At 35.3% G+C, this 143,848-nt stretch overlaps 11 protein-coding genes and 2 long non-coding RNA genes across 30 annotated transcripts; 6 read left to right on the forward strand and 7 right to left on the reverse strand.

Annotated features, from left to right (window-relative positions):
- Positions 1–6,480: 6,480 nt before the first annotated feature.
- Positions 6,481–9,288, reverse strand: LOC112282890 (uncharacterized). Of its 4 annotated transcripts, none has more exons than XR_016503036.1 (6): positions 8,847–9,288; positions 8,235–8,694; positions 7,677–8,129; positions 7,345–7,522; positions 6,955–7,063; positions 6,481–6,760 (listed from the first exon to the last, which is right to left on the reverse strand). XR_016503036.1 is itself a non-coding variant. In XM_024521029.3 (3 exons), the coding sequence occupies exons 2-3, from the start codon at positions 8,675–8,677 to the stop codon at positions 7,940–7,942; spliced, it is 633 nt and encodes a 210-aa protein (XP_024376797.1). In that variant the 5' UTR covers positions 8,678–8,694; positions 8,847–9,288; the 3' UTR covers positions 7,602–7,939. The 4 variants fall into 4 exon arrangements, 1 of the variants encoding a protein (XP_024376797.1); XR_016503037.1 differs by having other exon boundaries at positions 7,335–7,522; XR_016503035.1 differs by having other exon boundaries at positions 7,263–7,522.
- A 12,621-nt stretch (positions 9,289–21,909) lies between these two features.
- LOC112282574 (uncharacterized) lies at positions 21,910–28,947 on the reverse strand. Its single transcript, XM_024520332.3, has 3 exons — positions 28,243–28,947; positions 22,368–28,052; positions 21,910–22,223 (listed from the first exon to the last, which is right to left on the reverse strand). Exon 2 carries the CDS (start codon positions 27,928–27,930, stop codon positions 22,432–22,434), a length of 5,499 nt encoding a protein of 1,832 aa, XP_024376100.1. The 5' UTR covers positions 27,931–28,052; positions 28,243–28,947; the 3' UTR covers positions 21,910–22,223; positions 22,368–22,431.
- Positions 28,945–30,839, forward strand: LOC149989297 (uncharacterized). 3 transcript variants are annotated; one of them, XR_016503039.1, is made up of 3 exons: positions 28,945–30,051; positions 30,260–30,323; positions 30,738–30,839. It is a non-coding gene; the product is annotated as an uncharacterized LOC149989297 (long non-coding RNA). The 3 variants fall into 3 exon arrangements; XR_016503038.1 differs by having other exon boundaries at positions 28,948–30,051; positions 30,726–30,839; XR_016503040.1 differs by having other exon boundaries at positions 28,948–29,369; positions 29,622–30,051; positions 30,260–30,839.
- Positions 30,840–38,917: 8,078 nt separating this feature from the next.
- On the reverse strand, positions 38,918–43,723 carry LOC112282519 (transcriptional repressor ILP1). The gene is made up of 5 exons (XM_024520189.3): positions 42,324–43,723; positions 41,525–41,692; positions 40,925–41,305; positions 40,217–40,783; positions 38,918–40,088 (listed from the first exon to the last, which is right to left on the reverse strand). The coding sequence occupies exons 1-5, from the start codon at positions 43,617–43,619 to the stop codon at positions 39,615–39,617; spliced, it is 2,886 nt and encodes a 961-aa protein (XP_024375957.1). The 5' UTR covers positions 43,620–43,723; the 3' UTR covers positions 38,918–39,614.
- Positions 43,724–43,859: 136 nt separating this feature from the next.
- LOC141045440 (uncharacterized) lies at positions 43,860–44,991 on the forward strand. The gene is made up of 2 exons (XR_012217588.2): positions 43,860–43,974; positions 44,517–44,991. It is a non-coding gene; the product is annotated as an uncharacterized LOC141045440 (long non-coding RNA).
- Positions 44,992–54,990: 9,999 nt separating this feature from the next.
- LOC112282109 (uncharacterized) lies at positions 54,991–58,988 on the forward strand. 5 transcript variants are annotated; one of them, XM_090250611.1, is made up of 5 exons: positions 54,991–55,204; positions 56,443–57,070; positions 57,382–57,759; positions 57,974–58,283; positions 58,424–58,923. In XM_090250611.1, exons 2-5 carry the CDS (start codon positions 56,675–56,677, stop codon positions 58,579–58,581), a joined length of 1,242 nt encoding a protein of 413 aa, XP_090106737.1. In that variant the 5' UTR covers positions 54,991–55,204; positions 56,443–56,674; the 3' UTR covers positions 58,582–58,923. The 5 variants fall into 5 exon arrangements, with proteins under 5 accessions (XP_090106737.1, XP_090106738.1, XP_024375098.1 ...); XM_090250612.1 differs by lacking the exon at positions 54,991–55,204 and adding an exon at positions 55,269–55,356; XM_024519330.3 differs by lacking the exon at positions 54,991–55,204 and adding an exon at positions 55,345–55,619.
- A 9,018-nt stretch (positions 58,989–68,006) lies between these two features.
- Positions 68,007–70,245, reverse strand: LOC112282086 (ATP-dependent Clp protease adapter protein CLPS2, chloroplastic). The gene is made up of 4 exons (XM_024519276.2): positions 69,562–70,245; positions 68,947–69,045; positions 68,699–68,808; positions 68,007–68,442 (listed from the first exon to the last, which is right to left on the reverse strand). Exons 1-4 carry the CDS (start codon positions 69,812–69,814, stop codon positions 68,362–68,364), a joined length of 543 nt encoding a protein of 180 aa, XP_024375044.1. The 5' UTR covers positions 69,815–70,245; the 3' UTR covers positions 68,007–68,361.
- Positions 70,246–88,441: 18,196 nt separating this feature from the next.
- Positions 88,442–94,742, forward strand: LOC112282640 (uncharacterized). 3 transcript variants are annotated; one of them, XM_090250614.1, is made up of 8 exons: positions 88,442–88,595; positions 90,404–91,031; positions 91,374–91,848; positions 92,000–92,074; positions 92,371–92,814; positions 93,193–93,283; positions 93,416–93,542; positions 93,765–94,742. In XM_090250614.1, exons 3-8 carry the CDS (start codon positions 91,412–91,414, stop codon positions 94,190–94,192), a joined length of 1,602 nt encoding a protein of 533 aa, XP_090106740.1. In that variant the 5' UTR covers positions 88,442–88,595; positions 90,404–91,031; positions 91,374–91,411; the 3' UTR covers positions 94,193–94,742. The 3 variants fall into 3 exon arrangements, with proteins under 3 accessions (XP_090106740.1, XP_024376315.1, XP_090106741.1); XM_024520547.3 differs by lacking the exon at positions 88,442–88,595 and adding an exon at positions 88,599–89,013; XM_090250615.1 differs by lacking the exon at positions 88,442–88,595 and adding an exon at positions 88,669–89,016.
- A 1,151-nt stretch (positions 94,743–95,893) lies between these two features.
- On the reverse strand, positions 95,894–98,128 carry LOC112282642 (tubulin beta chain). Its single transcript, XM_024520548.3, has 3 exons — positions 97,521–98,128; positions 97,087–97,356; positions 95,894–96,898 (listed from the first exon to the last, which is right to left on the reverse strand). Exons 1-3 carry the CDS (start codon positions 97,912–97,914, stop codon positions 96,231–96,233), a joined length of 1,332 nt encoding a protein of 443 aa, XP_024376316.1. The 5' UTR covers positions 97,915–98,128; the 3' UTR covers positions 95,894–96,230.
- A 9,280-nt stretch (positions 98,129–107,408) lies between these two features.
- On the reverse strand, positions 107,409–111,733 carry LOC112282965 (haloacid dehalogenase-like hydrolase domain-containing protein At4g39970). 2 transcript variants are annotated; one of them, XM_024521219.3, is made up of 12 exons: positions 111,289–111,733; positions 110,487–110,580; positions 110,320–110,364; positions 110,132–110,182; positions 109,756–109,830; positions 109,481–109,514; positions 109,237–109,292; positions 108,867–108,926; positions 108,584–108,643; positions 108,364–108,410; positions 108,072–108,168; positions 107,409–107,733 (listed from the first exon to the last, which is right to left on the reverse strand). In XM_024521219.3, the coding sequence occupies exons 1-11, from the start codon at positions 111,714–111,716 to the stop codon at positions 108,120–108,122; spliced, it is 999 nt and encodes a 332-aa protein (XP_024376987.1). In that variant the 5' UTR covers positions 111,717–111,733; the 3' UTR covers positions 107,409–107,733; positions 108,072–108,119. The 2 variants fall into 2 exon arrangements, with proteins under 2 accessions (XP_024376987.1, XP_024376986.1); XM_024521218.3 differs by lacking the exon at positions 107,409–107,733 and having other exon boundaries at positions 108,020–108,168.
- Positions 111,734–120,246: 8,513 nt separating this feature from the next.
- On the forward strand, positions 120,247–124,869 carry LOC112282961 (putative methyltransferase PMT11). 6 transcript variants are annotated; one of them, XM_024521210.3, is made up of 12 exons: positions 120,247–120,713; positions 120,905–121,076; positions 121,285–121,391; positions 121,751–122,017; positions 122,119–122,268; positions 122,379–122,643; positions 122,903–122,995; positions 123,101–123,251; positions 123,445–123,702; positions 123,860–123,982; positions 124,165–124,242; positions 124,384–124,869. In XM_024521210.3, exons 2-12 carry the CDS (start codon positions 120,905–120,907, stop codon positions 124,589–124,591), a joined length of 1,872 nt encoding a protein of 623 aa, XP_024376978.1. In that variant the 5' UTR covers positions 120,247–120,713; the 3' UTR covers positions 124,592–124,869. The 6 variants fall into 6 exon arrangements, 4 of the variants coding, with proteins under 4 accessions (XP_024376978.1, XP_024376976.1, XP_024376979.1 ...); XM_024521208.3 differs by having other exon boundaries at positions 120,288–120,585; XM_024521211.3 differs by having other exon boundaries at positions 120,328–120,585; positions 120,861–121,076.
- A 275-nt stretch (positions 124,870–125,144) lies between these two features.
- LOC112282962 (putative protein phosphatase 2C 17) lies at positions 125,145–127,184 on the forward strand. Its single transcript, XM_024521212.3, has 3 exons — positions 125,145–126,060; positions 126,184–126,553; positions 126,665–127,184. The coding sequence occupies exons 1-3, from the start codon at positions 125,746–125,748 to the stop codon at positions 126,961–126,963; spliced, it is 984 nt and encodes a 327-aa protein (XP_024376980.1). The 5' UTR covers positions 125,145–125,745; the 3' UTR covers positions 126,964–127,184.
- A 2,480-nt stretch (positions 127,185–129,664) lies between these two features.
- LOC112282852 (chaperone protein dnaJ A7A, chloroplastic) lies at positions 129,665–133,980 on the reverse strand. The gene is made up of 8 exons (XM_024520946.3): positions 133,546–133,980; positions 132,665–132,800; positions 132,226–132,283; positions 131,587–131,629; positions 131,399–131,447; positions 131,119–131,205; positions 130,691–130,990; positions 129,665–130,398 (listed from the first exon to the last, which is right to left on the reverse strand). The coding sequence occupies exons 1-8, from the start codon at positions 133,668–133,670 to the stop codon at positions 129,865–129,867; spliced, it is 1,332 nt and encodes a 443-aa protein (XP_024376714.1). The 5' UTR covers positions 133,671–133,980; the 3' UTR covers positions 129,665–129,864.
- Between the last annotated feature and the right edge of the window lie 9,868 nt (positions 133,981–143,848).

Consider the following 143,848-nt stretch of genomic DNA (forward strand, 5'->3'; position numbering starts at 1 on the left):
TGTAAAATTTTGGCTCAATATTTTTATTAGCCATTGTATAAAAATTATTTATTAATTTATTATAGAAATTCTTTAAAGCACATGACACATTGTAAATTTTAAAATTAATTTTGCAATTAATTTTTAAATAAACATTGTAGCAAACAAGTCATTTCATAACTTCATTGATGTTATAGATATTAATATCAATAAAACCTGTTGTTTCTAACTTGTTTATGTAGATTAGATTTTTTCTATTCTTTTTAATTTTCTTAAATTTAAATTTTTAATTTTACTTAGACCTTAGATTTTTATGTACAAGAATTAAAAAAATAAAAGTATGTATATATACTTATTTATATAAAAGTATGTATATATACTTATTTAAACAAACAATGCATTTATCACCATCTGCAAAACCTCAGTCAATCACAAAGCATCTTCCAAATCTTTCTCCCCACAATTAAAATTCTGTTCAGAATAATTCCAATAGAATAAAATGCTTCTTTATGATCCACCATCCTCTTTTCCTTCTTTTTGTACTGATCTGACTAAGAAATAAAGAAAAATAAATGTAGTGTTTTTTTTAAAAAATTAAAATAAATGAATCTAGTATACAATGATTTTCATCTTTAACATCTTTGAGAAAAACAACATTGACACCAATCATTGTACATAAATCAACATAATATTGTTCTAAATTACATATTTTAAATTTGATTGAACTCCTATTTATACTTTAAAAGCATAATTGAACGTGATTAATATATGGTAAGTATGTAATTTCTGAGTTTATTTTACACGTAAACTAAAAAATATAACTAAATATGCATCTTAGATTCTATTGATTTTCTCAATCAAATCAAGTAAGAGCAAACTCTAGTCATATATTACGGTTTAAAGTAGCTTCAAAAACAATGTAATAGCTGTTACAAGAATACTCTTTTATGCATTAATGTCAACATTGAATAAAAGTCAATCACTTATGATCCAATAAAAAAATGAATAAATTAATACATATACAAAATTAACCATTTTCTAACTCTACATACCTGTGGTTAGATAAAATAAATAAGCATAAATTTCATGTCCCTTCTTCATCTTTAATTTGACCTTTATTTCTTTAACATTTTTTATTATATTTTACATGATTATTTACAACTAAAAAGAATTATAAATATATATTTTTTGAACAATTGATGGTTCAAAATATTAGTTTTATCATAAAGTTTTATTTTTTTGTAATTTTATACTCAATCCATTTTGCAAAATTTCCATTACATCTTCAGTACCTTGAAATTATCACTTCATGAACAAAAATAAGTAAATAATATAAATGAATATCTATTAAAAAAAATTATTTGTTAAAAAAATATTAAATATTAAAGAATTTTTTAAACTTATATTTTGACTTTTTTTTTTTTTTTTTTATTCCATCGATATATTATGATTTTTAAAATTCTTTTTATCCTTTTTATTTGTATTTTCCAAACTTATTTTTTTCAAGTTTAAACATTTAGATTTCCAACACACACATGTACATGTGTGATAACATGCTAATAAACTGCTAATATTAGTGTACATACCTGATCTATACTATTAATAAACCCAAATTCTTAGTTCCATTATTATTATTATTGTAGACCACACAATGTTAAACTCAAATTATTTCACCTTTTTTTTTATTGATTTTGGATATTGAAAAGGTTTCAATGTTGACAGTACAATGTTGTTCTATGCAATGCATTTGCATAAGAACCCAATTATAGACACACCCTCAAATTGCTCAGAACACACCCCTTTGACAAAAAGTGTCCAACCTTCTTATTTTGTGATAATTCTACCTATAACACCTTGCCACTATTATTGCTACAAGTTTTGTCTCAAAAACTGTTGTATTTTTTTTTCTACCATTTTGTGTTCTCTATCTAAATCTTGGCACCACAATCTCTGCATGTAGTTCTTGTACAAGAGCAGTGAGTTGATATCTTGGAAAAGGCAGCAATAATATTGCATGGATTGTCAATACCATTAAATAATAATATTAGATGTTTTTTTTGGTAATGCTACCTACTGCCCTCCAACTTTCTGAGTTGAACAAATTTTTGAGTTCTTGTAGTGCTTAGTTTGACTACAAGCACCACAAATTTTTACTTCTTTTTTTTTTTTTTTGATTTAGATGATCTTCCAAGTATTCAAAGTTTAATAGATCTCGCCAAGTAGAAGCATCTTTATGTAGATGTCCCTTTGTCCTCACAACTTTTGACTCCTTAATTGCTTGTGGCACTCAATAAAATAATCTATGCAACCCTTGAAGTGTAGCTTCTTGATAGTCATTGAGGAAGGTTGTAAAGTTGTTTGTAATTGCTTCAAACATAATTGAAATGATGCTTTTAGATTTTCAATTGCTTCAAGGCACATGAGTTACACTCCTTAAATATGCTAATGTGAGTCAAAGTCCAATAACTTAAGCCTTTGATTAGCAAAGATTAGGTTTTGGAGAGTATGAGAGCATATCATGTTCCAAATTGTTGCCAAGATTTATAGACAAGGTTTATTGTTTGGTTGCATTGGGTGCCTTATGATATACAATTGAAAATTTGACATCATGTGGATCAAAATGTGCCATACTACATCCAATCTTAAAGAATATTTAAGAAAAAAAAATCAACTTGTTTATTTTTTGATCTTTAAAAGCCCAAAATGAAAAACTTTCTCGCCAAAAAGAAAAAATGCCAAAAGGAAAAATGCCAAAACATTATGAAAAATCTCTCCTTTTGGCATTTCCAAATAAAAGAGCATAAAGTTCTTCCTCTCGTATATTAGGGTAGTAGTGTTGTTATATAAGTAGTTGTTGATTCACTAATCAATGTATTTACAACACAATAACAAATTAAGTATGCTTGTTATTAAATATGTTTTCAACCTAGTACATGCACTTTTGCTATAAGAAGTAACAACATGTCCAAAATAATAGAGGTGGTTCATCCATGCTACAAGAATTTTTCCTTAGAAAGAATCAATCTAAGTATTAATAAGGTACCAAACTACTTTTATGCGTATTGTTTTAGGCTAGTATTTTGTCTTAAATGTGGTCCATAATTTGATAAAAAAATCCTTTGAATTTAGCATACATTATATATAAAAAAGTATATTAGTGCCCATCAATAAAGATCTTAGAAAAAAAATAATAAACAAAATCTGTTAGACCAAGCACCATATTGTATGCCATTCCTTCATACAAAAATTTCAAATATCCATATTATTGAAATATTGCTTGCAATTTTTAACAATATTATTCTTGTTGCATTATACTCAAAGTAAAATAGATGCATTGTCATGTTGTGGTTTGGCTACCATGTGAAAATAATGTATTTATATATTTAATACACAATATACTAGACAATATGGTGAGAACCATGTTGGTGGATTTTGTTGGTTATAAGATATGGATAGATTACTATTTCAAAAAGAAGTTGTTTAAAAGGGCTTCTATTAGAATTTATATAACTTTATTTTCTTTTGATAGTGACTTTGAAGTTGATCTTATTAGTAGTAACTTTTAAATATTTAGAGTCACCTTTGTAAGATATTGGTGATCCTTAAAGTCTTATTTTGGTTCTTTTATTTGGTGTTTAAGGCATATAATATGTAAATCTTATATGAAAAGGGATCGAAGAGGGGTTTTGGTAGCAAAAAAAGGTAGTTAAGGCACCCATATGAATGAATGGAGATGGATGATATAAATCTTCATTCCTATTGGTCAAAAATCATGACCAATGGACTTCAAGGAGGCTGCCCGAGGCCATATTAGAGATTAGGGTTAGTCTTTCAGGGGCATTCGACCTTTGTAGGCTAGGATCAGCAAGTTTAGAATTTTTGCTATGATTTTGGTGCAAATTTTGAGTCATTTGGAGTTTTTATGAAGGAGATATAGGCGCTCCAAGTCGAGGTGTCGATTTTGTACCTACTATCACTCTTTTGGGTATAACGCAAGTATACGGAAAGCAATAGAGGATTAGTGACTGGAGTTGCAGAGAGAATTCTTTCTATTACACTTTTGGCAACTTTTTGATAAATTGCAAGTTTAAATAAAGGAGATATTGGAGATTGAAGTCAGTGCTTGTAAATCTAAGGGTAATAAGTGACTCGAATTGCTAGTGGTTGTGTTTTGAACTATATCTTGTGCAATTTGACAAGATTTTGACTAAAAATTTCCAAGAATGTGTATTTTCATGTAATCAAAATTTGTATACAAGTTTAGTGGCAATTGGATTCTGGGTTTTTGAAATATAAGAAAAATAGTTTTCAGGTGCTTGTAGATTAGGGTTTAGAGCATCTGTTAGGATTTCTTAGATGCCAGAAGATCAATAATAGATTTACGGTTCATTTGTTTTGTGGTAAAGCTCAAGGATAGAATCTATGTCAAACACAAGTTTTAGAAAAACTAACTGGTTGGATCAAGAGATATGAATTTTTAAAGTTTAGGATAAAAATATCTTTTATCGGAAGAAAATATTTTAAAGGGTTTTGTTATATTTTGAACTTTTGTGCAAATAAAGGAGTTTTTGGGAGCTAAGACATCATATATAAGCCAAAGCTAAACTCTCTACAATTAGATACCTTGTGTATTCCCAGATTACAAATCATGCCACATAACAGCATGTCAAAACGTGGTTTCTAAGACAAAGAACAAAGCATGTTTACAACCAACAACAAATAGGTTTAGAAGTTTCTCTGCATGAAACAAATCACAAAGGTATTCTATTGTAGTTTGGAATTGTGTCATCTCTTTGCTTCTCATAAAGACATACATAGTAAAAAAACATGGTATTGAACACAATGGATCTAACAACATGAAACATTGGCAAGTTGTAGATGTTAATGCAGTACACAATGAAGATGACTTGATGATTGATGCATACAAGGTCCATCAATTTGGGATGGGCAAAAAAAGAAGATTAGTGATCATTTCTTCAGCATACATCTTGTATTTGATCTTGTAGTTTTTTTTCATGAAAACATCAATCTACACATCAAGCAAAGTCCTCTTGTCCATTTGTTCTTTGTTATCTTCTACATGCTGTTGTAAAGTTTTTTGGTTGTGATGTTGATGTTGTTATCTTCCTCTTGGAACATAGTGAGAATGTTCTTGATCAAAATGCTTGATTCAAGCATTGCATGGATGACAGTCTCTTGCTCTTTGATAAAATGTTGATGTACAATGTGACTTGATGCATGGGATGAAGGCTCATAGTTGTGGTTTGTTAGGGAAACTAAAATCTCCCCCTTACCATCAGCTTTCTCATAAGCGATCACTTTGAACGGACAGTCACAGGTAGAATCGGAAATCTTTCATTTCCTTTGGCCTTCAATCAACTTATGAAGGTTTCAGTATGTCCATCTATTGCACTGGTAGTACATTTTTTGGAGTCGAGTTTTGGAATTTTTCTTTGATCATTTTGTAGAGATGGCGTAGCCTTGCAAAGTTGCAAACTAGTTGAAAGCCCTTTCTGTGTCATCCCTAGGAGGAAAGACTTGTTGCAACAACTGGTGATTCTGAAGGCATCCTAAAACCCCAAAGAAAAGTGTTGGCAGTTTTGGTGCGGGTCTCCTAGATGGTGAACGTCTCCAAATCGGGTGGTGATGTGGTGGTTTCCAACAGATGTCCAATACTGTTTATCCGATGGTGCAGGAAATGCATGCAATAGTGAAAATTTGTTTGGCGAGAATTGCCACAAAACGGAGGCAAAAAATGCAGTGGTTTTAGCAGCGGGAATAGCAACAGGGCATAATACGGGATTTCTTGTGAAATTGAGGGTTGGACACTTTTCGTCAGAGGGGTGTGTCCCGAGCAATTTGTGGGTATATCCCTAGTTGGGTCCTGTGCATAAATGTATGTTTGGGTGTATCCATTGTATTCTGAAAAGGTATTCAGGCAGGGAAGAAAGTGATAAACAAGCAGGGATTGCTGCCCTCCTATGGAAAGCAGACTGGGTCCAGCAATTTTTGCTGCAAAATGGCATCTCCTTCTGTAGATTCTGTCACCTCCCCACCAGACCACATATCCGATGAATATTTCTTTTGCAGGAGACTGCCTATTACTCGGACCCATGCAGCACTGGTTCTTGTTTTTCTGCAGTCTAGAGTGCACCGTTGTGACTTCATGGCTCAAACAGAATGACCTGTTTCTTTCGTCCATTTCGTTTAGCACGTATGATTCTTTTGTCATAGGGAGTGCTTCATTTTACACTTTACTTTCTTCAAGGGAACTGTTTTTGGAGTTTGCAATTAGTTCTTTAAGGCCTCACCCGACAATTCTTCCGTTGGGTATTACCACAGTATTGTATATGTGAAGTAATTCCAGTTTTAGTGTAGTTGTGTTTAAATAACAATTTCTTCTTTGTTATTGTGAAGCATTTCTTCACATTTAGTACTTAGTTATCGGCTGTGTTTTATTCGACCGAGGTTGAATTGTGCTTATCTTCAGAGTCTTAGAGATTATTAAGTTGCATGGGACATATTCAGCTCATATGTCAGCGGTCCCGTTTATTCAATTTAGAGTTCTCATACCTGTGATAGTTTCATTGGATTATAATCCTCCCGATCTGAGATACAGGAATCTTCTAAACAAACCTGAATCTGATCTGGTGGAGGGCCTCGTAAAAACATTCAGTACGTCTCTCCTCGATATAACTGAATGTTTCCTCATCACAAATCGATTTGAAACATCTAAGGATGCATGACCGGCGAGAAGTCATCCACATCCTCCTTCAGGAACCTGTATCAGACACGAGGTCAAAACCAATGATGCTTCGAAAGGAAGGGACGAACAGCAGGGATTAGACATTGTCTACAAAATCAACATCCATTTTGTACGCATTACGTCCACTAAGCAGAAGGTGGCAATTAATCAGATGGTTATGATATGAAGCTACGCACATCAAAGAAGTTGAAAGATGTGATGGAGGTTACCAGAGTTTGCAACGGCAACAAAACAGTTCAAATCAACCAAGGATTATAAAGTATTCGAAGAATATATCCACGCGCACCAATTGGGATACTATTGTGAACCAATACACACCTGCAACATCAGAGTAACAAGAATCAATACAAATGTTCAAAAATGTGCATGAGATGACAGGAAGTACAGAAACAGATAGTAACCAAGGAACATCCCACATAACAGACTATCACAATCATCAATCCTATATGATGACAACATTAAGATCCTTTGAACATGCACAACATCAAGTAGTGACGGATCACAAAGATTGTCTTACAGACAATAAGACGACCGGGTGCACATAGTGGGGGAGTCCGAGAAGTTGAAGTGAGGTGAGAGTGCTAAGAACCATGAGAAACCTTGCAACGGTATGCTCTTGTGATTGGCGAGAACGATAGCGATGGAACATCTCGTGCTGACGAAACACAGGGCGTCTGAGTAAGTGCTCAGGAGAGTAAAGATTGAGCCACCATGCATCTCGACAGTACATACAACTGATTCCCAATGCACTTGTTCCAACGCCATGTAACAGTCAATCTGCAAGGCAACATAACAAGTTACGGCCAACAAGAGTCGGCGTGTGTGCCACGGAACACAGTACTGGGCACGTTTGGGATGCAGAAGAGCAAAGAAATGCTCAACGATGTATAATGCTCTCGTACGTGCACACAAAGAAACTACTCGTCCTTACCAGATATAGATAAACTCAGTGTATGGTCCAAGGCAACCTTCTACAAATACGTCGATTCCTGGACTTAAGGTTCTAATACCGCCTGTTTTCCGAACCCTCTCTTCAACCTATACAATTCCCCGCTTAGTGCCATGTTCCTCCCATGAAACGCTTATGGACTTCACCGTTTTAGTATCGCACCAGGGCGATGGGCACTAGTAGCTAACTCGTTATACAAAATTTCAATAACATATTACAAAATGAACATCTACACGTATGATTATTCACAGATACATCCTCGTCATGTTGCGGTCGAAAGCTTCCAAAGCCTTCTTCGAAGTACTCTGACAAAAAATAGTGGGAAGCTCCCTTGAAAGATTGTTGTCGGTTCGTGGAGGCGAACGATTTGACTTGTGATGAGCTGATGCGGTGAATCCTTTGAGCATTGAACCCTCTATATCCCCCATATACTCTCTGCGGACCAAAAAGACGACAAATCAGGACCGTAACCCCGAATGACATATTTACTATTGGAAACTTAACCACTCGTATGCAACAGCGACGATGGTTTGTGCATACCTTTGAAAGGAGAGAGCAACAGATTCCTCTTCTTCAAGACCGCTTCCGAAGCTCATGTTCTTCAGTCTGCTGCAACGGACAGGGGTAGTCCTGCAGGTCGTAGGAAGCATGCCAGGAAGCGTGCGATTCACCTCACTGAGAATGTCAGAATCCCTCACTGAAGACTTCCTTCTGGGAGAAGTTGGCAATGCAACGACTTCACTCTGCTTTCGGGCACGATGAAACCTGCAACGGAAAGATCCAGGATGATTTGTCGGGGAGCACATGCACGTCATCTTCGCAGGTGAAGATGACCTCTTCGATGTAAAATCCTTGGGTAGACGGCTGTCAGGAGACAACGATCGTCTTGGAGACGGTCCATCTGAAACAGCGGGCCCCCTGCCACTATTGGTCTGAATGGACCGCGGCCGTAGAACAGCCTTGAGGAGTTTGGAAGCATTCATGGTGCCGCTCCAACTACCTGCACAATAAGTGTCATCATGATACTATTAAGTCTTACTGAAGTACCAGAACCTCTAGAATCACAGAGAAAATACTGTCCAGCTGTAACAACTAAGCATCACCATTAAACACTGCCAGGAACAAGTAGACAAGGCAAGGATGTGTGCCTACCAGGCAAGAAACAAAGGTGATACCAAACGGAGCTCAAATGCGTCGAGAGGAACTCAAGTGACTGTCAGGTCCAAATGGTGCTCCATGTCCGTAAAATTACTACTGATACGCTGACTGGAACGCTCGGGCAAACACACACGAATTCGAGAATTAATCAGATGCCAGCTATCTCAAACACCGTTAATCTACTTGTACACACTAATCAAGGCTCGATACCTCCCGCACAGCAAACGCCTGGCAGAGACCCCGATCAGAAGCGCCACACGATGGACTGCTCCAAACTAGAACTCTTCCACTATGTACTCAAAATCTTCTGCACAGGAGCTCCTCAAGAAAATCTCCCAAGACGTTCGCCTAATGCGCTTACAGAAAATCTCCAAACTACGGAGAGGAAGAGGGAGCAGAGGGTGGGTATGCCCAGCAACCCTGTACTAAAGAGAGAGAAGACCACCAAAGCGAGTTGATTGGCAGCAGAGCGGCCGTTTATAGTGCTCCGCAACCCCTCGTTAGCGCGGGTCGCTGGCTTTCCCCTCCGCCCCCGCCCCCTCAAGCCGGGCAACCCTGTTTTCAGGGTCAACAGTCTCGCCAAGTCGATGCCCGTATTCTTCACGCCAACACATTTGTGGATAGTTCCACCATAATAATGTATTTTTAATTATCTTCGTTACCATTCATTCTTTCAAATGGATGTGAGAAACCTTGGGTGGATGATAAAAATAGACGACATCCGTCTATTATTTGGATGAAGATGTTGGCTGGCGTCGCGTCGCAAAGGTGCCCTGGAATCAATAATTCAGACTGGTTCGATTTTGGATGGGAACGCTGTTCCCCAGGCACGCTCTCTCGTTCCCGCCCAACACCCCTCCACACCCACTCTATTCTCTGCGTGGGGTTTGAACGGCTTTTATGCTTTGTTTTGTGCACATTTACGACGTCCGAAATCGTTGGCGAAAACAGTTGATGGGCGCCAAAGGTATGATTAAGTTTCTGGAGCTGGTCAGAAATCCTCACACTGCAGAGGGCTGCCATGTGCCCTCCCAGTTCAGAGGTGCGAAGAAAGCAGCACACTCGAAGCTATCCTGCATTGCCGCTGCCAATAATTGCTAACCAGGAGGTCGGGTTGGAAACACACTCCCCTATCACCACAAACATTTTGTGGTGTTCCAACGAGCTTGTGGATTTGCAGGGTCTCTTGTTGTTTTCAGAAAGGGGTTGCGTTTTCACGGCGAATCGACACTGGCGTTCAGGGCGTGCCCGGACTCTCTGTGGCGAAAAATGGCTGTTCATCGAGTCGCAACGAAGCTCACCAAAAGAGACTGGGAGGAATTGGGGATTGGACGCACAGGGTCAGGATCCAAGTGGCTGCTGCTGGTGGTTCAGCGAATCGAAGCCTGGTCCACACGCAAAGCACTACAAATTATTCACAGCTTCGAGCGTGCTGTCTGCATCCTTTTCGGCCACTTGGTCTGGTGGGTCCTGGAAAATTGGTCTGCTCGCAATGTTTTGAGATTGCGCGTGCAACTAACCGGTGAACCAGGAGCCTTCCTGTATTTCTGTTATTTCTCCACGGAGCGCCGGAAAGCAGGGTTATGGTGCACATGTTTTAATTTCCAAGTTATTCAAAAAATCAACGGGATTCACGCGTGATATTGTTCTTATTTGGGGAAAATATCATATTTGGGGGGAGAGGAGGAATGCTTTTATTGTAATTGTGTATGTCCACCGTCCAGTTTTTGGTTAAATAATCTCGCCAGGTGGATAAAGTGGTGAACCAATTTAGTCGTAACAATTGGTAAGTAAACTTGTTAGTTAGCTAATTGATCAATTTGTTAGTTAGTTAAACTATTAATCAAGGGGAATGTTAAATAGACCCACCCTTGATGAAGAATATGGTAATCATGATCAATGTGGTTGGTTTTTTATTGGTTGGAGATCCAATATTGGGGAAATGAATTTAAATGTTGTTATTTTTTTTTTCATGATGGTTAAGATGGTTGGGTCGATTTAGTAAAAACTTGGGTCTATTTAACATTCCCCTTCATCAATTGGTTAACTATCCAACCAAACATGGTAAAGTAAAGAGACCTATTACTTTATATAATTTTTTTCAATAAGATACCCCAAGTTTACAACTCCAACAAAGATTGGCAGTGCTTTAAAATATTAATTTTGATCACACTAGTGAATATTATCAACATGTCTTTGGTTAGTTTACTTAAGTATAGAGATTCATGTTGGTAGTATATTACTAGAATAAGATATGTTTTTGAAAACTAGCATAGCTTTTCAGTTAGTGTAGAGAATTCATTGACTTCATCAACTAGAATGGAAACGTGTTATTTATTCCATAATTACAAAGAAATTTAAATTGTTACCTCACATTTGTTGTGATAATTCTTACATGTTGGTTGTATAGCCATAATTCAATTGCAACATGTATTAGACAATGTTGTTTGATTAAATTAAATTTTTGTTGTTAAATCCTAATTTGAGATGTAGCACAAATATGATCTTTTTGAGCTGGATGTACATGTTGGTATGATGCTTTTTTAGCTTAAACTTTGTTGCTTTTGCCACAGTCTTTACTACCAGTTTGGTATAATCTAGTGATCATAGCCTCAATGATAAAATATTTGTATAATATGATACACTATTGATATATTGAGGATTTTATGAATAAAAAAAAGGTGATGAATTTTCGGTAAAAATAATGTAACTATATGTAACTATAAATAAAAAATTATAAAATAATAATAATAAAATAATTTGTGTTGTTTGATATTCAAGTCTCTCCTTATTTCTTATACTTTGTACAATTGTGGAATTTTTTAAACATGTTTTTGAACTTAATATAATTTTCATATAATTTTCAAATGAACAATGTTTTTAAAAATATTTTATAGTAAGGCCTCGTAAGCTACAGGAAAGTATGAAAACAGCTAACATGATTAAAAAGCTTGCAAAATTTTCTTGTATTATTGTGCAGAAATAAAAAAAATAAAAAAAAATAACTTCATATTTTTATCATTGATATTCAATAATGAAAAATTTTATAGAATTAATATCATTCAACTAAAATTATTATCCTCCTTGGTAAGATTGAACGGTAAAATTTTTAATTCTTCTTTAATGTGGAATACTTCCAAACTATTGATAGATATAATCTTTTGAGTTTACAGTGTAAAACTGAATTCTTTTAATTTTGTGATAAAAAATTCTAATATAGTTTTCGTCAAAGTCTATTTAGTACTGATCTAAAAAATGGTCACTGCAAAGTAATTTCACATAAGTTTTGATGATTGTAAATATAATGTGATTTAAATACTTACTTCTAATAACTTCAACGTGATCCAAAATAGCATGTTTATTTAAAAACTGTAACGTAAGTTTAATTTATTTACAAGCTTTGCAATCATATTAGTTTCAATCAAACCACATGTTGAAATTGATGTCTACAATGACTTCTACCAACATCTTAGATATATTGAACTAAAGCGTATATTATAAGTTATTGCATTGTGATTTATTAAATTATTTAAATTTTAAATATGTCAATCAAAGCATCAATACTATATATATATATATGTATATATAAACACTTAATTTATAATATTTTAAAAATATAACAAACTTCAATATCATTCCATAATTATTTTTTGATTCATTTTTTTAATATTATAAACATGGTTATATATATATATATATATATATATATATATAATATAATATTTCTAATTCTACCACAATTTGCCATCTACCACATTCCAAAATAGTTTTTATTATTGCAATTGCAATCTGCTATCTACTAGACATATTGTTTTTCATATTTTTAATTCCAACAAAAATTCATGTTAGAACTTTAAAAAAAATAAAAATTATATGAATATTAATTAAATTTTAATAAAAAAATATTTTAAAATTTAATAATAATAGGTTGTGGTAATAATAGCAAAAACTATGGTAGCATTAGCAACACCATATATCTAATATGTTCTTTTAAAATTCAAAATAAGTTATAATTTTTGTTACCTAATTTTATTTTATAACTAATTTTCTTAATAAAAAAATATTTTTATTTTATTCTTCTATTAATATATATATATATATATATATATCAATTTTTTTATTTATTACAATCATACTATTGAGATTTTTGCAAGAAAATAAATTAGTCTTTATTTGATATATAAACATGTAAAATTTTAATGCTTAATTTATTTTATCCTTTTATTTTTTTATAAATAAAATAAAAAATAAAATATTACAGTAAGGTATAATTTATCTATTATATACATACATATATATATATATATATATATATATTATTTCTAAAATATAATTTAAAAAATAACTTGTCCAATTTATAATATTATTTTTATATATTTATATAGTTGGAATTTTGTTTTGTTTTTTTTTATTTTATTTTGTGCAAATATTCGACACTTTTACTCAATCTTTTGGATTTTGTTTTTTTAATTCATGTAGATTGTCTGATTTTTAATAAATTAAAAATAATATATATATCATGTTTGAAGTAAAGTTATTAATTTTTGGTTCTCTTATTTATTTACAATGCAATTATAAGTTAGTATTTATTTCTATATGAATTTTAAGATCTAAAGAAAATATTCAAATTACACAAGTATTTGAATAAAAATTGATTTATAGTTGCATTACTAATATTGTTTTATGAATTATTTGTCCAGGACACAAATCACAAACAACCAAAATATCAATACACTCTTGTGTCACTTGAAAAGAGCACATATTTACTCAAAAGATAGTATAGTATTAAAACAAGAATAACTATTGCCAAAGACAAGAAGACTAATATTTCTTGAAATAAGATTAAGAATAAGAAAGGCATTGACAAGAGTGAAAAAAAACTTTACTCTTGTCCCCATATAAACTATCTAATTAGAAGCTATGTAGCAACGTTCTTTAGGACCTCCAATACATGTCCAACTTTCAAGACAAGTTTCACATGTGTGCTACATGGCAAATTTCTACCACAAGTAATCAACATGTGTAACACATGGGAAACTTATAAGCCAAGTTTTCAACATACTTATCACTTAAAAAAATATATAAAGTCAAATTTGTATCTATGAAGCTTCTCTATAAGATATTATCAAATTTATTTATATTTATTTATTTCTATCTAACTTCTCTAAATCTAGGTAAATATGTATGTCTCTAATACTATTGTTGTTGTTTTAAGACATTTTTTAATATTGGGTAGTATTAAACATGACTTCAGCACAATACATTTATGTACTATAGCTTCTTTGTAATAGTTTATTTAAAAAACTAAAAATTTATACATAAATTCTTATTTAATATATTTTATAAGTTTTTAAAATAATTAATAAAAATCATAAAATAAATCAAACATAAGATTATATTTACATTTCTATTTAAACAAAATATTCTATAAATTCTTTGATGATGCTCTAAATATTTTATAAAATATATTAAATTTATGGGCTTATCTTATAATATTTTATTTATATTCAATAACTTTATTCACCATTTTGAGTTTTTAAAAGAATAATTCCAAGCTTTAATTTTTTTTTTTTTTTTTTTTTTTTTTTTCCATAGAACTTATAAGTTGATTTTTAGAAGAATTTCAAAAGAAATTTTATAATTTTTAAAAATATCATGCATTTATTTTATACTTTAAATGCATTAGATCAAGATTGAAATATATATATATATATATATATATATATATATATAAATAGTATATATTTTAAATTTTAAAGTTTGAAATATTTTGACCTAGCTTCTTGATTTTATTTTAAAAACCATTTCTTTGAGATGGATCCAATGGAAATTCTAAAGAACAATAATTTTCATACCATATAGGAAAAAAATGTCTTTTACAAGATTATTTCCTCTTAGGACCTTTAGACTTGTTTTTCTAAGTATAAAGCCAACTCAAGGAGACTTCTCAATTGTGCTTAAAAATTGGTGATGATCTTGTGTTCATAAAAGATTGAAAAGTTTGTATGCTTTTGAAAATGAAGTGTTAAATCTGTATTAAGCACAAAAAACACATAAAGTTCGTATCCTCACATGCACATATTGCAAATAGATTACATGTATATAAAACACCAAAAAAAAAATTCATTCATTTCAAATATCATCTACAAACGTTTCATCAAGTAATACATGTGTCCACACAAACACACTACATGAGTATCTAAAAAGCATCAGCTCCACCTAATTACATTTGCTACGACAGTAATCACCATGTGTAATATTAACAGATTTTCAAGGGGTTGAATGGACTAACACCCTTTGCAAACTCACGAGAACTCACACAATATAATTTTCTCCAATTAACATTATGAACACATTTAATTGATTTTTAAAAAACTGACAATAAAATACCAAATGATTGTAAGGAAAATCCATGGCTGAACTTGGATGCAACTCTGATGAGCAATCCCACCCACAATTGTATGATACAGGAACATGCAAATATTTTTCAGGAAGTGATTGCCCCACTTTCAGGAATCCCTTACATAGTCATTTTACTATTGGGTGTGATAGAAACATTGAATAATTGTATGCATTCTGAGAGGCCCACATCTCCTCCATTTCATTGAGTACAAAAGCTTGAATTTGCAAATATATATATATATATATATATATATATATATTTGCTCCTATTTAGTAAATGGACTCCCTTTTTTTCCATTTTTTTTTAATGCAAAAGCTCGTTATTATCAAAAGTGAATAATCTCAATGTAGCGTTAATGCAGCGGGGATTACAAATTTTATTATTGGCTCTGATGTAATTTTTTATATTTTTATATTTGGGGGGGGGGGTGCTCATTGTACTTCCATTTATTATTGCGTGGTGATTCTAGGCAAGTCTTCGATAAGGCACATATGAATAGCACAATGAACACCTTCATTTTCTTTAAAAACATCTCTAATGCAACCTACCTGCCAGTTAGAATCAAGTACAATTAGATCAAATAAAAGAAGGTCCAAGCAGAATTAGAAGAATGCCATGTAACCCATCCAATTACAAATGCAGACAAGAGTGCTATGAAATTTAATATAAATGGGGGGAGGTACAAAACTTTGAATGGCAAATCAATGAATAGAGTACGTAAGACATCAACGAAAATAGTAGTAATCAACACTACATTGTGCCTGTGTAAGTATCTGTGGCAATCTTCAGTGCTGGATCCACCCTTTGCTGCTGTTTAAAAACCTCCTTCCAGAGTGTTTTCAAATTCCTGCTGTTATTTGAGAAAGGGATACTAGATCAGTAAGTTCACTCTTTTAATAATGAAGTTTTCATAAGCCATGTATAGAAAATTTTCCATATTTGGCACATGTATATTTTCTGCTTTGCTCTGTCAAATATGTCGCCTAATTCTTCTGCCCTTAATCTTGCCTGTATTCAAGGGATTGATGAATTGAATTTAGGAATTTGGTTTCACAAAGACATGCGCAAACAACTGAAAACACACTTGCAATTCTATAAAGAAATGTCCCACAACTTTTCAGCAGAAAAGTGACATCTGCTTGGGATAAGAGAGAGAGCAAGAAATTGGATTTTTTTGCTGCAGCCTCTTGAACTTAACATGTCACAAGGCACACAAGCAAGCAAAGTAACAGGCAATCTATATATATATATATATATATATAAAAATATTGCTAAACACCTCGACTGCATTACTGACTTGTTGGAGGACATTTTTTTTCAAAGCTTTTCAATCTGAAGAACTTTATCCAGAGCATTTGAGCATCTCGATGTGGCAAGTAAAAACAGCAAGGCTAAGGGTTGTAAATACCAGAGTGTTAGAGGTTGTTTGAAACATCCATTTCATTGAGTAGGACTGCCACAATTTTAGATCCATGGCCCGAAGATGGTTCACAATCCTAGAACTTTGCAAAGTGATAAAAGAATATAAATAAATAGATAAACAAATAATAACAACAAGAAGAAAACATATGGAAAGAGCTAAATTGCCTATTTTACAGTTTTGAAAAACTTCGATAAAATCATCACTTCAGTAAATTCTTAAAATACAAACCTAAGCCATTCTATATATATATATATATATATATATACATGTATTTATATTGTGAAGAAAAAACAATTAGCGACTAAAATTTGTGCTACAACCATTTTTATAAATTGCAGCAACCTATGAAAGAAGCACTTTAGCATTAGATTTTTAAAAGCAAGAGAATTTTAGAATTTCCAAGTGTTCAAGTCCAAAATGAACACAAATTCATTACTTGTGTTGCTTGCTCATAGTGCAGATAAGTTCCTTGATGAGCTTCTCGACCACTCATCTGTTTCTTATCCTACTGTAAAAAAACATGCTTACTTTCTATTATTTCACCTTCTATTGACAATCCAATTGATAATGAAACAGTGAGAGCTTATTTGGTTTAGTTAAGAAGGTTTTTAGAACAATTATATATATATATATATATATATATATATATATCAACCAGTCTATTTAATTATTAATCCAAGTACCCCACAAAATTCTGTGCAGTTTGTAAACCCCCCCCCCAATAATAAAAATAAAATAAAATAAAATAAAAATACAAACAAACAAACAAACAAACAAAGTATAACATTCCTTTCCAGGGTCTCTCCCATAATCATCCTAATACGCCGGCTTCTTCATGTATCCGTGCATCTCTGTTCGCAGCATGTGTGTGTCTTGTTCAATGCTCTTCATATGCTTGCTGGCAATGGTATTTTTTATTTATTTGTTTATTTTTAGTTTTAGTTTTTTTGGTTATGGTCCTCGCTACAGGCCTGTTGGTTATATCCTCAGAGCTTTTGGGTCCCTCGGAGTCTTTTTGCAAAACGACCAGTTTTGAGCACAGAATTGTTGAAGGTCTGAAGGCCTAAGAAGGTGAAGAGAAGAAGTAGAAGTAGAGCTTGATGGTGCTTCGGTGCCTAACAGCGGTCATTGATTTTGCTCTGTTCGTGTGAAGGTAACGTTAGTGATCGAATCTCTTGAGTTTTGCTTGGCTCGGAGGCTTCATGAATAAATTCTCCATGGTAAATCATGAAAGTGTTTATTTTATTATAAAACCTTGGTGCCTCTTGTGTGTCAGTGTAACTTGGGGATGCATGCGTGAAAGCTTTACTTCAAAGCTGAGTTATGGAGATGCACGATGGAACCTCAAGGGTTATGGCCAGACCAGGATGTGTTGAGAACAGGATGCATGACAAAACCGGTCCGCACTTGGCTTGCATTGAAAAAGCGTGTCTCTCGTCGTCATGAGCAATTTTGTTTTCAGCCACCTAATTTGTGATGGCAGGTTGAGGGTTGATAGCAACTTGCGCTTGGAGAGAAAAGCTCAACATATATTTGCTGCAGGGAGCGTTTTCAACAAGTTGTATGATGATCCATCACTTTTAGGTGTAAGAAACACTTGCTGTGTTGTTGTCTTCCATTTAAAAAAGCCCCCCTGTTCTTCGAAGTCCTCTCTGGAGTCTTCTTTCAGGTGCGCACGTTGTTGCGTTGAGAGAAATAAATGAAGGCGTTGCGCAGTTGCAATTAGTAATAGTCCTCGATTGTTTGTCTGGCATGATCAAAGACAAGAACCTTTTTGTAGAAAAACCCTCGGAAAGGACTTGACTGGGCTTGACGTGCCTTTGGATGATGAAACTTGTACTCCACTCCCTCTCCCAGTTTGCATGACCTGCGTATAACCCAATAAAATAGGCAATTGTAATAACGACAAGCTGCCGAGGTTGCCTCGTGTCCCCACATCCTATTCAGAAAAAACGTCCAAGGGTCTATCCGCACACACTATTGTATTTAAAAAGTCGGGTTGAATTTTAAAACTCGACGTGTTCGAGTATTTATAGCAGTTCACTTTTTTTCATTTCTATGCTACAGAAGTATATTAAAATTTTAAAAAAACCAACAGTAGAAGAAATGTTAGTGTTACGGTTCCGCTTCATAGCCGAGCACTTTGTCGGTAGTCTCAAAAGTGCCACTTCGACTTAACAGGTAATACCAAGAGGCATGTGACACATTCAACTGAGATTATGATTGAGCAAGATTGCTAGTCACAACCAAGTGTGCAGGGCTCGTTTCGAAATCCAAGTCTAATGGTAAATCAAATGGTAAATCAGGGCCTACACACCTTTCCCATTCAACTCAATTAACTGAGAGGAGTTGCCCCCAGTTCTGAGTATCACCACTAAACAATTCCAAAGCAGTTGAACATAGTGTTTAGTGAACCGACCTCGTGCTGTCCTCTGCTACGCTCCAGTGTACAAAGTTATAGCAAGAGGATAAAAATCTCTCTTCATTCCTGAGATCAATAGCCAGCAACCTCCCACTCTGTAAACATGGTCTAGTTCATGAGAGCCTAAAGTTTGCAGCTGTTTTACCAGTCTTCGGGATCAGGAAAAGAAATCATCTCACCTTTGACTTATCGACAAGAAACAAAAACCATTGAGTAACTGCATCTGAATTCAAGTTGATAGAAATCTGAGTACATTCATCATGTGATTTCGATTTCCCACATTCTCAAACGCTTGCCTTCCATCTTGAAATAAAGTTCAATAGCGGAAACATCCACAGAGTAGACAGAATGTACAAAAACCACCGAGTCCAACATAGAGTTTAGACTTCAGACCTACAGTGGAAAGGTAGAAAGCAAACCTTGAACCCAATGCTACACCGTCGACTTCCATTTCTCTCAGAGCGTTCATGCTCAGAAGGGGAAGCACTTCGGCGTCGGCTTCGTTGAATTCGATCAGTGGAGATTATTTTCCGATTTTCCCAGCGGCGAGATCTCTACTTGCAACCTGCCTGCCTGATCGTTGCTCTCCTATTCCCCTTTCGCTTGTCCTGGACCATCCTCGATTGTGCATAGCATTTCATCGCAATGACTGTTCGGTTCAGCCTGAGTGTCCTGTTCCTCGCTGCCAGCAGAAGTGCCATAATCCATAATCGTCGTCAGGAAGCTCCTCATTATACTCTTACAGTGCTTCCCAATAGCTCCTTCGAATCTGTTGAGATATCTACTAAAACCAGCGAATGGTAATCTGCTTGTGCAGGAAGAAGCTCCTTGTCTTCTTCATCATCCTCTCTGTAATTTGGGTGAATCTGCATTGACAGAACGCTCGAATCTGTCAGCTTCTTCCTGCTTCACTCTCGATAGCCATTCCCAACGAGTTCCTACGTGCCTAGTCCTTCTGTGCTTCGATTCTCACACCCACAACGGTGATGCAGAGCGAGGTGCCGCAAATTCGATTTCTAGTGACCTTACGCTCGATCTCCTGCTCTGCTTGGGCTAGGGAAGAATTCCCCATTTCGCACCGCGACGACGTCAAAAAATGAATGCCGTCATCGCATCCCTGATGAATTTCGCAACAACCATTGTCGAGGATTGAAGCGGGAAAATCTATTGAAGCACTCGTCGAGACCCCTCCCCACTTCATGAAGTCCTCTTCTCGACTTTCTCTGTGTCGGCGTTATGCCAAGTGTTATTGGCGGCAAATTTTGCCAGCTACGTTTCGCGGCCAGCGTGGCATAAGCACGATATGAACACTATAAAGCACGGTCATTGGGAGGTCGGAAGTCGGGGCTGAGTCCACGGTCTTAGGTAAAAATCTCAAGAGTACATTTGGGTGTGACGTTTATGGCTTTTGGATGTACGGCAAATAGGTTGGATGGAGTTCAGAGGATGAGAGTGTTTATCATTCGTTGTTCATTTCTTCTATTTGCTTTTTGTTTGTTTTTTTGATGGGTATGAAGAAAATTTAAAAAAAAAAAAAAAAAAAAAAAACAACAACAACAACAACAACACTGTGTTTGGTTCAAAGGGAAATTGACTTACAAAATCTCAAAGATGATGAAAATTGGAAGTTGGTTATGAAAAATCGAAGGTGTAAATTTCACCATTTTGTTTTTACAATATTTATTTTACATAAGTAAAAACAGAATTTGCATGTGAAGGCTTTAGCACTAACTTGGACTTACATGTCGACAGATGTCGGTGTTATTTGTTATTTTTTTACAGTTAAAATAATAGTGCATTTTAAGATCGAACAAAATAAATAATAGATTAATAGCCCACCTTCAATTGGCTTACATAGTAAGAAATGTGCAAGTTTTGACCCAAGTCTTTTAATCTTTTTTACACTACTATATATATATATATTTATTTATTTATTTATTTATTGATGTACCTCCCTTGATTTATAAGCTCAATGGACAGAAATTTTGTAAAATATGCAAAGAAAATTAGTAAGGGGATATAAGTTTACAACCTAAGAAGGAACTTCATTCTAACAAATATTGTCAAGTGAGCAAGAAATATTAGGTGATGAGTATTCTATAACCAGGATACACTCGTATATATATATATATGTAAAGAGAGAGAGAGATACATATAACTTCTTGAATAAAAATCAACATTTAGTAATCTATTTAACTTACTTTCTATTTTTATTCTTGAAACATTGCTTAAAAAATCATGTGTGTTTCAAGTTCCCATTCTGAGAGGAGCAGTGATGTCCAAGACGATCTTCAGAGAACAAGGCTCAACTAGATCCTAAGCAAGGACGCACAATTTAACAATGGATACGATCAGGCAGGTTGAATATACTGATCTCGATTATCTACAACAAGAGAAGCTAGCAAAAGTTTCCAGATCGTGAATGGGTGCTGCAGTCAGTAAATCAACACAAACGATGTGGGGTTTCAGGCATCAGCTCATTTCTGCAGAAGATTCGTTGGTTTCCTCCATACCACCCCCCACGCTCATGTGGAGCATCTCAGAGCTCCTGCAGAGTAAACAGAGGATAAAATAGAATATAAAAAACTGCTAACCTTCAAGGTCTTCAAACATACCATTGAAAAAACTGAACCACACGTTCGCACTACCATTGCCTGAACGGGATTCGGACTGCTGAGAGACCTAATGGATGCATCATACAGTGCAAAGTTTACCGGGCAAGAAATCAAGGAAGTAATCACATGCCTCACTGCCTCTAGTAACCTAAAGTTCATGCAAATATCCCACTTTGTATCGACACATCAACTCATTCATAGAAGAAGCCATGCAATTATCATCGCTCTTGGAAGTCTGTTGCACCCAAAAACATGGGTGGCCTTCAATCATGCAGAGCAGGAGGTCCAAATTCAATGTTGAATAGTGCCCAATACATGGCAGCCCTAAAAATTGCTACAGCCCCAGATGCATAATTGTTCAGACATGGAGTGTTCAACTCGTGTTGATCTCCAGAGTAAGCTCCTCTTGTTTCTAGCTGGGTTTGCACCCGCCTCCAAGCTATGTCCAACTTGAGCTGGTTGTAGTCGTTCAGTGTAGGAAACCATTATAGCACCTTCTGAAACCAATCTGTAAAGAAGAAAAAGAGAGGTTAATTATATAAAGCCGAGTAAATTGTAGAATAGCTCGTTGATTGTTTGCACTGTCTGCTTCTGCAAATGCAAAAGAACAGAAACTACACACTTAAGACCGATAGAGGGTGAAGAGCATTACATGCGAAGAGGGCCTAAGCACGCTGAATCAAGAAACTGTAAGGTAGCAGTTGCATGAGAGAATTCTAATGTGTGTGTCCTCGTGTTGTTGCAGGCAACTTTATCAATTCTGATAGTGGTACACTCAATTTTGTAGGATCCCCATCACTATCCACAACATTGACAGATCCTCTACACCCAGCACACCCGCAGTAGCAGGTAAGAACTTCGTCCTTCGACATGAACCTGTAATCATATGTCAACTCCTCTCCAATCTCAATGTTCCGCTTCGCAAAAATGATAATCCGATCCTCTCCACTGGCTGTAACAGTCCTCGAGTAACAATTGGGTTCACACGAATGATTGATAAGATGTGCAATGCTGCCAGCACGAGTGGCATCTACCACACGCTCATCATCGATTCGAAACATATAGGTTCCTGCTCCAACAAGTGAGTCATAGAATCTCCTTTCCCTGATGTCAGCAATTACAGGCCTCACAACTTCACCTGCATATTCGATAATCATATCATTTGCATAGTGCACCTGTTTTGTAAACACTCCCATCCCGTGAATCGCTGACTTGCCGAATACAAGGCGCTGGCTCAAAGATGATTTCATTCTACGGAACTTGTCTGACATCGACAAGACCTGAACATCTTCACCAGACTTTGTAGGAGTAGAGACAGGGAGATCCTCTCCACCAATAGTTCCTTTACTGGGTTCCCATAGCATGTACCCCATATTTCCTTTACTACTGCAGTCTCCTATCTTCAATGGGGGATTTTGTCTACAACCAGTAACTCTATATGGGAGATTCTCAACAAACAAGCGCTTCGCAAGAGCTGCAGCAAGCGCTTCAGGTTCTCGACGCCCTCGTCTTGCTGCTGCATTGTAAGGCTCGCTCCGAGCACAGCCAGAGGATGTCAAGGGAGGTTGGTATGACAAGCAATCAGTCTTAGCACATGGGATTGGTTGAGCAACGTCACAAGTTGGACTTGTTGATTGCTTGTGTCTCCGGCAGTAAGAAAGCAGCCGCAACTCTGTTTCCCCATTCACCTGCAGCTTCTCTTCCAGAACCTCCATGTAAAGGCCAGCTGATCTAGCACAAAGAGGATGAAAAGCAGTTTTACAACTATTCACGGAGCATTTTATACACGCACCATAAGGTACTTTACATACGCTGCAAGTTAGCCTCCAACGTTCTTTGCTGATTGCGTTAATTCCATCCACAGGTTCCATTCGTTTAACATCTACAAGACATGTTTCAGGTATCCACATAGCACACATTAAATGAGCCCAGCGACCATCTATTGTCTTCTTCAACGCCCCACCCGTGACAGGACAAAGACAACAAGGAGGTCGGGTCTTGGGCGCATCAGGTCTGCATAAGTTACACAGCCATAAATCTCCATCCGGAAGTTCCAGCTCTCCGTAGCAATTCATATGCACCATAATCCGGCACTTGTCACATTGCAGCAGAAGATTGTCAACGTATTCTTCATCAAGGTAACAAACTGTGCAGCGGTCCAGATGCTTCCACGATATGTGAACAGGTTTGTAACCCGCGGGTAGCACAGCCTCCACATCTTCATCTGGGGCAATTACTGTCCAATTGGTAAATTTTGTGCAAGCTCTTGCGCCTGGAAGGGCCTGAATCAACTTTGAAACTCGGGGATTACTAAATCCAAACATATGTGCAGCAGATCTGTACTGCATCCGCTTGTCCAGCTCAGGATTTTTTCCCATTTTCATATGAGCCTTTCGCAGCCTCTGGAAAGCTTTTTTCCAGCATAAATAGGGAGACGGACCTTCAACAGGAGTGTCGTCTCCAGGAGTACAACGAAACGTGGGTAGCGACTGTATTATGGGATCCCTGAACACCTGCATCTTGTACTCGACAAAAGCATCAGGGTCCTTAGCTGACGGAAAGCTACGCACTGCTGTGTAGCCTTCGGGCCAAATATATTGCTGATCATGAAAATGCTCGCTGTCCCTCACAACGTTCCCAAGGCTCAGAATCGTAAGTGCACCCAACTGAAGAGGAAAAGCCACGACGCGCTTGACTCGCCTTCTCCTCATTCTTTTGCCTTCACCACCACCTTCTTGCACATCTGGCTCTGGCTCTGGCTCTGGCCAGTTCTCCTCAATTTCCTGCCTTTGTCTCTCAATTACCCCATGCACACCATCCCCATCATCAAGCAGGTGGGACATGCTATCAGGAAGCTTGCATTCTTTCAAATACCTCTCTACTTCCTCCAGTCCTTGTACAAAAACCACCCGCTTACACTTGGTATGGAACTTCATCATCAAACCTTTCGAAAAGATCACCAACTTTTTGTAACTGAACCTACAATGATCGTAGCTGCCAAAAAATTGAAGAGGAACCATACCCTTCTTGCCAGGCTCCATACCACACGCAGCTGCATGATCCTCATCCATGACAAATGCTGGCCACATGGGCCACCCCTTCACTTTGGCCCACACAAGATCCCCATGAACTAACTTCTCTTGATCTTCGACTGTATTCGCTAATGTTACCTTCTCAACTGGACCCAGATGATTTCTATTCAATGCCTGATCACGGGTAGAGGTCTCAAGCTCAACCCACTCTTCAGGAGACAGTTTCAGCTTACATCGCTCCTTCGATATCAACACCATTTCAATCTCATTATCATTGTAATCAATCCTATGCATCTTGGTTTGAGGATTGTAGTCGTGGATGACTCCTGGATACCAATCGTTGTCCAAGGGCCAAAATACTTTGCAAGTTCGGCCTATCAAGGCCTTAGGATCAATCTTGCTCAAGTCTACTTCCCTCCACTGTCGTCTATTTGCTTTCTGAGTCACAAATTTCTGCATAGTGTGAGTAAGCTTTCTCGTCCGAGGATTCATTTTGCTGGAAACAGCATGGCCCTGCGCCCCTACAACTTCACCATTTATATTTCGGGCTTTCTTTGTTCTCAGTTTCACAAGTGAATCAGCTACAACCGCACCATTTTGAATTACAGGCTTCTTCGTTCTCAGTTTCACTGGGTTATTAAGGCTGCTGGCTAATACGGAATAAGAGCCCGAGTAATGAGCTTCTGAAACTACTTCAGAGCCCTTAGCCGCATCAAAATGTCTAAAACCATCATTCGCACCACCTTGGAGTACAGACCCGCCACTGTTCTTTTGGTTTCTATCCTTTCGCGAGGGATGTAGTGAGAATTTGGAATCTGCTCTGTTACTACCAACTCCATTTACTAGTGGTCTCACCTGCGGTGATCTGATAATCTTGGCTCTTTCAACTTCTCCGGACAACAATCCTACAGGCTGTTTCGATGTTGAGAACCCTCCGACATTGCTAACAGGAGAGCTAACTGGAGTAATACTGCTATTCCTCAGGGTAACAGACGAGAATTGCACATTACTCGTATCACTCATCCCATTCTCAGGTTTCTTGACATATGTAGACTTCAGAAGTCCAAAGCTCTTTCCTCTTTCACCATTCTGCTGGTTTATACCAATTTGTGATGCCTTCAGCAGTGTTGGAAAGCACTTAGGGGGATTAACCCCCAGACATATTAATTCATTATCACTCTCCGTTTCCGAGTCGTCTGAAGGATCAGCAACCAATAATGATTTCCCGGATAATCCTACATTTCCTAGAAAACCAGCATCTCTCTCTATTCTATTGACATGAAGATTAGTGTACAATTTCCCAGGCATTGCCTTGTTGGTAACAGAACAGTCTCCTACGTCTCTTCTCGGTTGAGCCAAACCAGAATCCTTGGCCGCTAGAGCAGTTCTATTAAATAGAAAACCTGAAGATTGCCCCTGCGGCTCTACCCGTTGGGGTCTTGGTACTGCCCTGAAACGATTAACTTCCTGCTCCCAGTCACTTTCAGTCTCTTCAGATGAGGAAGATAGCCTCACCACAGTGTGTTTCGCACCAGCAACTCCGTCGGCTTCTAAATGAACTGGAGGTGAAACTTCTGATTTCTTCAATCTAGGTTCCGCCATTCTTTTCAACAGTGGCGCTCTCGGCACTTCAGGCTGAACAATCTTGACCGTACTAACTTTCGAAATTTGATCCACTACCGTCATTGACTCCCCCAATTCAAACTGGACATTCGCTTTCTTACGCCCCACTGGATTTCGCAAATGTTTTAGCGATACATACTTAACAGGATTTGAGGTGACGAGATCAGTAGCGCCTTCATTCGACAGAGATTCATGTGAATCATGTGGCTGTGGACCACGTGGTAGAGGCCACAAAGACTTCACGACCTGGTTAGCCTGGACAGCTTTCTTCTGGTCCAATGGCTGTAGCTGCTGATGAATCTCAGCACGCTTGAGGGCGGGTCTTCTACATTTCTGTGATTCATTCCTCTGCCCATGCGCACGCTTCCACCTCCGTGACCTTGCACTCATTAATAGTTCTGGGAGAACATTTAAATCTATCGGAATTCGATCATAATCAGACTCATCTTCGTCTTCTTCTTCTTCCTCTTTTTCTTGCTCATTACAATTAAAGCGCTTTGCCTGATCCTCTCTATTCAAGCGTGGTAAATCCGAATCTGTCTCAGTAGCTGTTTCACTTTGAGTTGCCTCGCTTGAAACCCCCTGCTGCTGTACTCGCCTAATCTGCCCATTATCAATTCTTGCTGGCATGTCGTCCTCGGTTTGCGTTTGGGAACTAGATCCATCCTCGTTCCAGGGCACTGGGAGTGCACTCCTTTCCACAGAATGCATATGTGGTCGTACAGCTGGGTATGCTCGCTCTTCCTTTCCATTGATTTGAAGAAAATCGGCAGACCAAGGAGACTCTTGTTTAGCACCTGTATGATAGTCCACTTCGAGTTTATGGTTCCTACCCAAAACAAGTTTGGGCCGTTTACCTGGCCGATATCTTCCCGCATATCTCCCTCTCTTCACCCCTTCGTTTGGTGGCCTTTCCATTCGTCGTTTCTTATTAAGCTCCTCGCTGGTTGAATGAGGCAGTTTGCCCTCCAGATTCGGGCCAGCTTTCCGCATGCCCTTTAGTCTGTCCATCTGCTTTCTCCCCACAATCTGTACTTTCTCAAAATCCGGATTTCTATTCAAATCAATAGCTAAACGCTTCTCCACAGGCTTAAGCTTCATTATGGCCTTGTTTTCACAAGCAGGTCTTGCGAAGTCCAAATCTTCAAATTGCAAGGGAGATGACACAACAGCGGGCACTTCATCACGCGCATTGTTCATAAGAGAAATTCGGTCCACAACCTTTGAGCTAGTCTGATCACCCCAGAACTGCTCCACTGTCAACTGCCTCTGCTGCGGCGATGAGACATTCCGCTGAACGACTGCGAAATCGGCAGACCTGCAGTCGTCGTTTAGAATAGGTGAAGGTCGCGGCGGCTTTGGATCCGCTAGGGCATCCAAATTCATAAACTTTCGCTTGTACACAATGGGGAAACTATCATAACCCGATCTCTCTCCCATCGTACCGACATTGCCATTCCTATCCATTCCTCTCATCCCAATCACATCAAAAGCTTCCCTCCATGTCGAATGTACTCTCATGATGCTATATTGCTGACATTGCCTACGATCTACGGGCATTCGTGGGCATACTGATGCCCTACGCAGACTGCATTCGAAGCAAGAAGATAGTGATGGACACTAAACTACTCCAAATTAAAGAGTAAACAGAAAAACTAAATCCGTGTAAATTACCCCATATTCTGCAAGTCATGCAAAAAAAGAAAAAACTTCATTAATTCCGAATTGTCAATCACGATGACAATGAAACAGGAAGGGTGTGACATAATTCATTTTCATGAAAGAAACAATCACCAATTACCACGACCGTAATAACTACATGCTAGGAGTCCCTAGAGGACAACAGTGACAAAATACTCCAACGGAACTAACCTCTTGCGATGATGAAGTGACTGCGTCACCAATTCTCACTTCCCAGATACCATGAAGTACCCAGTGTCTGCATCTCCCCGCCTAGATATCCTGAAGGTTTTATCAGTTCGCAATGCTTCACTCAAGATCCTCCTATGTTCTCCGCGCCGAAAGGAACCCACATTTTCTACACAATCTGACTGGTCGCCCTCCATCTACAACCCACCCGAAACTCTACCCTAGCTTACACGTCCACAAAACTCATGAGCAAAACAGCGCTTCTTCACAACCATATTGCCACCTCCACAGCATCCTTCCATCGACCGTCCTACGCAAGCCTCATGAACAACTCCCGAGGTTGCCCAGCACATCGCCATCCCAAGAACCAACAGTATCACCACCCCTAACTCCGGTTCACGCCCTCCACAGAAATACCTCACCGCGACATCCCTTCTCATCACCACCAATGCTACAACCCCCTCTCCCCATCGCCATCACAATTGCAATCACCATCGCCATCACCAAACTCAAACTCAAACTCAAACTACCACCGCAACATGAACCCCAAACCCGCCACCCCTCACAAACTTCCCTCCTCCTTTCTTCCACCCCTCATAAGCTCAATCCGTTAACGAATTAAGCGATTCTTCCTGCAGTGCTCCCAACCCCAGCTCTCTGCTTTCGGTTTCTTGCACCTCAATCTAATCAAACCCTAACCCAACCAAAAACTCATCCTCGCATACCCCTTCCTAAAGCCAGAAATCCTATTAATTCACACCCTACGACGAGAAAGAAACCCCTCTTCGCGAGCAAGCCACAGCCGTACCAGAAACAAACCACGCAATGCTCGAGACGATAATCTTGGTGATGGTTCCGAAGTTTTCTCTCTGTATGAGTGTGTGTGTATATGTGTCTTTCTCTCCCCCGTATCCGTTGTGTGCAGTGCTTAGAGGGAATGTTCTTACGAGGACCAGAAGGAAGCTTACGGGTCTCACTAGAAAGAGAGGAAGGGAAAGGGTCCTTTTCGTTTCCTACTGTTACACGATTATCAGTTATGCATGAAATCTCTCCCTCCTCTCGTTTTCTTTTGCTCAAGGCTCGCAGGAGTTCTCATTCTCGACTTGTCTTTGTCTTGTATGAATTGGGAGGTGTGTGAAAATTGATTATCAATTTCTAAGTTCCCATGAGGTTTTGTGCATAAGGGGGTGAGGGAGTGAGAGGACTTCCCGCCTTTCAGGGTTTAGGGTTTTCATTCAACCATCTACTAATTTGCTAGAGGAAATATGATTTCGGATTGTGTTGAAGAATTTATAAAAAGTTGAAAAGATTTATGGGTACTTTTGAGGAGATCAAGGTTTTGAGATTCTTGCAGGTATTAATATGTGAGTTGGGGATCCTAGGGAGACCAGAAGATTGGTTGTTGGAACATTCCACTTCGAGGAGCAAATGGAGCCGGAAAATGGTGGATTGAGTGGAAATGTAATGTTGTCGATGTGTGTGAGCAAGTTGTCTGAGAGGAGAATTTGAGGGGTATGTTGTGGTTTTTGGCCGTTTGAGGCGCAGGAATTGAATGAATGGAGATTGCAAGCTTGGCTGGTGTCTGACTTTGTGTCAAGGTTGCTAGAGTTAGGGCTATGGAAGACGTAATACTAAAATGTGTTTTTATTATAGTGTGAATATTGTAGCTACTACAGGTTGATTGTGTGTTTCAGTTTGTGAAATTGAGGAATCATAATTGGGATGATGTTCACATGGCATGTTTGTCAATCTGGAGATCCTGTGGAGAGACATTGAGGTCTTTGGTCTCCAAAGAAACCCCAACAGTTTGAGGTAAGATTTTGAAGCAATAATCATCCTGACAAGTAGGGACAGTGTAAGCCTGTACTATGGAAACAATATCTCAACATTGAGATTTGATGGCAAATGCTTGTTTTGGAACTTTTGATTGGGGCATAGTCCTGTGTAATGAGAAATGTGTTAGACTTGCTATTCATTTTGTGAAATTAACACCACTTTTTTATGTTCTTCTTTTGGACAGATCCATGTCCCTAGCTATTTGTCGCACATGGCGTCAAGATTGCAAGGCACTTCCATATCAGCTGGTAGGTTGTCTCCAAGAATCTCTGCACACTAGGCTAGATATTTTTGCAACTTCAATTATGTTACATTCAGGCAACCCCTTGAGCCACTTCCAGATTGTTCCAGTAGGGCTATAAATGGTTGCTTGTTGATCAAAATGCTTTCAGATCAATTGGTATAGTTGGATGGAATAACTTCAGTCAAAATCAGAATATGCCTTCCAAGCAAACTTGGGCAGAATACAAACTTGTTCTACAATCCATGCATCAACATTTACATGTCAGGCTCCTCGTCCAGTGAGAGCTACACTTCAGCATCATTGACATAAAAACAATAATTACATATCTACAATGAACAGACTAGACAGTGTTAAATGTCCACAGAAAGCTTCAGAAGATTTGTAATGTTTCTTGGACGATTACAAGTGTGTTGTGCAGAGCTGGGAAAAAGTGCTCTTGTGGGTTTGAGTTACCACTCACCAGCCTGGATGACTTAATGAAATCGAATCCCATATAAGCTGCCCAGATACTTTTCATTGACTTATGTTTCCAGAGTCAAAGCAGCACTGTAGCCTTTTTGGCATCCTCCGTGTCTACCCACATCTCAAAGATTGCACACAAACAGAGGATATGTTGCAACAAGTTGGTCTAGCTGGTCACGGTTCATGGAGGTGTTGAGAAATGCTCTTCTAAGGGACCAATCTTCTACACCTGATATTGTCTCCTTTGCAGCACCCAGTTTTCTCAAAGTTTCAACAGAGCTCCATTCAGTACAGTTGCAACAAACCAACAAGAAGTTAATGATAACAATAACACAGGAGAATATACATGGCAGGGACCCTGTTGCTGAACGTACCAAGAACACTAGGGGAGATATCCTCCCGCTGCATCAATTTTTTCCTCGGCACTGAGAACAGTATGAAATCTTCTGGACATTAGAATTGTGCGTAGAGGCAAGGCACAGACATATGAGTTAAAAAAACAGAAAAAAGGAAATAGAAAAAAAAAATGTTGGTGTACAGATGGGACTGTCCAAGGCTTGTCCAAAATCTCCATAAATTTTGGATTGACAGCACCATCACTCGAACATTTACATATATACATATATATATATATATATATCGCTGAAATTTCCTCGCCTTTCACACCATTTGTTACGATTTTCTGTCGGCGGGATAGCAAATTCGGAGGCCTGTTCTCTGCTCAGCGAGGTTTTCCCAATGGGGGACACTTCCATGGGCTTTTCCACAGGCGAAGGGGTCCAGATTTTCCACAGGGTTGCCCAAAAGAGTTCCCCGGACCAACGAATATCCGTTGTCCAGTGCATGAATGAATGAGCCAGCGATGAACCAAACAAGGGGAATGATCAGACCCCACAATCTCAATCTCGTGGAAGAAGCAAACAGAGTCAGAGCAAGTGCAGCAATTTGTCAGAGCGGCAGGTCGAGTTAATGTGCATTGGAGGGTTTGTCCTTGGCCGATAGCACCAAGCGGCAAGAATCGGACGCCGACGTCCATGGACGAAGGCACCAGCATCTTGACGCATTAGGGCACGGATCCACCGCAGCAGCATCGCCCCTCGATGCCTCTATGGCTTGAACCCCAGCCCATCATCACCAGCTGGGTTGCTAAAAATCAGCCTGCCCCCACTAACAACATCGAGGCCCCTAGAAACAGGAAACCACACACCAAGTCGAGGCATCATCGTGAAAAAAGCAAAGCAGGCACAAGCAGGGAAGGACACTGTTGGACAATGAATGCCCCACACACTTACACTTGCGCTGCGGAGATTGTTGTTGTTGTTGCATTATCGCATTCTTCTAATGAACTTTTCTTTGTTGTGAATTCTTCTTTGCTTCGTAAACTCCGATGGCCAGCGGTGATAGGGGTGAGTCTGTTCCCCACCGCCCTACAACAAACAAAAAGCCCTCGCGGCTCGCCCACCGAGGGAGCCTCTTCCAAGACCGGCTTTGGGTGGTACTTCCATGTTTTACTTGTTACTTGTGGTACCGATGGAACCTCACATTGTTACATTAAATACATGGCCTTGATAGCGGAATTGGAGATAGCTAAGGAAAAAGAGGTAATTGACTTGTTTATAACACATGACACAAAACTTGTTTGTAAATAAGTAGTTGGAGAATGGTAGGTCCGTTTGAACAACTTAGCCGATTATTATTGAGAAATTGAAAACATAGTTTAAATCAATAGAGATAGAACATATACCCAAAGATCAAAACAAGGTTGTAAACAACTTATTGAAATTGCAATAGAGACAAGGTTGTGAAAGTGTGATTATCTCCATGAATGCAAGTAATAACCACCTCTCCTTTCTAACTTCCAAAAAATATGAGTTATTGTCTTGGGCACTTCTCCTAAGTCTAATATTTGACTTTAATCTTAAATCTTTCAAACCTAGATCTATAACAAGATATAGCCTTTTTACTTAGATTTGACCTAGATCTCTTTATACAATCACTTGATCTACAAAATTCACCTATTAGTATAAGCCAAAATTACCCATACAATGAAAAAATCTAACAATATAGGATTTTGTCTCCTTTAATACCAAAGTTTATAACATTGGATATATATTAATATAAACAATATACATTGGCTTTAAACTGGCTTCTTTAGCCTTTACTAGTTCTTATAAATCTATCTCTAACATTATATCCACTCCTACAACTCTTCGATAATAATAACACTACAAACAATATCTACAAGTCACAGAAGAATCTGAGAAGAGAGAATGTTGAAAGTTCTTAAATCTCCCTCTTCTTCTTCCAAATCCTAGCTACTATTCTAATCCTAATTTCTACCATGATTAGATCTTTATCTATCTTAGTCTTCATCCATTTTAATTTTCATCCAACTAGTCAAACACAATTATTATAATTTGTGGAATAGCTATCCAAGATTTACTCTTAGAATGGCATTTTTATTCACCTAAATTATTAATGTGCTAAATTCTTGTTTAATAAAGGTTCTTTTAATGTATAAGTAATATTAGGTTTTATTGCAAGGAATCTCACCAAAGATACAAAGTGATTTCTTTGTATATAAATATTAAAAAAAAATGAAGAATAATCCAACTAGCTACTAGCAGCAATCAAGGCAATTTTATTTAAATAATAACCATGATGACAATTGCCACCATAGTATCCATAGTAGTCTTTGTTGGAGTTGACAAAGCAAATCCGGATAAATTTTTAAGGTGATTTCAATAAGTTTATATGGCTAATGGTGATTAAGATAAGACATCATAGCTATTCATATTGTCAATTCACTTCAAGGACAAGTCATCTTAGTAGTATAAAGGACAAACCAAAGTTATGAAAGCCAACAAGATGATGTTATTATAACTTTATGTAATTTATTTTAAGAAAAAAGAAGTTATCAAGTTTTAATCAATTAATTGAGTTTGATGCATCAAAAGAAGAATTAGAATAGAAAAGAAGTTGGATTGGTGATGGAATTTGCTATTAGATTAAAAGAAATGAAAGATTTCATCTTAAAACATCAAAGAAAAGCTTCAAATGTGGAATGTGGTATGCCTTTGGATCCAATAACTACTACAGCTTTGATTGTTAGTATCAACCTATAAAAACTTTGGACTTTCCTCTAAAGACTGATACTATCAATTTTAAAAAATAGTTACATAAGAAGAACCAATGTTGTTAAATGTAGCTTTAATCTTAACTTAAAAGAAAGAAGATTAGATTGTTAAGTTAATAATGCCAAAAATCATGATAATGGTAGTTTTATAAGGAGCAAACTTAATTAGAATAACTTCTAACACTATCTATGCAATCCTAATGGTAGTATTAGCCTTAAAAAGGGCTATAGTTGCAAAGCTTATAGAAGAATTTTATAATGTGAAATTATTTGTTGTATAGAGTCAAAATATCCAAACTAAAAATCTATTGTCTAAAAGGCCACTCGCTTAATATATTATATAGTTTATGGTGTGCCATAGTTGCAATAAGTAAAGACACTATGCATCTGATTGTCCTAAAAAGGAAAGAAATTGGAACCCAAGACAAATCACAGCTTCTAACTTAAGAATAAAGTTGGTAAAAATAAACTATTTAGAATGCACCATCAAAAAAAATATAAAATGAAGTTGAAGTGATGATCTTGTAGAAATATGATAGATTAACATACAAAAAAGAATTGACTAACTTACAAAACATCATAAAAGAAAAAAAGAAATCAAAGACATAATAAGTCAAGTAGTAAAAGGCCACAATATTGAATTAGAATATAAGACATGATTTTGAGTAAAGAACAAATGGATCACTCAATTATAGCAAAGTCTATTACTTTATTGACATAGAAAGACATTGAATTTGATTGGAGCCTTAAATATGTGAAAAAATTAGATTACATCAAAGAAAAGTTAGCAAGTGACTCAATATTTCCAAGTTCTTACTAAGGCAAGAAGTTCATTATAAATCCATCAATGCCAAAGTAGTGGTATGCCCAATTATATTAAAAAATAATAACAAAAAATATCTATATCTAGTATATTATACAAATTAATTGTTGATGGATTTCATAACGAAATATCTCTTAGTCAAGAAATTACCAATAGCATTCCTATTTTTTTGTACAAAGTTCAAGCATTATTTGCTATTAAATATCTTTTTAACTATAGTCTACTACAATACTAACAAATTAAAATAATTAATATAATAAATCATCTTTTTTGAAAGGACAACTCAATTCATAATTTTTTTTTAATAGTTTGATTCAAAAATCAAATATATGAAGAAAGAAAGAATAGTGTATGCAAAGCTACTTTTGTAACTAAGCATATCCTCAATTTTAAAGAAAAAAATCTAATTAATAAAGGTGAGTATTATGCAATAACAAGACTTAAAGACAAGTTGGATTTTGACTATGCAACTATCATCAAATATTTGACAAATCTTACATTTTGAAAAAGATATATCAACATACAAAAAAAATTCCTATTCATAAAATATATTCTGTTCACTTTGATTAACAACAAATTCTATCCAAGAGAGTTGTAAATCAACTATAGATTATCATAATCTACTTTGCCACCAAATCCATCACTCAAAAGATTTTGACAATATGATACTTTTGTTATACTATTTTCAAAAATTATAATAAGTATTACAAAAGTTATCTATTTTATCAAACATATGCCAAGCGCTTTTCATGTTACACCAAAATCCATCCAATTCTTTCTATTAGAGCTTTTAAAAAATATGAAATCAAATTTATTGGTCTGCTATCTATCATTGCAAGACAAGATGATTATATGATTGTAGCAATTGATTATTTGATAAAATGGGCCAAAGTCCCAATAGTTAAGAAATGTACAATAGAAGTAGTTTCTAAATTCTTCTACAATCAAGTCATTTGTAAATATATATATCCATTAGAGATAATAATTAACCAAGGATTGTACTTTGCCAAAAAAATGATATGTAATCTACTTGAGAAGTTGTAACTTAAACATTAGCAAACTTCACCTTATTATTTTCAAGTCTTGTTGAAAAGACCAACAAAATTCTTATTGGAATCTTAATTAAGACAATCTAAGACAAATAATAAACTTAAGATGAGCATGTATCAACTAACAAAAACTAAATAACAAGGTCCTTTTAATGTCGCCACAAAGACCATCTTAAGTGTTCTTTGCTTTTCTACAATGGAAAAATTAGTTTCTTGTTTGATGTACATATATCTTCCTCAAACAATAGTCAATCAATAACATATTCAACTAAAGCTCTTCATATAAGCTTATCTAAAATAGAATACTTCTATTTATAATAAATAAGAAGTAATTATTGAACTCTCTTCCCTCACACAAAGTAAAATGAAAGAATTTTTTAGAATTCCACTTCTCGTCTTTACAAGGAACTCACATTGTACACACCTTTTTTTAGGAATAAAATTGGTTCTGTTTACTCTATAGAGATGTCAAGGGGATTCAAAATATGAGCATTGTAATTTTTCTTCTATAGAATTATGGTGATAATTAAAAGAAAAGCTCACACTGCTTGTTAAACATGTGTTAAGTTGCATGAATGAATATTCAACATGACCAAATTCTTTTAATATTTTCTTCTACAAAATAAAATTGTCTTATCACAGAGAACCATTACTTCTACACAACATATAATTATCTTGCAATATAAAATCTTCGAACATTCAAATAAAGGTACTTCTTAATTTAATACATAAGCTATTTACATATATATTAAAAAATTAAGAGCATAAAATAATATTTTTTAAAAATATATTTAAAAAAAAACACGTAAAGCTTTTCACATCATAAAAAGTAAATATTATACATGTGATATATATATATATATATATATATAATTTTTTATACTTTATACAATAAGTTTAAAATATAGATTTAGGATGTTTATATTTTATGACAAATAGTCAAATTATGGTTTTTTTAATTTAAAAATGAAATAATTTTATCAATATTGCATATATATATATATATATATATATATACACACACACATACACATATTTTTATAGATCAGAATAGTTTTAAAATTAAAATTAATAATTTAAAGCTATTTGAATTTAATCGTTTCGATATTTTCTAATTTTCTTAAAGATTTTCCTTTAAACTCATCATGATGCATATTGTGCACCACCTGAACCTCTAAACCACAACACAAATTCATAAATAAATACCAAGAGAAATAAACAAATAAATAACCATGTTTTAGAATAAAATAAAATAACTTACAAAATTCAAAACTTGAGGATCATGCTACTGATATGGTGTCCAATTACGCACAAAATGATGTTAACATCAGCATGATATTAACAACAAAATGTACATCCTTATTTGTTCAAAACTAATTGCCAATCCTAAATCTGAGTTTATATCCAAAAATTAGCAGGAAAATTAGAGTAAGCTTTGATGGGATTGCAGCAGATGAGGCAAACTGAGGGGATAAAACAAAGCGATGAGGCTTACAAAGATTTACCGAAGATTAAATCTATGAAAAAGAAATGGGCAAAAAAAGTATCAAAAGTGTGCTTTTCTGTAAACAACATGCTGGGTGAGAAGGATTTACACGTGACCCAATGCAAACTATGAAAACATTAAGACTACAATTCTCTCTAGTAGTTATAATTATAACATTGCCAAAAAGAATGTACTTCGACAATATGTTTTATTAGAAGATATGGCTACTAAATATTTTAACAAACTCATATTGAAGGGAGATTGTTTCTACAAAGATGGTAAGGAGATATACCCATTTTAGTCTAATATCAGTGGAATTTTTCTTTTTGTGATTAATCCTAAATTAATATAAGGGATTGTTTTTGCAAAAAAGAATAGAAAACTTTTCCTTTTTTTTTTTTTTTTTTTTTTTCCTTCTGTTTTTTTGGTGTTTCCTTTCTGTAAAAGTCTTACTTTGAGCTTAAAGTAGTCTAAAGCTTTTATGGAACAAAAAACTTTGTAAATTAGATATGGAAGAAAGGTCAAGATACTAGAAGGAATATGGAGGATCCTTTACTTCATGTCCAATTCAAATAAAAAAGTATGTCGTTTTTTGTAACAATAATAATTTCATGCCTCTCTTTTAATACAAGAACAAGATTAATGTCTACCTTAAAAATATTCTTGTGTAAATTTGTAACTTAGAATGCAAAAATATCTTAATTAGTATTGTGTGTCTTGTTTAAAACATTTTGGTTTGTGTATTTGTAAACTTAAAGTAAGAATATGTATAAACATTTATTTTATAACTATATGTTATAAAACCTATAATGTGATTTTAAATCGAAATAGAACCGAATCTAAATTTTATTGCAACTTGCAGATAATTATTCAATGAAACACCAGTAATGTAGTATAATAATATGATGAAATTAAGATTATATTTTTTTGTATAATTAGATTACAGTCAACATCATGGCTTCAATGGCCACTAATTTGTATGGTGTAAAAGCAAAAAAGCTATTGTTATTCAAACAAACAATTCATGAGAGTACATTAAATAGTTGCAGTATGAAAGATTGCATTCAATAAGAGTCAGAAGCATTTACCTTATTCATCATATTTCAAATCACTGAAATATTTTAATATTTTGAAGGCTCGTATTCTGACCAGTATTACATTTTTTCGTAGAATCCAAGAATGACTACAATGTCCCCTCTATTTATCACAACAAAATCAATTTGCAGAACTATGCTTCTCCTCGAGTACAAAAAAATTTACGTAATGTTGTAACTGTATTTCTTCTCGAATTGTGAGATGACTCCATCTCGCATTTATATAAATTTAGAAGACTAAAATTTCAAGTACTTTAACGAAGTACTTCACCTTCTCTTCTTTTGTCTCTTTTTCTTCTTTATTCCCTCCGTATGCCTTCATAACTTTAGAATATTATAAAATCCGAAATTAAGAACAAATGATGCAGTGAGTTACAAAACTACGATACTCAAAATATGCAACAATTTTCGTTGCACACTGGAAACAAATGACGCTTTAATCCAAATTAGAATAAGAGACCAGAGCAAAATTTGAGGTAAAAAATGACTAATATTCGTTAATCATAAACTTTTGAAGTAGTAAAACGACGAGGTTACAATGATAAAGGTTGACTGTGACGATGGTGTTCGTTTCATGATAAAACCTGTACATGGCCTCTTAGAGAGGTCACTAGATGCGAGTCCATGGGCAGCCATTCAACCACACAGCCCCAACTGTGGTTCAGACACATTCAGGAACTAACATCTGAAACCGCAAACTGGATTGTTTTCTCAACTATGCTACTTCAGTAAGACTAATCTACAATCAACTGCTGGTGACTATCGAACAGCCCTGTTGCACGTGCTAGTCCATCATGCTCATAACCATAAATGTTCACCATTAACCAAGTTGGTGATGTTAATTTGAACTTCATTGATCACCTTCATCTGGTGAGAGAGGTGCCATGGGACAGTCTTCACTGCAATCAGTTTCACTTGAATATAATATCCGCCTTCTGGTTGCTTCCCTGGAATACGACCGGTTGAAATTTATGGACAAGAAGCAATACTGATATTGTGGAAAACGCAAAATAGAAAATTTATTTTTGATAAAGAAAGAACAAAAAAACCATAAAAAGAAAAGAAAAAAGAAAAAATAGAAAATAGGCACACAAATTATAGTTACATAATAAATTCATTATAGTTGCTACGATTAGTACTAAGCAAATATTACACGTAAGAATGCTACGATAGTGTACAAGCACGACAACATTTACTGGAGATGGAAAGGATCTGGCTTCTGATCTTTGAGGCTCAAAATGGACTCTACAAAGCTTCTCTCAACTGGAAAGCCCTGGAAAGGCTTCGAGCTCGATCGTACTCATTGACATCCACAAGTACTCGTTTCATCCTCCGTGCGAGAGCAATGGTGCTTTCGTTAGCCGCTTCTCGCTTCTTCTCAAGGGATCTGGTGATCTTCAGCATGTACTCGATCAATGAACCGAGTTTGGGGCTTTGCTCTGCGAAACCTGGTCCAACCCAAACACCACTAAGCGCGGCAACTATTCGTTCGATGCGGGTGATGGCATCATGGTCTGTTGTGAATCCAACCTTCAAATACGCCAACATCTTCCCTGATAATAATTGATCCAAGGCTAATTTTTCAAGTTGGGGTAGAGCCAGTACGTCCTTCCAACATCCAAGATTGCGTAACAATCTCACTGCTACACCAAACTGCCGATTAGCAAATCGCAAGGCTCCCGGGACTGCAGTGGTCACTTGATGGGACCAATCTGGTACCTACTCAAAAAAAAATACATTTCAAGGCTTAGTATAAACAAGAATACCAGCCTCCTGACATTGAAGATCTTCTGGAGTTCGTACATGAATTAGATTTTATCAATACAGAGATAAGTTGATTTGTGTACCTCAAGACTAGCAACAGCATTAGACATACGTTTGTGCACTGCAGCAAGCATTTCTTGCAATGCTTCACTATTTGCAGCATCCACATAGATGAACATCTCTTGAACAGCTTTCACAGCACGTTTGGTTCCTTTCGTGCTCAAAACATCCCAGCAATGCTCCAATTCATGATGTAAGACGGGAAGAGCAACTTTTTCCACTAGCTTAGGTATCAACTCAAAATCGGCATCATGCTCAGTCCCATGCACACCGTAGTCGAACAAGTGCTTGTACCAATTCATTTCATCAAATCCTGCACTACCATAAAGGGGATCCCAATGCAAAAGCTCCAGCCGAACATATGGGGCGAAAATGGATGGAACACTCAATTGCATGTAAGCATCCGAATAAGCTGAAGAATATTGACGTTTCCAACTCTGTAGCTTTTCCTTAACTTTTCCTAACTGTGCGTACTCTTCAGCCGCATCACCGTATACACTTTCTGCAGTTAATAATACTTCTTGCTTGTGGGATATGTATGCTTTCTCCTCGCTTTCGCTTTCTTCGCTACTTGATTCCCCTTCCAATGTCTTAACAAACAGAAAAACCACATTCTTAATTTAGTTCCTAAATCAAAGGAGCAAGTTCGACAATAAAAAATTCTTGAATTCTCCAAAACAAAATAGTTATTTGCATGGTGTGTGTCCAACTCAACATAAAAGGTCACTTACCACTGCTCGAGCGGAATTCCCATTAGAAGTTTTCAGAGATTTAATCCGCCGTTCAGCAGCCAATCTTGCTCGACGCTCACGTGCTTGTGCTCGCCGCTTGCTCTCCATGCGTTTCTGAAGATTCACATCCCGTCCAAACTCATCAAACTGAGGAACTGTGCTGCTCCGCACATCTCTCGCCGCTGCGGCTAAGGCAGCTGCCATTGCGGTCTCAGTACCTCCTCCTTTGGCAAATGCAGCCTTAGCAGCATTAACAGCAGGCTCAATTTCAGCTATCTCATCTGCGTAGTCAGCAGCACGCCGCTCCATTAATGCATTAGCACGCTCCTCATGAAGCCGTTGCATGGCCTCTTCCAACTCCTCAATGATAGGACCCTTATCCTGCATGCAAGAGGCTTGATCTCTTTAATTCAAATTCAACTAAATAGAATTGCTTTTCATAATTGACTACACCTCATTTGAACAAAGCTTAGAAAGCCGAGGGAATAGCATTGGCGCCTCAAAAAGATGGCAATTCGGCAATTACACCGAATCTTTAATTACAAGTCGATTGTGAGAAATATAATAAAAAAATTGGTCAAAGGGACAGATAACCGTTACCTGCAAAAAATCACATAAAATAGCGAAGTAATTACGGAGTTCCTGCATGTAGAGATACTTCTCACTTGCGTTGCTCAAAGATTGTTCCAATGATGCTACTCCGGAAAGTGACGAGCTTAGCATTTCCTCAGTTCTGTGGAGCTCTGACTTTGTCCTTCCATGGCTTTCCTGGAAAATACAAGTTGTGAGAGGCAGAAAATCTAGCCATACAACTAGCATTGCAGAGAACCCGAGCGTATGAAAGAAGTCTACCGTAGAATCTATAGACACGATTTCAGTAATAATTTAGCTCAAATAGTTCCACACAACACAACATATAACTCAAGATAGCGGAAAAGACGTGAATATTCCATTACAAGAGAATCGCTTCGAGAGACACAGATCGCGGGTCCTTTTGACAATATCACAAACTGCGATTTGGGTTGTGAGTAAATATGCAGATGAAGATAGAGTAACTGTGTAAGACTTTCGAAGAATGACCGATTAACCGAGGATCTCTAAGAATGAGCTGTTCTGGTAACCTTCATGTAACTGGATGTGTAGAAGAAATAACCACCTACAATAGAAGTCTTGAAGTAGCCTCAGTCCAGACTTACAACCTCAAATACACTACCCAAAAACCTTACACCAGAAAATCGGAATCTAACATAACGTACGCACAAAACGAACCGCAAGGACATTCTTACATACCAAAAAAAACATAAAAAATAAAAAATAAAAAATAAGAGCATAAATTCTATGATAGCAGCTTTTCTTTGTAAATACCAATTTAGATGAATAGCAGAGTAGATACACTCACCCGCATCTTGTTCAAATTATCCTTTAGGACTTTCCAAACTTCATCTGCTTGCTGCGGAATAGACAATGCTTCCGCCGCACCCCTTCCATAAGCAAAACCGAAACTACCTACATTCATAGCAGGTATTCCAGGAGTAAAGCCCCCGTGACCAGCAGTAGGACCAGCTACGACCCCAGGCACCACCCGAGCCACATCTTCCACCCTCTTCCCAAATCCTTTCCTCAGTTGTTCTTCTTCCCAAGTCCTCTCCTCATCCACTTCGTCATCCTCTTGATGAGCCAATTCCGAGTCTTTCGCCATCGCTTCAAACACAGCCCCTTGAGACTTGTGCTTGCCCCCAATGGTCTCCCCTAAAAAAGACATCCTTCCATGCACTTCAGCCTCGTCCTCACTAGAATCGGCATCGTCTTTTCCCCTTTCAAGATCTCCGTGCTCACGGACAACGCCTCTCACATCCCCATCATTCACAGGTATGTAATCAGGGGCCGCCTGCGCCTGACGCAACCGATTTCTTCGTGCCTTCGCGAGAGCAATCATATCCGCATCTGGAATATGAGTAATCCCTCCGCTATCTGCCCCTGTTCCAATTCCCATCAACCCTAACCTTCTCTCCGCATCGTATTCAACCCGTCTGGTCTCCTCCACTTTTCTACCCCCTTCTTGAGTTTCGCTTTCAACATACAATCCCCTCACTTTAACTTCCACCGCAGCTTTCGGCTCTTCAACAGGCTTCAGTAAACCCTTAAGCACCACAACAGGCTCTGCAGGCAAGCTATCAACCACCGGCTTAGGTGCCCCTAATGTTTTCGTATTCCGTTGCAGCTCCAGCAATTTTTCTTTGGTATATTCACCCGCTTGCGCCTGCACATTAGACGGCACTTTTAACACCGATGCAGTTTTTTCCTTTCCCAGCTCAATTTTAAGTCCACTATGTCCCACTCCGTATCCCCCCTTCTTCTTCTCCTTCTGCGCACTCTGCAACAGCACCAATTCCCCATCGGGCCTCTCCTCCCCAAACCTAAACACCCCGGCCCCTCCCTGCTTCAACTGCACACTCTCTTTAACTCTCTCCTTCTTCGCCTTCGTCGCCAATTCGCCATCGCCATCGCCTTCATCTTCATCTCCTCCAAAGCTCAAAAGCTTCGGCCCCGACGATTTGACCACCGTGACACTAGTCTTCTTCACCTCTTTGCGTTTCGTGACGGTCTTCGTATCTTTCTCTGGCAGCGCAGGTTTCTCAGGCTCTTCATCGTCGTCGTCGTCCACACGGCGTCGCCAGTTCCTCACCTTCGACATGGTGCAATGGCTGCAATGGCACTGGATACCCTTCCCTCGATTCCAATCAACGATGCTCGCTTAGGGTCTCGACTCAATCTGCTCCTTTCCATTGAAGCTTCCTTTCACGGAGTGCACATAATCGAAATTAGGGCTTAGGGAGCTCTCATTCATCCATAAATCATATATAATTCATCCAATATGTTCATCCAATGTGTTCATCTATGTCCCCTGCATCGCATGCTGGTTGGATGAATTCATTGAGCAGAAGTTGTCTTAGGGAGCCTATTACCGACACTGTTGTGTCGGTAGTGGGTGTTTTGAAGTGCCGCTGATGACCTCCAGTTCTCTTGCTATGAAGCGCTTTGACATCGAGGTATTCTTCACCTTCGAGTAGTGTTTGGAGGCCTTCTTCACCTGCCGTATGTGTGTGTGTGTGTGTGTGTGTGAAGGCTCTCTCGTTTGAGTGTATTGGTCGGAGCTAGGCTTGTGCTCCACTTGGGGCAAGCGAAGTCTGCTTGGGTCTGATCACCTGATGGTAACCTGAAGTCTCTGCTTAGGTCTGCTTAAAGTATGGAAGGAAGGGCTGGAACTGTCAGGGTTGTGGACAGGGATGGACGAGCTTCGGATGCCACAGCAGGCGAAGCTCTAATGCTAGGGTTTCATGGTGCTGCAGGGTTTGTGAATTAGTACGTGCGTGGCCTAGACTGCGTCACACGGCAGCTTCCGTTGAGTTTGTTTTAGCACAAGTGTTTGTTTTAGCACAGAATTCACTGGAGGAAAATAAGGTTTTGTTTGTTTTCTCTTTTTTTTTCTCTTTTTTTAATTAATTAATTAAGTCTTTTTCTTTGGGTTTCTTTAAAAGCAATGTCAATTCATTCAAATGCACTAAACCACGTGAAATTGTGGTTGACCAAGAACTTGAGCAGAAGGAAGTGAACAAATTATGTTGAAACCCTGTGATTGCATGTTTTGTGGGTAATAAACCGCAAGATTCACGTCTCAAAGCATAGAAGGAAGGATTGAAAGAAGTAGCAGAAAGTGATATTTCTCTCAACAAAAAAACCTTTGTCGAGATTACGTATACCTGAAAACTTCATTGGAAGAAATGACTTTCCATATTTTTACAATATATGTATATATCTACTGTATAGTTCTACCCTTGATTTTTGGTTGTTCCAAGATTAGGATGTAAACTGTGTTCCGCACGTAATTTGGAACCTTAAAGGTATCTCGTATTTGAGATCATTTAAGATCTCAACTTAGATGGTACTAAAAGATATGCTTCAAGAGTTTTTTCCACTCTTTCTACAGATTGCAACCAAGCTGGGGAATATTCTGGATTATGACTCTAATAACAATAACTCATTGGAGCTACTGTTTTGTATTGCAATGGACTCTGGTGTTGATTGGGAGCAAAAAATCTGAGTGAATAATCTGGTGACTAACAATAAGAAATCTATTTTTATAAATTATTTGAATTTATTGATTAGAGGTTGTTTTTGTCTTGACATAATTCAGTAAATTTAAGATTTCCTTAATCTTGCAAAGGCATGGAACATGAAGAACATGGTTAACAAAAGGCCAATGCCTTGGCCAATGAGCAACAAACTCACAACCTATTAGACCAAGTTAACATAGTTTAACAAGTCTTCCAATCCTTCCTTCTATTTTTAAACTATGTTAACTATTCTACCTCAAAACTTGGACTCAACTAATAAGGGTGATGCAAATGGATTTATGTTTATTTATCACATGAAAAAAGAGACAAGAAAAGGAACAAATAGATCTCAGTAAAAATCCAAAATTGTCTCTACAAATCTAATATTTGTGGATTTATATCAATGCTAATTATTGTAGATGATATACCAAATTATGATTTATAGTTGCCAAATAAATGTTAGAAGAACAAGTCTTTAGTAGGATCTTCAATGGCATGGATGTTTGTCATGACAATTACATCTAATTTATTTGTTGAAACTTATAGCCTCCAACTTAAGATTAATTAGTTTCAAAGTCAAATACAAAAAAAAAAAAACAGTCTATTATCTACCATTGCTTTAATCCAATTTTCATCATTACTTCTTCAAAACAAAGTACAATACAAGCTTTTCAATCTTGAGTTTATTTTTAGATTCCTTGCTATGCCAAAAAAATTGACAATAAGTGCCATGGCCATCAAAGAGGAATATAACACATAACAATAAGTCACAAACAGAGTGCCACGGGAACCAAATATTGTCATTGGAAACAAGAAAGATTGTAGAAAAATGCAACAAGGAAGAAATTAAGGAAACAAAGTCATGATTTAATAATAGGATTTGGCATACAATACCAACATGATAATAGAAGACAATTTGATACTTTGTAAGATCTCTTAGATGCAAATGCCATTTTATTTGTTGCATGGAACTTAATTAGAAGTACTTACAAATTTGCTAATTTAATATTGGGATGCTATATATTATGTGCCACCAAATAAGGCCATGCCAAAATCTAATGCCATACAAAGCATAGTTTGTCAAATTCCATTAGAATTTATTTACATGGAGTTAGAAACTCATAGATTGCCAAATTAGAGTTGTATACAAAGCTGAATATAATGGAATAGATAAAATTACAAAAATAAAAAAACAAAAGTATTTAAATTTTTAGCCATATAAAAAAAATTATGAATTTATAGTAGTTTTATTTATTTCTCCATAACATCTTTATTAAAAAAATTCAAATATAAAAATTCCTTCCAATATTTATGGAATTGAAAATTTAATTATGTGATGCTTATTTAGCTACTTGGTTAACAGAAAGACTTTGTTTTATCTTCTATAGGTTCAATATATATCATGACTTATCCTAAATACAAGTCCAAAAGTTATTTTATTACCTTCATTAATTTTAAAAACTTCTTTATCAAAACTTTGTCTTAATAAATAAAATGCTTATATGTAGTGCTTATAATCTCAAATTTAACCCTACAATAATTCATTTATATATGTATACATGTAGAAAAATGTTAAATAGACATAAGTTTTTATTAAATTTACCTACTCATCCTAACAATCAAAAAATAAAATAAATGATCTTCATATTCATATCTCCACTATTGGATTTACAACCAATAAAAACTAACCATATTCATTATGAATACTATATTCTTCATGAAAAGTGAGTCTATTTAGTAAAAGCATGGAATCTCCACATCTCCAAATTAATTGTATTAGTAGATATTGTAGATCTATGTAATATATATATATATATATATATATATATATTTAAAATTTATATTTTATATCTTAATTATATTTCAATAACTAATTTTAATTATAATATTTTATATCTAAAAATGTGTCACGGACATACGCATGTAAGCTAGTAATTACATGTATAAATAGGTAGAAATAAGTAAAAGTAGGTAAAAGTAAGTTAATTCTGTAATATTTGCTATGAAAGCTTTTTAGAAGCTTTATAGATGCTGCTTTGACTTTATAGGTGTCTTTAATTGACTTTTTGGATTAGAAACATGGTCAATAAGTTGGCCATGTGCCACACATGTTGTTTGCTTGAAGATCAAGCTAACTATGTGGCCTACACATAGAAAAACTTACCTTGTAAGTTAAGGCATGTTTCTTACAAAGTCATCACATATTGGAGGTCCTATAGAACGTTGCCAAGTAGTCCCTAGTTAGATAGTATATATAGAGACAAGAATGAAGCCTTCTTCACTCTTCTCAATTCTTTTCTTGCTTTCAGTCTAGTTTCAAGGGTCTCTAGTTTTCTTGGCTTTTAGCTATAGCCATTCCAATTTCTTTCTTAATATATATATCAAGTTATTTCTATTTTTTCATCTCTCTTTGAGAGAAGTTTCACTTATTTATTTGTTTTTATCATGTACTTGTCCTCGACAAATTAACAAGAGTACACTTATAATATGAGAGCTTTGTCTAATCTTGATTAAGAGTGGATTACTTCTTTTCTTGATAAGACATAAGCATATTAGAAGTTGCAGATTACCCTCTTCTAAATTGATATTGTCCTTAGTATTTTTTTTTTGTTCTCAAGTCCTTTCTTCTATTTGTCTTGAGCGATATTAGACATCTTCTCTTTTTTAAGTGTTATCATAGCAGAACTTGCTGAAATGAAGAGTGTAATTTCTGCACAAATGACACAAATGGCACAAATACAAGAACAATTGAGGAAATTAATGCTTGCGATGCATCAACTCAATTTACCACTACAAGGAGCAACAAGATTGGCAAGAAGTGAAGATATAGAAATGATTGGAGCTGCTTCAACATCTGCACCAAATCATGTCCCTTCTCTTATGGTGGAACACCCTTCCAATGTTAGAGAACCAAGAATTGTCCTGCCCGAGAAGTTTGATGGCACCAGATCAAAGTTTAGAGGATTTATCAATCAAGTACAACTTGTGATTGAACTTCAATCCCAAAGCTATCCAACTCCAAGACCGCAAGTTAGATTCATTGGTACGCTTCTTTCAGTTTCAGCATTATCATGGTTTTTATCTTTTCTTGAACGACAAGATCCAATATTGGATAACCTAGAGGCTTTTTGGAAGTGTTTTGATCCATGTATGAAGAACATGATGCAATTCGTATTGCAATCAATAAGATCCATACTTTGCGATAAGGCAATGGATTGGTAACATTATATGCTTTATAATTTTGACAACTTGTAATTGATATCAAGTGAGATGATGCTACACTTATTAGCCAATTTCTCCACGGATTGCAATATGAGGTAAAAAAATTAATGCTCAATTTACTTGATCCTCAAACATTAAATCAAGCAATTGACTTTGCTGTGAAAAGCAACAATCGTCTTTTTAAATTCCAATCTAAGAACCGTACAAGTGGACCTTAACGTTATTATAATTCAATGGCAATACCAACATTTCTTCAACACATACATTCGGAAGTAGAGGATATGTAAATTGATGCGATACGTTTTAAACGTCTTATTGAGCAAGAAAAGACTCGTCGTCGTCAAGAAGGATTGTACTTATATTATGGAGAACCTAAGCACACTGCTCAACATTGTCCAAAGAAGCGACGCTACCATAAAATGAGGAGTATGGCAATCAAAGAAGATAGCATGTCGAAAAACAAATTTGTCCAGCTACAATAGGGACCATGCGGCTGAAACCTTGTACAATGCCTAGTGAAGGTTCTATCCTCTTCTCAGAACCCTCTCCATATTTTATAATAAATGTTATTCTAGGACCTAAACATCACAAAGCCTCATCCTTGCTAGATGCAGGAGCCTCAACATGTTTCTTAGATGAAGAATTTGCTAAAAGACATAGCATATTTTTAGTAAAGAAAACTGAACATATTCATGTCGAAGTCATAGATGGTTGTCCATTGTCTTTAGGAGATGTTACTCATGAAATCCTTCCTATAGAAATAACAATTAATGGTCATAGTAGCTTTATAATATCTAATATCATTAGATCTCCTTCTAATCCAATCATTTTAGGTTTATCATGTCTAAAAAAATATAATCCTAAAATAGATTGGACTTCTTGTAGTCTTGACTTTTTTGAAAATATAACTAAGAGCGTAGTTAATCAAGTAGAAAGACATATGTCTAGTATAATGAAACCTATATTTGTAAGAGCAAGAGCTTTCTTGCATACTGTAAAAGAAGAATCACCTTGTGTCATTTATGCCACACTTGTTTGTATTGGTGGAAAGACTTCAAGTCGCATTCCAAGCCAATATCAAGATTTTTAAGATGTATTTAAGAAGAAGAATATGGATACTCTTCCAGAACATCATTTCTATGACTGCTCAATTGACCTTCAAGAAGGAGCACAATTGCCACTTGGACCATTCTACAATTTATCTCAAAATGACTTAGCTAAACTCAAGGAGTATATTGAAGAGAATTTAGCCAAGAACTTCATACGTCATTCCAAATCTCCAGCACGAGCTTCAATTTTATTTGAGAAGAAAAAATATAAATCATTGCGGATGTGTGTCATTTATCGAGGATTCAACAAAATCACTATAAAAAACAGGTATTTGCTACCTTTGATATCTGAACTCCTTGAATAGTTGAATCAAGCTAAGATCTATACAAAAATAGATCTACAAAGAGCATACAATCTAGTACGCATCAAAGAAGGAGATAAATAGAAGACGACATTTTGAACAAGGTATGGACATTTCGAATACAACGTCATGCTTTTTGGACTTACAAATGTACCAACAGCATTCTAATATCTAATGAATGATGTCTTTCGGGAGTTTTTAGATAATTTTGTTGTCTGTTACCTAGACGACATCTTAATCTATTCTAAGAACTCAGAAGGACATGAACTTCATGTTCGTCATGTATTACAAAAACTAAGAGATGTGGGACTCTATGCCAAGATAGAAAAGTATATATTTTACACTATTCAAGTCGACTTCCTAGGATACATCATTTCAAATGATAGACTTATGATAGATCCTAAGAAAGTTTAAACTATTATGGATTGAAAGATCCCAAAAACGGTAAGAAACGTCCAATGCTTTTTGAATTTGCCAACTACTATCGGATCTTCATCAAAGACTTCTCTCAAGTTATAGCTCTACTTACACATTTGACTTGTAAAGACAAACTTCAATGGAATGAAGAAGTAGAAGTAGCATTTGAAGCTTTCAAGACAGCCATTTTTTCTGCACCAATCTTCTATCGCGTCGATTTTTCTAAACTATTTTTTATAGAAACAGACACATCAAACTTTGCTTTAGGTGTCATATTGTTACAAATGGAAAAAAATGATAAATTTCATCCAATAGCTTTTCATTCTAAAAAAATTTTAGCAACCGAGATCAACTATGAGATCTATGATAAAGAACTTCTTGCAATCATGGATTTGTTTCAAGAAAGGCTCTATTATCTAGAAAGTGCTTCTAACCCAGTCACAATATATACGGATTACAAGAACCTTGAATATTTTATGTTAGCACGTATTTTGAATTGTTGCTAAGCCCATTGGACTATGTCTTTGTCAAGATTCAAATTTAAGATCACTTATCCACTAGGAAAACAACCAGGTTTGTTAGATGTACTCTCTAGACAATCTTAACTTGCACCAAAGGAAGAAGATGTTGCTTTTGACAACAATGGACAATTCTCTTGAAGCCAGAGCATCTTCATCTTTGAGCAATGAAATCAACACTAACTGTTGATTCAACTTTTATTAAGTAAGTTCAGTCAAGTATGTCTATTGATCCTCTTATTCGTGATATTAAGGAAAATCCTTCAAAGTCTCATGATACTTCCAAGTTTGAATTCAAGAAGAATCAACTATATTTTGAGGGACGCCTATATATTCTAGAAGGTGAAGCTCGATTACGTGTTCTTCAAGCTCGTCATGACTTTCCAACAGCATGACATTTTGGGTACAATAAAACTTTGGAACTAATATCTAGGGACTTTTAGTGGCTCCAAATATGCAAAGTAGTCAAAGATTTTGTACAATCTTGTGATGTTTGCTCGAGATTAAAAACTCTTTGTCATCGACCTTACGGACTTCTTCAGCCTTTACCCATTCCAGAACAACCATGATCTTCTATTTCTATGGATTTCATCACGAATCTTCAAATCTCAAATTCTTATGACTCTATATTTGTGATAGTATATCGTTTTACCAAAATGGTATATTTTGTACTATGTACAAAATCTATCATAAGTGAAGAAACAGCTAAGCTCTTTCTTGACAATATCTATCGCTATCATGGATTATCCAAGGATATTATATCAGATAGGAGAACTCAATTTATATCAAGATTTTGGCGGACTCTTTTCAAGATTCTAAAAGCGGATATAAAACTATCTTCCGCATTCCATCCTCAAATTGATGGACAAACGGAGCGTCTTAATCAAGTTTTAGAGCAGTATTTAAGATGTACCATTAACTACCAACAAGATGATTGGACAATTCTTTTGCCATTGGCAGAATTTGCTTACAATAACACCATACATTCTTCTACAAAACAAACACCTTTCTTTGCCAATTATGGCTATCATCCACAACTTGATACTTTTGAGTTTTCAAAAGTTGATAAGCTTGTTGCAAAAGATTTGGCAATTTATTTGACAAAGCTACATACAATGATGAAGACGTCATTAAAAGAAGCTCAAGAACAATAAAAGGTCAATGTGGATGTCTATCAAAAGGAACAACCACCATTCCACATGGGTAAAAAGGTATGATTACTTCATCGCAATATCAAGACTACTGATCCCTGTGACAAGTTGGACTATTGAAGGCTTGAACCATTTTCTATTTCTGCACAAATCAATCCAGTTACATATTGTTTATACCTATCGGAGTCAATGAAAATCCATCTAGTATTCCACATGTCTCTTCTTGAATCATACAAGACAGTGGACATACCAAGAAGAAGACAAGCTCCACCTCCTCCTATAGAAATAGACAATAATGAAGTGTTTGAAGTGGAAGAAATCTTAGATTCAAGGCAACGCAGATAAATTAAAATATCTTGTCCATTGGCGTGGATATGATATTAGTGAATGCACATGGGAGTCAGTAAAGAATTTTGTAAATGCAGCAAAGGTAGTGGAGGTTTTTCATCGACAACATCCATCAAAATCAAGATGAAAACCTTCCTTATAAAAGAAAAAAGATCTAAGCAAGATAACATTCTACTTTCAATCCTTGTTTGTAGCTTTTTTGTAGTTGTGATGCTGAGGAGAAGGAGAACTAACAACTAGTGGATTCGACTCAAGAGCCTTCGTTTGATGACCTTTCGGATGAAACATTACGATTGTCACAACCTTCAAGACAATGTAATCAAGATGAAGATCTTGAAGAATGACATGTTCTTCCTTGAATAGATGGCGAGATATAATGCGTTTGATATAACGACCTTAGAAGGGATTCCCGATGTTTGGTGATTTTACTAGAGGTAGGAACAACTCTTGAAGGTGTTCCAAATGTTTTATTCGAAGGAAGTTATGAAGGCATCAATAACGATCAAACAATTGGGTGGTCTTTCAGCCTTGGTATGGGACACTATTGATGGTTGAGAGGCCCTATCAATCATCTTCGAAGAAAACAAAGATCAAAGTATGTGGCGAATACAATTCGTCGCATCATAGATTTTTTCAACATATGATGATCGCTCCTCATGAGACTCATCCTTAGAAGGAAGGGTAATATCACAAACATACGCATGTAAGGCAATAATTACACATATAAATAGATAGAAGTAAGTAAAAGTAAGTTAATTCTATAGTATTTGCTATAAAAGCTTTGTAGAAGCTTTATAGAAGTCGCTTTGACTTTATTGGTGTCTTTAATTGACTTTTTGGATTAGAAACGTGGTCAACAAGTTGGCCATGTGCCACACATGTTGTTAGCTACAAGACCAAGCTAATAATGTGGCCTATACATAGAAAAACTTGTGTTATAAGTCAAGGCATGTGTCCTATAAAGTCAACACATATTGAAGGTCCTAAAGAACGTCGCCACGAGGTCCCTAGTTAGATAGTATATATAGAGACAAGAGTGAAGCCTTCTCCACTCTTGTCAATTCCTTTCTTGCTTTCAGTCTAGTTTCAAGGGTCTCTAATTTTCTTAGCTTTTGGCAATAGCCATTCCAGTTTCTTTTTTAATATACATATCAAGTTATTTATATTTTGTCATCTTTCTTTGAGAGAAGTCTCACTTGTTTATTTGTTTTTATTATGTTCTTGTCTTTGACAAAATGTCATTAAATATTTTTTATCAAGTATTATATACATATATGTATGTTTATATGTATGTGTTTATTTATTTATTTTATTAATTTTATTTAGATAAAATATTAATATTCTTTATTTTATTTGATTTTATGTAATATTTAAGATCCTTGTGATTTATTTCTTTTAAGAACTCATAAATCAATAAAGGCCCATATTATGACCATTTTCTTATATGTTCTTTAGAATAACATGCAAATGATTTTATAAAGAAGATAGTAGAATCAAATAACCATGTCAATAAAACAATTGCAAACTTGGCAAAGTAGGCACCAAATGCAAGGTAAAGAACCAAATCTTTTGTTCAATCAATACATACATATGTGTTGTTTGTCATCCCCACATCTCCAAATTAATTCTATTGGTAGCTATTTCAATTGCACTTCTTTGGATTAGAAGTACAAATTAGACATAGTATTTTGAATGGCATTGGTTAGCAATGATTAATAGATTAATGTGAGAGTTCTTCAAGTTTCATTGTTTTCTATGATAAGTTTAGATTACAAGGTTAATGTATATCAAGTCATATACTTTAGAATGATCACCTTCTTAAGTTCTTTGCAATTTCTAGGACTATTGATATATTAATTTGTTCAACAAAATGGAAATTGATAAGCTTTTGATATATTTTGAATACTTTTGGCAAAAACCTAATGGTCAAAAAGACTTTACTTTTTAAATTTACTTAGTCACATAAACTTACATAAAGATGTTGTACACATGCATATTATTAGATTTGACTTAGAACCATCAAAGAGATGTACCAATACACTTTGAGAAATTAATGCATCAAAATAAGCAAAAATTAAAAGGTGATTTCTTTTTGCATATTGGAGTTGTTGAATTACCAATCATGTGGTGGTGCATTTTACTAGAGAGATACTCAAATGTTCACAAGCACATAAAATTTTAACATAAAAAGAAAGAGAAGATATATATATATATATATATATATATTTAAACCCAAGAACTCAAATGACAGCCCCACCCAAAGCCATTCGAATCTTGATTAGTGAGCAATCCGTATTGTCTCACAAGCACACCAGGTTATCCACGCTGCAGTTTGGGATTGGGGGAATTAGGGTTTGGGGAGAAGGGAGATTAGGATTTGGGGATGGCGAAGCGAAGTGTTTCCATGCACGAGAGACGAGGGGCATGGCGACGAAAGGGCAGGAGTGGGCAGCATGACATGGCTGCATCTGTTCTTAATCTTAAAGATCGCAATCCTAGTTCATGTCTTGTGCGTCCTGCGCATGGCCCGATTGTTACGGCTCTCATATCCGCACGGAATCGTAGCAGTCGCAGCCAATCCGGAGTGGGCCACTTTTTACCGCGACGCAGAAAAGTCCGGACCAGTTTTGGGGGATCGAGGGAGTGAGATTGCTTGGATCTTGAGATGGCCGTGCCCAGGTGTTGGTAGTCAATCGAAGGGGATTCATCGAAAGAATAAATGCAGAAACTTAACAAAATAAGATAAAAGAATTAGAACAAAGTACACTTTGGAAAAATCCTGCGTCTGGGGCGCGGAGTGCAGGGATCGAGGCGGCGGTTTGTCGTTGCCACGCAAGTTGAAGCGGCGAAGAGAAGCAGGTGAAGAAAGACAGAGAGAGAGAGAGAGCGAGAGGGAGTGCGAGCTCATGGGGGCCATTTTCAAGAGCCACCAACTCTTCATTTTGTAGCGTTGGGATCCACTTGTGGACGGTGGGCCTGGAGCCGCCACTCTCCACAATCAATATCTCGAAGCTGCAATAACTGCCGAGGAGCGGAGATCCGCCATGTTGCATGTATTGATGTCTGCCGAAGCTTCAGTTCAGGAGACCCACGAAATGGTGAGCTGTGAGCTCGACTTTCTCCCGCTCCCCCCCCCCCCCAGCAGCAATTCACACATATATCTCATACCTATATATTAACATATCTTAGTACAAGATCAAACGATTTTTTGGCGGGTGGGAGAAGCACATGTGTTTGTTGCGGTGGTGGAGTAAGTCAGTCGTAACTTTTTTTTTGACGGCTGATTTGATTGGCAATGAGAGATGTACTAGTGTGCGGGAATGGTACAGTGGAATAAGCGAGTTAGCTTATTGGTCAAGAGGGAATGCGAGGGAGAGAGTTGGGCTTGTGTGAGCTCGGTGTGAGGGGTTTAGGTTGTGGTAGCGGCGGGGAGAAATGGTGGCGGCCATGACGGTGGTGTCGTATTGAGTTTGGTAATCGTTGAGCGGCGGCGTGCCGTCAGTCACTACAAAGGTGTTGATCGCTGCAACCCGCTGCCATCGTCGTAGATGGGCTGCTCTCAAGTCAGCTTCTTGGGTCGATGCTACTGCATTAAGCACCTTCTTTACTCGATATCGCTTCTTAGGGAATACTTAGAGGCTATTGAATTGAGCTGACCTGCACTCACTTCTGAGAGCGATTCTTACTGCCAGCTCAAGTTGACATCAATGCGAGACAGCTGGGCTTGTACAAGTCTACATGCTTCGGGTAGAATTCGGAGTGCGGTTAGGAACGCGTAGTTTTGAGAGGTCGCTACTGTTATCTTGACGTCACAAGAGAGTTTCGACTTGGAGAGTAGCGCATAGAGACCTCTTGCGAAGTTCAACAAGCTGGAGAAACTTGCGCTCGCGTGCTGAATGCGCTTGGAACTGTAATTAAGCGAACGTTAGGATATTCGACGTTTAGTTTCTCAAGAGTTGAAAGGTATTGGGCATGTTGAGACGAACTTGGCAAATTTTTAGAAAGACAACGGAACCGTCAACCAGAAAGAAGAAAAAAATAAAAAAATAAAAAAATGTCACCTTCTTTTATGCAGATGTGTGAGAAATACTCTAGTTAAGAAACTTGTATTATCACACAGTGGGTTTATAAGTTAGCCGTGGGAGTGGCTACTGAGCGGTTGTTACTGTCGTTTTCGAAGTAGATCCCTACACATGAGGTATCTTGTTTGGGGTAGTCTCTGTGAAACGGACGCACATATGCTTGAAGCCGTGTACTTATTATTCTTTCTGCAGTTAGAAGCTTCGAATGAGCTTTGAACGTGGGCACTGAGAAATAATGTTCTTGTTTTCTGCAGTGAAAGGTTACACTCCCCCAGGAGGTTTTTATTATTGATGTAGACGGAGCTATCCCATTTCCTCTCCAACACCATCTAACCTCCAACGAAGTGTAATTGAAAAGTGAGTCTGCCAGAGGAATTGCACATGTTCTTCATTGTCCAGGGCTCATGAGAAGCTCTCCTTACGCTCCTTTTACGCTGCGCTGCGCTGCTAGGCGACTGGGTGCAACCGATCAGTAAGATTATAGAAATGGCTTTTGAGGTGGCCAGAGTACACCAATTGATTTGCTCAAGAGTTGAAGGCAGGGATGTTTTCGGCCCCTTCAGAAATGTCAACCATTCTAGTGAAACAGACCCGAGTCCTCGACATTCCTACAACCCAGAGGGCGCTTGTGTTCTTACGCAGTGTCCTGCTGATTTTTCCTCCGACTCACGGGGCTTCCACCAAGAGGTTGAAAAGAGTAATCCGCTGTCCGAGTCATCACTTCTCTGCACCGAGTCAGAGAGCGACGAAGGGTATGATATTCTTCAATGCTTGGCACAACAGACTGCACAATTGATGCTAGGCGAGGAGGATGCGAAAGCTGAAACATGCTCTGGAGTCCTTCAAGGAACTCTTGAGACTCAGAATTTATTAAGTGCAGATGTGAGCATCAGCACCTATTTGTTGTTGAGTCGCTTCACTATTGTATCTTTTGGGACACTTGGTCGGGTAGTTTGCAATATCCATCTTTAGTCGTGCCCCTACTTGATACTCCTTGTTCGTCTTTCGGAAGGCCAAGCTCTCCGCGTCCTATCACGTCAATCCTCAGTTCCTTTACTTTCAGCTGTGAATGCGTCCTAGAATCCCATGTTTTTGCTCCTCCGATTTGCTATTCATTTTTCAACTATCAGTCAACAGATCAAATCTCGATATTCATGATGCATCTACAAGTGTCTGACAAGTATGCAATGCAGGAGCGAGTGTCTCCCTCTTATTTGTTGAACGGTGGTTGGTCCCTCGGACCCCCACTCACAGGTGGCCAAAGTAGCTCTAACGGGTCCTCAAGAACATCGTCTCAAGTTTCGTCTCCTTCTTCAGTGCCTTCGTGTGACTTTCAAGATGCTTGGGATACTCTTGATGCAGCAGCCGTAGAAGTCGAAAGATTGAAAATGAATGAGAGGAAGGGCATACCTGCTTGTTCCACTGAGAGGCCTTCTCAGACTAAGGTTGAGAAGCAAGCCTTGCGAGCCCAATTAAATCCACATAATCGAACCTCCGGCCACCTACAAGGAAGGAGCACAAGCTCCCAGTCTGCGAGGAGGAAAGAAGAGAATCCAATGGTGAACAGTCAGGTAATAGAGGTTTGCCAAATGACGTAGTTGTGAATGTCAATATAGCAAGCGTAGGGTCAAGTGTCTCTAATAGCTGGTTATTAGCTAGCAGTTAACATCCATTAAATTTGCGGACATTTGGACATATAGTTATTTATATAAAAATTCTCCGTTTGTGGATCTATTTAGCCCTACGCGGATGTTTATAATGTAGCATTTGGATTGTTTGGTTCAGGCCCAAATGAACTGGCATTCGAAAGGTGCGGCGATGAACACGATGGCAAGCCAAGTTCGATGTCAATATCCTCAGTATCAACCACGCCAACAAGCATTTAGTCCCGACTATCAACAAACTGTCAACAACCATCGTCTTCCTGGAAAGTTGATAGATTATGATTGCTTCCAGAGGAATCGTCAAACTTTTCCGAACGGCGGTTCAAATGTGCAGGTGGTTTTTCTTGGAGCAGTATCCGGAAAAGAGGCCGGAACTGGAGTTTTTTTACCCCGCACTTTTGCTAGTGCCCCCGAACACAAGAAAAAAACTGGTAAGTGTTGCTTCCTTGTCCAGCTTGACAATACCATGGATCAGGTTCTCAACCTTGGAACATATCTGGCACGTGAAATCCTTGTCTTAGTGAAGATGAATTCACAATACTCAAAAAAGTGTCTGTAACCATTCCTGCAGAAGTCTCTCCATTGAGCCCTCCCATGCATGGATGTGAAGCAAGGGTGGGGTCGCATGTGAAAACGTCGAAAGGCAAGTTGTGGCCCACTTTCCATCGAGTAAATCTCCCCCAACCTGTGGTTCGTGAGCCTTGCTTGCCGACGGAGTGGACATATTAGCAACCGCTAGAATCATCAGCTCAGTGACTCATAACAAAGGCTGTAAAATTCTTACCAGCTACTCCACGTGCAAGATGATGATGTTCTGTGAATCGCCTTTTTCTGGAGCCTTGCAAGATGAGTAGTTTTTGCGGTGAATAACAGTCGCGTAAAGCAAACTCAGCAGTCCAAATTACCATGGACAGGGGCAGGCCTGGAGTCTGCTGTACAATAGCTAAAAGAATTTGAATTCCTTCATGGGTAACCATTTTTCTGAAGATAAACATAGGAATACGATATAACTAAGTTGGATCCTTTTCTAGGTGAACTTACTCTGAAATAACACTTAGCTGATTTTCAACATTGGAGCTGTGCAATTGTGCCTACAACTATTGAGGGTTTTTCTAGGACCCATTACTTGTTTTTGACTGATTGGTTTCTTTTGTTAATTCTTTTGTGTTGGACTGTGGCCTATCTGTCCAGGGTTGCATGATTTTGCTTGTTCTGTTTGAAGATTATCTACTTCATGAAGTGGTGTTTTGAACTGTTAAAAGGTTTGAGAATCGCCACACATGCCATGTAAAAGTATCAATAGGCTTCTCATTAGGCCTCTCATTTTGTTGAGAGCATTAAATGTAGCTTGTGTTCTCCATGATATTTATTGTAGTCTATAGTAAATACAGTAAATACTGTAGCTACAGTATTTGGAATGTAGTAGAGAGAAATTGTTTATCCCCTTCCCCTTGTACACAAGATACAACCAGATCAATAGATTTTTTTGTGTGAAGCTCTCTCTCTCTTTAGAAACTCTCTTGTGTGTGTATTACTTAGTACTACTCTTGTATCTTTCTAAACATCCTCAACACATTATCTGCATGATTTGCTCCTATACACTATCACAATATTTTGCTTTAATCTTGACTTTTCAAACCTATTGCTACTCTTGCTCTCAGTGTGATTTTTTACTACTTTGGTGTGTAAGTCATAATCTTGTTGTACTTCTTGTTGGCCCCTCACTCCTTGGTTGCTTGCTTAAAGCACTTCTTACACTTTGTGCCTTGCTTGCTTAGAGTACTTGTTCCAACCCTGCTTCCCTGTTGCATCCCATGTTTGCCTCCAAATTATCATTGAATAGCCGCCATTGACTGCCGTTGCCGCCATGTAGCTCCTACTTTGCTACCACAATCTACAACTTTATTCAAAATAATAATAATAATAATAAATAAATAAATATTTTTGATTTCAAATTCAACTTTATCATTTTATTTGACTTTATATTTTAAGGTACATTTTATTCAACTTTTCTACTTGATCTTGTATTTTTTTTACATATTTATTTATAATGAGTGCTTCAACATCTTCAACTGCTTCTACTATGGTTCCAACTATTATCAATGCATCCCAACATTTTCAAGCTCTTCTATTTCCACCATTTATTAAAGATGGAAATAATTATCTATTATAGACAAAAATAGTAAAAGTAAATTTATTTGTAGAACAACTCTCAGATGCTATCATTTTTGAAGAATCTCTTACAATAAGTATTTCTATTCCTCATGCTATCCGTTGAAAATCACTTATCATTTGTCATCATCTTCTACTTGCATTACAACATTAATAATTAAAATTGAAAGATCCTACAGAACTTTGGAAGAATCTTAAGTCCAGGTTTGATCATCAAAAGACCATTTTTCTTCCACATGCACATCATAATTGGATACATTTATGTGTCTTAGATTTTCCAAATTTAAATGCTTTCAATAGTGAAATGTATAGTATTGTCTCACAATTACGATTATATAAACAAAGCATCTCTAAAGAAGAAATGATTGAGAAAACTCTCTCTACATTTCTTCTTGTATCTGCTAAGCTTGCACAATAATATAAGAACATAGAATTTCATAGTCATTCTGATTTCATGTCCTATCTACTTCTTATGGAAAAGCAAAATGAGCTACTCTTATGCAATGCGGAAGCTTGTCCTATTGGAACCATAGTTCCAGAATCTCATGTACGTAATATTTCAAAGTCTAAGAAAAAATTATTTAAACATGGAAAAGGTCCTCATAAGCATCAAGGTAGTCATAGTCATGACCATTTTTACATATATAGAAAGAATAAATGTTCTACTGTTAATTATAATAAAAAATAAAAATGAGAGATGTGTTCTTACTATAATGTGGAATGATTAGACATTTAGCACATGTGTGCTATACTTCAAAGTATTTTATTAAAATATTCTAAGAAAATAAGAAACTACGAGCTGAGGCTCATGAAGTTCATACCATGGATGCGTCCATGGATTCAATTGATGTTGATGATTTAAAGGCTTATATGAATGACAAAACCTCTAATGATGAATCAAATGATGTGCTCATTATTCTACAATAATACATACTATCTTGCGGGATAGACGATTTTTTATTGAAAAATCTTCAATTTGGCAAACTAAAAATATGATGACCATGGCTAGAGCAAATGCGCTTCGTTTCTAAGAGAACACAATGATGGTAAAATTACCTGTAAATTCCATCATAAAATGTAAACATGCAATGTTTGCACCTTCAACACCTCTGAGTCTGATTAGCTACTGAGATGTGCATATCTATGGTTATCACCTCTCGACCGCCATTTTAAACAGAACAGAGGTTTTAATTCTTGTGAAGAACCATAAAGTTGTTGAAAAAACTTTTGCTACAAAAAATGGTTTATACCAAATTGTGATTTGGACTCTCATTATATTTAATTTTACATCATCTATCACAGAGAGTCGTGATTCTTTCTGGCATAGATAATTGGGACATCCAAGATCTACATTATTTAGAAAGATCATTTCATGTATAACTTAGCACAATTTAAAGCTTGTAGATGTAGACTCTATGGAATTATGTCGTGCATGTGTGGAAGACAAGATGATTAGTCGACCTTTAATTTGGAAACTCCTATAAGAATTACTACTAATGCTTGAAAGACTACATGATTATATTTGTGGTCCTATTAATCCAATATCAAGACCATTTTGTTACTTTTTGATCTTTGTTGATGCATCAAATAAACAAACACATATTTCATTATTATCGACCCAAAACATAGTGTTTGCCAATCTTATATCTATACTTATTTATTTTCGGATACATTTTTCTAATTATTCTATAAAAACATTGTATATAGATAATGCAAAAGAATTTGCATCAAAGTCTTTTAAAGACTATTGTACTACAACAAGAATTGAGTTGATATATTGTGTTCTATATGAACATACTCAAAATGGACTTGCAGAGTCATTTATAAAGCATATATAATTCATTACCCAGCCGCTCATTCTTCACACAAATTTACCTGCATCTATATGAGGTCATGTAGTTTTATATGGTGCAGCATTAATACGTCTCCGTCCTTCTTTTCTTGAAATTGTTTCACCATATGAGCTCATTTTAGGTCGTGTTTCAAATGTATCTCACTTACGAGTATTTGGTTGCCGTACTTGGATTCTAGTACCAGAATCTTAACGACATACTATTGGAGCTCATCAACAAGAAGGCATATATGTTGGTTTTGATTCACCAAGCATTATTCGTATTATTGATCTATCAACTAGCACATTATTATGTGCACGTTTACAAAATTGTCATTTTGAAGAGAATGTATTACCATCTCTTCAAGGAAGAGTATCTAATCAACAATGAAATAAAGTACTTATATCTGAAGCATCGAAAATGTTTACAATGAATCTTGATTCTAAGACATCTTTGGCTGAAACTGAAGTTGCTAAGATTTTGCATCTAAAACGGATTGCAAATAAAACACATGATGACTTCAATGATGCATCTAGGATTATAAGAATTCCTATTAATGAGGCTCAGAATGCACTTGCTTAGATTGCAGTGCCATTGACTACAATACCTCAAGTTACAAGAATAACAACAACTAAAAGAACTTGTGGATGAGATAAGCAACCACATAAGAAGAAAGCTATAATATTGACTAATTTTGATATTATTTCTCAAGAAATTTCTATTCATCCTAGAAGACTGCCAATTCATGATGATATATCCATGCATAATGTACCTTCAAATCCTGTGAAAAATAATCCTGGAATTGGAAAGAATAAGATCGAGTTGAGTAAAGAATTTTTTTTTTTTGTATTGTGCTACAAACAATATTTGGGACAGACCATCTATTACGATAGATGAATCATTTTCATATATGATTATAGAAGCTCTTTCTTGTAAGGAAGACGATCCTAAATCTCAAAGCATCGAGGAAGCAACTTGTCACTCTAACTAGTTAAAATGAAAAACTATCATCGAGGAAGAGTATACTTCTTTGCATAAGAGAAAAGTCTTTGGTCCAATTGTGGATACTCTTACTTCTTGCCCTGTGGAATATAAGATGGTATTAATACGCAAGCGAGATACTAAAGGTCAAATAATACACTATAAAGTTCATCTTGTTGCTTAAGGATTTACTCAAAGGTTTGACATTGATTATGAATCCACATATTCTCTAGTCATGGATTCAATTACATTCCGATATATTATTGGAATGGCAGTTCTTGCCACCTTTGAAATGCATCTCATGGATGTGATAATTGCATATTTGTATGATTCATTTGATGCAGATATTTATATGAAAGTTCTACATAATTTAGAAATAGGAACTCTAAATGGATCTACTCTAGGATGATATAGTGGTATTAAATTATGTAAGGCCTTGTATGGTCTAAAATAATTTGGACGCATGCAGTATCAATGTCTTTGAAATTATTTAATTACATATAAGTTTCTAAGGGATCTACTAATTCCTTGTTTGTTTATGAAATGAGGTAAAATTAGTTTTGTGATCATCACTGTATATGTTGATGATCTTAACCTAGTGAGTATTAAATCTACATGTATTGTAGTTATTAACCTACTTATCTGTGAATTTGAGATGAAAATGTCAAAAAAAAACAACTTTCTATATTGGACTTAAGATTATGCATCTCACAAATGGTAGCATTTTTTTCTATCAACTAATGTATATTAGACAAATTTTGTGGAGATTCAATATGATTGATGCTTATCCATTGTCAACACCAATGGTTGGACGTGGTCATGATGGTAATAATCCATACCGTCCATGCAAAGAGGAGGAGAAAATATTGGGACATCAATATCCATACCTCGCAGAGTTTGGAGCACTTTTGTATTTAGCTACATCTATAAGATCAAATATTATATTTGCAGTTAGTGTGTTTGCAAGACATAGTACACGTCCAATACTACAACATTAGAATGGCATCAAACATTTATTACATTAATTAAAAGGTATTGAAGACTTGGGATTATACTACATACAATATGCAGATCAAAAATTTATTGGATATTGTGATATAAGATATAAATCTGATATTAAAATAGCTAAATCTCAAACAAGATATGTATTTTTAAGACATGGAGGTGCAATATCATAGAAATTAGTAAAACAAACTATAACTACAACTTCATCCAAAGATGGAGAAATTATTGCCTTACATGAAGCATCTTAAGAATGTATTTGGTTACGATCAATTAATAAATTCTTTCAAACAACATGTGGATTTTCATATGATGACTCTCCAACTATCTTACATGAAGGCAATAATCTTCATATTGCATAGATACAAGTTGGTTTCATTAAAGGCAAAAGAACAAAGCATATTGATCCAAAATATTTTAATTATGCCCATGACTTGATTACTGATCAAGCACTTATAATTAAGAAAATTGAATCTATAAATAATCTTGCTGATCTCTTCATCAAAGCTCTCCCATTGTGAAACCATCACCAACTTACTTATGGCATTGATATGTGGCAACTTACTTCTCTTAAATAAGAAAGTTAATGAACTCTTTAAATAATTATAAAAAATGATGTTGTACTCTTTTTCCTTCATCTATGGTTTTGCCCTTGAATACAATAAGGTTTTCCTAGATAAGGTTTTAATGAGGCAACAATTGTTGATCTTACGAGATTATAGAAAAATATAGATTATAATTTTACACAAATTTTATATTATATAAATATTATGATGAACAAGGAGGAGTGTTGAGAGCATTAAATGTAGCCGGTACTCTTCATAATATTTATTGTAGTCTATAGTAAATACCATAGCTACAATATTTGGAATGAAGTTAAGAAGAAATCTTTATCTTCTCTCCTTCTCCTCTTGTATATGAGACACAACCAGATCAATAGATTTTGTTGTGTGAAGCTCTTTCTCTCCTTAGAAACTCTCTTGTGTGTGTGCATATTACTTACTACTACTCTTGTGTCATTCCAAACATTTTCAACACATTTTAAAGAATTATGCTTGAGTCCTACTTTTGAAGTAGCTTGTAGAACTCCAAAATTTAATTGACAAATTTTGTACATATGATTGATAGCATTTCTCTTTATTATTAGATTTTTATTCAAAATATGTTAATATATACAAAATATGCATATATATATATATATATATAAGTACATTAAATACTCAATTTTCTTAGAAAAAACCTTAATACATGTAGATCGAAATGTAGGATGGAACAAGCTCAATATGAATTCTGTTCTATTTACATTTATAAAAAAATAAATTGGTTTACTTAAAAATAAATTGTTAACAACTATTATTTGTTAATACATCAATAAAATAATTTTGGGTCCAACCATAATTTTGAATAAAAATATGATGTCATTTCAAACTTCAATGTTATTAGTAAGAGTTTGTGATTGTTAACAACTTTATTGAATTTTGATTTGTTTCTTTATTTCTTTTTTCTAAAGCTTGTCAAAGATGGTTACTGTGGAAAAATAAATAATACATTTATGATATGCATTAAAACCTTGAATCAATATTCATCGCTGAGTGTGCCTTTATTACATTTACTATATAAAACATTGTACAATTAAATTCTTACAACATATTAAATTGATGTTGACTTTTTCATTTATTGGTGTTGATTATCTAGTTTTAACAAAACAGTGAACTGACTGCGCTTAAACCGCATTCTTACTTGAATGAATAACAAGCAAATAAATACAATTTCAACAAAAAGAAAAGAAATTCATTGAGCCAATCAAAACTCTTTACCAACTTTGAATTCTTTAGCAATGTTCTGGAAATAATTTTAAAACATTGAGTGGGCCAAATAGACACCACATTGAAATGGTGTGGAAAGAACAGGCCTTTGATAATGTTTAAATTAGTGGCTTTGCTTTGCAACAAGATGATAGAACTTTCTTGAATTGCTTTTGTAGGCATCTCTTAAATAGGCATATAAGTTATTTAAGTTGTATTCTTTATTTTTTAAAAACCAAAATAATTCTAATTTCTTGATAAGATAAAGAATATACAAATTATTAATAGAATGTCAAGGAATATTGTATAGCCTAGGAACATTAATATTATGATACAATCTAAGCTTTGAACTTGAACTTGAAGAAGTAACAATTGTATTATTAATAATGATGTAATAGATGAGATTTATATGTTATTCTTAAATGCTATTTATTTAAAATATTAATATTAAGATTAGAGATTCCAACATTTCAGTTCTAAAAATGATTTCTTTTGAAGTAAAAAATATTGATTTTTCTAATAAGTTTAGGTGTATTGGTAGAAAACATAAGTTTCTATTTGTAATAAAAAGAACATAAAGTAAATTAGAAGTATCAACCTAAACAAAATATAAGTAAATGCAATAGATTATCCATTTATTCCAAAATATCGTACTCATATTATACATTATAGAAAACCAAAAGAGTCAAAGTTAGCTTAAAAATAAAATAAAATAAATTGGATATGTAATTTAATCAAAGTAAAGAACAACAAGAGATAAAAAATCATACATGACCACAAGATGTAAAAATTGACGATAGTAAACAATACTTATACAAAAATAAAGTTAATTGATTAGAGCAAAAACATATTTCTACTTGAAAAAAGACAAAGAACAAAATTATAAATACTAAACATTTAAAACAATTCTAATTCTTATATTAAATGGTAGTAATCAATCCTATCACAATCTTTACAAAGTAAGTTGCATTACTATTGATAATTTCTTTGCACAAAATCTTATTGATACTTTAGATATAGAGATGGAAATTTAATTTAATTTTTAAAAATAATTCAGAAGGGCAATAAATGCAATGCTAAATAATGACCATTTAAATACTTAAATATGTATTGTAAAAAATAAGAATATAAAATTAGTTTTTTTTATCACCCTCCCTCTCCTTTGTGCATTTAGAGATTACTCAATAGTATTGTTGACTATAAATAACTTTCTTTTAATCACATCTATTTGTGTGGTTCTATTTTTAATTTTGAGTCTTTAGGATTAGAATAGAATTAAACTCTAACAAATTTGCAAGATGATATTTATACTTCTTATCATAAAGAATTGTCTACCATTATACAATAAGTTTGCTAACTTAAAAATAAACTACATGTGATTTATCAATTTTAATAGTGTTATTATAAGGATAAATGACAACACTATTAAAATTAGATTAAATTAAATTATAAATTTTTAAATAAAAAACATAAAAAATATATATATATATTTGGATCATATTTATTTATAAAATATTGAAAAAGAAATCTATTGTCAAAAGTTTTTTGCACAACAATTTATGCATGCATGTGCTTAACCAAATAATATTATTAAAAAAATCTATAACATAGAATATAATAAAAAAAATAAAGAGAACTTATTGTTAAAAAGGAATGATAATGAAAAGTCTATATATATGTATATATACATATAGTGTGCAAATCAATGTAACACATAAGTAAATTTTTCACAACCAAACAACACCATTAAAATTAAGACACTACAATTTTAACTTTTATTTATTTATTTTTGAAGTCTATTACTTATTTAGATGTACTTTTATTTTCTAAAATAAAATGCATTTTATTAGATTCATGTAACACCAAATATATATATATATATATATATATATATACTAAAATCTTCCATTAACACTCAAAATGACAACACATACTCTCAAATCACGTAGAAATGATGATACACGCCAAGGTACCAACTATACTAAACACCGACCAAAAACATGTTGCATGATTTGATGAAACAGTGTCATTGTGATCTTACAAAAGAACCTCACATCTGCAGGCTTTCCACCATCAGAATAAAAACACAATAAATAAAATAAAAAGCATGACATATTCACTCTTCGGCGATGTCACTCCTGGTGAGTTGAGCGAGAACTCACAATACGGCTTTTTCTGCACTTTTCTATGCAGGAATTGATGCTGCTGGGTCTCAATTGCACAGGACTAAGTTGGCAAAGTCTAGGATCATGTGGGTCATGTGGATCAACATCAAACACATTAACTGGACACTTTGTTCAGCACGGTTCACAGCTCCCAGCTGAAAATTAAACTTCTAGAGTTAAACGTGGATGTGTGGGTCTGAAAAAAACACAGAGCACTCGTTTATTCCACTACTCGGTAGTGTCACATGCCTTGCCCATCATGGGTCACGACTGTGGACATAAAACTTGCACAAAAAAATAGTGTATCTCATATATAGGGAAGTATCTCCCAGTAAATACAGATCCGTGGTCACTGTGGAAAAATTCTCGAAACCGTTACTAAATCGAAACTGTTCTTCACACTCGAATGTAGAAATAACCAAAGCACACTCTAGCTCGTCTATCCATTCCCGGGAGTGCAGACGAATATTGGATCTAGACTGAGTGCTGAATAGAATACATCGAATAGGTAGTCGTGCTCTTGACATGGAGATACCGCGTCGAAAGTCGAGATTACATGACACTCCCGTCCGGTTCAATAGTTGAGCGAAGGCCATAGCGAGCCATGCTAAAAGCGTGCATCTCTGCGTGCTCCTGGAGATCATACCACAGAGACCATAAGCCCTGGGAGAGCAAAAGGAAAATCAGAGCAAGCCGGAGGGACTCCAGGCTAGCAGAACTACTTATCATAAGTTTAACATGTAACCACTGTGATCTACGTTGTCGCTTATGTTACGCACTATCGGTTTCTTTTGAAATCTAGTCAAATCTCCTGAGTGATGGCTCTTTGAGAAACATATTAAAAAGCTTGGATATTACTCGGCACGAGACCAAGGAAAGAAATGCGAACCTTCACAGCCACCATAACCACGGACTTGCCGATAAGCCGTGATTCAAAGAAGCACTTCCTCGCCTGCTCAGCTGTGATGTTAGGCACCGCTTTGGTGAGAGCTTTTGCAACTGCACGATAATACCAATGCGGTTGTTAGCTGCTGCCTGTCGCCCCCATATAGAGTCACAGAAATTGAGTCTTCACAGCAACTCAAACTGAAAAACTGTCAAAAGCTTGAAAGAGGCACAGGAGTTTCTAAAACCGACCGTATGTTTCAGTGTGACGTTCATGGTCGAGAAGAAGCACGCGGTAGCGCTCGCCGCCACCTGTTCGGTTCCGCTGCGCTGCTCTACCACTCTCCCCTCCTGCAAACCGATGTAAATGTGATTTCCCAAAAACAAAAGTAAAGCTAGGGCAAGGTTTGGGGCATCATTTCCGATTCCATGGCAAGTCCTGAGATTCACATTCTCAGTAACAACAGTAGGAACCTACTAAGCAACTCTCCTGATAGAGAGCTTAACTGCCATTAGAAACTTTGATACGTACATGTTTTCGGATACGACACAGGAAAAGCTTCAGAGTTAAACTGGAGAATTTCTAAACAACTGCAGATGAAACCGGGAAAAGACCAGTTTTATCAGGAAACGTGAAGCAAATCTCTACTTCAAAATTCGTCAAAACCTTCGCGTAAATCTCATCGACTTTTTTTATTCTATTCTCTATAGTTGGCTCGCTCGCTCTCTCAGGATTGAATTTTCTAAGCAGATTATAGTACATCCACTGCTTGGCAATCACTGCCACGAACCAGTCCAGGCAGGCCAAGTGAATAGATCCACAACAGATGACTCAATCAATCTCCAGGTTAATCCAAGGTAACACACCTTCTTCAGTCCTGGGAGTCGTGTCGGAGCCGCTCTGGTCCAGCTTCGGTCGCTCCAACACACCGGCACCACCACCACCACCTCCGAGCCTCGCCTGAAAAACACCGCCGCTTCCTCCCACGGTCCCCCTCGTATCCCTCTGCTGTCCAACCGCGACTCTCACACAAACTGGAGCAGCCGCTTGGCTGACCGCCCCAACCGGTTGCAAACCCAGCAACATAACCTGAGCGGCGCTTCCCATCGCTGCCGCCATTGCCACCAAAACTAGGCTTACAAAAAAAAACCGTGAGCAGTACCGCTCCGCCAGCAACAAAACCCCTAAGCTAAACTCCGACGAAACAGAAGACCCTCGAGACACTACACACAGTGGCAATGCACTCAGTGAGTCCAATCAACAACAACTAAGACTAGGATCCTGGATGGGTCTTCACTGCAGACACAACTGGACGGCGCAACTACACGAAGTGCCGCGCCGCGCAGCGCCCGCCGCTCCGTTCCTTGCAAAGCTTGAAACTTCACATCCAGCAGTGTGTGATGGATGCGGCCACGGCGATGCGGTGCGGACACATCTGTGCCAAGTGTTGCAGTGCGTGGCCAGTGGACAATCTGCCGGCGATGCTTGCATCGATTTCCTGCGATTCCTGCTCTCGCTCTTCGATTCTCGCACGCACTCTCGCGCAGCGTGATTTTGTGGCTGCTGTGGAAAGTGGGTGGCGAGAAGATTGCGTCGTCGTGTGCCGTGCCGGGGGCTGTTCTTCCGGTGGGGTATCGCCCCGGTATCCTCACTTTAGCGGGATCCCCTTCTACGTCTAGTGCGGTGTAAACCCTCTGGATGGGTTTTAATAACTTTTTAAATCATTTTTATTATCTAATTATTTGTATGTAATTATATATATTTTAAAATTACATCATGCTGCAGAAATTTTAGATAATAAAATAATAAAATTAAATCAAATAAAGTAAATTCTTTTTGTTATTATCGTTACATATTGACAAGGTTCCAAATCAAATACGTGAATAAATATTCACCTGTGAAAACAAAAATATAGCTAAAAAATCTATAAATGCGATGTAAAATCAGTATATTTTTTTAAAAAATAATTGTGGAGGGTTATTTGCATGTTCAAATTTATGCAAATTAATTTCCAATTTTTTTAAATCAAAAACTCAGCATACAATCTACATTTTTTTCAAATATATTCATATATACATTTCCATGTAGAAAATTGCTACCATCATTGGTACCACAAAGAGCTGCCTTTGAGGGGGCATGTACATAATTTTTACTGCCATCCAAACCCTAACCCACCAAGTTCAACCAGAATATATGTTCATGGCAGTATATTTATATTTATATTTATGAAAACATACATGAGTACAAATTAGTTGATCATGGTTCTTACCAAAAAACAAACAAACAAAAAATATATATATATATATATATATATATATATTACTGCATAGCTTGTGTGGTGCATGGTGGAGGCTTCAATTGTACATTCAAACACAGGAATTTATCACCAAACCATCAAGCAGTTATGAGAAATTGGCCACTTGTACTGACATGTCAGCATTTAATTATTTTTACTTGCAAATCCATGGTGTAATGATATGGTTCTATTGTTTTGGAGCCCAGGTCTTTAACAGAATGAATTTAACTCTTAAGGTGTGCTTGACGTGTGAGTAATTGTTTTGTTGACTTGCATTATAGTTTGCTTGGTTGCTATTAGTATGAATTCGTTGATGGTTGATGACATGTACAAGGTAATATTTGTGAAGGTAATAAGATCATTTTAATTTGGGGTAGTGCATTAATACAAATTATCTGAACACTTTATGTTCATATTAGATCAAAATAATAATCAACACCAGTAATGGTTGTTATTATACATGAAATTTATTTATTTCCAATGAATATTAATTTATGTCTTAATCATTTGTTATGCTTTGCCAATATTTCCAACTAAATTGATAGCCTATAATATGAAAAGGCTTTAAGCATATTGTAATTATACTATCATACATTACAATCTCAAGTCACATTCAGTTTTGCATTTAAAATTAGCATATTATATTATATATTGAATTAAATATTACTAATTAAAACCACAAATACATGTTTTTTTTTTAGTTTAATAAAGAAAATTGATTATTGAATTATTTTTTATATAATTTTTTTGTATAAGTTATAGTTTATTTTTAAAGCTCTATTTGAATTCATAATTTATCTATAAGTAGTTTAATATTAAAAATATATATTTTGAAATAAATATATTATTTAAAAATGTGATTTTTAATATATTTGATTGTATATTATAATTTTCTTATTCTACTTTTATAAAAAAAAAGATATAAGAATATTTAGCAATACAAGAATATATATATATAAACTCTATTTGGATGTCCTATTCAATTAGAAATTAATTAGAACACTAATTATATAAACCAATTTATGTATAAACCAAGTCTATGATTTATACAATATGCTTTGGTCTATATTGTATAAATCAATTTTTCTAATATTGGTTTCTACTGTATAAAAATTATATTGACCAATTTTTTTCTACTATTTGTATAACATATTATTTACTTTATAAGTAGAATATAAGATCTTTTCAAGATGTTTATTATTTAAAATCAAATTATAAACATCTATTATTATAATTTATGAAATCTTACAAACTATCTTAAATTTAATAAAAAATAATGAAATTATAAAGAATAAAAAATTAAATATTAAAATTTATTTATATTTATTTTTATTTTAATTGGATTAAATCTAATAATCCTAATATGAATTATTAAATTCTTTTGAATAATAATATTTTAGAAAATATTTAATAAATAATATTAAAATATTACTACATAATGATTCATTTTAAGTTATATGTATTTTAATATAATTAAGGATATTTAAAATATTAGGAATAAACCTTACTATTGTTGATGATTAATAAATCTCAGTTTAGTTACTACCACTTAAAGTTTTACTTTAGTAACTTGCTAATGGTTAAAAAGTAGCAAGGCCTTAAGACAAATTATTAGACTTGTGGCTTGAATTTTGGATAGCAGTTAAATTAAGAGGAATCTAACATTTGATTAAAAAAAAAAATTCATAGTATATGACATCAAATATAATTCATCTCTATATTGGTAAAGATTGTTGGAAGTGAAATTCATCTTATTCCAAATTTTTTTTTGTGTATAACCTTATTAATATTATATTTAGAAACTTTTCACTTATATTTTTTTAATAAATTATGGACACAAAAACTTTTCTTTGTGTTTTTGATGTTTTTTGAAGTCTTTTGTTATTGTGAATAAGAAATTATCTTATTGTTGTTGATATTAAGAATTTAGATCTTCTAACTTTCAAATTGAGATTTAAATCTAATTCTTATTTTGCACTTACTTATGATTAAGAGTATTTTAAATTTAGTGTTAGCTTTATACCTTAAATAAATATTTTAGGATACTTATACTATATTATCTTGTTTAGTTAAATCTTTAAGAAACTATCTCTATATTTTTGATTGTGATAGAAGCCTAAGATATTTAAAAGGCATCTTATGGTACTCAAAGGTGATATGTGAGCACAAATGTGATCTAAAAGTGGAAAATCTGATTTGTGAGATTTATATTATTACTAGGACTTTTGAAAAATCTTGGAAGTAAAGTTTAAAGTGTTTTCAAACTTAAAATAATAGTTTGTTCACAAAAAAAAAAAAAAAAAAACAAAAACAAAAACAAAAAAGATTTTGTATCAACCACATCTTTTTGTTTATTTTAAAAGCTTAAGGATTCTTTCTCTTGTTATTTATTTATACATCTCTTTTATAAATATGATTTAAAGTAAATCTAGAGGATTAATAATTATTGAAAAATTTATAAATATGATTTTAAGTGAAGCTAAGAGATTAAGAATGATTGAAAAGTTTAGAAGTAATAAATTCTACCATTGGAAGGTTTTGTTGGTTTCTTTTGATCTTTGGAATATTATAAATATTAATGAAGAGCTTCCAAGTATACATTATAATATGAAAAAGAAGAAAGAATACCAATACAGTAAGCAAAAGGTATTTAGATTATTTGCAATTAATATTGATAAAGTCAAATTTTTCCACATAATTACACATAAAAGAAAAAGAAAAAAATAGAAGATTCTTTGAAATACCTATAAGGGTAAAAATATTTCTATCACTTTCTAATCAAAAAAGAAATTCTTCACTGATAAGATGGAAGAAGATGAAGACCTTATGGCACATATCATAATAATAAAGGCATTTGCAAATCAATTTAGAATTATACAAAAGTCTTTAAAAGATGTAGATGTTGTCATGACTCTACTTATGACTTTGCTTAAACCCTAAAATTACTTCTTTGAGGCTTTAGAATCAATCAAAATGAAAGAACTTATAATAGACTATATAACAACAAGTCTTAGATTTAAAGTAACAAAGAGAAAAGAAAACAAACCTTAAAGTGAGAATTCAGCTCTTTACTCACAACAAGATAAGGAATGATAATCAAACTAAAGAAGTAATATTAAAATTTTCTTTATTTGTAGGGAACTACAAAATCTTGCTCAAATTACTACAAATATAAGAAAATAATAAGAGAGAATACAATATTGGAAGCCATGTCAAGATCAATTGTGGATTTGAGTTGTTTCAAGCATATAACACTTTATAAGCATTTATTTGATAGTTATGAGGCAACTCTAACATCAAATGTGATCTTTATTAATAATAGTCCAAATAAAGCCATTAGAATTGGCTCTATTATAATAGAGTTGTTTGTAAATGAAAAAATAAATAGAATTAAATTCAAAGACCTTCTTCATATATCCAAAATGAAGAAAAATCTACTTTTGATGAATTAACTTCTAATAAAAGACTTTACGGGTCTTTTAATAAAAATAGAAATTTTGTAAAAATATTCAATGGAGACATAATTGTGAAGGACTTTGAAGAAGTAATTTTATAATTTTAATTATAAAGTAAATATAATAGAAGTAATTTAATTTATTTAATTTATAATACACTAAGATAAATTAAATATATGGCATTTTTACCTTGATTATTTAAATGTGAAGAAAAAAGAAAAAAGAAAAAAACTCTAATCTACAGTTAAAGATATGGATCTTAAAATGAATAAATAAAAAGTAAAATATAATGAAAATTTCATATGAAAATTTTATATAAGACAAATAAAAAAAGTACCTTATTTTGAAGTAGTATTACAAAATGTGCTACCAAGTTATTGGAAATTGTCTATTTTGATATATCTAAATGAATAAAGACTATAAGTATAAAAAGATTAAGATATTTTCTCTTTTTTATTAAATATTTTAATTTTAAAAATTGGATCTCCATTCTTAAAGCCTAAAACAAATATTTTTGGAGGTTTTAGGAATTCAAGATATTTATTGAAAAACAAAGTGTATCTAAAGTTAAGATGTTACATAGATACAATAGAAGTGATTATGTGTTTAAATAATTTAATAATTATTTAAAAAATAATAGAATTTTTAGACAAAATAAAACTACATACACTCCAAAACTAAATTTTATTACTTAAAAAATAAATTATACTATTGTAAAGATAGCAATAAGTATATTTTATGTTCAAAACCTTTGTTATGAACTTTAGAACAAAGTTGTTATTAATTTTTTTTGCATAAAAAACATATATCTAACAAGTGTTCTTGCATCAATGACACTATAATAAACTTGGAGTAGAAAACAATCACGTATTTTATATATGAAGACCTTCAAATGTATTGCATATGGAAAGGTATCAAATGCCAAAGGTCTAAACTTGATGCAAAAGATACAAAGTTTATAGTCTTGAATTGTTGTGAATGTACTAAGATATATATCTTAATATTTTTATATACCAAAAATATTATTAAAAATTTTGATGTTAAGTTTTTGGAATACAAGAGTACTTGAGAGTACTTAGAGATGTGTCGAAGTAAAAATACAAGTGTATTTGTAGACACACTCTTCAAAGAAGTGGAAGAATGAAAAATGATATTACATAAAGTACCTAACACTTCTAAAGACAAGAATTTATTAATCTTAAAGACTAAAAAAGAATTTTTAGAAATAAAAGAAGATGTGGTATATAAGGATTAAATTTTAATTGAAAGAAGAAACTATTAAAATAAAATAAAATAAAAAACTTGTTAGAAAAATGGTCTTCAACAAGACCAATATTTATCTAGTGAAAGGAGAATTTCTATAAGAGAAAGAAATGCATTTAATGAATGGTGGAAGAACCACGTCTTTCATCAGGTAAAGAACATATAAATATTATTCTTTTATTGATTTCTTATGTCTTTGTGATGCTATGAAGTTCTAAGATGCAATTAAGTAGAAAAAGGCTATAAAAAAAATGTGTCAATCTTTTAAAGATAATGCTACATAAGAATTAGCTCTATTATTTACAAATCAATCTAATATTGATTATGAGTGGATATTTAGAACCAAAAAGAATGTAATATGTATAGTGATGAGGGACAAAGAAAGATTAATTGTCAAAAAGTACTCACAAATAGATGGTATTGATTTTAATAAGACTTATGTACATATTATCAAATTCACCACCATTAGGACCATTATTGCAACTTGGACAACAATGGACTTAGAAATTGACCAAATAGATGTAAAGATGGCCTTCTTAAATAGAACATTTTTAGAAGATATATATATATATACCAACTCAACGAATTTATGTTAGAAGGTAAGGAAAACCTTTTGTGTAAGTTAATAAAATCTTTGTATAAGTTTAAATAATTTCCAAAGGCATGGTACCAATAGATTATTAAATTTTTTATAAACAAAGAATTTATAACGAATGAGGTTCATCGTTTATAGTATGTAACTTAATCTAAAAAATTCTTGCTATTTAAAATATATATATATATATATATATATATATATATATATATATATATATTGAATGGAGTTTTTTTTAGAAAAAGAATATAAATTGAGTGATTTAAAAAAGTTGCACTATTTTTTATATATAAAATTTGTAAAAAATTATATTTATTGCACCATGAAAATGATTTAAAATAATTATATCAAAGAAATGCTAAAATAATTTAATATAAAAGAGTACACATCAATCTATACAACAATAGCCACAAGAATAGATCTTGCATTTGGTGAGAGTGTTGTAAACCAATACATGTCTAAGATTGGATCTTTACATAAGTAAATAGTTTAAAAGATTATAAGGTATTTAAAAGGCACAAAAGACTTCAAATTATACTTTAGTTGTAAAAAAATTAATTTACATGGTTATTATAATACAAATTAGGCTAAAAATGTAAAAGATAGAAGATCTACAATTGAGTATGTATTTTTTTTGAAGTAGAAACCATCTCATAGAATTACAAGAGACAACCAACTATTGCAAAATTAACCATAGAAATTGAATATATATCAATAACTCATTACAAAATTAAGGTGATTTTATAAGATAACTATTAAAAGACATTAGATTTATACAATTAGAAGAAACTTCAATTGTGTGTGATAATTAAAGATTTTTTGTCTTTTCCGAGATTCCAAAGTATCATTCAAAAAACAATCACATTGATGTTTAATATTATTTCATAAAAGATAAAAATAAAAAATAAAAAATAAAAAATGGTATTATAAGTATAAAATATTGTTATATTGGAAAAATGTTTGTTGATGTACTAACAAAGATTATACCAAAAAATAGACACTACAAGTTAGTAAAGACATTGGAATTTAAAGCCTTTTGAGAAGTATGAGAATAAGAGTTTTGAAGATTAGCAAATCCTTGTTTAATAACTACTACCTAGAATTTTGTTTTAATGAGTTGATGATTGTCAAAATGCAACAAAGATTTAAAGCAATTTTTTAGGTTAGTGGTTAAGATTTTGGGTGGCAACATAATAAAAAAAAAAATATAGGATTTAATTGAATAAAGCACAATAGAATAATAGAATAAAGATAAGTGTAGACAAAGTTTTTTTTATATCAAATATAATTTCTTTCTTTATAAATGAAGGATGTTGGAACTGAGATTTATCTTACTCTGTACTTCTCTTTATATATCAATTTATTGATACTAAATGTTAAGACTTATTACTTTGTTGTTCTTCAATAACTATTTTCCTTAGAAATTCTCAAAGTAGTTAAAGCTTTTAATTTTAATTAAATTATGCATCTAAAATAAATATACTTGAAAAAAAAAAAAGAAAAAAAAAAAAACTTAGTATACTTCAACAAATAAAATTTTAATTTATTTTTTATAAAATTCAACAATATGTTAAAATATTTTTTGATAGATACAAAATTATAATATTATAAAGGATTTAGCACAAGTAATCAGACTTATTAATAATAGTTTAAATTAAGTAAACAAATAAGGCCAAAATATATTTTGATTTAGAATGAAAATGATCAAATTGCCATAAAATTTTATAGTATCAAAACTTGTTTAAATAAAATTAATCGATACATTAACTGAATAATAATAATAATAATAATAATAATAGTAGCAACAATTCTTTTTTTTCCTCCTATGACTTTCAATACATGTTTGCAACTAATCTAATTTAATATAATTCCTTCTTAATCTTTGTAGGCATATACTAGTTAATTCAAGCATGCAACATAATTCCATGCAATAGAAGATAATTGTTCTATTATCATTTTTTAAACATCATATAAAAATATATAATTTTATAATAATTAGATACGTATTTGGGGGGTATATATATTTAGGATGTTACTAGTAGCACCACAATTTTTGCTGTTGCTACTATAATTTATTTTTTATTTTTCATTGAAATTTAATTTAATTTCTAAATAATTTAAAGAAAAAAACAGACATGTTAATACTCCCTAAATGAATGTAAGTTCAGAGATTAGCTACTACCAGTACAACCATTTTTAGAAACAAGTCACCTTATGTTTAATCCACATGTTATGCTTGTATTAAATTAACTATTTTTAAATAATTTGTGCACCCTTCATTATGCAACATCAACTTCAAATTTAACAATTCCATTTTCTAATTAAATTGTTGCATTTAAACAATTTCTTTTGCACGTATATATACACACGTGCAAAAGCTTAATTCACAGTATATCAAAAGCAGACCTAAGTAATAAAAGATACACATTCTGTTATTTTTTATTTTCTGAAAAGCTACAGCATTGAGATGTGAGCAATTTTTAGAGTTCGTAGACACTATTCATTCATTCATTCAATCAATCAATCAATTAATCAATTCATTATCTCACATGGCACACAAGTGGGTGTGGAATGAGGAGGAGCCTTGAGGTTGGTGTGGTGGATAGAAATGCCCATGAGGCTTGGATTAAATTCTCCTTTTCCATAATAATCCACCTTGCTTTCATACCCCCCCCCCTTCCTTTTAAACTGCCTCTTTTTAATGCATTTTTCCCGCACATGTGAGCCAACTACCACTTCTAATATTAACAAAATTCAAGCTCTCTCTCTCTCTCTCTCTCTCTCTCTATATATATATATATATATATATCTAGCTATCTATTCATTGTCTGAAATAACCATATCACACTTGAATTTGATGATTTCTTAGAGGTATGCTTCCAAAATAAACCTTGCAAATCTTGCTTTTTTGCAACATGTGTGCATGATCACATTCAAGTAATCTCAATGTATGTTAGAGCACAATTCATAATACAATACTTCAAAAATACACCAAAAGACTGGTACCATTATAATACTATCATTATAGAACTTGATGTGGCTGATTTTGAAGAATGATTTTAAATAGTTGCCATATGTAAGAACTAGGCTCCTTAGATGGGGGCTTCTACCCAATTGCTAAAACAATGACAAATAGAGGATTGAGAAACAAATTAGGGTTGGGTAACATGAGGATGTATGTACATCTACACAAAGGATATTTGTATACAAAATGGATGTACTTTCATGGTCTATGCTTCATCACCATACCTCATTGCTAATTCTTTGATTGATTCCTTTTTCCACTTCTAGAAAGAAAAAAAAATAAAAATACATCAACTTTTTCATGTACTAATTGTTCTACCATTGAAATGAGTATAATTTGCCATGATAATCCAAATTTCCAACATGTTCAATCAATTTATGCGTTATAATGTTTGTGTTTGATTGGATTTGGACCTTTTATGTGAGAACAAGACCCGTGAATTTTTAACATTATGTGATTTAATATTGGCTTAGAGTGTTTTGATTCTTCCCAACATATACATGTTTTTTATTTATTTTATTTGCATATTAAGACATTTAGTAAAATTATAGTATTTTTTGCGTTTTTTACAAAATATTTCCTGTTTTGCTAATTCAAAGGTGTTATAATTATACAATGTGTGCACTATCACATGTATTTTTAGGTGGCAGTTTTTGAAGTTATTTTCCATGGTGGGTAAAGCAATTTCATGCTACAAGTGTGTTTACTATTTTATACATACTTTGCAAAGTGGGTGTGATGAAAAGGACTTTGAGGCTGGTAGGGTAGATTGCAGTTCAGTAAAGCTTGCTTTAAATGTTTTTTCTGTTTTTCAAAAGTAAGCTTTAAAATTGGTATAATTAGTGGGTTTTCCACCTTGGACACTAAAACAATAAGAAAAGAAAAAGAAAATAATAATAATAGTAATTGAACAAATTTGACAGTATGAGGTGTGCAAACAAATTTGGCCATAACTGTCTGTCATGACAATCACAATGTCAAATAGATATTTTTCATGTTCACAAGAGTTGATACAGATGCAATTTCTATAAGTTTTATAAGTTTTATTTTTATTTTTTTATTTTTTATGTTGTTTTATGTACTTTTACTCTTACTTTTTATACCTTTACAAAACGAAGAAAAAAAAGACCACTGTTATACTAACTAACATGCATGAGATATGATCAACATGGTGTTTTTTATCATACAATTCTGTACTCAATATCACTCATACTTGATTATTGCTTTCTCTTACAATTTTACTTTCGGATTGCTTAGTTTTTAAACACTTTCTATGCTCTTTAACCACCACATGATTTCAGCTCAATAAAATTATATTCTTACTTTGGACAATGAGCATCTGAGGGAATCTTGGTTGTCTTTTTTAAATGAATCAACAGTTATTTCAACACACAATTAAATTACTTATAATTCATTTACAGAATCATTCATTATATATATATATATATATATATATACATATAAAATTGGAAACTCATCTTTTGTAAGCAATTAGACAGAATGGAGAAGGGCAAAAACATTTTTGAAGGAACCAACCCTCCAAGCTGCTAACTATGACATGATACCTCACATTATTTGTATTAATATTGGAATTTCTTCATCCACTATCTACTCCCCATAGACAATGGGCATCATAGAACAAAGATTAATACTTTCCATCCGTGTGTTGGATTACTAAGATACCAACATGATACCTTTCTTGTCAATCCACACTTTTAATTGGTACAATGAACATATTTATAGATTATATTAGGATTTTAACATGCAAATAATAAAAAATAGCTATAATAAGGATAGAATACATAGGATAATAATAATCTACAATTGTATCAATCATGTCAATTTGCAACTAAGTTATTTTGTTTTATTTGCAAATATATCTTTTTTTCATTCATTCAAATGAGATTTTGAAATTTTCATGTTTATGTTTATAAAATTAACTATAAATAACCTTCTAACTGTTCCTAAATTGGAAATAATCTTCAGAAGTATCAAATGATTCAATTAAAACTTGATATTTAAACATATTGTTTGTATGTCTTTAATATCCCAAGTCAATAAAAAATTAGACTTAAGTTAAATAATAGAATTGTAAAACTGGATTCTGGTGACATTATTTAAACCTTCAAAATTGTAACGTTATTTTCGAAATGGTGTCAATGGGCATTTTTTTCTTTGAAGTATCATAAAACAGCATTTTGGAACCAAAAACAATACACTCATGTCTTTGCTATTTGTTCATGTATTTTGGAACAATATTTTTTGAAAAGAATATGATGAATTTGACTGATATAGTTACACAGAATTATTTAATGAGTTCCAACTTTACAACTTCATTTTTTTTTTTTTTTTTTTTTTTTTTTAATTCATTTGAAAAACGAGCATCCTTCTAAGATGAGCCACAGAATACAATGGGAATGGGAATGAAATTTCAAAATTACTATTATTATTATTATTATTTCAAACTTTTTATATAGATTGATCTCATTTAATTTTCATGGATTTGAAATATCAAACCCGAAAAAAAAACACTAAATAAAAACATTCTAATTTATTTCCATGAAATAATCTTCAATTAAATAAAGAAATAACTTACAACTAACAAAGAGTCATTGACATTTCTTGTGATGATATTGGACCAAATTAAAAGAAAACGTTGTATTTTGAAATGTTAACTTCAGGAGTAAAAAAGCTTTAAATTGTGTAAATTTTCTTTCAAAAGTATTGAATTATTCAGTAACATTACCCTACATGAACAAGGTGGAGAGCTTTCATCAACGATTGAAGTGGATTAAGACTCAAAGTGGTGGCCGGAGAAAATTCACACTGAAAAGTAATCCATCAATTTGATTAATGAGAGTCTTTAAAATGTACAGTTGAACTAATTTTAATTTATGCAAAAACTATGTGTATTCAATCAGAACACTTTATGAAGTGCCAATACTCCCTGTGGACAAAAATATTGGAAAAAATCACATTTCCAGTACAAACATCATTTCGGCCAAGATAAATAGTTTAAAGTTATGACTTACTTAAAATCCTATGGTTTTGAATAAACAACAAACATAAATCATTCCATAGTCTGCAAAAGAATTAGCAATATCTCTAGCAATAAAATATTAAATTGATATTGATATGAACCTTTGTCGAAATCTTCACACTTAAACAACCACGTAAAACCAAATCAAAATGGACGAAGTATAGTAGTATTAACTAAAGGATAAACCTGGAGTTTATAAAACCATAAAAAAGCATAATAATAATAATAAAATTTATAACGTTAAACCAGATAAATTCACTACTTACATTATCCACTACATGCACCAATGGTGCAACTATTCTCACAAAAACAAACCATCAACACAAAACCAGTTAAAATCGTAAACAAATGTGTGCTCTATGCACAACGTTGCACAAATTCACGTTTGTGGGGGAGGCATAGAACAACGATACACCACACCATTGTTATGAAACTATCATTTCCAACAGATTTTATTATTTGATAGCAATTCAAATACAAGAAAACCCACCACAACGCAGCCTTTGAAATAAACAAAGCCGACGGTTGTGAGAATACGAAGCTCACGATCGGACAGACAAAGTTAAACAACAACAACAACAACAACAACAAAAAGCTGAACGAGAACAGGGCAGCAAATCGGAGCAGAAATGGGGGCCCTCGATTCACATCATCAAGCTTCGGGTGATGTTGCTGCGGGGATATGCTAAAGATGGAACTCATCGGCTTCGAAGTGGTGGGTGTAGTTTATGCGACCAGATGGGGATGAGTTTGCCGGGCTGTAGTTACCGTGCAAAATAATTGTATGGCGTGTGAGAATAGTGGCAGCGATGAAGAAGGAGGGAGAGGTGCTGGATGCCAAAAGGCCGTCGATCCAAGCGATGGGGCCAGACTGGAGAGGAGCGAGACAGTCAAGAGGCCAACAGCTTGAATTAGAATGTGACGGGCAGATCTTGTCGCAGTGTCACCCGACTGTGGTCAACATTCAGCTACCCTCCGTTTCTTCCAACACACACGAAATTCACTTCTAGTTCAGAATCTAGTTTTCTGTGATTTTTTTCTGTGAGTTCTGCTGGAAAGGAATCGAGGAAAGTTACACATCCACCCACCTACCCAAATGGATTTGTTACTCGGTAGATAAGTTAATCCCCCCAGTTCGACATCTAGGTAAGCAGCACCAGTCTCCAGACTTCTGAGCCAAGCGCAAAAATCCAGGAAGAATACTTAGTTCCATTTCGAGGTGGGGAAAGGAACCGATGCCAGTTCGAGGCGGCAACCGAGATTGGATCGGTAGCGGTAGTTTAATAAAAGAAAAACGAACACCCACTGAAGAAGTGGAGAGCTCAGGTCGTGCTTCGCACTGCTTCGTCCCGGGCATTGCTGGAAATGGCCATGTTCAGTGGTTCCGCCGTGTTGTGACGTATTGTGCGCCTACTCAATCTGGAACCGCGGGTCCGGTGCAGTCTCTCGTCACTCTCTTTCTTGCTTGCTTCGGCGGGTGGTGGTGGTGCTCGATGGATCTGACAGCGGTGTGTCGGAGAGCGAGATCCGGAGCACTTAAGCGAGCTCGAAAGTGGGGGTGGGAATGTGGTAACCGAGCATCCTGATTTAGGCTACAGGTAGCTGGATCAGCTCTGTCATCTCCGCATCGGGATTTGGAATGGCGTCGTAGTCCCCCGCAACTACACTCGTAATATCTCCGCTCTTATTTATACTCCGGAAAACATCCTTAAAATAAATCACAACGAAGCCTGCTTTTTTTTTACATATTTCTATCTATATCCATACACTTGAACAAAAACGAGTTCCCCATCTTAATGTACCTAAGGTCGTCCCTATCTCCCTCCATCTACACTTGCTAATAAATATTAAAAAACAGTAAAAAAATAATAAAAAATCCATTCCACTGACAAAAAAGTTGTGAATCCTGACACATCCAGGATAACTGCACAATGAAACGTAAAAAACTTTCATACGGCAGTCGTCGAAACACCCACCCGACTTGCTTGCTTCGCATTGGTTTGTCTGTTTGTTTGTTTGCATATCTGGCTGGAAACTGAAGCAGGAGAAGAATGAATGCTGCTGCCACTGACACAACATGTATGTAATGCCTATCCTGGTGCTGGGCTGGTGCTAGACTGGGCTAAGCTAACCAAAGCTAAAATCTGACCAGCAACATCCATGAGAGACGACGACAGCAACAACACCTTGAGGTAGTTCGAAGGAGCTGATGAATCAGTAGAGGAGACAGTGAATCAGTAGAGTAAGATTGTGGCAGAAACAGAATGCAGCAAATCCTCCTCTTCCTCTTCTTCTTCTTCCTCACTCCATTCCTCCTCTTGTGTTGCGTGCATCGCTGCGTGTTTGTTTGTGTGTGTGTCTTTGTGTCTGTCTCGACTGAGTGTTGTGCAGCCGCAGCTGGCCTTCAGTCTTTGTGGCTGCCTCTCGCGTCCCCGCTGCTCCGCCATTGTGAACGCGGACCGCCATCGGACCCCATATCTGCACCCCGTACGCGCCCCATGGCCGCTTGCATCCTGTGCCCGTTTCTCGTGGATGAACCTCGTCGCTCCACTTCTTCTAATTGGATGATATGTCTCTGTTGTTGGATGTGTGGTTTGGATTTGGATGAATTCATCCGCGTGTAAAATATGAAAAGGTTACAATGTCGCTTGGAAAGGTTATATACCACAAGAATAATAAAAATTCAGGGTTCGAAATTATAGACGTGATTTTCTTAAATAAATGGAATGATGATTTGTTGTGTTGAATAATAGTAAGAAATTACATTCATAAATGAAATTATAACCTATGGTTGTATATATATATATATATATATATATATATATATATATTATAAGAAATGTTAAAGTGACACAAGTATTTATTAAATTGACCCACTCATCGTGACCATCATCAAAAATTCTCCACTATTTGTGTGGACTGTGTGGATTGATTTAGTAAATGTTTGGGTCACCATAACAATTTCTTGTGTATGTATATATATATATATATATATATATATGAATTTTGAAATTAAGACACCTTTCACTAAAGTGACCCATTATGTGACAATTGGTGTGATTGTCATGGGTTTCATTTTAGCTCTAGGCTTGGATATGAGGCATGTGTGCTGAGTTTTATTGTTTCATAAGTGTGCCTCAAGAGTTCATTGTAACAGAGGTGCTTTGTGGACTCCACTTTTGTATCTTTGCTTGGTTTGCAAGAGGATGGTAGATCTTTGTTTTGGTTCGTGGAATTTTTTGGAAGTAATAAAGAAGTATCATTTCATAAAAAATAATAATAGATCATTTATATTTTTATATATATCCCCCAAAAATAAATAAGAACACATAGATGTATTTTCTCATGACCCCACTACCATTGCTTTATATGTAATTTTAATAGCAACAAAAATAAATAAGAGAATCAAAAATAGGGAAGAGTGGGAAGAATTGGCATTGTGAGGGGGGCTGCCACATCAGCCAATGCCAGGTCACAGCCTTCGTGCTTCGTTGGCGGGGCATCCCACAAAAGCATCCAACTCATGGGCTTGACTTGGACCATGGCCCTGCCCACACACAAGGCCACAGAGAACAAATGGGTATATGGGTCCCATTAGCTGCGCAATAGAATGAGAAGATGATGCACTGTGTTGTGATTTGTGCCCAGTGGATAGCCAGCTCAGCCTATACCCACGTTGGTCCTTTGCCAGCTCAGCCAGTGCCGGAAGTTTGCAAAGCCTCATGGCAATACTCTCTCTGCAAGGCCCAAGAGAATTCTTTCCTTTTTGTCTTGGGATGCTGAACAACAAATCATAGCATGCCATTTATACTTTTTCTTCATTCCCTATATATATATATATATATATATCTATGGCATTATGATTGGTAGTAAGTCAAAAGGACAAGTTGTGAGGAACTTCAATCATGTTCCAATACTCATTCATATATATTTATATATATATATATAGAGAGAGAGAGAGAGAGAGAGAGAACACAATACAATGATGGATGATAGAATATCATGGATACTCACATTTTTGTTTTAATAGTGGCATTGGATTTTTATGTTTGTTGCATGTGCATGCATATTTTAACAAATTTTGCATGGGACCATGTATTTCTCTTGTTCACTCCAACTTTCATATTTCATGTATATTGAAAATAATTTTACCACATATTTTGTTTTCAGATTAAGTTGTGAAAAATTAGTGGTTGAGTTGATAAGTTACAGTTGAAACTGCCTTTTGGGCTTTGGACGTTGTGGTTGGTTCTCGTAAAATATCACCGATATAGATCAGTTAGCAGTTAACAGGGGATCTGTGGTGGAGCTGTTATAAAAAGGTAACATTGAAATGACCAAAACACAACACAACAATGCACTCAAAACATGACTGCTAGAGTATTATAATTTGATTAAAGTCAATGTGTTAACAATATAAGGATAGTAGTAATGTATAATCATTATTCTTGCATAGTTACTAACAGTATTTAATGCTTCTTCATCATGATTTGTATTTTCAACTTCATTGTGTGTGACAAATGAAAACCTCAAACTTCATGCTTACCAATCTTTCATATTACGTGCACTTTATTATTTCTTTTCGAAAATGAAATTCACATGTACTTATTCTTTAAGTTCAATGTTTGATTCCTCAAACTATAAATCAAATTGGATAATTTACAATAGCAAGATCATATTGAAAGTGTTTTTAAACAAGTGAACTGAAATCAAGAAAGAAATTGGTACGATGTGTGAAAGCACATTTATGGTAACCTGAATTTTGATAAATAAATAAATATATATATATTTATATATATAGAATATCATAAAAGATATTAATGTTGAAAACATATGTATACATATACATATATGTACATACAGATGTCAGAAATGTTGTTGTGCCTCCACATTCTTTCTCTTGATTAATATTCAATTACTTGAATTTAAAAGTAAATCAACAAAGAAAATATCGGCAAAAAAAGAGTCTCAATGGGCTAACATGATTTATTTTCAACACATATTTTCAAAATAGTGGAAGACAATATTCCATCAAGATTGAAAACATAAAATCTTGTTTTGTGTTTTGCTTTGTTTCCTTTATGTAGAATTGATAGTTGATGTGAATGAGCCCCACCAAGTACTTTTTCAATAACCAACCATGTTGTTGTTGTGAGACCTCAATCCGACCTCTATTGCCAATTGGATTGAAGCATAGCAAATCCAACACGTATCTAATGGTCAAAAGAAGCTCCCTACTTTTTGAGTAGATGTCAAGTAAAAAAAATCCTCCATGCAAAAATATCAACGATGAGAGAGGCCCCATTCTTTGCAACCAACAAAATGGAAAAACTTTCAGAAAAATGTCAAATTTGTTCAATGTCATCTACTTGCAAATATACACAAAACACCAATTTTAATATTAACAATAATAAACCACAAGTTCAAACCAATCAAGACCCTCCTTAATGGCCTATGTTTGCCTTCACATGAAATCTACCATTTAATTTTTGGAATATCAATACAAACCAATGCTTTTATTTCAACCTTATTTCATACAAAGAACAACATTGGATGTTGCCAAAAAATAAAATAAAAATAATTAAAGATCACAATCCATCATCCTTAGGAAAAAAAAGAAAAAGAAAAAAAGTAGCTACATCTCATGGAAATCACCAAGTATGAATCAACGTTTGAGAACACTATGCCGCAATTCGCATTGACTGCCAATATATCCCATAAAACTAAGAAAACCTCCAGAAACACGGCGATGGATGTGAGCCACCGATTCATCCACCCAAACCCAACCAGCTACACTTCATCCATTCCCAAGACACAAAAAGCGCGAAGCAGGGAGCTACGTCGTAGAGAAGAAGAGAGTACACAAAATACATACACACACAACTCCATAAATACGAACTATTACAGTTTAAAATACCGTGGAAAAGAGATGCCGTTCTCTGTCGCAGGCTGCTGCTTCCCTTCCTCTTCGTCTTCGTCCTGGCCATGGGGGGGGGGGGTGTGTGAAGTCCAGCCTGGGCTCTACCCTAGGGCGCGTCGATACAGTCCACCACCACTCTCCTCCAGCACAGCACCAGCACGGCCCTGGAGGGGCGGGGCGGACCGGAAAGGCACCGGAGGCGATGATATTGGGGATGCGTGCGGCTGCTTCGCGGTACCTTCGGTTTATTTTGGTTCGAGGCTCATCAGGTTGTGCGAGAGAGGCTTGCGCGATTGCTCAGTTACGGTAGTAGATTCCTGTTTCGCAGTTCCGCCTCCATTCCTTCTTCGCCTTGCTTCTCTTCTTCTTTCTTCTCTCCTCTTTTTTTTTTTTTTTTGTTTGGTTTTTCTGTCTGCTCTATCCTCCTTTCCTCTCTCCTCCCGTGAATACACCCTAGCGGTTGTCATTTCGCTCGCTCGTTCGCTGTTTTGCTCTTGCTTATTGCTTACTCGGCCGATGGTGGCATCAATACTTGAGTAGATGAGAGAGAGAGAGAGACAGAGCGAAAAGAGCCCCTGCAGAATCGTTCTTCGTTACGCTCTCGCGTTTCTTGCCCTTGAGCTGCTTCTGCCTCCGCTGTCTCTTGTTACTCTCTACCAAATGAACTGAGCGGGGTGGATTTTCCGTTGTGTCGTGGATATTGCGGTGCCGTGACTTTGGCGAGGTAGTGGTGATTGGTGCGCTTGGTTCATCAGATCATGTGCTGTGATTGGCGTTAGCGCTGTTTTATATGGACTATGATTTGGTTTCAAGGCGTTGGGACTGGTTTTTGGATGTGGTGCGGAGGTTTCGTTTTTGTTGGAGAGTTTGGTGCGAGGGTTGATGCGGGGTGTGATGTGGAGATGTGGTGACGAGGGATTGATGCGCGAGGGGCTTTGGGAGGGTTGTGGTTAGGGCCACATGAGATTGTATTGAGACAGGGTGTTTGCGAGAGCGTGCAGTGTTGTGATACTTTTGGTGGAGGCATTGTCTGCGCAAGACTGTAGGTTGAGTTGAGTGCAGACACGATGGATGCGAGGTGGAAGGCGACATTTTTGAATACGCAATGTTGAGAGAGGAATTAGAGGCGCTGGTGTTTTTGAGAACACGCGGGATGGGCTCAGTGTTCGATGTGAAGTTCTGTCGGAGGTTTCTATTTTAGGGAATTCATTTTACCGTTCGGGCAATAGAATGACATGATACGTCCTGGAAGATCGTCGTGTGGTTGGATAAATTGGAGTCCTCTATGTTTCTCTGATCGCCTAAGCTAGCGGATAATTTGTCCATAGGTACCGTGCATGTGGTGAACTGTTATTGACAATCCAGGGTTGTAGTGACGCAGTATTAAGTTGGTGGTGTGGTAGCCAGACGTGTGAGGTTGACCTGCGGTGCGTAGATATTGGTACTTGTGTTACATGTGTGGGTCAATAGTTTGGGTATTGTTTGACCTCTAAGATTGGGGAAGGGTTCCGTCAGGTTTGATGTGGTGGTTGGTATGTGCGGTAGATCTGGGGATAGTTATTAGTTGTGCGAGTACGGATGAGTTGGGAAAATGTACCACCATCAATGTTGATCAGCGGATTAAGTTGATTGCGATAGATTGATCGGGGCTTCTGGTAGGCGCTGTATGATACTGAACTGTGTTTGCGTGTTTTCAGTGGGTTTGAGTTCAGTTTCTGGTTAGAACCCTTTTACAGCAAGAGCTTGAGTGGAGTGCATTCTTGCAATATGGATGTATTCCTTTATTTTCGGCACGGTCCTATGAAAAATATTCGCCTCCTCAGCCATGAGATGTCGTTTTTATTGTAATGTGAAGATGCCTACTACACCAGTTGCCTTGGTGGCTAAGGATGGTTTAATGCTTGGTAGACATACGGCATTGCCATTGGTCGCTTTCTTTTATGCTGGTTCAGCAGAGTTGGAAGTGAATAGATAGAATGAATTACACAGAAGTAGGTTGGATTTGCTTAAGACATTTTCTGGTGCGATGGTGTAAAGTATTTGTGCGATGTTTCATCTATGATGATTGGTGGGGATTAAGTCTGTTCGCTGAAATATTTCATTTCTCTTTGTAGGTTGTGAAGTAATTGTGAAAAGCGAGGCGTTCAGACCCTGATAAGAAAGGATAAGGCCGATCGACACCATTGGCATACTTCTCATGCTGCCAGACTTGTGGATGACGTGAATTTGTACCAAAGGGAATCTACAGTGATCTTCTTCACTAGATGTTGAAGTCGATTGCCAGTGGATCAAGACTCATCATGGGGGAGGAGTTGGGTTATTTGTGCGAGGTGTAGTGGAAGCGACAGTCAAATCTGCGATGTTATGATTCTTTTATCGGTAGTAATGAGGGGCTGAGGCGGAACATCCGAAGACTTCCTCAAGTTCAAGTAGGGTTGACGCTACAGCGCATTTCTCTAGTGAAGCATGCACATGTTTCTTGCCTAATTAGGTTTGTTCAGCTGTGTTATGGTTCAGCTCTAAATGGTTTAGATGACTATCGTGTTCAGACCGGGCTTGGGTTCAATTGGGGTGAGTGAATAGGGTGAGGAGAAGTACCATTACTATAGACTTGATGATGATGGAGCATGAAGAGAACTGGCCTGGTTTTTAAAATCCGCCGTCGCAATCTTTCTGTGCTGGCATCCTCATCGAATGTTGTGATCTGCCGGGCAACGAGAATAATTTCTAATCTTCCTTGAGGTTTGCTTATTCAGAACTTTGTCTCCTTTTGGGTAGTTGTTCTCACTGTTCCTGCTCTTCCACTGGAGGGGGTGACATGTGCTTACTGTTTCTGATAAACATTACACCTTGGTTTTGCCAAGTAGATCCTGCATGCTATCCTTACCGACTAGATGTTGGCTAGCAAGATTCACTAGAGGTCTCCTGTAGACAAATAAATGCCATCTAAATTGTAGCCGCATATTTTACTCCCTAATGTGGATGCAACCCCTACTTCAAATCTTTTTTACAAGCTTGGAGGGATGTAGAAAGAGATAGGATAGTCGTTTGTGACTTATACCTTTTGGTTGAATGAATTTGCAGGATATTCCTCCTCGCCAAGTGGTCTGGCAGTGGACAGCATGTCTTCGGGTAAAGGCGATGCTCGGCAAGTGAACTGGTCGCATCCCATGAGTAGCTCCTCACAGCTTCCTCCAAAGAGCCCTGGGGCGTACTCAATGTTTGGATCTGGGTCCAGCCTTTTTGAATCGGATCTTTTGGCCAGTCTTCCACTTCGGGGTGGTAGCCACCACAAGCGCACTCCTTCGGCTGGGTACCTACCCAACGTTGTGCCATTGTGGTTGGAGGATATATTGGAATCTCCAGATGGAGAAGTTGTAGTGCGGAAAGGTTCACATCGACGGTCATCTAGTGACTCAGTGGCGTTTCTAGACTCTCCTCAAGATTTAACTAATTTCGTAGCGAATGTCACGGAAGAAGAGGAATTTGTTTTGCGGGATCCCCCACCTCCGATTGCACGACCGAGCCATCGGAGGGGGGTGAGTGCAGATTTGAAAAGGTGATGTAACATTTCATGACACACTTGCAACGTACTGTTGTATTACAAAAGCAGAACACTAATTTGTTTTTTTGTTTATTTGATGTTTAGTTACAGTTCCCTCTTTTGTATCGTTAATGGACTAATTTGATGTTTGTCTTGACTAATGCAGTTCCCAATATGATGTTCCTGGTCCACAGCGACCATCTCACAGGAGGGGCATGAGTGCAGATTATAACAACAATAGGTGGGTTGTTTTTTTGAACGGCGACCTTGAATGTGATTTGTGATAAACATTATTTTATAATTTAATTTTATATTCGTTTCTTTTTTATTTTTTTATTTTTTTAAGATGAGGTTTTTTTCCGTGTAGTTCATGCAAGCTTGGACCTACCATGAGGTTGCTTTGACGATTTGGAACATACTAAATTTTGTTGGAGATAGAGCGCTTACTTGCTCTCTGACATTGTCCTCTAGGGTGGGGTGTTTTTCCACGCAAGTTACCTGTTTAAGATTCATAACATCTAAGTTTGTTTAATGCAGGTTAGACAAAGAACAGCTGATGAGCGTGCTTTCTGAGCTGGAGCCATTCCAGACACAGCAGCCAAGGCAGAGGCCTGAGAAGCACATCCCTCGAGGCGTTGGACCACCTGGTATGGTGAGACCAGGGTCATCTAACGATAGTTGGAATCCAGAGAAAGGCAAGAAGCATGTGACGTTGCCCGTCTCCAACTCGACATCCGACAGCGTGAGTCATGAGAGAGGGAGGAATCAGAAATCAAATGTGACGACCTCTGAGAATCGGTCAACTGGGTCTGACAGCAACAGTCACAGTGATGAATCCCATGACGAACTTCAATCTGGACATTTGGGAAGGGAGAAGTTCGAGCAAGAAGCACAGAGCAAGAGGGAAGGTGATGGGTCACGACAGGCACAAGGCGATGGTACGGAGGTGGACCCAAGTCTGGATCCGAAGAAGGCTAAGAGGTGAAGATCTGCAAACGCCGTACTAACATGCTCGAGTTACAATGTTTATGAAATGGATGGTTTTGTTCCTAGCTGGATGCCTTGTGTGGGTGGATATGTGCCTAAGCACAATGGCTTTGAGGGTAAATGAATTCACGGAAATTAGATGGGGCTCGTCGGAATTGCAGTCATGCCTTTCCGGGGGTTCCTTAAGAATGAGCCGCAAGGGAGCGGATGGAATGCTTGTTTGTGGAAATGAGAGTCTTTGGTAGCTGGGTATGTTAAAATGATTGCTTTTATTTGTACAGTTCAGAGTTTATGAGGATAGATTGCAGGGTCTCGGATGTTGACACAGGAACGGTTGGGTGGTGTGATTAATGTGGATGAGTTGTTGCGCAGAATTCTTGCCAACAGACAGTCTGCTCAGAGATCTCGTGTACGAAAGCTGCAATACATATCAGAGCTGGAAAGAAGTGTGAATGCGTTGCAGGTATTTAATGGTGACGTTTGACGTTTGACTTTGAGATTCGTATGTTTGGGCTGCAAATTTCGTGAATTTGTAGCTTTGGTTTTCGACGAACTTGTTGAAGGTTGTGTCTCTAATTGGTATCGGTACTTGCAGACCGAGGTTTCAACGATGTCGCCTCAGGTGGGGTTCTACGATCATCGCAGGGCTCTTCTTACTGCAGAGAATGTTTTGCTGAAGCAAAAGTTAGCGGCGCTTAGTCAAAGCCAGCGGTACAAGGAGGGTAAGTATTTGACGCCTGGTTGATCAGAAGTCTGCGATAGTAAAGGGTTAGGTGTGGTGGCTGGGTCGGTATTGGGAATGGTCATTTGCTTCCTCTGCTGGTTCAAGAGTGCACAGTTGGTTGGGCACTTGTAAATGGGCTATTGTGTTGTCGAATGTCGACGGGAGACGCAGATGTCGTCGTCTGATATCTGACATGGTGACACTATGATGATGCGCACAGCTCAAAATGAGTCTCTGAAGAAAGAGGTCCAGAGGCTTCTTCAGATTTTCAATCAGCAGAATCAGTCGCAGCAGCAGATTCAAGTGGTACAGCACCGACCTCTATCTCCCAATGCCTTCGAGATTTCCCAGCAGCAGTTAAGCAAGCTGGACTTGGGTCCTAATATCCCAAAGCCTAAGTCTCCAGATCTATATTCATCGGGAGTAAACGGCAAGAACTCGAGTGGATTGTCATCATCACTGTTCGCTGGAGGGGTGGTTTCACCACAGATGCGAAGTGGCAGCAATGTGGTTAGGCCACCATCACATCCTGCGAAAGTCGGGGTAAATACAAGTTGTATGGCTCCGAGCAGTGGGAAAAATTTGGAGGGACGGATGATGGGAGGGTCTGGGACGCTACCATCGGATTTTATGGTTCATAACTCTTGAAAAATGGGAGGTCGCGAGGATGAGAAATACCAAATTTCGGTATGCGAACGACATTCGCTTATCTTGGTAGGTCGTAGTCAAGGAACGGTCTACAAGGGAGATCCCACTTTTTTCATGGGTGCACAGGGCGTGGACTTACTTAAGAACCTGAACATGGAGAAGGCATGTTCCCGTCTACGGGACACATTAGATGTGCATGGGTTGCCGCCTGGACTTATGTTGTGATGGATAGGGCATGCTGAGGTGTGAAGTCCCATGGCAACGGGCCGTGTGACGTGTCAGGAAGCTGATATAGTCTTTACTCTGTTCTTTCAGCTTCCGCTTCCACCCCTGCCCTTATGGCTTGGTATCGCAGTGTCTTCTGGATTGGAGTCCTCTTGGACGTATATGAGATGCCCCTGCATACTGAGTCTCACCCACTTGGGGATCTGCAGCCAAGATCTTTTGTAAGGGGAATTCGTTTCATTCACATTCGTCCCTCCAGATGTTTTCTGCATTTGCCTGCTCATCTTGAGTATGGCGTGTTGGTTGTATAAACGTGCGTTTTGAATTGGGTGATTGTGTATCTGATAGAAAATTGGTATACGCGTTGTGCTTCATCATTTCCTGTATGCCCATACGGAACTGCTTCAGTGGAGATATGTAACATGTCGGTATGGATTACTTCGTTTCCTATATGAGGTGGATACAGGCTTCTACATTCAGTATAGGGCACTTGTAATCATAGTAGATTCTGCCACACCAGATGCTCTCGCTCTCACTGCTGAGTAGATTCTTACTTCGTAGAGATCTGCCGGTTTGAAGACACAGGCACTTCGTCTCGTTTACTGTAACGCTCGATACGATCGGGTTAATTCTGTTCTTGTGCGTCGAAATCCTCGTCATGTACCCAAATTTTGAAGCTGTAGTACGAGGACTGCGATATATTTCCGCAGACTATACTTGCACTGGAAGTACTAATCTTTGTCATGGCTATTTGATGCAGAAAAATTCGATTTGTTGATTTTCTTTCCCAGGTATTAACAACGAACTGAGGATCTAGCCGCGATATGTGTCTTCACCTTGCATGCAAGTTGCGAATGTATCTTCGTTGCAGAACTTTGGCTGCACTGTAATGAAAAAGATTGTGAACAACCTCTAGATAGTTATATTCCTCTTCTGCATTGAACTGGTCGGATCGGCACTAAAATTTGCTGAAATTCTGGCATCAGATAGTCGCAGTTGTGACGATTATGGTTTACACGATGGACTTTATAATTGCGTAACTGAACCAGCGCAATATATCGAGTACTATTCCTGAGAAGTTAGTAGTAATATTGATCAGGGGAGTAGATACAGCTGCTCTCATGAGGAATGGTGAATTTGCATTAAGAGAGTAAGCAGTATAAAAGAAATAATAATCAGCTTCTCATGGTTGAATGTTGGCAATATTGACAATGAAAATTATGTAGTATTTCAATGAGGAGTATTTCAATGAGGTATGTCAATGAGATTGATAATGTATAGGTTTTTGAGATAGTCGGCAGTTTGAAAATATTCTGTGTGTACATTTCATTTTTTGGTAAAATGTATTATATGAGTGAAGATGTCTAATTTGACATTAAATATGCGCATCTATAAATGCGATTTCACATGCATTTAATGCACTGGACTACAAATATGGGTTAAATGTATCCAGGGAGACGATAGCGCCATTGGGAATAGATGGAAATGGTATAGTAATGCTAGGAGAAAATGTTGAATATTACATTGGAAAGTAAATATGATACTCAACAAGACACTACCAGTATGGCAAGCCCAACAAGCAACACAGATGTCACGAAACATATGCTCAAATACAACCATAAACAGCACCATATCCCGCTACAACTATCAATGCTTTTGCAAGCAATGCGCACTGAAACAAGATGGTATTTCAAGACGTAGCAATATCTTTCAGGCTCCACCGAATTACCCTAAGCCACCAAACAGACTCTCCTGTTTAAATCGCTTCCAACCAAAAGACACCAACAGCACACGAAATCGCTCCGAAATACATCTAGGCCTCCTCCAGATCCTCCTCATACTCGCCCTCCTCCTCCGCGCTGGCATCCTGGTACTGCTGGTACTCCGAAACCAAATCGTTCATGTTGCTCTCCGCTTCCGTGAACTCCATCTCGTCCATGCCCTCGCCTGTGTACCAATGCAAGAAAGCCTTCCTCCTAAACATAGCAGTGAATTGTTCGCTCACACGCCTGAACATCTCCTGGATCGAAGTGGAGTTACCGATGAAAGTCGAAGACATTTTCAGACCTGTCGGAGGAATGTCGCACACACTGGACTTCACGTTGTTCGGGATCCATTCCACGAAGTATGAAGAGTTCTTGTTCTGCACATTGATCATCTGCTCGTCCACCTCCTTGGTCGACATCTTACCTCGGAACATCGCAGAAGCCGTCAAGTACCTTCCGTGTCGGGGGTCGGCCGCGCACATCATGTTCTTCGCGTCCCACATTTGCTGCGTAAGTTCCGGAACAGTGAGCGACCTGTACTGCTGCGATCCCCTCGACGTCAGGGGTGCGAAACCAACCATGAAAAAGTGCAGACGCGGAAACGGGATCAGATTCACAGCCAACTTTCGCAGATCGGAGTTTAGCTGCCCAGGGAATCGGAGGCAGCAAGTGATACCGCTCATTGTCGCCGAAATCAGATGGTTCAAGTCGCCAACTGCACCACACACCACACGTATTCTATTTGAGTGTAAGCCCTGGCCAGAAATCTCCCCGCACTACCGCCATAACCCACCCCCACACACGATCCTCCTAGTAACACATCTATTCTGCACAAGCTCAGAACATACAGCCCCTCGCCCTCTCCACGTGATCCGAGCACCCACCATCGCCATTTACACTTACACGAAGGAGTAATGAGTTTCAGTGTCCGGAAGCAGATGTCATATAGCGCTTCGTTGTCCAACACCATGCACTCGTCGGCATTCTCTACCAACTGGTGCACCGAAAGGGTAGCATTGTATGGCTCCACCACGGTATCCGAAACCTTCGGCGACGGGAACACCGAAAACGTAAGCATCATCCTATCGGGGTACTCCTCACGGATCTTCGAAATCAGCAATGTTCCCATTCCCGACCCGGTTCCTCCACCCAAAGAGTGGCATACTTGGAAACCTGCAAAACCACACTCACAACCCCTCAGCACATGCACACCCAATACGCTTGTCGCAATTCCGTATCGCCACGTCCATGAAAAACTATTTTCACCCTCACAGCATCCACACAACCCTCACCTCGCAATCACCGATTATCAACAAATCGCCCTAATCCAGCCATACCTTGCAAGCAGTCGCAGCTCTCAGCCTCCTTCCGCACCACATCTAATACGGAATCAATCAGCTCAGCTCCCTCCGTGTAATGCCCCTTAGCCCAGTTGTTTCCCGCACCCGTCTGTCCAAACACGAAGTTATCAGGCCGGAAGGTCTGTCCGTAGGGACCGGACCGCACGCTGTCCATGGTTCCAGGCTCCAGATCCATCAAAACCGCACGGGGCACGTACCGGCCACCGCTGGCCTCGTTGTAGTAGACATTGATGCGCTCGAGCTGCAAATCCGAGAGGCCCTTGTAGGTACCGGTGGGGTCAATGCCGTGCTCCTCGCACACCACCTCCCAGAACTTGGCTCCGATCTGGTTTCCGCACTGGCCGCCTTGAATGTGCAGGATCTCTCTCATCTTGTCCAACTACCGCGACCCGAACCCTGACTGACTTACTACCAGCTGATGCTGCACCACAGCACCCTTGCCCTCCTTCGCAACTCGCCAATCGACCGTGAAAAAACACACACACACGAAGAGCGCGAAGGGGGCAGAGAAAACACAGGGTGAGTGGGGGTGAGTGTGGGTAGAGCCGATGCGAGAGTCTGGCCCGGTGCCTTGGGACACGGGCGATGCGCACACTGGCGAATGAGTCGCTTTCCGAGAGAGATAAAGGACTCCCCGTTCCCATCGGATTAGGGCACTAGGGCAGTATTATATGTGCTCCCGTAGGATGGACGATCTAACGGCCCTGGGAGGACCGGGTTATGGCGGGCAGCTTTGAAACTGTTAGCTGGGGCAGGGCTGGCGAGTTCCAAATGGCGTGGTCTGAGACCGCTGCTCTGTCACCCTGTGCCGTCGGATCTGAAATAGGCGGTCGGGATGTGGCTCATGGCACCCTGGAGGGACCAGAGGATGAAGTGTATACGTCATCGGATGATTTTCATTTGTCGATGTCTACAATGGAGAAACAATTGGGTTGTGTGGGGGTTGGATGGATGGATGACGTGGGTTGTTTGGTGGTTGGTCAATTTAGTCAAGAGAAAAACTTGAGGAATTCTATTCCCTTGTGAGAGAATTTTTTTGGAGGATTTTCTCTATATAAATACAATATTTTAAGTACCATTAAACAATTTTAAAAATACCACCTTTAAAAGATAAAATAATCAAGGTTCCATGAAATAAATTATCTTTATTGTCATATGAATATCCCTTAAATATTAATGTTTTAGGGATTGGTCAATTATAATTTTTTTATTTTATTTTATTTCTTGTCACTATAGGATTTTTTTGTTTTATTTTTATTTTTTATTTGTATAATTTAAAAATATTTAGTAACCATATAAGCTAGTAATGTAATGTTTTATTGTATTTCATGTTTTTAGAATTATCTAGTGCTGGATTTTTATTTTTGTGGTTAGTATCTTCAATATATAGTCATTTGTAGTATAAACCATATATTGCAAGTAATGTATGTAAAATAAATAAATACACATTGATTCTTTGTATCTTTATAATACCATGGTATGAATTCTATTTAGAATAATTTTTCTTGCTCTTAACTTTTTAAAATATTTTAATAATATTAAATTTTTTGCAAGTTGGTATCATTAAATTATTTTGGACTTTAAATGTATCAATGTACTAACTTGATCATAAATATATAAAGTATAATTATTTTATAATATTTTAACATTTTATTTTTATTTTAAAAAACTAAAAAGTTATAATATTAAAAATTATTATAGTTGCATTACAACCTTAAAATGATTTATTAATATTATTATCTATTTTTATCATATCTAATCTTAGATATATTTTTAATGATAGAATTGGGTTTGTTGAATCATATTCTTCTATTGTTAAAGGCATTTATATATTTTAGATTGATATGAGTTATTAGTGATAAATAAAAATAAATTAGGTAGAGAACATCTTTATCTTATGCTATTATGGAAGCTTTTTAGATGTAAGTTAGATCTACTATTGTCTTTTGATTTGCTGTCAAGGATAAGAATTCGATGAAAAAACAATTCAAACAAGTGAGCCTTCACTCAAAGAGAGGTAACAAAATATATATAAACAAGTATATATATTGAAAGAGAAATTGGAATGGCTATTGCCAAAAGACAAGAAAACTAAAGATCCTTGAAATTAGACTAGAAGCAAGAAAGGAGTTGACAAGAGTGAAGAAGCCTTCACTCTTGTCTCTATATATACTATCTAACTAGGGGCTACGTGGTGACGTTCTATAGGACCTTCAATATAAGTTGACTTTGTAGGACACATGCCTTGACTTACAAGGCAAGTTCTTCTATGTGTGGGCCACATAATTAGCTTGATCTTCAAGCTAACAACATGTGTGGCACATGGCCAACTTGTTGACCACGTTTCTAATCCAAAAAGTAAATTAAAGACACCTATGAAGTCAAAGCAGCGTCTATATAGCTTCTAGGAAGCTTCCATATTAAATACTATAGAATTAATTTACTTTTACCTACTTTTATTTACTTCTACCTATTTGTATATATAATTACTAGATTATGTCCGTGACATTACCCCCCCTTCTAGGGATGAGTTCCACGAGGAGCGGTCATCATATGTTGAGAAAATCTATGATGTGACGAATTGTATTCGCCACATACTCTGATCTTTGTTCTCTTTAAAGATGATTGATAGGGCCTCTCAACTATCGGTAGTGTCCCATATCAGGGCGGGAAGACGACCCAATTATTTGATCATTGTTCAGGCCTTCGTAACTTCCTTCGAATAGAATATTTGGAACACCATCAGGAGTTGTTCCTACCTCTAGCACAATCACCAAACATCGGGAGTCCCTTCCCAAATCGTGATATCAAACGCGTTGTATCTCGCCATCTACTCGAGGAAGAACATGTCGTTCTTGAAGATCTTCATCTCGATTGCGTCGTCTTGAAGGTTGTGACGATCGTAATGTCTCGTCCGACAGGTCAGTAAATGAAGGTTCTTGAATCGAATCCGCTGGTTGCTGGTTCTCCATCTCTTGAGCATCACTACTACAAAGAAGCTACGAACAAAAATTGAAAGTAAAATATTATCTTGCCTAGATGTTGTTTCTTTTATAAAGAAGGTTTTCATCTTGATTTTGATGGATGTCGTCGATGAAAAGCCTCCATCGCCTTTGCTACATTTGTAAGATTCTTTATTGGCTCCCATGTGCGTTCACTAATACCATATCCGCGCCAATGGACAAGATATTCTAATTTATTTTGGCGCCGCCTTGAATCTAAGACTTCTTCTACTTCAAACTCTTCATTATTGTCCACTTCTATAGGATGAGGAGCTTGTCGTCTTCTTGATATGTCCACTATCTTGTATGGTTCAAGAAGAGACACGTGGAATACTCGATGGATTTTCATTGACTCTGGTAGATATAAACGATATGCAACTGGATTGATTTGTGCAGAAATAGAAAATGGTCCCAGCCTTCAATAGTCCAACTTATCACAAGGACGAGTAGTCTTGATATTGCGATGAAGTAGCCATACCTTATCACCCAAGACGAATGATGGTTGTTCCTTTTGATAGACATCCACATTGACCTTTTGTTGTTCTTGAGCCTCTTTTAACTGCGCCTTCATCGTTGCATGTAGCTCTGATAAATGAATTGCCAAATCTTTCACAGTAGGATTATCAACTTTTGAAAAGTCAAAAGTATCAAGTCGTGGATGATAACCATAATTAGCAAAGAAAGGTGTTTGTTTTGTAGAAGAATGTACCGTGTTATTGTAAGCAAACTCTGCCAATGGCAAAAGAGTTATCCAATCATCTTGTTGGTAATTAATGGTACATCTTAAATATTGCTCCAAAACTTGATTAACACGCTCCGTTTGTCCATTAGTTTGAGGATGGAATGCCGAAGATAGTTTTATATCCACTTTAAAAATCTTGAAAAGAGTCTGCCAAAATCTTCATACAAATTGAGTTCTCCTATCTGATATAATATCCTTGAATAATCCATGATAGCGATAGATATTGTCAAGAAAGATCTTAGCTATTTCTTCACCTATGATAGATTTTGTACATGGTATAAAATGTGCCATCTTGGTAAAACGATCTACTATCACAAATATAGAGTCATAAGAACCTGAGATTGGAAGATCCATGATGAAATCCATAGAAACAGAAGACCATGGTTGTTTTGGAATGGGTAATGGCTGAAGAAGTCCAAAAGGTCGATGATGAGGAGTTTTCGATCTTGAGCAAACATTACATGATTGTACAAAATCTTTAACTGCCTTCCATATTTGAGGCCACCAAAAATCCCTAGATATCAGCTCTAAAGTCTTATTATATCCAAAATGTCCTGCTGTTGGGAAGTCGTGACGAGCTTGAAAAACACGTAAACATGCTTCTCCTTCTGGAATATATAGGCATCCTTCAAAATAGAGTAGGTTGTTCTTGAATTCAAATTTAGAGGGATCATGAGATTTAGAAGAATTATTCTTGATATCATGAACAAGAGGGTGTGAAGACATACTTAACTGGACTTGCTTAAGAAAAGTTAAATCAACAGTCAATGTTGATTTTATTGCTCGAAGATGAAATTACTGTGGCTTTAAGAGAACCATTCTTTGTTGCTCAAAAGTTGCATCTCCTTCTTTTGGTGCAAGATAAGAATGTCTAGACAAGGCATCGGACAAACCTTGTTGTTTTTGTGGCCGATAAGTGATGATGAACTCAAATCTTGATAAAGATATGCTCCAACGAGCTTGGCGAGGATTTAATACGCATGTTGAAATAAAATATTTGAGGTTCTTGTGATCTGTATACAAGGTGACTGGACTGGAAGCGCCTTCTAGATAATGATGCCATTCTTGAAAAGAATCCATAATTACAAGAAGTTCTTTGTCATGGATCTCATAATTGATTTCTGCTGCTGAGAATTTTCTTGAATGAAAGGCTACTGGATGAAGTTTGTCATCTGTTCCCATTTGTGATAAAACCACACCCAGAGCAAAGTTCGATGCATCTGTTTCCATAAAGAATGCTTTGGAAAAATCAACACGATACAAGATTGATGCAGAAACAAACGCTATCTTCAAAGATTCAAAAGCAACTTTCGCTTCTTGATTCCATTGGAGTTTGTCCTTATAAGTCAAATGTGTAAGTGGAGCTGCAACTTGAGAGAAGTCTTTGATGAAGATCTGATAGTAGTTGGCAAATTCCAAAAAACATTGGACATCTCTGACCGTTTTTGGGATCTTCCAGTCTATAATAGTTTGAACTTTCTTAGGATCCATCGTAAGTTCATCATTTGAAATGATATAACCTAAGAAACCAACTTGAGTAGTGTGGAACACACACTTTTCTATCTTGGCATAGAGTCCTGCATCTCTTAATTTTTGTAACACACAACGAACATGAAGTTCATGTTTTTCTGGATTCTTAGAATAGATTAAGATGTCGTCTAGATAATAGACCACAAAATCGTCCAAAAACTCTCGAAAAACATCATTCATTAGATGTTGAGAAGCTGCTGGTGCATTTGTAAATCCAAAAGACATGACATTGTATTCAAAATGTCCATACCTAGTTTGAAACGCAGTCTTCTATTCATCTCCTTCTTTGATGCGTACTAGATTATATACTTCCCGAAGATCTATTTTTGTATAGATCTTAGCTTGATTCAGCTGATCAAGAAGTCCACATATTAAAGGTAGTGGATACCTATTCTTGATGGTAATCTTGTTGAGTCCTCGATAATCAACACACATCCGCAATGATCTATCTTTTTTCTTCACAAATAGAATTGGAGCTCCTATCGGAGATTTAGAATGGCGTATGAAATTCTTGGCTAAATTTTCTTCAATATACTCCTTGAGTTCAGCCAATTCATTTTGTGATAAACTGTAGATTGGTTTGAATGGCGGTTGTCCTCCTTCTTGAAGGTCAATTGAGCAATCATAGGGACGATGTTCCGGGAGTGTATCTACATTTTTTTTTTTCAAATACATCTTGAAATTCTTGATATTGGCTTGGAATGCCACTTGAAGTCTTTTCACCAGTAGAAACGGGTGTGGCATAAATAATATATGGTGATTTTTTCATAGCAGCATGCAAGAAAGCTTTTATACCTATAAATACGGGTTTAATTGAACTGGACTTATGACTCTCTACTTGATTAACTACACTGTTAGTTATAATTTTAGAGAAAGTAAGAGTTCGGGAAATCCAATCTATTTCAGGGTTGTATTTTTCTAACCACGATAAATCTAAAATGACTGGATTAGAGAGAGATCTAATGATATTAAATACTACAAAAGTATTATGACCATTGATTATTACTTCTATAGGAAGGATTTCGTGAGTAATATCTCCAAAAGATAAATGGACGACCATCTATGACTTCTACATGAACAGGTTTAGTTTTCTTTACTAAAGATATGCTATGTCTTTTAGTAAATTCTTCATCTAAAAAACACGCTGAGGCTCCTGAATCTAACAAGGCAGAGACTTTATAATGTTTAGGTCCTAAAATAACATTTAATGTAAAACAAGGAGAGGGCTCTGAGGAGAGAATAGGACCTTTACTAGATGTTGTGCAAGGTTCCAGCTGCACGGTCCCTATTGTAGCTGGACAAACTCTTTTTTCGACATATTGTCTTCTTTCACAACCATATTCCTCATTTTGTGATTGTGTCATTTCTTTGGACAATGTTGAGCAGTGTGCTTTGGTTCTCCACAATATAAATATAATCCTTCTTGACGACGTCGAGTCTTTTCTTGCTCAATAAGAGGTTTGAAACATACTGCATCAATTTGCATATCTTCTACTTTCGAATGTATGTATTGAAGAGGTGTTGGTGTTGCCATTGAATTATAGTAACGTTGAGGTTCACTTGTACGGTTCTCAGATCAAAATTCAAAAAGGCGATTGTCGTACTTCACAGCAAAGTCAATTGCTTGACTTAATGTTTGAGGATCAAGTAAGTTGAGCATTAATTTTTTTACCTCATATTGTAATCCGTAGAGAAATTGGCTAATAAGTGCAGCATCATCCCACTTGATATCAGTTGCAAGTTGTCGAAATTGTGAAGCATATAATGTTACTGATCGATTGTCTTTTCTTAAAATACGGATCTTATTGGTTGCAACATGAATTACATCATGTTTTCCATACATAGATCGAAACTCCGCCAAAAAAGCCTCTAGATTATCCAATATTGGATCTTGTTGTTCAAAAAAAGATGAAAACCACGATAGTGCTGAACCTGAAAGAAGCGTATCAATGAATCTAACTTGTGATCCTGGAGTTGGATAGCTTTGGGGTTGAAGTTCAATCACAAGTTGCACTTGATTGATAAATCCTCGAAACTTGGATCTGGTGCCATCAAAATTCTCAGGTAGGGCAATTCTTGGTTCTCTAACATTTGAAGGGCGTTCCACCATAGGAGAAATGACATGGTTTGGTGCAGATGTTGAAGCAGCTCCAACCATTTCTATGTCTTCACTTCCTGCCAATCTTGTTGCTCTTTGTGGTGGTAAATTGAGTTGATGCATTGTAAGCATTAACTCCCTCAATTGCTCTTGCATTTGTGCCATTGCACTCTTCATTTCAACAAGTTCTACCATGATAACACTTAGAAGAGAGAAGATGTCTAATATCACTCAAGACAAATAGAAGAGAGGATTTGAGAACAAAGAAAATACTAAGGACAATATCAGTTTAGAAGAAGGAATTCCGCAACTTCTAATATGCTTATATCTTATCAAGAAAAAGGGGTAATCCACTCTTAATCAAGATTAGACAAAGCTCTGATATTGTAGGTGTACTCTTGTCAATCTGTCAAGGACAAGAACTTGATGAAAAAATAATTCAAACAAGTGAGCCTTCACTCAAAGAGAGGTAACAAAATATATATAAAGAAGTATATATATTGAAAGAAAAACTGGAATGGCTATTGCCAAAAGACAAGAAAACTAGAGACCCTTGAAACTAGACTAGAAGCAAGAAAGGAGTTGAGAAGAGTGAAGAAGCCTTCACTCTTGTCTCTATATATACTATCTAACTAGGGGCTACGTGGTGACGTTTTATAGGACCTCCAATATGTGTTGACTTTGTAGGATACATGTCTTGACTTACAAGGCAAGTTCTTCTATGTGTGGGCCATATAGTTAGCTTGATCTTCAAGCTAACAACTTGTGTGGCACATGGCCAACTTGTTGACCACGTTTCTAATCCAAAAAGTCAATTAAAGACACCTATGAAGTCAAAGCAGCGTCTATATAGCTTTTAGGAAGCTTCCATATTAAATACTATAGAATTAACTTACTTTTATGTATTTTTATTTACTTCTACCTATTTTTATATGTAATTACTAGATTATGTCCATGACATTTGCCATGTGGCCATAGAAAAATTCTTGTTGATCTTCTATAGATCTAAAAAATTATTTTAATAATATCCTATTTCTTTGACATGTGTCCTAAAAGCCTTGGTGTCTTTTAATGAATTCTATATGAAATTCTTATTAACTAATATAAATAGATACAATATCATAGCTATTTTTAATTTGATAAAAATGTTTGTATTATACTCTAGTTGTAATTTTTGACTCATTGGCCTCTTTTTACTTACAACTAGTAATTATAACTTCTTGCTACATTACAAACAAATACTTTTTAAATATTTATTTTTATTCTTAATTATATATAAATTGTGTGTCTTTACCAAGTCCATATACAATTATATCTACAATATATATTGTCTTATATTCTTGTCTTATTAGTCTTTTTTAATTTGTCTTTAAAAATTCAATTTTGTATTTTTTTTAATACTCATATGAACTAATTCCATTATTCAACTAAGTAGTTCTAATATTATTACATGGAAAAAACAAAAAATAGTTATTTCAATAGCAAAACAACATCTTCATTTTTATATTGAAGCCTTTTAATATTTTCAATCTAAATTTTTTCAATCTGCATCTATAGATAATGCATTATATGTGATTAATAAATAACAACATAGTACTTACTTGCATCTTTTATTTTACCAAACCCTTTAAATGAATGACAAGAGAATGGTGAATAAATTTATTATTTAAATTAGTTATATCATACATGAAATCAAAAACTATTCTATTAATGATTTTTTTTTTTTTTTTGAAAATGTTTATATTTTTATGTATGTCACAATACATTCAACCAAGATCACATATTTTTTAATTACAACATCTAGATTTTTTTAATTTATATCTCTTGAAATTTAAAAATTAAAATCAAGATTTGTTTAATTTACTTCTTAAAGATATTATGATAAACAACTGTCTTCAAAACACTATTAAATTTGTAATTGTTCTTAAAACATAACAGCTACTATTTTAAATACAACCATAGTATACAAATTGCAACATCAGTTTTTTTATTTTATTTTAATGTAGGTATCCAAATATTCAAACCAATTCAAAATTGCAAATTATAATAATTCTTTTACAGTGCAAAAAACACTTAATTTTGGAGATTTTTCATTTAATGTGGTAAAAACTTTTTGGCAGAGAAAAAGACTTACAAAGATCATTATGACCACGTAACAAGCAGTGAAATATTACATTACCACATGTATTTTATCCTTAATAAATTACATCTCAAATACACCATTTAAGTCATGTTATTGTAATAATTACAAGTAACTTTATTTAATACTAACATGTTGGTACATAATCTTTTAAAAAATATGTTTGTGTAGAACATGTTAGTAATGACAGCTAAGTGGACATGAAAAGAACTAGTATTTGCAAAGGCTAAGAAGAAGCACAAGGATGTTACTTTGAATGAAGGCCAAAGGAAGTTTTTGTTGCAATTAAGATCTTGTTATGAGAATCCCTGGGCTATGAGTTGGCCAACATATTCTGCAAATTTATCATCTATGTCATAAATCTTTGGTCTCATTCGCATTCAATTCCTGAATTTTAATCGACATCAGTTGTAATTCACTTGCTCTTCATCTGAATATCCTCTCTATCTGTGCAAGAAAATGGAGAATTCCTTGTTGATGATGTCTGTAGCTGAAGACTCTACAGATTCTCGACCCAAAAGTTACATAAATTGATCTACTTCTGCAGCTCAAAGTGTCTAAGAGAAGTTGATTTTTCCTGCTGGTTGCAAGGAAATATACAACTAAAGGTTGAGAACAAAAGCAGCGGAAGAGTTGCCAATGCAGAAGCTCTAAATCAATGACGCCAGTCCTTCATGCTGAATACTTGTGAAGTTAGTAGCAGTTTCACACTCAATTATTTCACTTCTCATATGATCACGCAGGTGATGAATAGTTTGAATGGCACTCAAAAGCCAAAATAGACGAGTATTACAATGACTCAACATCGGTTCGTCGATATATCATGGGTAAGATATTTGGGTGTTACAAACCAATCCCAACGTGAATGTGATGCGTAATGTCGGTTGCCAGTAAAACGACAATATTACAATGTCCCAATCATTTTCACCATAGCAGGATCGTAGATGAGCTCCAGAAAGAATGTACGAGTTCAATAGTAATACATTGATGAAAAAATGGTAGTACAGTGAAGAACCTGATGTGTGTTGCTTGTAATCAACATGCGCACGTTCTACAAGAAACCTCACAGGGTGGCAGGTGTGCCTTCAAGGAGCTCTAGAAGATCTTCCAACCTGTACAGCACAAACACCGTTAAATCAAATCAGATTATTGGCATGTCATGTTAAGATTAGGCACCAAAAAACCTTACAATTTGACAGAATATGTTTTTGCGCATGAGCTCAAACTACTAGTTCCTGGTGTAAATGTACAAATTGGGTATTGTGAGGACAACTTTAAGCTCAAAGAGATGAAAAAGTAGTTCATACTTGACTGATCCCAGGTTAGGATACACAGCTTTAGCAACAGAGAAATCCTGCACACCAGTTATGAACAAATATCAGATCTCTGTAGGCGGCATGCATGCCTTCACTACCTTGATGCGTCACTTCATTCGACGTAAGCGACGCTAATTGGCATGATGTGGCTTGCCCAGATAAGCACAGCTACAGAAAAAGTATGAGAACAGTCATGAGGGTATCAAAGCACCTGATTACTTGTGGACGATGTATACGAGATGATACAAGCCATGTCGGCTCCTGAGGCGGCCTATCAAAGAGTACCAATTCGTATTTAATATTGAAATTTTGGTAAACATACATCGCTTCTTACCGAACCAACTAGCACTTGCAATTTCACTAAAAACCAAACTCATACTGATAGTAACTGTTGAATTGGTGTTCAATGACAGACTGTTTCCATGAATCTGAGAGCATAGTTATATGATATCGTAACGAAAAGTATTGGTCAAGACAAGTGTTTCGCGAAAAACCTGTAAGCCGATAATACTGTCTTCCACCACCAAGCAATTTTCAGGTGCCACCTTTAAAATCTGCATATTGGTAAAAAGACTCCAATTAGTTGAACCCGACCTGTGTAATAACTAAATGTTCATCGACTTGGAGTAGATTTACAACTTTCCAAATCACTGTAATGAAAGTGGTTGTGGAGTTCTCCAGAGAGGAAATTCCATAAAAATGAAAATTACATGAAAATCATACGATGAAATTCTTCGAGAGCTTCGGCACATTGTGTAAGCACTCCAGATTAGAAAATGACGACGAAGAATGGAGGGATTGACTGTATTGTCCCAGATGTGAAGTCTACACTATAAAATCTGGATGAAAGTGTTCAAATCTCACCTCAGAAGCTTTTTTGTAAATTGTTGGGTCAGGCTTCTTCTTGTTCACATCATCACCTGTATGAGCCAAGAAAAGTCACCACTCATTCAGCCAGACCAAATGAACATTTTCCACCTCTACAGATGGTGCAAGCTACTCTCTTAAGGCAACAAGAGCCTCAACCTCGCTCTCGAGTCAGACGTAATACTTCACGAGAAACTGTAATGCTGGAACTCAAGGTAGATAAGTAAAGCTTATTGCATACCAGCCAGAAAACAGTCCAGACCTTCAAATCTCTCCTGCATGGGTTACCAATATTGTACTTAGTAAAATCCAGCTTAATAATTCTTCACAAAAAAAATTCCAAAAGAAAAACATTTAGTCTTACAAAACCTCAACGAGATGAGAAGTTCAGTCAAGATGGAATACAATCAACCTTCTAGTGGAATGCGTAAGCATTCCTCAATTGTATCTAGAATTATGTAACACAGTCAACTCGCTGTTCCACATTATATATAACCCCACTGCACCTCAAGATACCTTGCCAAGGAGATTAGAAAGTGTGAAGACGACTGAACTTTTCGTCGCAGCTGAGCATACAGCCACCTTAAGTCCCTGCATTGTCAGAAAGAAAACTTGAATACCTACCAAATGTAGACTCTCCAGCCCAGCTTGTGAGCCTTGCAACTCAAATGCCTCCTGTTTTGTGCATATTGAAAGAGATTGACTCACTAACTTACAAGTTGAGTACTATGGAGCCTTGACGTAAAGTTCAACTTACCCTAGTTAATCCGTGACAAGTCTAAGGAACAGAAGTGTACGAACAAAACTACGCAAACACATTTGAAAGATACAGTGATGATCATTCACGAGCTGCAATCGACTCAGATATGGCATGAAAAGCAGTTCACTGCACCTTTTCCCGAGCTGCATCCATGAGTTCCAAAACTCCTGGTCTTGGCTCCACCTAGAAAACATTAATAATACTTCTTAGTTAAGGGATAGAATGAAAAATGCTCCATCACAATCACTAAAGTCTCACAAAGGTAATTCCCTCAAACGATAGAGTACAGAAAAGGGAGTAAGCAACATAAACTGACTTACATCTCCAGAGCCGATGAAGTTCTTATACTTCTCTGTTTTCCAGTCCTGCGTATATAGCAACCACCAATTACCACAGAGTCTAGAGCTAGATATATTGCTATAACGGTGGTTCACCACAATACATGGAATAGCTCCACAGGTAGAGGCACAACCCTGTGATGAAGTACCTGGATAGTGTCGATTAATTTTGATTGCTCGTCCTCGTTGGTCGGAGCGTTTGGCAAGATGGTAGACGTCGGCCATCCGTGTCTGTTAAAGTACCTGTAATGCACCTTTATTACCTCCAACTCAACTAGTGCTGTATTCAATTCACCCTTTGTACGGTTATCAACATAAATTATGAGAAAAACTTACTACGTCAATGAGTAATAGGGTTGTACTAGGAACAAGAGTACGAGCAAGTGCAAGATTTATAGTACTTGAAGCCGATGGCCGTTAAGGATGTTCCTTCCAGATTCACTTTCCAGCGTTGTAACTGACGATTGAAGGAATTTCCCTCATTCGGGTACGTCAGGTATAAGTCAACACTAGTATAATTTCTATACTTTCTGAAAGCAGAGAGTGGAACATAGTTTTCAGACGTACTGGTTGTAGGAGACGAACACTCATTCATAGACACCCCTTGCCACTGCCTGGGGACACACCATAATACTGCAGAATATCACACTACGAACAGGCGTTCCTCCATGTATCTTCCACATATTTAATTTCTACTCTCTCACTAATTTGAAAATAGTTCACAAGTAGAATTCGATTCTGTCAATGGCAGGCGAAACTACATTCAAATCTCGTACACATCCCACGTCTCAGCTTCAAAGTGCCGGCTCTCCGAATATTTTCTTACCAAAGTATTTGATGAGCACGTTGTGCCAGTGAGGTTGCAATCAGCACATCAAAAGAAGGAATGTGATCAGGATCCAGAGGGATAACGAAAAATAGAAAAAATTAAGAGGAAAAGAGGAGACCCACCAACGCATTTTAGGCTTCCCTCCGCCAATCGTATTCTGGAGCTCGTCATAAAACTCCGGGGTCCACACAAGCGGTTCAGGCGACGAGGAAGGGCTCCGCACTTGGAATTCTTGGAAGGCCGCATTGTAAGCTCGGCGATGCAAGTCCTCGGACTCCAAAATCACTCCATCGCAGTCAAACACGAGGGCTTCTAACCCAGCGCGACAACTCAAGGAGCCTCGTCTCACGGCACTCCTCCTCTCAGCACCTCTCTGCACTAAGATCTTTCTGGTCCCCCTAGAATGAAGATTCGCAAGCGAATTCCACCCCACAAAGCATCGTTGAAGAGAGCGGTCCAAAGCGGACGAGGCGGAATTGGAGATAACAGGTGAGGTGGAGGGAGCGAGGGCAGAGCGCAGCTGCATGAGCGCAGGAGTTGCGAACGCCATCGCCACAGCTGCGACTTGTGTGAGACGATAGAACTGGGGAGCTGCTGCACTCGTTTTTGAGGTCCAAGGCGAAGCAACCACTAATCCTTCTTACTCAAAACGTAATTAAGATTAGACACCCCGCAGACCATGCATCTGGGGACGACCCAAAAAGGAAAAATCCCTTGACTCTGTGGGTGTCTAGTCGCTGAAATGTTCTGCGTCGTCACCGCAGTAATAAACCAAAACACGCAAGTATGCAACCCTTCACATTGACTCTCGACGTGTGGACAAGATTTGTAGGTCCTTTTCACAGCAAGCTTCAATTGTGGTTCGATGAGCAAACGTACTGACATGGGATAAAACATACCCATAAATTGTTTAAAAAAAAATTCTTGCAGCAAATGGCCGAATTTTGACGAATGGGATTGTGGCAGAGTTTGCATGGCTGCTCGTCGAAGATGCGACACAGACGAAAAGTGGATTGTGGTTCCAAAAAGCTAACGAAATTTGTGATGTGTTTGTGGGATAAAATTGGGTGGAGGATTTGGTTGCTAAGGAGCCTGTTCTGTTGTTACTAGATCGGGTGAGAGGAGAAAGTGTGTGGTGACCCTCATTCACATTTGCACAGGCATCTAAATCCAAATAGACCCAAGTTTTTATTAAATTGACCCATCCATCTTAACCATCATGAAAAAAGAAAATGACCTCTAGATCTACTATTGGATCCAAAACCAATAAAACCCAATCACATTCATCTTGATCATCGAACCACAATAAAACCCAATCACATTCATCTTGATCATCGAACCACAACAAAACCCAATCACATTTATCATATTCTTCATCATAGATATGTCAATTTAGTAAAAATCTGGGTCTATTTAACATTCTCATATATATATATATATATATATATCTTCTTTAACATAGTAAGTATAAATCATGTGTAAGGGTTTATCAAGCATGGTTTGAATTGCCAACATCTTTGGTGCTATGTAGCAAACTAATATAAAATCTATCATCTTCTTATGTTTTAATATCAATCTAGACCAATCATTTCCATCTTTACACAAGTTAATACTATATTTTTTGTAGAATTTTGTTGGCAACTTTATGATATGTTAGTTTTATAGGGATTTGTAAATATTTAATTATATAAATAATGCATCACTTTGAGTAAATCAAAGATTCAAGTAGTGATACATTATGTATTTATACTTCTTAGTCAAAGTTGTTCAAAATTCCAATCAAATGGAAGATAATGGGAATATTCATACTTAAGAAAAAATATAAAAGGTTACAACTTTTAAATCCTTTGATTGATTGAAATTTTGTGATTTTTCTTTTTGTTTTTGCAGAAATATCTCATGGTTGTGTAAAAATCTCAATTTTTTTATTTTTTTATTTAAATAGGTTTTATAATATATACTCCTATATTTTTTACTTCATAAGTTTCCTTGAAAGCACTCCTTGAGAGAGCATTAATTAGTTTTTTATTTTTTATTTTTTTTTATTTTTTTATGAAGTTTTAAAGCTCTTGTTTGAAACTTAAATATGCATGACAAAAAAGAAAAAAGAAAACATAAAATTCATGGTTGCACTCTCATCTCTTGATAATTTTGCCTTGTAAGTGGTGAATGAAAATAATCAATGAAATTTTACTATGTGATTTGAAGAAAAAATTTAAATTGAGAGAATTTTTAAGCAACACAAATCTAGTCAGCATATCATTGTGATTAATAATTTTGGCAATAGTGCTATGTTGTTAAGGACCAAATCAATACATTTTTATGCATCTAATTAGAAAAAAGTATGTTCAAATTCTTAAATAAATTTTTTAAAATTCAAAATAACAAAAATATTTTAACAAAAAATTATATTAAAAATATACATTATAAAAAAATTTAATTATTTTTGAAATTTTATAACACATCATCATATATCAAACATCATTCATAATCAACCCTTGGCATAATCAAGACTTGTATAAAAAGAATGGATTCTTTGTACAAAAGAAAATTAATATTAAAATCCGAATAGAGCTATATAAATCACAAAATCAGAATCTACATCAAAACAATATTAAAACCACATATTTTTATAATAATAATTATATATTTATTATATATAAGAAATTATTAAATTGATCCAAGTATTTACTAAATCAATCTACATATCATTATTGGTTGAAAATCCAACCATTTTTTTTTATTGATTATTGAACAATGTAAATCCAACTATTATGAAAATACATATTTATTTAAATAAGAAGCACTAGATAGAAGGTAAATATAGGTAGATTTGATTTTATCTTCTGGCGAAACTTCATAGATGCATATTTGACTATATATATATATATATATATATAGATTAGAAACTTGGCCAATAAGTTAGCCATATGTCGCACATGTGGATGACTTGTAGTATAAGCTAACAATGTGGTGTGTATGTAGGAAACTTGCCTTACAAGTTATGACATATATCTTACAAATTGGACACATATTGGAAGTCTTATGAAACATCATTGTATAATTCTTAGTTAGATATATATGGAGGTAAGAATGAAGCATTCTTTACTCTAATCATTGCCTTTTTAGTCCTTAGTCTTATTTCAAGACTTTTTAGTCTTCTTGTTTTTGGCAATAGTCATTCTTCCTTAATATTGTAGTATCTTTGAATGATTTTTTTAGTCTATTTGAGTGACATAAGAATGTATTGATCTTTTAGTTCTTTGAGATTCATATCCTTGATAATTTAAAAAGAATGCTATTTTATTATTCTTATTTTGTTTAAGAAGTGAGTGGATTATTTCACTTCTACTAATGTATTTAAAAGATTGCAAACTAGTCACTTTTAAACTAACTTTTAATTTTTTAAATACTGATTGTTTTTCTTAAGAGAGTAGACTATTCATATTTATAAAAATTTTCATTTGATGTTAGAGATTGTAGATTAACTTCTTTTAATTTGACTTATGAATTTATACTTGAATCATCTATGGAAGAAAATATTATGGATATTATTCATGGCAAAAGTAAGAATAGCTTTTCAACTATTGAAAATCTTTGCAAGCTTTTCGACACTCTTAGGATCAAAATCTCATGTATTTTTAACATGAATCATAAAGATACTATTTCTACGTCTATGGAAGAAATCAATAATAAGTTCAGAGTCTATGCCAAAAAGTTGTGTAATTAAGAGGAGTAAGTAGATCAAGTTCACAAATTCAAAGTAGGAAGCTTTAATAGAAGCCTTTGAAATACAATATTTAATGTAATTTGATCTCTTTTTGATCCATTTATTTTAGGATTATTATGGCTAAAAAAATATAATCCTTAAATAGACTAAATTATATATATATAATTTGCTAATTAAGTAAAAATCCATAAGTCTAATATATCTAAATCCTTATTGATAAGTACTAGAACTTTCATGCATGCTACAAAAGAAGGATCAATTTTTTCTATGTATGCCATACCTATTTTTGATAGAAAAAATACTTCAAATTATATTTTAAGCCAATAATAAGATTATTAAGATATTTTTGAGAAAAAAAATGAATATATTCTTCCAAAGCATTGTCTTTATGACTGTTCCATTAATCTTTAAGGAACACCATTTGGACCAATCTATAACTTATCAAAGAATGAATTGGTTGCATTCAAAGAATATATTGGCAAAAATTTGAAAAATAATTTAATATGCTATTTTAAATCTCCAATAAGATATCCTATCTTATTTGTGAAGAAAAAAGATGGATCTTTATAAATGTGTGTGGACTATCAAAGATTCAACAAGATCACCATAAAAAATACGTAACTTATAGTTCTTCTTTATCAATTGAATGAAGCAAAGATCTATTTAAAAATAGATCTACAAAGAATATATAATCTAATATGCATTAAAAAAAAAGATGAATAAAAAACTATGTTATGAATCAAGTATGGATATTTTAAATATAATGTTTCACCTTTTGAACTCACAAATGCATCAATTTCTTTTCAACATCTTATGAATGATGCCTTTTATAAATTTCTTGGTAATTTTGTCATCTATTATCTAGATGATATTTTAATCTATTCTAAGAATATAAAAGAATATAAACTTTTTATTTTTTGTATATTATAAAAACTAAAAGGTGTAAGATTATATAATAAGATATAAAAGTGTATATTTCACACTACTCAGGATGACTTCTTAGGATTCATCATTTCAAAAGATGGTCTTTTAATGGATCTTAAGAAAGTCCAAACTATCATAGATTGGAAGATTCTAAAATAATAAAAAATATAATATTTATTTTAAAATTTATTAATTATTATTAAATCTTCATTATATTTTTTTCTCAAATTATAACTTATTTTATACATTTGACATATAAAGACAAACTTGTGTGGAACAAAGAACCAGAATATCTTTTGAAGCCTTAAAGACATCATTTATTTTTGCACCAATCTTGTATTGCATCAATTTTTTTAAGACATTTTTTATGAAAACAAATACATCAAATTTTACTATAGATGCAATATTGTCACAAATAGGAGAAAATAACAAGCTCCATTCAATAGCTTTCCATTCTAAGTTATTTTTAATATTCAAGATTAATTACAAGATCCACAATAAAGAGTTTCTTGTAATTATAGATTCATTTTAAGAATATCATCATTACCCAAAAGGTACTTTCAATCTAATCATTATATAAATGGTTCACAAGAATCTTAAGTATTTTATATCAATATATATTTTAAATCATCACTAAGCTAATTGGAGCATGTTTTTATCAAGATTTGATTTAAAATTTACTTATCAACCTAAAAAATGATATGATCTATAAGATGTCTTTTCTAGACATTTTTATCTTACATTTAAAGAAAAGAATGCAGCTTTTCATCAACAAAAAATGATTTTCTTGAAATTAAAGTATTTTCATCTTTAAGCAATGAAATCAATATAGACTATTGATTCAACTTTTTTTAAGTAAGTTCAATTATGTATGTATGATAGACATATACATATAAATCAATAATTATCTATATGATTAGATAAAAATAGATAAAAATAAATTAATTCCTTAATAACTTCTATAGAAGCTTCTTAAAAGCTTTATAGATGTTTCTTTGATTTTATAGGTGTCTATAATTGACTTTTTAGATTAGAAACGTGGCCAATAAGTTAGCCATGTGCTACATATGTTAGTAGCTTAAAGAACAAGTTAATTATGTGGGGCATATATAGAAAACTTATCTTGTAAGATAAAGCATGTGCCCTGCAAAGTCAAGACATATTAGAGGTCATAGCACATCGCCATGTAGCTCTTAGTTAGATAGTATATATAGAGGCAAGAGTGAAGTCCTCTTCATTCTTGTCAATTCCTTTCTTGCTTCTAGTCTAGATTTAAGAGTCTCTAGTTTCCTTGTTTTTTGGCAATAGCCATTTCAATTTTTTTTTAATATACATACTTCTTTTTTTCTATTTTGTTATACTTATTTATTTACTTTCATCAAGTTCTTATCTCTGACAATATGTCCTTTGATACTCTTATTCATGATATTAAAAATTATTCTTTTAAGTCTCAAAATGCTTCTAAATTCAAGTTGAAGAATAATCTATTCTATTTCAAGAGGTGATCATATATTCCAAAAGACAAAACACAATTACGTATTCTTCAAGATCATCATGACTTTCTTGCAACTAGACATTTTGGATACAACAAGATTTTAAAATTAAAATCTATTTTTTTTGGTGGCCTCAAATATGGATGGTAGTCAAAGACTTTTTTAATTATATAATATTTTTTTAAGATAAAAAATTCCTTATCATTGATTTTATAGACTTCTTCAGCTATTATTTATTTCAAAACAACCATAGTCTTTTGTTTTTGTGGATTTTATCAAGAATCTTTTTCTTTCAAATTCTTATGATTTTATATTAGTAATAGTAGATTGTTTTTATCAAGATGGCTTATTTTGTATCATATTCAAATTCTATTCCAAGTAAAAAATATCCAAGCTTTTCTTTAATAACATCTATTACTATCATGGACTGCCTAAGTATATTATATTAGTTAGGGAGATTCAATTTATATTAAGATTTTAAAAACTTCTTTTTAGGATTCTAAAGGTAGAAATAAAGTTATCTTTGACTTTTTATTCTCAAATCAATGGACAAATAAAGTACATAACTAAAATTTGAAGTAATATTTGAGGTGTACTATTAACTACCAACAATATAATTGAACAATTCATTTGGTATTGGAAAAAATTGCTTACAATAACACAATACATTTTTCTACATAAAAAACATATTTCTTTGCTAATTATGGTTATCATCTATAATTTGATACTTTTGACTTTATAAAAGTTGATAATCATGTGGCAAAAGATTTAAAAAATTATTTATTAGAGTTATATACAATAATGAAGGGAGAATTAAAAGAAACTCAAGAATGACAAAAGACCAATGTAGATGCCCATTGAAAGAAGCAACTTCAATTCTATGTTGGCAATAAGATATGGTTACTTTGCGATAATATCAAGACTAACTATCTTTATGATGAATTGGATTATCATAAGTTTAAACCATTTCCTATTTATAAATAAATCAATCTAGTTGCTTATCAATTATACCTACCAAAGTCTATATAGATCCATTTCATGTTCCAAATGTCTCTTCTTAAATCATATAAGTTAGTGAATATCTCAAGAAGAAGACAAATGCCAACTTCTTTTTTAGAAGTAAATAATAATCAAGTATTTGAGGTAGAAGAAGTCTTAGACTTAAGGCGACATCAAAATAGGTTGAAATATCTTATTTATTGTGTGAATATGATATTAATAAATATACATAGGAATCAACAAAGAATCTTGAAAATATAAAAAAAAAAAGTTGATGCCTTTTTTGGATGACATCTATCAAAATCAAGATGAAGAATAGAAAATCTTTGCTTTAAAAGAAATAAGATCTAAAAAAAATAACATTCTACTTTCCATTCTTGCTTGGAATTTTTGTATATTTATTGCACAAAAGAGATGAAAAATCAAAAACCAATAGCTTTAACTTAAGAATTATTATTTTCCAACTTAAAAGATAAGACATTACAATTTTCACAGCCTTCAAGATGATATAATATAGATGAAGATCTTCAAAAATAACATGTTTTTCTTCAAATAGATAGTAAGATACAATGCGTTTGGTACCATATCCTTAAAAGAGACTCCTTATATTTGGTGAATTTATTGGAAGTATGAATATTTCTTGACAATATTTCAAATGTTTTATTTGGAAAGAATTACAAAGGCCTCAACAATGATAAAATAACAAGGTGGTCTTTCTGCCCTAGTATGAGATACTATTGATGGCTAAGATAACTTATTAATTACTTTTGAAGGAAATAAAGATCAAAATATATGGCAAATATATTTTGTCACATCTTAGACTTTCTCAATATATGATGACTACTCTTTATAGAACTTGTCTCTAAAAGGGGAGGTAATATCATGGACATATATATTTATCTAGATAAAAAATGCTAGATAGAAGATAAATATAGATAGATTTGATATTATCTTATGGCAAAGCTTCATAGAGGCATATTTGATTTTATACATGTTTTAGTTGATTGATAGGTTAAAAACTTGGCCAACAAGTTAGCTATGTATCGTACATTTGAATAGCTTGTGGTACAAGCTGACGACATGGTACACATATAGAAAACTTGCCTAGTAAGTTATAAAATGTGTCTTGCAAATTGGACACATATTAGAGGTCTTATAAAACATGGCCTCATAGCTTCTAGTTAGATAGTATATATAGAAGCAAGAGTAAAGCCTTCTTTACTTTTATCAATACCTTTCTAGTCTTTAGTCTTATTTCAAGGTTTTTTAGTCTACTTATCTTTGGTATTAGCCATTCTAGTTTAATATTATAGCATCTTTGAGTGATTTTTTAGTATATTTGAGTAATAAAAGAATTTATTTATCTTTTAGTTTTTTGAAATTATATCCTTGACACTAGTAATGAAGAATTTTTTGAAGGTTAGAAAACATTTTTCCATCATCATAAAATTTTGGAACAAATTAATAATTTTTTTTATATATAATTTTTTTTCTCTCCAAAAAACATGCATGCTAGTATGAATGGAAACACATACATTCAATCCAAAAAACATGCATGCTAGTATGAATGGAAACACACACATTCAATCCTTTGATAGCATAATTTATTAGGTGATATGAAAGAATGATACATAGATTCCTAAGAAGAATAAGGAAGAGATGTTATAATAGGAGCCATGCTTTTTGTGCATGGGAAGGGAACTAAACCCTAATTCACCAAGAAGCTCAACCATCACCAAGAAATGGCTCCCCCTTCCATCAACTCCCATGGCTCCAAGAACATCCCCCGTCCACGTCGGACGCCACCTGCGCAGCCCAAATTATCCTACGTGGCGCCGACGTCACGGCTGCGTTGATGAAAGGCTGCTGCTGTATGTAGCTCGTGGGACTGCATTCCCGAGGCGAGTTCAAGCAGGGCCGTGGGCTCTCCCTCCCTCCCTCCCTCCCTCTCTCATTGTGAATTGGAAGCCTCTCGGTGACGGATTTTTGTCGTGGGACGAGGGATGCTCTCTTCTCATTTAGAGGGTTCATGGCTGCAGGGAAGTGTGGTTGTTATTTTCAGCATTGATTGGGTTCTTCTTCTTCTTCTTCTTTTTTTTTTTTTTTTTTTTTTTGCGAAATAAGGATACTGTTGTAATGAATTCAGTCAATGGTGTTGTTCGTAGTCGTTGTTGTCGTTGTAGGCAGTAAACCATGGGAATTGTAAGAGGTTGGACGTGCTTCTCTGCAACCTGTGTATGAGTGGAATTTGGACCCGTCTGCAGATTACCCAGGTATTGGGTTCGAGAGAAGTAGGATTTCGCAATTTTTTGTTTTGAAGCTGATAAGAGAAGATCTGTACGCCATTGATTCTTTCGGAGTTAAATTGACAGAGTTCGACATTGTCTTTGTTGCTGACGAGGTAGACGGTTGGAGTAGTGGGTTTTGAAGGTTACGTTCTTTTTCTGAATGTAGAAAGTTAGTTTTTTTTTGGTCTCTTAGGACTCTATTGCAGCGTGTTTTACGGTTTTGAGTTTGACGATGGGTTTCGAGTTGTGTCAAATTGCAGCTTGACTGCATTGGTAGTTGATGCTGCCGATTCTTGTGGTTTAGATGGAGATGCGGATACGGCCTCGGCAGTGCTCGGTGGTTGTGATTACATTTGTGGCTCTGTTTCTGGTTGGAACCAAACCTTCTGCAAGTCATCCTTATGCTTACATTGAAAATGGTGAGCGGCTTCGGAGTGAGACCATTACACGAAAGCTATCAAGAATCCATATCACGCGTGAGTTCCAGGACGACGATGTCCGAAACTTCCTGATTATCACCTGCAATTGTGCTATTGCCGAGCCCCTGGGTTTGAATAAGGTTGCTGCTGGCTACTGGGTGAATTTTTGTGCGTCACATGGTCGATGGATGGATAATACCTTCATATGGGAGGACTTAATGTGTCTAATTCTGATCCCACTTGAGTTACTATTCTTCGGTTGCAGATTTCACCAATGGAAAACTGGCATCCTTGGGGATTTTAGACACTAATGGAGGATTTCTTTCTGACATTGTCGCATTCGGCGATGAAGCTGAAGTTGACTTAGATGTGGTAGCTCATCCTCTTCATACAGTTGCTTTCTGGTTTTTTTGGAAATGGTGTGAGGTATAAACGTTTTGATTAACATGCCCAGAGAGGATTGATTAGATAAGAATGAATGGAAACCTGGGATGTTAGCAGCAGTGTACCTGGTAACTTTATCACACAGAGTTTTTAAAATTAGGGTTCAACATTTGCAACTTGAGGGTTCAAACTTCTGGCATACTTGCGATCCTGCAAATTGTTGTATCCATTTGAATGTTGAGTAGGTTTGGAGGTCGTTTTAGCTCTGAGGCTTGAAGGTAATGTTGAGAGAGTATTTCACACTGCCATGCATCTGAGAAATTTATGCCATTGATTGTCTGCTGCAGGATGTTGGAGATGTCTCAGAACGTTTTTCATTATCGAGCTTAGAAAGCAATAGAACTTTCAAATCGTACAATTTTGATGTCTGTGCTCATGGGTGGAAGGATTATATACCCTGCCTTGATAATGCTGGCGGCATTAGCGAGTTGAAATCGAACACAAGGGGTGAAATCTGGGAGCGGCATTGTCCCCGAAGAGGCAGCATGTGCTGTTTGATTGGTGCACCGCTTAACTACAAACTCCCAATCAGATGGCCAAAAAGCAGCAGTGAGGTCAGTCATCCTCGCGCTTACATACCTGCAACACTTGAAGTTTTCATTGTTAGTATATTCGCCTCTAATTTGATACCCTAATCGATCGATTCTACGTGCAGATTTGGTACAACAATGTTCCACATGCGCAGCTACTGGCTGACAAGAGTGGAGAGAACTGGATCAAACTTGACAAGGACAGGATTCGATTTCCTAGCGGTGACATTCAATCTGAAAATAGAGTTCATCAATACCTGGACCATATCAGTGAAGTAAGTAGCCAATAAATACATTTGTCTGGTGCTCAGAAAGGAATTTTACAGCAACTATTCTTGGTTTTGCAAATTCCTCCCATGATCACAATATGGAGATTCTGGTGCAGATGCTACCCACCATCGGCTATGGGCGCCGGACACGTGTTGCTCTTGATATCGGCTGTGGTGTAGCCAGCTTCGGAGCCTACTTGTTTGATCGTGATGTAATTACCCTCTCTATAGCCCCAAAAGATGGCCATGAAAGCCAGTTTGCGCTGGAACGTGGTGTACCAGCTCTAGTTGCTGTTCTGGCAACACGCCGGCTTCTTTTTCCGAGCCAAGCTTTTGATCTAATCCATTGTTCCGGCTGTCAAATTAATTGGAATCGTGATGGTATAATATCTTCTATTTGACTTGTTTCTTACGAGCAGGGAATACGAACCAATACATTAATGTCATTTAAATTAATAAGAAAATTAAACTATTTCCTTATTTCAGCTATAATTTCTGTGATCATAATTGGTACAGAACTGAGTGGCTTTCAATGGAAATTCTACTAGCTTGTCCCAAACTTAGACAATTTGTCAGGGATGATCTGGTTGTCTTTAGGAGCCTGAACATCTGTAAGTGGTTTGGATACTGGTGCAATCAGATGGTATTTTGCTTATAGAGGTAGACCGCGTGCTCAGAGCTGGTGCGTACTTTGTGTGGTCGCCCCAAGAGCACCAGGAAAATGTGTGGAGAGGTACTCAGTCTGGCCACTCTGCACGCTGTTCTATGTATTACTTCTAAATTTCCATGCCTCTGTTCTCTAGAACAATTACATTCAAGTGTCTTCGTAATATTTCAGAAATGGAGGATCTGGCAAAACACCTGTGTTGGGAGCAAGTTGGAAAAGATGGGCAAGTTGGCATCTGGCGCAAGCCTTTGAATCATTCTTGCTTAAAGAGTCGGTCATCGGACGTGCTGTGTGATCCAAGTGTTAATCCTGACGAAACCTGGTAAGCTTGGTGCTGCGAGTACTTTGACATAAAAGTATTTAGAGTATGACGTGGCCTATTAATTTAGGAGCGCCTTGGAACTTAATGAAATAGTGAAACCAGGAAAATATTTCAGTGTTACATTGATTGTAACTATGAATTTAGTTTTTAGTCACACTCGTACTATTACTCAACGATTGCTTACGCTTTGTAGGTATGTTTCGCTGCAATCTTGCTTAACTCTGCTTCCTGAAAATGGACTCGGTGGGGATCTTCCCGAATGGCCCGCCAGATTATCAACTCCTCCTCGCAGACTTGAGACCATTGTCATGGATGCTACACAAGCAAGATCCTACGTTTTCAAATCAGATCAGAGATATTGGCATGTTGTGGTGGAGGGGTACCTTCGAGGTTTGGGTCTTCACAAAGAAGATTTCCGGAATATAATGGACATGCGAGCTATGTATGGAGGGTATGGATCTTAAATATTCTGATAAGCGAGCAGACATTGGGCTACTTAAAATTTCTTGATGGAACATTTGTCTTCGTAGTTATTTATTTATTTGTTTATTTTTATATTCAACCTTACGCTCAGGAAGAAGCTTTATGACCTGTTACTGTCTATGCAGATTTGCAGCAGGATTGGTGGACCAGAAAGTGGACTGGTGGGTCATGAATGTTGTTCCCATCAGTGGACAAAATACTTTGCCAGTTATCTTCGATCGGGGACTTATTGGCGTTTCACACGATTGGTGATTTCGCTATCTCTATTTCCCCATGGTGCAGGAATTTTTCTTCTGTTGGTGTGGTTACCGTGCCCAGTCACTACGGTGGCAAACAAAGCAAAGTCGATTCCCAAAATTTCATCTTTGCTTTGTGAATGTTCAGCAATTCGCAATAGAACTTCACCTGAGCTTTATTTACTACATTTCAGGTGCGAGCCTTTTGACACGTATCCAAGGACTTATGATCTGTTGCATGCTGTTGGGCTCTTAACTCAAGAAGATAAAAGGTCATTTCTACCACCTATTCTTTGGTCGACGTTTGATTAAATGGACTCCTTGTGGCTATTTCGCTTGGAAAGCCAGACTTGAAAGTTTAAAAGCCATGACAAGAGTCTCATGTTCTACGTCTTTTATATTTCTTTATCCAGGTGTAACATCGCTCACATAGTGCTGGAAATGGACCGCATTCTGCGACCTGGTGGCTGGGTGCTAGTGCGGGAGACCAACGATATGGTCTACCGTGTGGAGGCATTGGCCAAATCTGTGCGATGGAAGACTCGAATTCTAGAGACAGAGAGTGGTCCCTTCGGCAAAGATAAGCTTCTGTCGTGTCAAAAACCTCTCTGGCATTCGTAGTGTAAAGCTGTTAGAGCAGAGCACCGCTTATGTAGTTCCCCATTTCTAGTTAAATCAATAGCTAAGTCTTCTAGGTGAAATTAATTGTATAGACGCGGCTAGAAATTCAGTCTCCAACAGTTCAAATTCAGGTCTACAACTCAATTGCAATCTGTCTCTTGAGGACTAATGCTCAATTAATGGGTCGCTCTCATATAGTTGTGAATGCTGCGTTGCTCAAGGAAGACATTGTATGAAGAATTTATATAAAATTCCACCTCTGATGCATACTTACAACAGTTCGCAGCATCTATTGATTGTGTGTTGATAAACTTCAACAATGTTTAATTCTTATCCCAGTTAAAAACGCTTTCGGCACCCTCGAACTTCTAAACCCAATTTTGGATTCCTTGCGCACGTCTTCTACATGATAGGTTTGTATGATTTTGGATAATATCATGGAGTCCTGGTGGCACTTAATTGTTCACAGCCTCCTTGTCTCGATTCTCTAAATGGATACTATCTGCAGATCAGAGAGACTCTTCTGGATCACCGGCACAACAATTTTCGGACCTCGACCAAACCTGGGACTAAGATTTAACCTCCTGCACACTTGGCAGCTTATTTACCGAGATTCTCCCATGATATCGACGTGGCGTCCTCCGGTGTCGACAAGTGGGTTGTAATTAGAATCCTGCCACGCAGGATGGGAGAGCTTGTTGAGCAGGTGGACAGATTCATTTCTGATCACGTCAGAGGTCCAGATTAGCAATGCTTTTGAGTCACAAAGCCTATCAGAAGACGGACCACGGTTGAATCTGTATGCGGTGTTCTCCATACAAGACGAAGTTGACCGGCGGTGGCATATTGAAGAATCTGTAGATCATCGACTGCAGTAGATTTCTTGTGATTTGAAAGTTATTCAGTGGGCGATCGCATGCTGCAGGATCGATTCATTCAATAGATCTGAAATCGTGTACCAATTAGCAAGAATTTGTGTAACATAGAGGTTTGCTAAGGTATTGTAAAGCTGTAGTTGAAGTCGATCGTGGCTCGATTGGCGTTTCCTGTTGATTATAAACAAAAAAACCTGTACAAATTTTGGGTGAAGAGTTAGGTTTTTGATCGATTTGAGAGGCAAGAGACGAGGAAGAGACATTGTAGGTAAAGATAGGATGGCGAATACAGTTACCGAGCTTTTGCTGACACCTAACACTGGATGGGGAAAGACTACCGCTACGCCGAAGCCATCCGGGGGTGGTATTGGTGAGCAAGGCAAAGTTCGAGTGAGCGTGGCATCGCATCAAGCAGTTAGCCGAGGGGATGGCACAGCGAGTCCCACCTCGTCGGAGGAAGCCACTTACGGTGGTGGACAGAGCCAGGAGCTACAGCCTCAAGTGGTGTGGGGGTATTGTCTCCTGCAAGGGCTATCTGGCCGACCCATGGAAGACTTACATGTCGCCGAAGTGCGAACTATCAATGAAGAGGAGGTTAGAGCTCACCTTCAATCCCCATCACAATACTCGTCATACTTGACAATATGTGCTGTGAGCTCAAGAATGACGATGCCCCATTTTTGTGTATTGTGATTGAACCCTTTGTGTATGATCTAGGTGGCGTTCTTCGGTATCTTCGATGCCCACAACGGCGACGCTGCAGCGAAATATTTGCAGGACCACCTCTTCGACAACATCCTGAACGAGGGCGGTGTGCAATCAGACCCCGCAGGCGCTACCCGCGACGCATACCTTCTCACGGACCGCGACATGTTGGCCTCACCACTAGAGAAAGGCGGCAGCACGGCTGTGACAGCCATGGTGTACGGGAAGGGCAGCCGCTTGATCGTGGCCAATTTGGGCGACTCCCGTGCGGTGTTATCCAAAAACGGCGAACCAATGCAGCTCTCCGTGGACCACGACCCAGGCCGCCCCACTGAACGCGCCATTGTCGAAGCTCGCGGCGGCCACGTCACACACCTTCCTGGTAAAACCCACCTTTCTAGTATCATCAGCTTCTCTTTTCGTCCACATTGAATCACCTCCACTATCTGTTACCGCTCCTCAATCTCTCATCTCTTGCATTTCTGTTTGCCAGGTGATCAATGGCGAGTGGACGGACTGCTAGCGCTCACACGAGCATTCGGTGACAAGGAACTGAAGGAGCACATGAGCTCGAAGCTAGATGTTGCCGATGTAGTGGTGGACTTGTCGTGTGAGTTTCTAGTGTTGGGAAGCAACGGCTTGTTCTCCATGTATGACAACCAGGAAGTGGTGGACCGAGTGCGACGATGCCAGGACCCTGTCAAGGCTGCACATGAGCTTGTGGTGGAGGCGCGGCGGCGCTACTGTGAAGATGATATCTCCTGCATTGTGATCAAGTTCCAGGAGTTGTAGCAACTGAGTTGTTTCATGTCGGAGCTAAACTAGGTGATGGACAAACTGTAACGCCGCCAGCTACACTTTCTGATACTAGAATCCGGCCTCTGATTGTCACTTCCATCTCTCGCTTGCTTGTGTGTCTCATGCTTCCTGATCTTTTATTGTCTCAAAGGAGCATTTGCACAGGTTGAGAAAAGCATGACCCTGCACTTGCAGTAAAGGCACGTTTCAAATTATACCCTGACTGTGGAAAGATGAATATCACGTGAGAATTGTTATTGTTACTTTTTATTTTTTTCTGTGAGAGACACTGGTGTTGCCAACACGTACATTAAAAAATGTATGGTGTTGATAATATTGATTGAATAAAATAAATAACATTAACTAAAGAAGAAAAAACAGAAGGCTCTGAAGTTCGGATTTGCAGTCTGCTAACGTTAGTATAAACTACATGGTTAGAAGTTCTCGGTTAATAACTGTTGATTGAGCATGCTACAAATGAGTGAACAAATTCAGTGTTATGAAATGAATTAGTTGAATATCCACATGGCTACTAGTGTAGTTTACAATTATTATCTAGATTTTTGTGTATTTCTTTTGTAACATCATTCAAGTATTCAAGTATTAGAACATGCAGAAAATTTGAAAATTAAATCAAATTAAAAAAAAATTCAAATCAATACGTGACATACAGAAACAATAAAATAGGCTTTGGAGAATTATAATAACAACTATTGATTAAAAAAATGAAGTAATTGATAAAAAAGGAAGTAAGGATATATTTGTTATCAAATTTTTGATATTGTGGAGAGTAATAAATTCAAATTATTCTATTATCTTGATTGATAATAACATGTTTTTGAGAATCCTTCTATCCACATGTTTTTGTGCCTTCAAATAAAACCAATATAAGAAGATATTGAAATTGGCAATATAGATTAAAATTGTCATTCATTAGATTTTAAAAAGTACTTTTAAAATGATATTTAAGAAACAAAAAAATACATTGTTATGCTAGATAAAAATATACACTAAACTTTTTAAGTGGTAAAAATATTACAAAAAGAAAATAACATAGCATACTGTGAGAATAGAACAATGATATTATAGGAAATACACTTGGGAATTTATTCCCAAGTTAGTAGGTTGAACTCCTAATCTTCTATTTGAAAAGATCATTGGATGGTATTAAAATATTTGTATCCTAAGAATATTAGCAATTTTTAGAACTATTATACACTAAATATTGTTTAATCATAGTACCTACTAATATTGCCATAGAATATATTTTATTCTCTATCTACCTTCAAAATAATTTATGTGTGCTTTAAAATCTTTAATTAGCAATAAATCCTTGATTCAATTGTGTGTTTTTACTAAATAAGATCTTTAAATTTAAATTTTAATACTTCTTGATTTATTTTTTGTGAATTTCTAAATTTATAAGGTGTTGGGTATACATGCTAGAATTATAACTTGTTGTAAGAATCAACTATATTAATTGAAGATGGTTATAAATAGAAGTAAATGAATAAACTTTGAATAATGTGTTATTCAAAGAGACAATGAGAATCTTGTTAATTCATTCATCTTCCTCACTAATTAGATAACAAGGCATTTGGCTACTTAATATACACCTCTTTATCTTCTTTTTTAGAAAGTGTTAGAGCTTAGAGGATCTTTTGCCTTGGTTTATGATATTTGATAAGTACATTATAGAATAAAACTAACCTCAAGATATTCTATTCAAAAGATTTTGTATATTAATAAATTCAAATAATATCAATTTAGTATGATTTTAATAAGTGACAATTGGAGAGTAGTTGGCATAGGAGCAAAAAGAAGAATCTTTGCACGGGAATTGCAAAAAATGGTATTTATTTCTTTTTAAAATAGAATTATTCTACAAAAATATATTCTATTCCAAATACAATTTAAAAGCATTACTATAGTCTAAATCTACAAGGTACATATATATATATATATATATATATATATTTATATATGTTATAATAAAATTATTTACAAAACTTAGTTGGATAAATAGATAAATAAGATTATTATTAAAACCTATATTTCAGAAAGTATTAAGTTAATTTCAAAATCTGAAACTAAACCAATTGGAATGACAGTTTAAAAATAAACTAACATGCTAGATTCTTTTGGGTCAATTGGAGTTCTTTGCATAAACAATTTCAGATTATTATCTATTATTGAGGATGCTATTTAAAATCTTCTAATAAAAAATAACAAGGAACAAAACGTTTTATCTTCTTGACCTAAGAGTAACTTACAAAACATCATCAAAAAATTCATCCAAAACACATGGATTGTTTATATATAAAACAGTTTGCGGCTTTAGATGCGGAATAATTAGCGTTGAAAAAACAGTGAAAGACATGTCTCATGGACAACTTTTCGGCTTGTCATTTCAAAGCCATTCTCAAAACAATTAATATGATAAGGCTAATTCACGATTGTCAATGCCATGCTAATCCCTGAGACAGTTGCTGAACACAACTCGAGCTTTCGGAAGGAGATAAAGTGCAGACTTACATCACCATCCCATGTTTTTAACAGTAACTACACCGAAAGAGTTGAAAGGAAGATTATGAAATACGAAAAGAACAGAGCACTAAGAAACTGCGAATAAATTGTGAATACTCGAGGCAAGGACACAGACGACATCACCAATTGAGTGGATAAGTTTAAATGGTGATACTGAAATACTAAATGATCTTTGTTGACTGGAAAAACTCAACACATGTAGTTGGAGCACATAAAAAACCTATGTTACATAGGTTGTTCTGCGATATTGAACTTCCTGTAATCTTCAATACCTACCTCAATGTTCAGACTACAAAATATTCCATTACTACAGCCTACCTCATCTATCTGAGATGCTCTCCATAGGAATCACCTGGAACTGCCAGCTTTAGGTTTTGACACCTCTGCAAGCTCCTCAATGAGCTTTCTTTCCTCCGAACTTAGTTTCTTGGGAATCTCAACTTGAACCTTCACTAGCTCATCACCTCGCAAATTCGATTTGCCCAACAATGGAACGCCCCTTTTAGCCATAACCAACGTGCTTCCAGGTTGCGTGCCCGCGGGGATTTTTAAGTCTACGAAACCATCTACTGTCGGCACTTTCACAGTTGTTCCTAGTATTGCACCTATATATGAAATCTTAACTGAGACGTATATGTTGTTACCATCTCTCTTCAACTCAGGGTCTGACTTAACGTTGATAAAGACGTAAAGATCGCCAGGGGGACCACCCTTACGCCCGGCATTACCTTCAGATCGCACTCGGAGCCTGCTGCCTGAATCAACACCAGCGGGTACCTTCAAGCTTATACGTTTGCTTTTTCTGACTCGTCCATCGCCTGAACATGTCGAACATGGTGTCGACATCTCTCCAGAGCCCTTACATGTTGGGCATGTTGACACCTGTACAATTACAATCCCAAGAGTGACCCATGTCACAAAGACCATGAAATGACTATGCGTTGGGAGATCTTCAAAAAGGAATTAAGTGAAATAATGAAATTTGCAGAAGGTTCTATGTGTGGCTGACTAGACAATAGGACAAAGTAGAAGAAAAAAGTGTCGTGAAACTCCATCAGTATCTATAACCCCTCCAAATAATACATCAATCACCTGAAACTACATGACTATGGTATATTGAATTAAAACTAAAAGAACATTCCAGGTTGACACACAACCCTTAACAACTGCTCACCTGCTGAAACATTCCTAGAGGAGTTTGGGCAGTTGTCATCACTTGTCCTTGACCTCCACAGGTGCTACACGTAGTGGGTGTGGTACCCGGTTTTGCTCCAGAACCACTACAAGTGCTGCAGCTTTCGAGTCTTGTTACGTCTATATCTTTTTCTACGCCAAAAACAGCTTCTTTAAAATCCAGAAGTAGGTCGTAGCGCTCATCATCACCCTGTACAGGCCTGTTTCGAGCCTGGCCGGAGCTTCTACCGCCCATGCCTCCAAAGAAAGTCTCAAAAAGGTCGAAAGGATTATTGAAACCCTACACCAGGCAATACAAACACAGAAGTTTCAAAAATTGACAACCCAAATGGTAAAACGGATAACGAAGAACTCAAATTAAAGCTAGATTTTTTTTTACTCTACTACGATATGTAAGAGGTAACTTACCGCTGCCCCTCCGGCGCCTCCAGCGCCTTTGAGTCCAGCTTCACCGAATCGATCATAAATTGATCGCTTCTCATCGTCAGAGAGGACCTGCAAAGTATGAAGACTCTTAGCGCCACCACCTTTGAAAAGTGCACATACAATTCGGAAGAAATTCATGGCAGAGATGGAATACTGCACTCTGTTCACTAACTCTTCACTATCAGGAAAAAATACCGCTTTAAAAAGACTAAAGATGATGCTATTAACTTGTTTTGGCATAAAATTTACATGCTGTATGTACCTCATACGCGTTACTGATATCTTTAAACTTCTGTTCCGCTCCAGGTTCTCTATTGACAAAAACAAGCATCAAGTTAAATTACCATTTACCCACATGCGTGTCTGTTTCCTAGATCTAACAGGAATAACTTTGGAAATTCAGCAGTCACGTGTAAATTAAAGCAAAGCAATGATGCAATCGGAACTTACTTGTTTACATCTGGATGGTATTGCCTTGCAAGTTTCCGATAAGCTGCAGACACCAAACACATCAGCACCGAGCCAATAAAAACATCACTACGCTCAATTGTGTAATTTTGGAAATGGATCTACCATTTTCAACAAGGAGAAACAATACAATTGACAGCTTCGTAACTCGTATTGTGCCCTGGTAATCTTTCCAAGCAGACCATGCACCGACTACCAAAACTAGACAACGATCGAAATCTATGTATATATACATAGATTTTGTGTAATCTATGTATATATACATAGATATTGTGAACGTAAATGTGACCAGGGAACTGATACAAATCACCATGTAAAATCTACAGTAACGACTGGAAGCCAATGTACTTTCTTGTTACTAACACTAGCTCAAACGCCTGTTTTGTCTCGGCATTAGAGTGATTTCATGCGTACTCTGGTGCAAGAAAGACTTCAGAATTCAGCACATGGAGTGCAGCAGCGCAGATATTGACTAACGAGAAAGTTTTACTGTCAAATCACCACAAACAGAATCATCCATTACACAAAAGCAAGGGTAACGTGCTATCAATCTCATTGTCAACGTAGCAGTCCAGAGCGCATTAGAAAAGTGAGAGGTGAACAGATCTATTAATTGCATACCACTTTTGATCTCCGATTTATCAGCATTTTTGCCCACTCCAAGTGTTGCGTAGTAGTCCTAAGGACAAACAGCGAATTGATGTCAATGATATACAAGTATGATACATGTACTTCGACAATAATTTGTATGTATAAATAGAAGCAAGTTGCAAGACTTTGGGATCACCAGTATGCCTATAAGATGTAGATTGTTGCCTTTACTGAACGTCTCACTGTCTCAGCTTGGAAACACCTACTCTTAACCTCCTGAAAATTGATGACTGCCAAAAGCTCTAAGACAAACTGTGCAAGAGATCATTCCTAAAGTCTTTCTCTTGTTCTCAAAACCTTCCCAACAAGGACAGCTGCAAGTGACAAGGTTGATCTTCGAGTTTCGAGGGCATTAAATGTGTACTATCTCATTAATGCGTTGCGAGGAGTATAAGCAAGAAGTACTTACAGCATCAGCACGAACTACAAAACTTCCATTTCGCAGCTGGTGATTCTTTCGCGTTGGACGAGCAACGAAAGAGAAAGACGTTTCTGAGGCAAAGAATGTGCTTGATGAATAACCACAAACCAACCCATGGACAATCCTGCGAGAAGTTTCATAAATTCAAGGTTACTACACATCAGACAAATTCTACCTGAAAACTTCATAAATTCCTCTATCCTCGAGTTGGAATTCCAAGGTTTCCTGGCATCCGCTTACAACACTGGGCAGCAATGTCTACCAAGGAAACACCAATTTTCCATGGGAGAAAAATGATGTTTCATGTAATCATGATATTGATCAGCCAACCTATAGCCAGAAATCAATCCTCTTGTGTCTATAATACTTTAAAGACAAGGTATAAAAACCAATAAGGGTCCCCAAAATGGAGAAACTTTCAACCAGCGTATGTTTGCAGACTGTATTCTTCATGATTGGTAACAAGGAGCAAGAAAAAATCTCGGAAAGTGGCAGCAACCAGCTGAATTAGAGCGAATTGCTACGCTAGTTTAAGAAATACGTATTGTGTGTGAAAAGACCGTCCCATTAATTGTCCAATTCAATTATACAGAAAAAGAAATAAAAAAATGAAGAACTAATGTAAAGGAGGAGTGCACACAGTAAACAACCTCTTTGACAAAACAAGCCTCCACTGACCAAAGTAAACCGCTGAGAGCATTCGCTTCTACAATAGATTAACTGAATGACATGCGTGACAAACCTACACATGGTTCACATCCAGTTGGGCGGCTAGTAAACCCTACCACTAAAGTCCCCGACGAAGTCTCCGCATCCTTACACATTATTCATTATAACGGCCACATTAGCGAACCCTTATGAATAAATACCTGCACGGCTGGGCGCAGAACACCCGGTGTACAGAGAGCGAATTGCATGAGGAGGGAGAGGGCATTCGCTGCAATTGTTGTACATTGGCCAAATTCCGCGTCGCAGCTCCCACGGAAATCGCCATCTCACTCCACTTTATCCGCAAAGTCCACTACGCTGCAAATTTCCTGGCGGTCTAATAAACCCGCACTCAGAAAAACCTACCGCAAAACCTTTGGAATGCGGCGGAATTGCGAGAAAATGAAGGACACCGCGACCGGAAAACCCACAAAATATTCCCCAAGTTGAACCAGAACCAGACTTAGAAGAGCGACCAGTAGAGATCTTGAATGTTGCGAGGGGTGTAACCACGGGGAAGAATGCTCCAGAGCACGACCACAGACTCGAGCGGAGATAGAAGCACGAACTGAACTGAACAGAACAGAACAGGGAAGGCTGTCGAATTTCGGGATGCGGCACCAGGAAGGAGACTTAAGCCTCCAGTGGAGCGAGCAGGAGCGAGAGGCTCATCACCATCAATGCGAGGAAGAGCCGAAGATGAAGAAGGTGCTGGAAGTGCCCCCCCCCGGATTTCATCGCCCCGACGAATGTTTGGCCTCCTCTCCCCGCCTTCTTCATGGATGACATTCATCTACTTTGTCTCCTAGCATCCGCGCCGTCCATTGCAGTGGGGTGATCGAGTTGGCTTGCAACTCTCTAAATTGGGTCCATCGTTTCTTAAAAGGTGTTGTTTTGTTTTGTTTTGTTTTTTTTTTTCTTTTTTTTGAGGGGGGGTTGTTGTATTCGAACTGTTTTATTAAAGCAAGTCAAGGACATGTAATTCAAGAATAAAAATAATTGTAGCAAATAAATATTTTATCATAAAGAACATTTGTAGTATGTTCTTAAATATCTACAACTAGATAGTAAAGTAACATCTTTTTAGGTTCAACCTGTGACAAAGAATCATAAAATCATCCATGAAAAAATTCTAATTTTAATAAGTGGAGCCAAAAAAAAAGGAAGAGTTGGTTGTTATTTAGATTTATTAATTGCAATAGAAAAATCAAGTTTTATTAGAAATTATCTTTGTTATAATTTCTTCAAAACTTTTTAAGATTTAGGATTTTAAATTGATTAGTGGAATAAAATCTTATTTTCTTATTTAGATCGTAATAACAATATTAACAATAATTATATGTGCCATAAATTATTTTATAATAAGATGCATTTTGTTGCATAAAATTACATGCTATGTTTCATATGCATCATTATGAAAGTGTCACCAACATAAATAAATTATCTAAATATAGACATGGATTTGACTTCATACGTGTTTGTAGTTGATTGGTAGGTTGAAAACTTGTCCATCAAATTGGCCACATTGTTGTAATGCAGACTATTTATTAATGAAATGGTAGGCATTTGCATGTATTATGCCTACTTTAAGCATATAATTAGATTGATATTAGTAAAGTGTTGTTTTAGTTCATGTATTTATTTGTTTGTTGGTAAAGGACCAAACATTAGATTGACAACCAAGAAAGTTAGTTGTAGTAGATTTTCATCTTGGAGTCCTCTTTGTGATATTTTTAAAGATTAGAATAAAGATAAGATAGATTGTATGTTGTGGATTCTTATCTTAGAGATATCTTAGTGATATTTTTAAAGTGTCAAGGTGACTTAAGAGAGTAAGAAGAGGCAGAAAGACATTGATGTTGTATCTTTTGTTTTTGTTAATAAAGAAGGCAAATTTTGGATCTTGAATTGGAATCTATTGTGATCGATTGTAATTTTTGATTATAAGAATTTTTTAAGACAATGTTTAAGACAAGTGTATCTACTTATGTACAAATTTTGAAGGCAAAAATCTACCATGTCAAGGAACTATGAAGTCCCAAAGGATAGTGAGTCTAACAAGTTTGCAAGTCAAATGCATTAATTTTAAGAAGTCATAACTTGGTGTCTATGAAAGCTATGATTGTGAAAATTAGAGATTAGTTATTTTGTTAAGTCAAAAGCTCAATAATTTTTTTTTTTAATAATTTTAATAATTTTTTTAAAAGATATGCATAAAAGAATAACTAAGTATAAGATTGTGAGGAGAAAACAAAGACAAAAAATTAGATTAAAAAATTTACTTACTATAAATGATTTAAATCACTAATAACTTTAAAAATTAAATTATAAAGAAAAAATAAGATATATAATCTATTACAAAAGGTCTTAAATCATTCTATTAATTTTACATTGAGTTATATAAGTTTCAAGTGAAGTAGGTCAAATTAAGTACAAGTGAAGATTTCATTGATAATTTAGTACAAACAAGTACAAAAAAGAGGATAGAAACTAACTAAGACATATATAAGCAAGAAAGATCTTTACAATAAGAAGCTTTATTATTTTCAATATCAATAACAAAATTTTTAACATATTTTTAATGAATCCAATATAAAAAGTTTAAAGTTGAGGTAGTATATATTTGTGTGTGTAGGGCATATAGAGGATGAAGGTAAATAGCTGGTAGAATTTAATTGTGGTACTTTAAAAATATTTGAGGCTTTTAATTTGTATATGCATCAACAAAATATTGAGCACGAAAAAGAAGCTTTAGCAAAAAAGACATCATCTTTTAATATTGATAAGGTGGATCAATTTGATCAATGGAATGTTTCAAAGTATATTTGAATTTATGCAAGAGAGATAGAATTAAATAAAATTTTGGAGAACAAGATAATTGAGAGTTTTGAACTTGATATGATTTTTGAAATTTATGAACATATGAAAGAACTAAAAAAAATTAATAAAGAGAATTGAAAAGTGCTTATGTAAGCATTGAAAGAAGAATTTTTTATAAAAGATTTAAAGAAGGTGACAAAGAAAATGTTATTAAAGTAAATTTCATGGCCTAATAAAGATTCATTAATAAATAAAATTTTGATGAAATTCAAGCATGAATATGTGCAATTGATAAAAACCAAAAAAATAACTTTAGAAAGAAAAAAGATAGAATTGTTTATTCAAGTGATAAGAGAAGATTGCAAGAATTGCTTGAGATATTTTTAGAAGATTAAAATAAAAACATGGCTTGAATACTAATTAGAAAGAAGTGATTGTTATAGATATATATATATATATATATATATATATATATATTCTCTAATAAATACTTATATGATTAGATAGGAATAGATAAAAATAAATAAAAATAAGTTAATTTTGTAATACCTTCTAGAAAAGCTTTGTAGAAGCTTTATAGGCACTGATTTGACTTTATATGTATTTGTAGTTGATCGATAGGTTAGAAACTTGGTCAACAAGTTAACCATGTGTTGATAGTTTACAGAGTAGTTTAATTATGTAGTACACATGTAGAAAACTTGCATTGTAAGTTAAGATATGTGTCTTGTAAAGTCAATATTTTTTGAAGGTTACATAGGACATTGCCACATAGCTCTTGATCAAGAATATATATAGAGGCAATAGTAAAGCCTTCTTTACTCTTATCAATGCCTTTCAGTCCTTAGGCTTATTTTAAGACTTTCTAGTTTCCTTATTTTTTGGCAATAGCCATTCTAGTTTAATAATATATCATCTTTGAAAGACTATTTAATTCTTTTCAGTGTCACAAGACTATATTGAGGATTTTTTTCTTTGAGATTCATGTCCTTGAAAATTTGACAAGAATACTAACTTACTTTTTTCTCTTGTTTTAGAAGTAAGTAGATTATTTCACTTTTATTGTTGTATTTTGAAGATTGAAGATTATCCACCTTTAAATAAATAATCTTATTTTCTAATATTAATCTTTTCTTTAAAGAGAGTGCAATATATTTCTTTGTAGAAATTTTTCATTTGATATTAGAGGTTGTAAATTACCTTCCTTTAATTTAACTTTTTAAACTTGTTTGAGTTGTCTATAGAAGGAAAGATTATGGGTAGTACTCCTAACAGAAGTAAGAATAATTTTACAATCATTACACATCTTTATGAGCTTCTCAACACTTTAAGAGTAGAATTTTCACATCTTTCCAATGTGAATCATGGAGGTACTATTCCTATGCTTATGGAAGAAGTTCAAAGTCTATAATAAAAAATTGTACAATGAAAGAAAACAAATAAATTGACCTCACAACCAAATCTAGGGAGTTTTTTATTTATAAGTATGATGGAAACAAGCATTAGTATGGATGAGAAGTTTCACAAAACAAGATCAAAATTTTGAGGGTTTTTGCAATAAATGAAGTTCTATCTAAGATTACATTCCTTCCAATATCCTAATGGATTTATTCAAGTTAAATTTATAGGCACACTTCTATCAAGAAGTGTTCTTTTTTGATTTGCAGCTTTAATAGAAAAAGATGTACGACTCTTTTATGATTTAAATCCATTTCTAGAAGTATTTATGGCCACATTTAAAAAAAGTGATTTAGAAAGAGTAGTAGAGACTAAGCTCTTACCTTTGCAACAAGGATTATAATCAACTACCATATATATTGCTAAACTTTAAAACCTAGCTTATAATATGGACTGAAATGACAAAGTCCTTATCAATAAATTTTGATATGGGTTGAAGAATAATATCGAAGATTTGTTAGTGACAATGTCAAAGGTAAAATCTTTGAAATAATTTATTATTCAAGTTATTGCATGGAATAATCAATTATTTAAAAGACATCAAGAACAAAGACTTGGATAGAGAGGAATAAATCAAGTAATAACAAAAACTTCCAAGTTTTCAAAAACACATTCATCAAAGTTAGAATCAATACAAATTGATAAGATATATTTTAAATCCTTCACGAAGCAAGAAAAGACTCAATGACATTAAGAGGCTTTATGCTTATATTGTAGAGAAGTTAAACACACTCCTCAACATTATCTAAAGAAACAACACAACCACAAAATGAAAAGCATGGTTGCCAAAGAAGACAATGTATTGAAAAATGAGCTTTTTTAGCTACAATAGGAACCATGCAGTTAGAATCTTACATATCTCCTAGTAAAGGTTCTATTCTCTCTTCAAATCCCTCACTTTCTTTTATAACAAAAGTTTATTTAGGACCAAAAAATCACAAAGTCTTAGCTTTGTTAGATTTAAGAGCCTCAACCTATTTTATAGACAAAGAATTTGTCAAAAAATAAGAAATATTATTAATTAAAAAAAATAAATCTATATATATATATATATATATATATATATAGAAGTCATAGATAGTCATTCACTATCTTTTGGAGATATTATTTATAAGATTATTTCTTTAGATGTAGCAATTAAGGCTCATAATAATATAATAATATTTAATATAATAAGATCTCTATCTAATCTAGTTATTTTAGAATTATCTTGGTTGAAAAAGTATAATCCTCAAATAGATTGGATTTCTTGTAACCTTAATTTTTTTTGATAGTTTAATCCAAAATCCCATTAGTTTAGTGGAAATACATAAGTCTAGTACATCCAAATCCTTATTGATAGGTGCAAGAGCTTTTATGCATGTCGCAAAAGAAAGATGATCTTTTGCTTTATATGCCACACCCATTTTAGATAGTGAAAAGATATCAAGGAATATTATTAGCTTATATCAAGATTTCTAAGATGTTTTAAAAAAGATGAATATAGATATTTTTCCAAAACATTGTCTTTATGATTGTTCCATTGCTCTTTACAAAAGAGTTCAATCACCATTTGGACCAATCTATAACCTATTACAAAACAAGTTGGTTACAATCAAGGAATACATTGATGAGAACTTAGCTAAAAATTTCATACGTCATTTTAAATCTCTACCAAAAGTTCTTATCTTATTTATAAAGAAAAAATATGAAACTTTGCAAATGTGTGTAGATTATTGAGGACTCAATAAGATCACCATCAAGAATAGGTATCCTCTATCTTTAATTTTAAGACTTTTTGATCAACTCAATCAAGCAAAGATCTATATAAAAATAGATCTATAAAGAGCATATAATTTGATATATATTAAAAAAAGAGATGAATAGAAAACTTTGTTTTAAATGAAGTATGGACATTTTGAATATAATTTCATGCCTTTTGGACTCACAAATACACCAATTGCTTTTCAATATCAAATGAATGATGTCTTTTGTGAATTTCTTGATGATTTTGTTGTTTGTTATTTGAACAACATCTTAATCTATTCTAAAAGTACAAAAGAGTATGAAATTCATGTTAGTTATGTATTACAAAAATTTAGAGATGTAAAATTATATGCCAAATTAAAAAAGTGTGTATTCTACATTACTCATGTTGACTTTCTAGGATACATCATTTCCAACAAAAGCCTAATGATGGATCTAAAGAAGATCTAGACTATCATTGATTAGAAGATTCCAACAACAATAAGAAATATGTAATGTTTTTTGAGCTTTTTCAATTACTATTGAATCTTCATCAAGAATTTTTCTCAAATTGCAGCTCCATTACACATTTGACTTGTAAAAAAGAACTTGAATGGAGTAGAAAAGCCAAAGCATTATTTGATGCTTAAAAAAAAAGAATTTATTTTTGTACCAATTTTATATCATTTTGACTTCTCCTAGGCATTTTTTATGGAAACGGATGTATTAGACTTTGCTTTGAATATAATATTATCACAAATAGGAGCAAATAAAAAATTCCATTTAATAGCTTTTTATTCCAAAATATTTTCAGCAGTCAAGATTAATTATGAGATCCATGACAAAGAGCTCTTTATAATCATAGATTCATTTCAAGAATCGTGTCAATATTTAGAAGGTGCCTTGAATCCAATCACAGTGTATACTAATCACAAAGAACCTCAAGTATCTCATGTCAATACATATTTTGAATTGTTGCCAAGCTTATTGGAGTATTTTTTTTATCGAGATTTGATTTTAAGATCACTTATCAATTTCAAAAACAACAAGGTTTGTCAGACGCTCTTTCTAAACGTTCTTATCTAATACCAAAAGAAAGAAATGCATCTTTTGATCAATAAAGAATAATTTTCTTGAAGTTGGAGCATTTTCACTTTTGAATAATAAAATCAATATTGATTGTTGATTCAACCTTTGTTAAGTAAATTCAATCAAGTGTATCCTCTAATCTTCTTATCCATGATATCAAGAATAATTCTTCTAAGTTTCATGATACTTCCAACTTTGAATTCAAGAATAACCTATTCTATTTTGAAGGACAATTATACATTCCAAAAGATGGAGCATGATTACATATTCTTCAAACTTGTTATGACTTTCTAGCAGCTAGATATTTTGGATACAACAAGTTTTTGAAGCTAATATTGAAAGATTTTTGGTGGCTTCAAATGTAGAAGGTAGTCAAAGACTTTGTATAATCATATGATATTTCTTCAAGATCTAAAACTCTTGGCTATTGACCTTATAGACTTTTTCAACCATTACCTATTTTAAAACAACCATGGTCTTGAATTTCTATGGATTTTATTATAGATCTTCTAATCTCAAATTTGTATAATTTTATATTTATAGTAGTAGATTATTTTATCAAGATGGAAAATTTTGTACCACGTAAAAAACCTATTATAAGTAAAGAAATGGCTAAGCTTTTTCTTAACAATATCTATCACTATCACAAATTATCTAAAGATATTATATCGGATAGAGAGACTCTATTTATATCAAGATTTTAGAAAATCCTTTTTAAGATTTTAAAAGTGGATATAAAGCTCTTTTTGACTTTTCATCTTCAAATTGATGGACAAGAAAAATAGATAAATCAAGTTTAAGACTAGTACTTAAGATGTATCATCAATTACCATCAAGATGATTGGACAATTTTTTCATCAATGATAGAGTTTGTATATAATAATTTGATATATTCTTTTATTCAACAAATATTTTTTTTTTTATTATTTATGGTTATCATCTACAACTTAATACTTTTGACCTTTTAAAAGTTGATAATCTTACGACAAAAGATTTGGCAAATTGTTTGTCAAAACTACATGCAACAATGAAGGCATAGTTAAAAAGAGCTCAAGAACAACAAAAGATTAATGTTGATGCTTATCATAAGAAATAACCACAATTCAACATATGTGATAAAGTATGATTATTTTGTTACAATATCAAGACTATCTCTCTTTGTGACAAATTAGATTATTGTAGGCTTGGACTTTTTTTTATTAATGAACAAGTCAATCATGTTGCTTATTGATTATATCTACTGGAGTACATGAAGATCTATCCCATATTTCATATATCTTTTCTTGAGTCATATAAAACAATGAATATCTTGAGAAGAAGACAAATGCCATCTCCTCTTATAGAAGTAGATAATAATCAAGAGTTTGAGGTGGAAGAAGTCTTAAATTCACGGCGGTGCAAAAATAGGTTGGAATATCTTGTTTATTGGCATGGATATGATATCAATGAATGTACATGGAAGCCAGGAAAGAATCTTGTAAATGCAGCAAAGAGAGTTGAAGTTTTTTTATTGATAACATCCATTAAAATGAAGATGAAGAATAACAAATCTTTGCTTTAAAAGAAAAAAGATCAAAAGAAGATAACACTCTACTTTCTATCTTTCTTTATAGCTTTTATATATTTGTAATGATAAGGAAATGGAGAACCAACAATCAACAAATTTAATTCAAAATCTTTCATTTGTTGACTTATTAGATGAAACATTGTGATTATCACATATTTTAAGACGATGTAATTGAGATGAAGATCTTGAAGAACGACATGTCTTTTCTTGAATAGATGATGAGATAGAATGTGTTTGATATCATGACTTTGAAATAAAATCTTGATATTTGGTGATTTTATTAGAAATAGGAACAATTCTTGAAGGTATCCCAAATATTTTATTCAAAAGAAGTTACAAAGGTCTTAACAATAATAAAATAATAAGGTGATCTTTTTGCCTTAATATAAGATATTATTGATGGGTAAGAAGACCTATTCACCATCTTTGAAGAGAAGAAAGATCAAAGTATACAGCAAATATAATTTATCTCATCTTAGATTTTTTCAATATAGGAAGATCATTCTTTATGGAACTCATCCTTAGAAATGAAGGTAATGTCACAAATATACATATGTATTCTATTAAATACCTATATGATTAGGTAGAAGTAGATAAAAGTAAATAAAAATAGATTAATTTCATAATATCTTCTAAAAAAGCTTCATAGAAGCTTTATAGATGTTGCTTTGACTATACATGTATTTGTAGTTGATTGATAGGTTAGAAACTTAGTCAACAAGTTAATCATGTATTAATAGCTTGTAGTACAAGCTAACTATATGACTTACATATAAAAAACTTGCCTTGCAAGTTAAAATATGTATCTTACAAAGTCAATATGTTTTGGAGGACTTATAGGATATTGTCATATAGCTCTTAATTAAGAATATATATAGAGGCTATAGTGAAGCCTTCTTCACTCTTATCAATGCCTTTCTAATCCTTAGTCTTATTTCAAGTCTTTCTAATTTTCTTATTTTTTAGCAATAGCCATTCTAGTTCAATAATATATCATCTTTGAGTAAATTTTTAGTTCTTTTCAATGCCACAAGAATGCATTGAAGATTTCTTTCTTTATGATTCATATCCTTAATAATAATAGGAATTGTATTTATTAAAAATAAAAAATAAAAAAAATCTTTTCTTAAATAAGTTATTAATGGTCAAAAGATTGATTCTTAGTATATAGAAAGACATCATATGAATAAAAGACGAGATCAAGGATCAAGAATCAAGTAAAGAGGATAATATATTAATTAAAAAATATTCAAAGATTAGATAAGAATATAAAAATATGGTTAAGATATCCTTGAGATAGATAAGTTGGCAAAAAAGATCTTAAAAATATAAAAGATATATTAAAGACATATACTTGTAATTAATAAGTTATTAAAGAATATACTTGATATATCTTTAGATACATGTAAAAGTTAAAGGATGGAAGTTGTTAGAAAAGACAGCAACCACCACCTATAAGTAACAGATGTTGGAAGTAAAAATTATCTTATTTAATACTCTCTTTGTATTCAATCTTATTAATGCTATATATTATAACTTCAAAATTCTCTTTCTTCAATAGTTTATAGAACCACTCACCTTTGATTATGAGTTTTGAAGTTCTTTGAAGTCTTTGATGTTGCAAGGAATAGATCTTATAATTGTTGCTGATATTAATGTTTTATGTCTCCTAATCCCACTTTTGCATCTAGTTGTTGATGTAGTTTTACTCTTACTTGTCATTAAGTGTATATATGATCATAGAGGTTGTTAGACATCTTAGAATAATATTTTAAAATACTAGGATTATGTTCTTTTGCTGAATT

Source organism: Physcomitrium patens, chromosome 5 (assembly GCF_059467195.1).
Source record: "Physcomitrium patens ecotype Gransden chromosome 5, ASM5946719v1, whole genome shotgun sequence".
NCBI lineage: Eukaryota > Viridiplantae > Streptophyta > Bryopsida > Funariales > Funariaceae > Physcomitrium > Physcomitrium patens.

Excerpts from the sequence above, each read along its gene's own strand:
- LOC112282642 (XM_024520548.3), bottom strand. The coding sequence starts at position 97,914 with ATGAGAGAGATCCTGCACATTCAAGGCGGCCAGTGCGGAAACCAGATC. Across the intron at positions 97,357-97,520 it reads GAGCTGCGACTGCTTGCAAG|GTTTCCAAGTATGCCACTCT; the intron begins GTATGGCTGGAT and ends GTGGTTTTGCAG. Across the intron at positions 96,899-97,086 it reads GAAACTCATTACTCCTTCGT|TTGGCGACTTGAACCATCTG; the intron begins GTAAGTGTAAAT and ends TGTGTGGTGCAG.
- LOC112282962 (XM_024521212.3), top strand. The coding sequence starts at position 125,746 with ATGGCGAATACAGTTACCGAGCTTTTGCTGACACCTAACACTGGATGG. Across the intron at positions 126,061-126,183 it reads GAACTATCAATGAAGAGGAG|GTGGCGTTCTTCGGTATCTT; the intron begins GTTAGAGCTCAC and ends TGTATGATCTAG. Across the intron at positions 126,554-126,664 it reads CCACGTCACACACCTTCCTG|GTGATCAATGGCGAGTGGAC; the intron begins GTAAAACCCACC and ends TCTGTTTGCCAG.
- LOC112282852 (XM_024520946.3), bottom strand. The coding sequence starts at position 133,670 with ATGGCGATTTCCGTGGGAGCTGCGACGCGGAATTTGGCCAATGTACAA. Across the intron at positions 132,801-133,545 it reads TTCTGCGCCCAGCCGTGCAG|GATTGTCCATGGGTTGGTTT; the intron begins GTATTTATTCAT and ends AACTTCTCGCAG. Across the intron at positions 130,991-131,118 it reads GAGGCGCCGGAGGGGCAGCG|GGTTTCAATAATCCTTTCGA; the intron begins GTAAGTTACCTC and ends TGCCTGGTGTAG.
- LOC112282965 (XM_024521219.3), bottom strand. The coding sequence starts at position 111,716 with ATGGCGTTCGCAACTCCTGCGCTCATGCAGCTGCGCTCTGCCCTCGCT. Across the intron at positions 110,183-110,319 it reads ACTTCATCGGCTCTGGAGAT|GTGGAGCCAAGACCAGGAGT; the intron begins GTAAGTCAGTTT and ends AATGTTTTCTAG. Across the intron at positions 108,169-108,363 it reads CCTAACCTGGGATCAGTCAA|GTTGGAAGATCTTCTAGAGC; the intron begins GTATGAACTACT and ends TGTGCTGTACAG.
- LOC112282890 (XM_024521029.3), bottom strand. The coding sequence starts at position 8,677 with ATGAATGCTTCCAAACTCCTCAAGGCTGTTCTACGGCCGCGGTCCATT. Across the intron at positions 8,130-8,234 it reads GTTGCTCTCTCCTTTCAAAG|AGAGTATATGGGGGATATAG; the intron begins GTATGCACAAAC and ends TTTGGTCCGCAG.
- LOC112282086 (XM_024519276.2), bottom strand. The coding sequence starts at position 69,814 with ATGGCGGCAGCGATGGGAAGCGCCGCTCAGGTTATGTTGCTGGGTTTG. Across the intron at positions 69,046-69,561 it reads GACTCCCAGGACTGAAGAAG|GAGGGGAGAGTGGTAGAGCA; the intron begins GTGTGTTACCTT and ends ATCGGTTTGCAG. Across the intron at positions 68,809-68,946 it reads ACGTCACACTGAAACATACG|TTGCAAAAGCTCTCACCAAA; the intron begins GTCGGTTTTAGA and ends ATTATCGTGCAG.
- LOC112282640 (XM_090250614.1), top strand. The coding sequence starts at position 91,412 with ATGTCTTCGGGTAAAGGCGATGCTCGGCAAGTGAACTGGTCGCATCCC. Across the intron at positions 91,849-91,999 it reads GTGAGTGCAGATTTGAAAAG|TTCCCAATATGATGTTCCTG; the intron begins GTGATGTAACAT and ends TGACTAATGCAG. Across the intron at positions 93,284-93,415 it reads GAAGTGTGAATGCGTTGCAG|ACCGAGGTTTCAACGATGTC; the intron begins GTATTTAATGGT and ends CGGTACTTGCAG.
- LOC112282109 (XM_090250611.1), top strand. The coding sequence starts at position 56,675 with ATGGCTTTTGAGGTGGCCAGAGTACACCAATTGATTTGCTCAAGAGTT. Across the intron at positions 57,760-57,973 it reads ATCCAATGGTGAACAGTCAG|GCCCAAATGAACTGGCATTC; the intron begins GTAATAGAGGTT and ends TGTTTGGTTCAG. Across the intron at positions 58,284-58,423 it reads CGAACACAAGAAAAAAACTG|AAGTCTCTCCATTGAGCCCT; the intron begins GTAAGTGTTGCT and ends CCATTCCTGCAG.
- LOC112282961 (XM_024521208.3), top strand. The coding sequence starts at position 120,550 with ATGAGTGGAATTTGGACCCGTCTGCAGATTACCCAG. Across the intron at positions 121,077-121,284 it reads ATCAAGAATCCATATCACGC|ATTTCACCAATGGAAAACTG; the intron begins GTGAGTTCCAGG and ends CTTCGGTTGCAG. Across the intron at positions 122,269-122,378 it reads ACCTGGACCATATCAGTGAA|ATGCTACCCACCATCGGCTA; the intron begins GTAAGTAGCCAA and ends ATTCTGGTGCAG.
- LOC112282519 (XM_024520189.3), bottom strand. The coding sequence starts at position 43,619 with ATGTCGAAGGTGAGGAACTGGCGACGCCGTGTGGACGACGACGACGAT. Across the intron at positions 41,693-42,323 it reads ATAATTTGAACAAGATGCGG|GAAAGCCATGGAAGGACAAA; the intron begins GTGAGTGTATCT and ends TGTATTTTCCAG. Across the intron at positions 40,784-40,924 it reads GGAATTCCGCTCGAGCAGTG|ACATTGGAAGGGGAATCAAG; the intron begins GTAAGTGACCTT and ends CTGTTTGTTAAG.
- LOC112282574 (XM_024520332.3), bottom strand. The coding sequence starts at position 27,930 with ATGCCCGTAGATCGTAGGCAATGTCAGCAATATAGCATCATGAGAGTA.